Source organism: Spea bombifrons, chromosome 11 (genome assembly GCF_027358695.1).
Source record: "Spea bombifrons isolate aSpeBom1 chromosome 11, aSpeBom1.2.pri, whole genome shotgun sequence".
NCBI lineage: Eukaryota > Metazoa > Chordata > Amphibia > Anura > Pelobatidae > Spea > Spea bombifrons.
The window spans coordinates 32561412-32705590 of NC_071097.1; the positions used below are offsets into that span (position 1 = coordinate 32561412).

Genomic DNA, 144179 nt, shown 5'->3' on the forward strand with positions numbered 1-144179 from the left:
CCTCAGCCTGGCCCTTAGATCGAGAATCAGGTACATTCGTGAAGAGGGGACCCCTGCAGAGCTTGTAGGGTCCATAAACAACATAGAACCTTTTCCATGGGAAAACAGCACTGACGCTCCCTGGAGAGCCAGGACAAAGAAACACTTTTAAAAGTACGTATTCTTACTTATTTTACTTAAATCACTTCCTCTAAGTGAACCCGAGGCCCGCTGCCGCATGATGACAGCAATACCATTCTCAAAACAATCCCCAATAAGCCGCCGGACAATCGGCAAACACTCATTCCGGTTTTACAAGGTCTTCCCTACGACCGTCCGGGGAGGTATATCGATCTGATTTCCTTGTAGGAAAGTCAGACAAAGTTTACTATTAGACCATAATTAGTCATTAAACCTCGCTAATGTTTAAACTGGTTCTGTGGAAGAAGAAACGCAGAAAAGGATATTGTTTCGCCCTCGTGGCAGCAGAATTTTGGCCATTTGTGGCACCCTAAAAAATGAGAGATAGGAATCCTGATCTAAAAAACGTAACTTCTGTTTAAAACTTTGTGCGGTGGTAATTTTTCCTCTATAAAGCAGTGAAAAACACCTGTACATAGAATATGATTTGCTGAGGTTTATATTGTAGCTGGCCCCACGCCATTCCTTTTTATTTAAGGTATACATTGTATCTGGCTCCATTTTTCGCATCACTCATCTTTAGATTTTGTGTGCCGCTAGGTGATGTGATGCATCATCGTATGACATCATAACATAATCATAAAAGGCCGCAGTGGGCAGAATGGAACGACACTCGTCAGCCTCCTTCGTTAACAGGGGGTCCATTTTGTTATTTTTAAAAATGTATTTAATGGTCTTAAAAATGGCCAGGAGAGGTGAGCAGAGAGGTTTTAAGTTTGGGGAGAATTGTTGCAATAAGAATGTTTTGAAAGTGGATTCTGGGGTGTTTAGAGTCAAGAGAGAGGCTTGCAGGTTACTGAGCGAAAAAAAAGACAAAATGAGGGAGTTAGTCGTCTTTACGAGACCAACAATGGACGTGAAGGAGAGGAGCGGGTAACCTAGAGACTGATTTAACACTACGGTCCACGGCTAAAAGTGAATTTAACCATTTGTGTTTGCCAAGATCTGAAACGGTGGAAGAATTTCACTATAAATGATCTACTCAAAGCAGAAACTTGATGCGGTCAGATTAGCCAAAGAGATGATGGATTCTTTAGTCGAAGTTGATCGCTATCATTGGTCTAGCATAGAAAAAGATACAAAGTCATACAACTTTTTGGGACCCCAGAGGTCTCTTCTTCCATTAGAACAGCAGCGGCTGTGTCTCCTTAGCCTGCCATTCCATCTGACGAGGGGACCTCTGAGGTCCACATCTCTCTTTCTATGTTGGCCCATCAATAGGCAACACTTTCGACTCAAGACCCCGGTCCTACTTGGCACGTAAAAGGTTAACCCTTGACTGTAGATTACAGATCGGAACGCCGCATTTTTTTTTATCAGTCTCGATGTATCTGCAGGTTTGATGTTTTGTAACAAAGAATGCAAATATCAAGCAATTGTGAAGCACAACTTCCTGTTTAAGTCTTTGTCACACCAATCTATCTCTGTTTACATGATTGCATCCTTCCTCATAGGCCCACTAGCCCGCCAGCCCTTTTTTTTTTTTCGTTTCAATTGTTCAGCGTAGTCAAAGATAACATTTCTCCAAAAATTAACCAACAGTGACAAACCCTGGCACCTGCCCAAAAACGCGTTCCAAGCGAGTGATTCATTACACTGTGTAAAAATAGCTAACCTGGTTTATAGGTAGTTCTGCTGGCCTCCGAAGAGAAACCGTCCACCACATCTCATCTGAACCGCAGATTAAACATTTTTATCGGGATGACATACTAATCCCGCGCGTTTTACTTCTGTCAAATAGAGAGCAATTGGCCATAAAGTACGATCGAAAAAAGCCATAACATGAGAAATTCATTGGAAGGGGACATTTAAAATCCCCATAAATTTCCTTTTGATGAGCGGTTTAAACCCCGCGGTTAAATATTTGCGCTAGAAGCTCTTGTGTTTAAAAGACTAATGAAAACGACGGAATTCTTCTGATTGTATCTAAAGAAGATTGTTCTCTTAATCCTTCTCCGACGGGGGGGAAAGGAAAGCACTACTTCTGTATGAGCCCTGCAATAAATCGACGAGCGGAGGACATAAATGCAGTTGAAGTGCTCTTAATAATGCTTTTTACGTGCTCTGGGAAAGGTGAGGCTCCATTAACTTCTTTGTGGTACCAAGAGGACTGAACTGTTCTACTAATGCGTCCCTCAGTCAAGAACCAGCTGGAACTGTGTTATTTATACACAGTCTGCGGCATCTAGATCAGGGGGGACTGACGCCATCAATGCTTTAAGCGTAACTACATTCAGCAGACGGCTTGTACATTATGCGTTTTCAATTTTATTGGAGATACTTAGATAAAGAATAAGGGACTGTTGTGCACCAAAGAACCTGAGATCTGTCCCTCAAACTCATGGAGAAGATGCCTGCTCAATGGGAGATCCAGACCCGGTGATGATACTTATCCTTTGAACTATATGGTGGACTTTTATATGGACATTTATCCCATGTCATATCTCCCAAGGTTCCAGGGGGACGCTTTTGTGTGGCTTTACACAGACTTTTAGGGTTGTGGAACCCTGTGATACCCTCATACCCAACAAACATTCTGAGCACCTAGAAAGATGGATATCAGGGTAGGAATGAAGGACAAAGAGGCTATCCCTCCTAAAATAGGGACAATTAGGAGGTATAATATACTTTGACCTTTTCCAACCCCAATCCTTCTCACCTAAGCTCCCAAGACACTTGATTCTTCAACGTAATTAACAGTTAAAGCACGTAATCAACAGCAGCTACCGATGTTGGTTTTGAAACCCAATGCTACATTGTAAACGGTTAAGGTTAATGTACATGTTCATTGTACAGATACATTAGCTATCGGAATCATGGACATATCTCCGTCAGATCTCTACTCTAGATTTGTGGATACATTCAATAATTGAAAAGTGCAGTGTAATAATTATATATATATATATATATATAGTAAACTCAGGAGATACTTAACATATATATATATAAATATATATATACATATATATATACATGCTCATGGTACTTTAAGGCGAACGACCACTAAACGTCACATGGATACATACGGCCTCAAATTACACTCTAAAACCCTCTTAGCGCATGGCCGCATGTATCCAACCCCCCAGCCAGGTCTGCCAGATCTGCCGCATAAGTGGCATTAACGGTAAGTTACATGCACCATCTGGCACTGGCCCAATGGGCATTTGCCGGGTTTGCCATGTTTAATAGAAAGCATGCCCATTCTTGAAATGGTGTAGTAAGTGCAGTAACTGGGAAATACGTAAAGAAAGCGCAATAAACGGTTCTGTTACCGGCTCTCATGATCTTGGATGTGGGCAGAGACTTTAATCATTAGGTCTAAAACGTATCCAACAAGCAATTGATTTAATGTAATAAACAGTAACCCGACGTTCCTAACATTCCCCTATACTAGCCATCAGTGAGAGCATTTAAAGTTCCAAACAAGAATCCTCTCGCTTTTCCGGGCTTGGTCTGTAAACATATCAATTTAATCCAAAAGACCTTCACTTACAGTGTTAATTTCTTCATTCATACTGAACGCCACTGATTTATATAACCATCCTTATCAGCCTTCCATCTGAATCAATGCAAAAGATCTCTTTGTCTGGTGAATTTATTATACAATCATAATTCTGTCCACTGTACAAAGCCCTTTAAAGGCTCCATCAATCATAAGAGTGACACGAGCCCCATGCAAATCTTATCAGAGCTACAAATATAATGGACTCTCTGTTTGCAGGGTGTCGATTGTGTTTGCGTGCTTTGATAATGATTCTAGACAGTCAATGAATACAGAGTCACTTACACAACCAGTAGGAGCCTAACTAAACGATTTAATCTCCCAAATGACAGGCAAAACAATGAACTCCCAACTTAATCCTCTCGAAAAACGAAAGGCTTGAAGAGACTCTTAGACAACTTCTCAGCCTAAAGTGGACCCTCCGAGTATAGATCCTGGTGGATTACATCTGTTGGATAAACTATGTAGGGTATTATGATCTTACCCATGCTGTTCATAGGTTCTCAATGTATCTCTAAGGCAGTCCCTGGTCTTAAATATTTTGGATACGCACCGGTATAATAATAAGTCACATATGGTTATGTACTATGTGGACACTGGAGACCGGTACATATGGAGGTCATCGGATGGGATTCTCACCTAGACAGCAGAGACCAAGCTATAGGCAACATACATGTCCAGGATCATAGTCAGTTCTCTGCTTGCTCAATGTTGGCGAGTTGCGCATACACAGTACATTTCAGCCGTATACATAAACACAATCGACCATGAGATCTTGCTTCAGAACCCAACCACGGAAATCAGAGGTATGCAATGAGTGGGAATGCTAAGAAGGGGTATTAAGAATTGACAAGCGGTAGAAGGAACAAAGATAATGATATGAAATGACCAAGAGAGAAGGGTGGTGAGAGAATAGAAGAATCTTAAGAAAGGGATTTTGGGTGAACGAAAAAAAAACAGATGATGGGTGCGTTCGAGGCTTCGGGAACAGCATCTTAACTCACTCGTAAAATGGTCCCATATAGGAAAGAGCGTCATATAATAATCTCAAAGTTTGCAAATCTTGATGGAGGGTAAGCCATTGAAAATAATACATACGGTCTTCTTAAATGGCCTGGACGAGGGGAAAAGCCACCTTAGCATTCCACCGCCTAGTGGAGTCTACTTCTCAGGATGTCCTCAACAGATAAAATAATACCATTGGAGTATTTGGAAGTAAAAAAAATCAACCGATACATCTTCGTACCTAATACATTAGCATCAAAAATACTTTTTAATGGAAAGAAAATCTGTTTTGTGGAAGGAAGGACAGAGACCCTACATTAAGCGATAAATGACTGAGAGTAATCATTACCCCCCCGCCCCAAATAACAAAACAACAAGTAGTAATGATGTCTTCTATCTGGTTTCTGACGTTCAAAACAAAAAAACAATTAATCTTAATATCTTAAAACCTTGGGTTCCTTGGGCTAATCTACTGTCAAGCAAAACACACAGAGAGTGTCTCTCTTGTGACCTAGACTCGCTATCTACCTTCTAACAACCGGTGGCTCCATGTCTCTTTAAACAAGAGGTCAGCGTTACGGTCTCACCGTATTCTATGTTCCGTCTCAGAATTCTTTGGTTATTAGAACCGGTAATTTCCATACAGACCTTTAGATCGGTCTCTATCCTTAAGCAATATAGGTCTAAGTTTATCATATTAGCTAACTTTACCAAACGCTTGGCACGAGTTCTTCTCTGCTTCACGGATAGGTAAGACGATGGAGATAATACAGTCATTAAGATAATCTTTTTTTTTTTCTCTGTTAATGGAAATTTCCACATGGCAATCCTTATCATGAATGTCTAACAACATTGCAGCCTTATAAAGTCTACTAATCAGAAGGCCATTGTAAGAACGTATGAGGAGCCCTTCATTCTTGCATCTGACCCCTTCCTATGAAAAGGTTGACTACACATTGTTTGCACTAAAATAGCAGCCTATGATTCACATGCCAAAAATGCTCATTCCTGATATCACGTTAGTCCGTCTGATCTTCTAAAGAGCCAAACCCTGTGGCGTGCGGAATTCAAAAACGGCAGAGTTTTATACTCTAAGTAAATGATTCCGCGTAGTTGTGTTTACGGGTTTATATAAGCTATATATATATGTATTTGAAAACCCATCTTAAGTATATCTTTATGATTATTCCTCCTCATTAAGATATCTCTCTTCTAGCGTTAAATTGCTGATTGTTGTTAATTAGTTCAGGCAGCCTTTGTAAAAGTGTGAAGGGGGCCTGGACAGCAAATTTATTTAATGTTGGCTCTGCCACAGGCTGCCACCGATCCTCAAAACAAAAATAGATATGTAGCTGTGGTTAACTAATTTACCTTTTGTTAAGAGACACCCAAGTGTCTGATTTTTTTGCAGGACAGTGCCCCAAAAAATGGGACTGTCCCTTTTGTGGGCAATGGGGATCATAGGTCAGTTGGGGAAATCTTCTGATCTACCCTGACCTGCCCAGGAAACTGTAAAAACAATAGAGGTCTCCATTGGAGGTCCCATGTGGCCACCTTGCGTTGAACAGCGTGCTGCAAGGTGGCTTTTTGGGTAAAGTAGGGAACTTTAGCCCCATCTCCCATAGATTTCCTTTTGTTAAAACATCTCTAGGATTGCACTGTAAATTAACTTTCTACTACCAACCAAGACGTTCATTGGCTTCTGTTTCCATCCATACTTTTGATTCCATGTTGGTTCAGTGCCGAGATAGGATGTCATGTCCCGGCGCTGAGGAGATCCACTATGGAGGATGTGCCGGCACAGTGCTCCATATCCATACAACCACCCAATAGACCAGCGGGACACTGGGGAACCAGATCTGCCCCCTGGTTAGATGGCTTCGAATTGTCATCCTAGACCAAGTCCATAATTCGCCACTGGTTCGGTGTATGCCAACTGGATTTTGCTTGCAAGGATTTAAGGTTTAGTGTAGTGTCGATAAGTTATTATCCAAAAACCCAGAGTCCAAATCTAAAAATATCATTTTTGATGGTTGGCATGAAAGACGATTTAAGGCAGGATCTTTTCACACTCAACTAAAAAACATTGGCCGATGAAAACCTACCTGAGTTTATTCTTCAATTGCTGACGTAATTAGAGCCCCTTCCCGTTATATATTTTTTCCTGATTAATTTTCGGATGCCGTTGTATAAAATATGAATGCAGCTGAAATCTCTGGCCACAATATCCAAGTGTAACATTTCCTCTGCATTCAGATATTTCCATGGTTACATCCTGATTACTTCCTGAATAACAAAGTAGTTAAAAATGTATTCTTTAAAAAAAGGAAACATACATGTGAACTACTGAACTCCAGCCACCCCAACATCAAACCGAGCAAGAATTGTTAATTTTCCTTAATGTTTCTGAACCTGGAAAATTTAAAAGCAGGAAATGACTAAAATCTATCAGTAACGTTCACACTTCCACAAAATGTTACACAAAAGATGTCTGTGTGTGATTTGGTGAGTTGAACAGAACCAACATCGGACAGTGATTCAGAATCAGCTACGATTGTCCTTGGCTGTTGTTGAAGTGAGGCATGGTGGGATTTGTAGTCCACCAACACATGGAGTACTATAGATTGGCTAATCCTTCATCTACCTTTAAAGAGGAACTGCCCCAGGGGTATAAAGCTCTGTGGTCAGTAGGGCCACCTTGTGTTTAGCCAGCTAGTGTTAGATGAGGCTTACTTGAAGTTTTCCTTGGGCGTCTTGCGTCTGCCATATCTTCAGTCTTCACTGGTCTCCGACATCACCTCTCCCTCCTTGACCATGGACCAAACTTGGTGACGTCATCCTCTGATGATGTAAGACGCCCCTCAAGTGAAGCTGCGTATTACCCAAACTATGGTCACAATTTTGGCCAAAAAAATTGGGGCAAAAAAATTTGAAAAAGGCTAAAATTTGCTTCGAGGTCATGGGGGGAGATGCTGTTGTCCCTTAAATTGGATTTGTCCATTTCCTGTCATCCTGAACATTATCTACCAATACACTAAATAAACCCATATCATGGTGGTAATTAATCAAACTATGTGTACCCCAATAACCCCCGTATGTGTATATCAACAGGGCTACCATTTTAATTTAATTTTTCTGGATTTATCTAATAATTCCATCTCATTAAGTCTGATTTAAATCAATGGAAGCACTTTCTGTGCATCTGCCCAGGAGGTCCCGTTAAGCCTGGCTGGTGGTTCGTATGGCGGGTATCTAAACATCTCCTGCCAACGAAGAAGCTGGGGGTTGGAGAAAGAGGCAAATGCATGGGGGGCCATTTTGCAGAATCTCTCTATGCATTTGACGGCTGGAATGTTCCTTTATTAGGAAATAGGTATCCAGAAGCGTAATATAAATATATATATATATATTACTTATATAATATAAATATATATATATTACTTTTTTAATGGGTTTGTGGAAACAATGCACCGATTAGCTGTGTGTTATGAGCCACGCTGAATTAGTGATTTATTATTTTCAGAAAACAGGAACAGGTTCATTATCCAATACTGTGAGAACAGTGAAGTAATTGGGGGTATTTTGTATGAAATGTTGTTGATTGCTGCTTTCCTGGCAATCTCTCCGAACAGAGAACTTCCTGCCAAATGAATCAGCAAATCCGCCATATAACATTCATTTCATCTTCTGCATCGAATCCACGATCCACAAAAGCTTTATTAAAAAACTACTTTAAATGCCCTTATTCTTAGACAGCACAAGCTCCTAAAAGCATTAAAAATCCTTTTCATAGACTAATCATTTTTAGAATGATACATTTTATCTAACTGGCATTAGAATTTTCACGGAACAAAGTTAATGTTTATTGTAAAATGTACATGTTGGTTAATCGTTTGGTGCAAGCCCAACAACTTTTTAAAGACCAGATACCAGCAATCTGCATAAAATACATAAAGGAAAGTATTTTGGGTGCCAATTTTTTTTTTTAAGAATACCACCAATACAAATACAGATTCAACCCGTCTAATCTTCCAATAGTGGTCTTGTATTCTAAAAACGGCTCTAGTTATTGGAGTTTTGTCTCATTTAACTCCACCCCCAGCTGCCTGTACTGAAAGTATGGAGCATACCTCAGTATGCTTCTTGCACATGCTCAGTAGAATTCTCATCATAGTCAATGGGGACTGAGCTCTGAAAGAAATCATTGGGAGTAGCAGTAGCCAATCACGTGTACGCTAGCTAGCTGTTTCCATGACTTCCGTAGAAGCAACAATGGGTGGACATAAATGACACAGAAGTCTCAATGTAACCTATTCAGCACCGACACATGGACTCAATAGGCCATTAAATTAGTACTAAGGTAAATTACTGTATATGATGCGGAATTAGGATTTCCATAGATTTATTACCATAACACATAGACCGGGCTTCTTACGTAATAGCATATTTTCACTTTCATCCCAATATTTGACACATAAAGGTAATTGTTGTTTTTTCTTTTAGAACTTCTATATTGGTTGATACATGTTATTGACTGAGAAAAGAGGTAAACAGACCTTAAAACAAACATCAGGAAACATAAAAATGCAGAAGCTATTGTCTGTTCAACATTGGCTATAATGAGCTTCTGCTGTGGCAACAACCTGTGCAACATCTATTAGAAGTACTCCTTCAATATGTATTTATGAAGTTAATGATCATATCATAGTTTTTTTTTTAGAATTGAAGTCAGTGCTGCTTGTGACAATTGTGACTTGTGTTGGTACAATACTGGAAGGTCACTACTCGCTGAATCTTTATAATGGCAGACTCATAGAAAGATCAAATAAACATGCTTACGCATAATATAATTTCCTCTTAGGTGCAGTCATCAAGGGTCTGTAACTCCATTTTTCTAATAACATTTTCTTCATAGTTACTAAAAATAATCAAGCAATGTGGTACATGCCGGAATCATGCGGAACCTCGTAACAAAAAGACGCCTTGTGCGTTTCCAGCATTTAATTGGATTCAACGCAGATTTGGCATAATAGATTTAAGCCGTACACATGCACAAGCAAACTCATGTTATAGGAGCCCGAGCTGATGGTTGTCTTATAGTCATGGGATTAACAGCTGATCAATTGGTTCTTCACAAGCAGTAAATACATTATCAGATTGTAGCCAGCCGCAAATTTCCATTATAACCCCAAAATAATGTCACATGCCTGGCTCTGCAGTTATAGTGTTAGGGGAGCTGTTATCAGTATTATTGTGCCCCCTGGTGGCTCTTCTTGTGTACTACAAATACAACTAAAAAACCCCATACCTGTAACCCATAGATATATAGAATTTGCCGGAGGATCAGCCGCCTTCGACCCATCAAGTCGCCCATTTTTCCTGTAAAGACTCAAACCTTAATCAGTCGTTGGTCTCGTCTTAGATTCAGGAGCCGTATGCCTATCCCATGCATGTTTAAACCCCCCTCACTCTATTAGCCTCTACCACTTCTGTTGGGAGGCTATTCCATTAATCTACCATAGAGGCTACAGAGAATGGTGGGCCATTTAAATATCAACAAGCAAGGCACTGATAAAACTTCAAGGAGACGTTTTGGAGAAAATCAAAGCTATTAAGGCATCTGGGGCTATCTATACGACATTTGATCTTCTCTGGGCATAGACAGAACACAGGTTTTGATAAAATTAAAAGATAGTCGTTAGAAGACGCACGGACGTGAGTTACACAATGGATGAACAGTACTTTCATCGGGTACGTTCTTGGTTTTCTTATATCTCCTGCCTTTCTCTATAGCTCCGACACTCCAGATGATCCTCACCTTTCTCTCTAGATACATGGAAAGATTCAGGGCTGCACTGGGGATTTAAACCAGCCCTGATCATTAAAGGCCGGGGGTCTTTAAATGGATACACATCATGGCTGCAGACTACGTTCTTACACTGGCACACTGTGTGTCCATGTATGTCTAGTTGGGAATGGTAAGTGGCCAACACCATCTGGCACTGGCCTATTGGGCATTTGCCTGGTTGGCCAGATGTCTAGCCTGGATAAATATATGGAAACATCCAGCCCAGCTGAGCAACTCCGAACCATGCGCAGCCAGCGCTATTTCCCTGAACGTCCCAAGCACACAGACATCAAAGACTGTGGTGATTTCATAACTGCGTCTAATCTTAAAGTAAGCCATTGGGGCATAGACGAGCCGAGTATTCATTTTTGTACCGTTTTATAGCGTGTTAATATTTAGCTATTTAGCTGCAAATCAATTAAAATATATATATATATATACGAATATAATTTGAGCATTGAATTTCTTTAAATTATCTTAAACGCATTGAGGTTTAAAAATGTAAAGGACTCTGACACATATAACGAATGAACGGCGCTCTTCCTGGTTATCATAATTAGATCCTATATGCAATGCGGGCACATATATGAATGTGTATGAATATATTATATTTGGTCCTATACATATCCTAGAAGGTTTGCTATAATTCTAGGCAGCCAAACCTCTATGTATCTGATGGGTCATCCATGAATGCAGGCCTGGACTGGCCATCAGGCACACCGGGCAAATGCCTGAAGGGCCATTTTTAGACAGCACCTGCTAGTTGTAGTGAGTGGCCATATGCTTTGATTTATTGGCCACTGGTCCACTTACTATATGGATGACTGTGGCGCATCACATCTAGTAGAGCGAGAAGTATCTCTACTCAGATTGAATAATTCATGATGAATAACTTCACTGTAACAATGTAACGAAGGACCGGCCAGCGTCATAGAATCAAACTCACGGCCACCAGAGAAACTCTGATTGGGACCACAAAACCAAAATTGGCAGAAGCCTCACCTCTGATTTTATGATCAGCAAATTCTAGCTGTCTTCTGATTGGCTGAATACAAGAATACAATCAGATCTGGGTCATGCGTAAGTTGGAGCCGGTCAAGACAGGCCATCTGCATATCCAGCCGTGTTCTGCACCTAGGTCATCTGGCGGCCTCTGGACGTAAAGTGCCAGGGACATCCCCGGTCCAGCCCTCATCTTTTATTTAAATCTGTTGAACTTGCCAGACTTGAGTCTACTCCACTGGCAGAGTTATTTAAAGCCCAGCCTTCACTCACTGAAAGGAAGCAACTCCAAAGCTCAACCTTTTTGGGGTCATTTTGAGAGTGGTGGGAATTTGATGTTGAGGTTTGTTCACTAAAGAGGGAGTTTGCATGAGTGATAACTATATCAACTAAACGTTATAACGGGCCAACCCCAGCAAGCTTCCAGACCAGCAAGAAGAGCCAAGCTGGCCCTATACCATGGGTAGTTCTTGAAAATTAACTCACTGAGAGGACTATGTATCATGGGTCGGCTCAGTCCTTTTGCAATGAGCACCCATCAAGCCCAACGGCACCTTCCTCCATCAGCCAGCTCTGATGGCTATCTGGTCGCTGACTTCATGTTGCCTTCTGGTGGCCAAGGGGAAGGCTTAAATTATCACAGCAGTGCTGTTGATGGGGTCCAACGGTCAACATCTGTGGGCCGCTATGATAATGCTTGGCTTGGGGCAGCTTCTCTTTTGCTTTGTAATGTTCACCTCCCCTGCAAACTCCCTCTTTAGTGAATAAACTCCAAGACTCTACTGCTAGACTCAGGAGCTCACATAGAACTTTGCTCTGAACTTGGCTCAAAGTTCCCTGGCATCCCTGGGTCCAACTAAACCTGTAGTCGAACCAACACGACCCCCTGAGACTTTCTTTTAAAGACCACCAATAACCTGCCTAAGTTCCTTGTGATGAAAAGTCTGACTTTGTATCCGTGTAAGCCTGACCATAAACGATTTCCTTTGTTTGTCATAAAACCCCCTATTCAGCATTTTTAAGGTCAGGATAGGGTCAGGTGCTTGTCGTTATGCTGACTATGGAATTTTATCTGGCAAAATAGAAAAAAACAATACATAGAAAAATTCTCCAATTCAGTAAAGTTTAGGATTTGCAACGATGGCGACAGCTTGGAGTTCAGGGCTTTCCGAAATTCAATTAGAAGAAGCCAACGCAGATAAAATATATGAGAAAGTGTGTGCGGAGATAGAGACTTTGGAGTTACCTCTAGGATCAACATTAAGGTAAAAAGATATTTCGGAATTTAGATATTCATATCATTGTAACAAGACGATCAACAAAGTTACCCCTTCTGCCATTCTAAGAGTTAAACTCCAGTAAAGAAAATGAGTAATTTTTAAATTAATACAATGGCTTATTTTTATCCTGGCTGGGAATCATTTTTATAATAATGTGGATATTTTATTATTTACAAAGATAATTAATCAGGGATTCTGAAATTCCATTTTTGCTCATTTTCACTTCTATAAAAAGAACGTTAAAAAATGAACATGCGGACTTTCGTCCAAAAACGCGTGCCAAATGTAATGCGATATACCTGTGATCTGCAGAGAAAATTTACTCTAATGGCGAGTTCCATTTATTTTACGAGTTAAAAGTGGGTTTTCAAGAATATTTAGCAGTTTTAGTTTTTTTCCCCCCCATAATATTTTTTTTTTTGGGCAGCTACGAATGAGCCATTTGTAGGAGTTCTCTCAAACATTTAGGCTCCTTATCATATTGCCTTGTGGTACAAATATCTGAATGGCTCAGTCTTAATCACCCAGTCTGACTAATTAAAGTCTACGGAGGAAAGGTTTTCATAGTACAAGCAGGAATTTATTAGGATTACCAGAAAGCATCAGCTCAGTGTGGTGCTTGAGCAGGGAAAGTCACCCAAAATATCACATGACTGGCAGCAATGGCCGCCTCCAAGTCTGCAGATAAAGGGAGTTTATTTGAACATTCTATTTTATGTTCAAGGAGGAAAGTATTTTTTCTATGGGATTATAACTTTAGGTTTGCTGTAATATAAAGTCTCAACGTATATAATAATAAAGTGCGCGTGGTGTGTTGACAGCATGCAGGTGTAAGGTCAAATAGCTTGACCTTTACATCGTCAATGCCCATGTCAAGATGGAATTTCTCAATATCCAACGTACAACCATGTAATAATTCTGTAAGATGTTGATGGAGGTTTGAGTAGAATTATGGAATGATCCAAGGGTAATTTCCCTGCCGGGCTTTTGCCCTGTGTGCCAGATGGCCAGTCCGGGCCTGTGCACCAGACCTGCCGGGACCACCAGCAAAGATGTTCTCACAATGTACATGCCACCGTCTGAAGCAACATCTTCCATGACAAGGACCAAGTTAGGCCTGCATAGACATCCCTCCAGGTAACACGCTTACGTAGAGCAACTTTTACTAAAGGTGCTGTCCCAGCTATGCTGCCAAATGTAATAGCATCCAGCTTTTAGTGATCACTGAAAAAAATGTGGCTGGATTTACGTTTAAACTTTGAGACGCTGGTTTAGGAAAGGAGAACGATCGGTCAGTGACCGGTAGGATCAAAATAAAGTATATGATCCCCCTGCTTGGGAGCAGATACTGTAGATGAAGCTGGCAGCCAGTATATTAGATGTTCTTGCCGGCATGCAGAAACAATTGTCCGATCCCTGCTTATGTCAGTATGTGACCTGAAACTTATGATGTCATAAGATGATGAATGTTTCAGGAAAAGCAGTGGTCATCATAACTGGCCCAGGATTATTTGAGACAATTAAATATGGCCTTTCTTGTCTTAAATGTTTAGTTTGTAACAAATAATGTCAAATTTTAGGTGTTTTTAATAAATCTGGAGTTTGGGAGTAACCTGAGCATTACACCTAACCAACGGCGAAAGAGCTGAGCTGGCCCCAGATAATGTACAGATAAATCAGCGAGATGATCTCTCCATATTAACCATGCATTATACAGGGCCAGCTCAGCCCTGCCTACAGGAGAAGCTCTCTTTGGGTTCAATAAATTTCTTTACAGGAAGGGCTAATTTGGCCCTGCATAATGTATAGGCCAATCAAATGACTTTTAAGAAGTCTTATCGACTTAAATATGTTTTATACAGAGCGATCCACGCTATTCTTGTAGCATAATGAACGGGGACATCCGCGAGATGAACCTGTAACTCTCCTGTGTTTGCATACAAAAAACGTCTTGGTGAACCCGATTCCGAAGCGATATCAGGAAGTCGTCCATCTCTGATCACCGTGTCTATGGCTTCCCACTTAGGTTAACACAGAGGCCGCTTTCCTCTTGTGTTCTGCATCCAGCTGCAGCGTATAGGGTTGCAGTGTGTGCCCCGGGCAGGGTAAGGGATCTGTGCTGTGTGACTCGGCGCACGTTACATTATTCCTCCCTGTACGGCACCTGCTTGCCCCACCTGCGCTTTGTGTTTTACTCGCTTACTTTGCCATTGCTCACATGGGGCACTCAATGGCCGGTGCCCCCCCCATCACCTCCCATGTACCCTTAAAGTACCGGTGCTGAGTTTACCATTCCGGTCCGGTACTGGTTACATGCTGTATAGGTGACCGTGCCGTCCTGTAATCCTAAACCCAACATCGACTTGCTGCGTTGTACTCTCTCTGTGTCAGGGACCTGCCTTTCCTCCTTGGGTTGGGACTCTCGAGTGGGTTTGGTTGGATGCCTCCGGTGACGTTGATGACATCCGCGTAGCTCGTTCTTTGTATGGTTTAACGTCATGGATTTGCTCTCGATGTTTCGCGTTTTGTCTCTTTTGGGCTTTTTTCCTTCTTATCTGCCCACGCGGTGAGCCAGATTTTTGGTCATTTTGGCTGCACTTTCCTGATTTTGGCTAGACCTTGATAAAAAAAAATCTACCCACCCTTCAGACCCCTGGACCAGCCTGCCCCTCCTTAGAGCTTTCCTTAACGGCCCCAGGCCTAGGGTCCATCTATGAGGCAGAACCTTACACGGGGGGGGGGGATTAACTCATTGATTCTGCCCCCGATGACTCACTCTGCATTTTAAATCGTACTGTCCCTTTAAAAGCCCTCTGGAACGCGATGCTTATATTATGAACGCCATATCTTCATTTTTGTGACATCGTTCGGTGTCCTGTTTGTTTTCCTGCAGCTCTGATGACTTTCAATCACCTGAAACAATAATCCATACATCCTTTCCTGCTCTTTGTATTCCCCCAAGCCCCGCATTCTGCACGTATTGGCATCAAACTGCATTTTCCACATTTTTTTTTTTAGGTCAATTCCTCAAATTTTTTTAAAATCACTGCGATTAAACCTCTGGGAGTCAGCGCTGGAGGATATCTAGTCCACGACTCCCATGTCCAACGAAATAAGCCACTAAAAAAAAAACATATCAAAGGGTTTTGGTGGGCCTCGCCATAACCAGCGGCCATTTGTGTTTTTTTTAACTTGGCAAAAAAAAAATACAGGAAAAATTAAATATTTATTTATAAAGACATTAAAAATATAAATAAAGCAAAAAAATAAATATAGTATTAACCAAAAATACAAAACGGTCGTCCCCAGGAGCTTTATTGGCTTAGGGCCCCCCCAGGTGCTTTATTGGCCCAGGGCCCCCAGTGCTTTATGGGCCCAGGGCCCCCAGTTATTTCAGTGCCCTCTGTGACCCATCCCCCCACTCACACTGTGCAGCCGAGGTGTCTCCGGCTCCCTCTAGCGGCCGCCGCCTGACATTGCGCCGCCGAGCAGCTCCTGCAGCCTGTCACCGGCAGCCCCGGCCGCCTCAGTCCCTGCAAGATGGCGGAGAGCGAGAGCCTGGAGACCGTCACCGAGCACGAGAGGATCCTGCAGGAGATCGAGAGCACCGACACGGCGTGCGTGGGGCCTACCCTGCGGTAAGATGCCGGGCACGGTGCTACCAGGTGACCGGGGGGGGGAGGGAATTCCCTCCTTATCGCGGCCCTTCTTCCCAACCTGCACCGGGGGTGGGTGCTGATGTGACAGCTGCCCTGGGGGTGGGTGCTATAGGTGCTGCAATGATAACTGCCCCGGCGTGGGTGCCGTAGGTGCTGCTCTCCCGGGGGTGGGTGCTGCTGTTGCCCCCGGTACCCCCTCGGTGGCTGTCATCCCACGAAAGCCTCATTCACATCACATGTCCGGTTATATATAATATTATATGTGAGATTATATTATATATCGGATTATATTATATGTGAGATTATATTACACGTGAGATTATATTATATGGGATATTATATTATATGGGATATTATATCGCGTGATGCCGGCTCCATCAGTCAGGGGATATCCCTCGTTCCGCTGATCCCGGTGAACCCGTTTATCTGCAGTATAATTATTTGTTATTATTATTTGCTGAGGCTGCTGATTATAAAACGTTATTATAAAGTTCCTGTTTTGAGGATATCTTGGTTTGATGGCTGATTTCTGGTTAGCGGTTGGTGAGGCTGTACGCCTGCGTCCCGGTTGGTGAGGCTGTACGCCCGCGTCCCGGTTGGTGAAGCTGTACGCCCGTGTCTCCGGTTGGCGAGGCTGTACGCCCGCGTCCCCGGTTGGTGAGGCTATACGCCCGCGTCCCGGTTGGTGAGGCTGTACGCCCGCGTCCCGGTTGGTGAGGCTGTACGCCCGCGTCCCCGGTTGGTGAGGCTGTACGCCTGCGTCCCCGGTTGGTGAGGCTGTACGCCCGCGTCCTGGTTAGTGAGGCTGTACGCCCACGTCCCCTGTTGGCGAGGCTGTACACCCGCCTCCCGGTTGGCGAAGCTGTACGCCCGTGTCTCCGGTTGGTGAGGCTGTACGCCCGCGTCCCCGGTTGGCGAGGCTGTACACCCGCCTCCCGGTTGGCGAAGCTGTACTCCCGTGTCCCTGGTTGGTGCGGCTGTACGCCCGATGTAAAGATGTCCCTGCCAGGTTCTTCTGTCAGAAGTAGACCGGGGGACAGGACCTTCTTCACCATGGAAACGTCGGACCACAGAAGGGCCGTTCTGCCCCAGCTCTTAAGCTGCAGCTTCTCCCCAAGGTAAGCGCCCCCCCATTTCCCTTTAAAATCACACCTGTCTGATGTGCTTTATACGAGACCCCTGCTTTCGGGGGGCTACCTGGTTATCCGCTGTTTGCAGGGCATACGGTGGTTGTGTTTTTGCGGGATGTTCACACGGAGAGAGTCCCAGCGTGGATTCACAGCTCCGTGGCCACATCATGTAAACAGAGTAATGACACGGATCCGTCTGACACGTGATCTGTGTATTATCCTAAGGTTGCAGTCCCGCAGAGCGTGTTTATGTTTCAGTGCTGGGTGTGGACGGAGGTTTGGTAACAGATGAGTCACGGAGCCGTTTCTCCAGCCGTGATATGAATGCATACGAAAAAAAGATACTTATTACCTTAAGGAGAAGCTGCAGCTGCCATCCTCCAACAGAGCCTGATCATTCTCCCCACTGATTGGCTGTTTGAAGCAGCCAGTGGCAGGAAAGTGAAACAGGACGTGAATTAGTTAAAAAAGCAATCGCATTGAAGTATACAGCTGAAAAGGAGAGAAGTACAGGTAGTGGAATGGCTACTGAAACAGATAAATGTAACGGATGATATAATCTATACAATGCGGAGAGAAGCAAGATAATAAATAAAATAAACAGTGATAGAAAAAAAAAAAACAACAAGTGAAGAGCTCAAGCAAGGTGGATATTAATAGTTACAAGAAATGGAACAAAATAAAAATGAAATGCAATAAAAAGTTCATAGAGGCAGGCGAAGAGTTAATGGCTGAAGCTTGCAAGCAGCAGAGTAATCTGAATTTAACCCAGCCAATCATCGTCCTCGTCATCATCATCCTCGTCGTCATCATCCTCACCATCCTCATCATCCTCACTATCCTCATCATCCTCATCATCTTTACCATCACCATCATCGGCAGGAAGCTCTCTATTGAAATGAATGGGATCGCACACGAGGGTCCGCATAGACCCCTACCCTCAATCGCTGGAGCAGTGCTGGAGCCCGCTGGGGGTAAGTATATCATGTGCGCAGGGATGTGTTTGGCTGAACTGGGGGTGGGGGGGTAATTGCATGTGAAGGGATTCTGCCAAACACCCCCTCATGTATTTGCAAAAGGGTCTCCACATGCATTCAAAAGGACCCCTCAGCTGGCGTATGTGTTACGCGGACGTCCCTTTAACAATGTACCTGCTCACAGAGATGTAGCTTGTGGGGGCAAAATTTGAGCGAAACTGCCCCAGTGATGACCCCGTTTCACTCGTTAGATAATAGGTGGTATTCTACAAAATGTACGGATTTGTAGCAAATCTGAGGATCTTGTGAAAATCTGAATTAATGGGTTAATTACGGCTCCTATATGTGTGTGTGTATGTATGTATTTTGGGTGCGTGGAAGGGGGCTTTTTGTCGGCAGGACATGATGTAATGGCACAGCGCCTTTTCTCATAATGTGGGAGGTATGTGACATCACACCAAGTGGGCGGAGCCACACCGGGTACTCTGGACCTGAAAGTTGGCGCCTATGGTCATGCCCGGCCAAGCATCGTTTTGGGACGGTGGCCAAGTGTCTTAGGGCTCGTAACCCCCGCGCTGCCGGATAAAAGAGCGCTGTAGCGCGAGGTTGGGGCTTTCTGTTTGTTTGTGCGTCGGGCTGAGACTAACGAGATGCGAGCGCCGGCTGATGCCCACGCGATAAACAATCGTGTTCCATATTTTATAAGTGGCCCAGAATAACGAATCGATCTCGTAACGCAGACGGGTGATCTACTAATGAGCCCTTTTATGAGCAATAATAACCCTTAAAGTGCCGGCGTCCTCATTTACAAGCAGTAATGAGGCTCCGGGGCAGATGCTTGTTGGCTTCCCCTCCTAATAAGAGAGTGGCTTTAGCTAGCCCCCTGACGCACACAGCTAGCCTTTACTGGATGGGGTATATTCACTAAGCCGAGAGTTTCCCCAACTTCGCTCCTCGTTAGTAAGCGGCCAGACCTAGTGAGCTGGATCTCCATAATGTATAGCTGGACCCCCCCCAAACATTTTTTTAACTAAAATTATGGATTAAACAAAAAAATATCAGCCCCTCCCCCCCTATTCTTCTACACATATTATTAGTTAGATGTTAGCGATGACCCCCCGCGGACGGTTAATCGATAGCCTGGAATACGAACATCCCGGCCGGCAGCGCTCTGACGGCTGATGACTCCGCACCGGTCAGTAGATGATTTAACTCGCCGGTCACGCTCCTTGGTTCGGAAGAATTGCTTAGCTAAGCGAAAATAAAATATAGGGCGGGGGGGTGGGCGGGGGTTTGGTATTTGTTACGGTCTGGAATGTATATGGCACGCCAGCCATATTCTATATATTCTATAATATTTCATAATATTACATCCAAACCACCCCCACCAGCTGGACTTCTACGTAATGTGACCAACTGCACATGATTGGGGTTATTAGAGCCCAAACCCAGCAAACATTCCTAGAAAGGAGGGACATCGGGGAGGAAAAAGGGATTTTCCGCATGGAATATAAACGCGTTTCCCTTTAAGGAGTTCGGCGGGGTCCTCGTTGGCTGCATCTGCCGGCGTGTGACTGCGAGCTCGTGGGGGAGTCTCGGTGAAGCGCTCTCACTTCCAATAGCGTTAAACCCTCCTGGCAGCTTGCGCCCTGTAATTAATCCGATGAGTTTATCCGGCTTTCTACCCCACGAGCACCCGGCCGGCCGGATGATGGGTAACTCATACAACGAGCTCAGCTGGGTCTCTTCTCTTATTATTAGTATCAGATTAAAAATAACTTTCCCAAATGTTGTGTTTTTGTTCTCATTTTTCCAGAATGTTTTTAGGCAGCTGCGTGTTAGCCGTTTGTATTTGTTCTCGCTCTGACTTCTTATCATACTGCCTGTGGGGAAACCGTAGAATGGCTCAGTCTAAATCACCTAGCTGGAAACGCTGACTAATGAAAGACTATGGAGGAACGGACTTCATTAGCATCGCCATAAAGCATCAGCTCAGTGTGGTGTTTGAGCCGGGAAAGTCACCCAAAATATCACATGACTGACAGCAACGGCGGCTCCAGATAAAGGGAGTTTATTGGAACAAAAACAGCGCTGGGGGAGTTATTACTGTATACAGCAGGGGGGGAGTTATTACTATATACAGCGGGGGGGGTTATTACTGTATACAGTGCTGGGGGTTATTACTGTATACAGTGCTGGAGGGGTTATTACTGTATACAGTGGCGGGGGTTCCAATTGCTCTGCTGAATGTAGTACTTTTGTAACTAATACACCACTAAAAACACCATTCTTAGTAGCGCTGAATGTCCAAAACCGCTCCTAGAAGTCAAGCGAAATTTTATCTCATTCATCATTTTACCTGGGAACTCTTTAATTGTCATGTGACCCAAAAGCAGCCGCTGACGTCGGTGCCAAGTTTCTGTTTCATGTGAATAAACCCCCGGAGGAAAGGATAAAAGGGACAGATCTCACATACTGGGAAGTGATGCAGACATGTAGACGTTGCACAGTTATTATTACTATTTTTTGATATAGCGCCATCCTATTCCGCAGCGCTGTACTCTGGGCCGTTTGCGTGTCTGATCCACGTGTCCCGGGAGCTCTGACCTCGTGTGTTTTGCTTCGCGTCGCCGGCCGTAACCTCTTTACTAACGAAAGGTACAATATACAGAGGAAATGTAACCAGAATAACTTTCCTTTCCCGTTCGGCACGTAACAACAACTCCCATCACTCTCTTACATCATTTAATGTACTGAGCATCATTAGAAGGTCCAAAGGCTGATTGGATCTACCCATTGTACAGCGCTGTGGAATATGATGGCGCTATATAAATCATTAAATAATATAAATTTGCCTTACTGTCATTAAATTGAGCAGTGTTTCTCGTCGGAGGATTCTTGCCCTCTTCTCCAGCTGCTGCTTGACATCAGGAACGGGTACCTGTGCACAGACAGGCCAGTGCGTTCATAACAATTGGCAAGTGTGTAGCCCCCGTGTGGCTGATTCTAGCATTGAACTCGGTGATGCCCCCTGGTGCCCCCTACTGGCAATGCATGGGCGAGACTCTGCGATGTAAAAGGGGGCTTCAGACACAATGATCATGTAGTAGATGACAGGACGTCCCCCCCAAAGTTTCACTTGTTGGTTGGGGTTGGGGGGCTCTGTCATAGGGAACCTTAAACCCAGATGACACGGCTCATGATGATGCATAGATGACCTCATAAGATGTCATGTGTAAACATCAAATGAGGTTTTCTAAACTGTTCAGGGTCCCTTTAATGGGGAAATGATGACTTTTTAGCTTTTAGCATAACTTATGTTTTTTTATTACAAATCCATAAATTTTGCACTTTTGTTATTTAATTTAAACATATCGTAGTGTTTTGTGGTTATGGAAGCTGAGAAGAAAAAGGTGGCAAAAGTATATTAAAGGGGCAGTCTGGTGTCCGTGAACGCTTCTCCCGCAGGGTGTTTAGCTGGGGTTTGAGCAAAAGGGGCCAATGCATTCTGCAGATTCCCTCCCCCAAAAAGGGACCGCACAGAAATTTAAAGGGACCACGCACCTATCCTATGCATTAAAGCGCACACGATGGCTGGCGTGTCCCTTTAACTAATTGATGAATGGTTTGGGTGGATTCAGGTGGAATGAATGGTTTGGGTGGATTCAGGGATCGTCTTCTTATGTTCCAATCGGCCCGTTGCTATGGCATTTGTTTTCCATGCGCAGAATATAATTAGGATGCATAGCGATTATTACATTGTTTATTACTGAGATGCGAATGAATTACCGCAGGACAGATGCAATCTTCAGGAGGAAGCCGGTTGAGATGCTAACGTTACCAAACCCTCGTAGAGGAAACATTTCTTCACTGGATTACGTTAAGGAAGTCGTTGCTCGTGTCCTCAGGTGCGGTTCCTCTAACTGCTGTCGGATAAACACTTATCATCCTCAGCCGGCCACCAGAAAGAGGGCGGTCGCTGATGTATTTATAGAGGCTGCTGCCCTAGGTCTCGGCGCCCCCTGCCGCTCTACCTTTACTAGGTGTTCCTTTATGCCCCCCTGCCGGTCTTCTTTGTGCAGAGCGCCTAGGATGTGAGGTCGTTTGCCGACACTCTGTTAGGTCGTACCCAAGTCCGGACTGGCCATTTGGCACACTGGGCAGACTCTCCTGTGGCAGCCGATGGCTCGATTCTCCAGTCCGCGTACCTTGTGAGCATAAAAACAAAATATACCGCCGCGCAGGTCCAGCTGTCGGCCGCACTTACAGGCGGCTGCCGGCCTTAAAGTGATGAGGTGGCCTGGCGCCCTAAGACCGGCAGCTTTAGACGTTGGTCTGCAGAGACCTCCGCGGTGTAAATGGGAAGGCCTCGAGCCATCTATGATCTTTCAACTGGCTTATTGACAGCTGCTGGACTCTAGAGAGGCCGATATGGCTGCTGAGCCCTTGGACTTACCGCTGTAGAACTTCTTGGCCCACCTGGCGTGTCCCTCGTGTCCCTTATCGTAAATTGCTTGTGTAGATCGGCGGAAACCCCGATGAGGGATCACGGTTTTCCGTGCATCTCAAGTTTGGAAACACTACTTTTCACTGTTTTCAGAGATCGAAGATCTGAGCGGATTTTTTTTAAAAAAAATTGTGCAAATAAAAAAAGCTATTTATGGTTAACCAAGTCGATCCTATATTTATCCCTTTTTATGACCGGTTTGGTGGGAACCACCGTTACTGGCCGGGATTCTCACGCCCTTTATAGGATCACCCTTTATTTATCTCTATATTTACCGTTATACTTATATTTATCTATATATTTACCATTATACTTATATTTATCCCCAGAACTTCTATTAATACCGTGAGCGCAACCCCCCAGGGATCGAATGCCGTATTCATTCTTATTACTGGATTTATCGTCTTTGTAACTTGCAGTCTGTAGAGAAAGCTACATCCTTAGCGGACGTTTCCTTTACCTCTTATATATAGAAATGGTCCCTGCCGGCACCCATAGTGCCCTTTGTGCTGTACTGAACTCCACTTTCTGCAGTGCATTCTGGGAGTGGAAGAAGATACAATCACATTACGGTCATCGGCCTACAGGGGCTGGCAGGACAATAACCGATTTATTCATCTATGCTGCCCAGTTGGGTCGTCTTGCCGCCATACTTGGTGACTCTCAGGGTTTCGCCCCGGAGGCTCCGGGCGAAGCACCACTTATCAGGGTCACCGTAGGGAAAATCTGGGTCGTGGCATTGCGGCCCGCCCCACTTCCCCTCCCAAATGGGTGTGTCCCATTGGCGGGACCGCCCACCAATGTCAACATGGCCTCCTACCCGCATCCTGCATCCTACCCGATACCCTTGCTCGGTGCACCGCGCATGTTAATGCCCAGGTATAGGGGGCACGAATGCCCCTTACGCTTTGTGCCCTAGAGGCCGGGCTTGGGCTTGAACCCTGCAGCCCCCGTCCGTGCCAGTGGCACTCTAGCCTGCTGACGTAGAAGGGGGGTCTTCTTTGTACTTCCAAAAACAAAGGGGGTCGGGAGCATTTTGAGATATATTGTGGGTTATCGACAAAAAGTTTAAAAAAAAATGTGTTTTTTGACCGTAGGATCCAAACGGAACCTTCTGATTCCATCCATCCGTTGGTTGCTATGGCGACATGACTACTTTTTGGAATATGCACCGGAATTTCTCTTCATAAGTAAGCGCGTGTTAGACGGCTCACGGGGCTTTACTCCATTCGATTCGTTTTATTGGGTAAAATCCCGATTTGTCTCCGTATAATCCTGCCGCTCGGCATCGCTGCGGCTCCACGCGTCGCTGCTTCCTCTCGTCATGGATGGGTGGGGGGCAGGTTAATAGCCAAAAACATGAGCAGACCCTAAGAAAACACTAAAGTGGTCTTTTATTGGCTTTTTGTTATTTCAGCGGCCGACTGTAAGAGATAAAGGAAAAGCTCGGTATCTGGGGCCGGCACAATGAGACCGGAAAAGAGGAAATCGATCGGCAATGTGGAGCTCCAGATAACCAAGCGGGGGCTTTGGGTAGAAGCGCGTCCGTTGGCAGACGTCGGTATCGCTCCGGCGGGGGGCGATGACCCCGCTCATAGGAAGCAATGTTAACAAGTGAACCGTTTCCAACCCTTTCCTGTCCGCGGTAACAGGATGCTATTAGGGCTAAAAACACTGAAAAAGCACATTTACGGAAAACGACGGTGGAATTCAAAGCCCCCCCCATTCCCCAGGGAAAAAAAAAGAGAAAATATGGATTTGGGTCCTAAAGAGGGACTCTTCTGTCTTGTAGAGGGACACATGGGAGGTGTGATCTGAGCAGCGGGACACCTGTGACATCTACGAGGTTTGGTTGCCACCATATCTTGGTGAAAAGCCTTCTTTGGTGAAAGCATTAACTCTTTTCATTGCCAGAGTGGAGTGTTTGGTTAACTCCCGTCCTGTGAGGCTGGCGGAGGGCCGGCGTTCCGGTGCAGGGAGGGTATTGCGGCTTTTCGGGTGCCGTTAGAAGGATCGTACGATCGCCCCCCCTGTTCTGACGTCTTGTTGCAGTCCAGCATCGTTCTTCCGTGACTGATTTTCCACTGACCCGGGGGCTGATTTGGTTCTCCCGCTGCTTTGGGTAATGTCTGCCCTGTAGCGAGATATTAAGAATTGTGTTTTCTGGCGGCTGAATCACAGGAAACACCTGGCCACAATCTGGGGGGGGAAAGAATGAAAACCAGAGGTGGGTCGGAGTTGGATTTTTGGGGCAACATCTGCAGAAACATTAAGTAACCAAGCGGTTTAAATGAAAGCCATCGCTTTGATTTATGATTGCGGGAGGGATGTCCCGAAAACGCGTCCTTCTGCCCTAATTATCCAAACTGATGCTTTTATTACTAGAAGCTGACACTCCATAACCAGACGCTGTAAGACGTATTTTTTACTAAAACATAAGAAATGTCTCAAAAATACATATTTTAAAAATAAGTTGTAAAGAAACAGGACTGCTATAGGGGTCCCCCGAAGCATGAGACCCATCCATCCCCCGTCTAGTCGCCCGTTTTACCTGATGTAAAGACCTTAATCAACCTCGTCTTTGATTGAGGAGCCATATGCCGATGTTTAAATCCCCTCACTGTATTACCCTCTACCGCTTCTGATGGGAAGCTGTTCCACTTATCTACCACCCTATCAGTAAAAATGGTCTTTTTCTGGACTATATAAAAATAGCTCAGGTTTCCCAATCATTTGGAGACTATTCAGACATTTAAAGGGTTAAAGGGCATATAATTGGCACAGAAGCCATATGCCTATCCCATGCCTGTTTAAATTCCCTCTGCGTATTAAAAACGTTATCCTTTATGAAGTTGTTGGGGATCTTGGAAGTTTGTGTATTGAGTCGGTGCTGAGGTCTGGTTTGTGTCGCTATATGCCGGTTAGTGGCGGGCTGCCCAGGGTAATAGACAGTGAGACTGACGTTGCTCTGCCTTTTGGTGCCCGAGGGTTAATGCAATCTACACATGAGTATAACACAGATATCGCAAAGTCCTTGAAATATTATTTATTAAACTCATTTTTTAACCCTTTATATATATATAAATTCTAGGCACCAGTATGCAGCTGTATACAATATATTTTCTAGTGTTAGACTGCCCCCTTGTGGACACATTCTTTATTTTCACACGTTGTCCGCTTACAATCGGCTTTCAAAGGAAAATCTGTGGATTTCCACCAAGTTTTAGTCCTTTTTCTTCCGTGCAAATGAATTTTATTGTTTTTTTTTTTTTTTTTGCCCAAACGCCTGAGTGATTAATACGTGTGATGCCCTCATATTTAGAGTCTGATAGTTAACAAACTACAGGAGGAAAGTTTATTACAACGGAGGAGAAATATTAGAACCCGAGGCCAGCATCTACAACTAGAGGGTCCAACGCTTAGATGGAATGTAAGGAAGCTTTACTTTTCTGAGAGGGTGGTAGATACGTGGAACAGCTTCCCACCCAAAGTGGTAGAAGGCAAGTCCTTTAAAGCATTGTAGCCCTTCCAGTAATAGAGGGGTAAGTGACACGTTGAACTGTAGTGCCTTGTACAGATCCATATTGTACATAAGGGGTTAATGTTGTTTTCCTTGTTGACATTTTTGAATCCTTTTAATAATCATTTTACGATGTGATTAGCAGCCGAAACAACTTGCGCCACAATAGGACACGTTATAAATGCAGCGCTTCTACAACGTTGGTACACAAACCTTTATCTAGGGGGATTAAGACGCAACGAGCCAGCGTGATACCGGAAATCTAATCCATCGGATTTAATTAAACCGCCCCGGTAACGAAGGTCCTTCCTATCTGATTGTGATGTTTTATTGCGCTCCCAACGCGGCGAGAGCGATCATTAAGTAAACAGAGTGCGGCGGCCGTGAATAGAAGACATTGTAGCGCCGCTGGCCTTTATGGTCGCTATCAGCGATGACCTGCTGGCGGAACGAGCTTCCGCGCTCGCTTTATGAGCCGTTTATCGTCGGGTTGTTTACGGTGCGAGGCGGAGATATTTGGGCCGCCCGCCGTAACCCCCAAGGATTATCAGCGAGCTGGAAAGCAAACACTCGCGTACGTTTTTATCGACGAGATGAGGACGCGATTAATATTTCTGATTTTTTACGACCAGCTTGTTCTGGGAAATAAGACCTTTTGGTAAATAAACTAAAAGACCTTTTTTTTTTTATTTTTAAAGAATAATGCATACTAAAGCTGCGCGGCCCCTTTAAATTTCCCTGCTGTTCATTTTGTAATTGCATGGGGGGGATTCTGCAGTGCCCCCCCCGGCTCTTTGCATTGATACGTGATATACACACCTCTAGTTAGCTCTGACTCGGGGAACGTTGCAGGCAGGGGGTCTGTTCAGAAGCCCCCTCAATGACCCTGCTGGGGTAGCGTGTGTGCCAAAGAAGCCTTTTGGATGGATCCTTCCCGTTTTCTAGGTGGTGGTAGCGGCATCAACATTATATGGCTATAGTATATGCAGCAGGGAATATTATTTATTTATGGGGGTTTATTCACTAATGCAGAAAAATGTGTTTTCTGGCCCTGGGTAATGCATAGTCCATTGAATAAGCAGATGTTCTAGTAAAACCATTGATTAAACTATACATTACGCAGGGCCGCCTGGCAAGCTGGAATGAGAAACCTCTGGAAACTCTCTGAGGTCTATTCACTAAAGGGAGAGTTGTCAGGAGAGTCTGCGGGAGACTTGTGGTTTCAAAGTCCAAAACTGACAGTCTTCACCAATAAAAGATTGAGCTGGCCCTGTATAAAGCATATAAGAAAAGGGTTATGAAATCTCACTGATTTAACTATACATTTTACTGGATCAGCCAAGCTCATCCGGCACCAGAAGCTCCCCGGGGGTTGGACCTTCATAATCTAAAGCGAATTTAAGGAGCCGAAACACAACTCTTCCACAAACTCCCCCCAATGCTTAGTGAATAGACCCCAATGTTTAGTGAATAGACCCCCATGCTACACTGTGGGGGTCTTTGTACAGAAGGCTAAGACCTCATCTAATTTATTTGGAAGAGATTCTGTTGTCTCAGTTAATGTATGTTGTTTGTTGTATACACTGCTATTCTGCATTATTTTCTCTTTGATGGCCTTGAGGTCATCCACAAGATGTTGCTTAAAGAGCTGCAGAATTATCTGGACAGCGTGGAAGGAGTCTTGCTGTTTTTATCATTTATATATAAAGCACATAGAATAAGTGACACAATGAGAGGCCTGGCAAGTCAGAGGGCAGAAAGCTAGAAATCATTTCTTGTCTATGTATGTTTTTTGAATGGTGTAACTATTTGATAGAAGATACATTTATAGATGAGCCTTAAGAAGATCTGGATATTCACCCAAATTCAGCAGATCCAAATCATGCAGTTAGTGATGTAACCACAAGATGGCGCTCACAGTATGCCGTTACCTTTAAATGCAGGAGTGGATCAGATTTATTATTATTATTGTTTTATATAGCGCTATCAAATTCCGTAGCGCTGTACAATGGGTTTACAGGACACAACAAGTAGTATGTAACATAACAATTTGACTTACAGAGACAACAGGTGAGGAGGGCCCTGCTCAGAATGATTGCAAAGCATCAGCTGGGGTTAAAGAGACAGTTTAATGTTCCTGACGCTCTCCCTATAGAAGAATGTACATTAAAGTACTCTAACCCTCTAATATAAATACTTTCATATGTATTCTTCCAAAAAGAAAAAGAAAGAAGATGCTGCCCTGCTGCTACAGCTGCCCTCCTCTTCTATGGTCCAACCATTCTTGCCACTGATTGGCTGCTTTGAAATCAGTGGGAGCGCTTTCTGTGTATGTGCCACAGGGGTCTGAACATAGCCATCCTTCCCGCGTTCCTCGAGCCAGCGATGGAGGCGACAGGCGTTGAGTATATCACGTGTAGGGGGATGTGTTCAGCCAAACACCTCTCCTGTACGGATTTAGCTGGAGAGTGGGGAAAGAATCCTGCCCCGTACATTTGCAAAAGGGACAAAACAAAAATTCCATACGTGTTAAAGTGCGTATGGTGGCTGGAGTGCCCCTTTAATATGGATTGTGCCAACTGAATATAGTGATATTACTGGCTAATATTTACTTAATTATATTATTATTATTATGATCCGGATTATTTTGTTATCACATTATTTTAGCTTTGATGCCCTAGATGGAATTTATGTTTGGTAGACTATACTGATGTTTCTCAAGCACCAATGATGTTTTTCCCCCCAGAATGTACCAGACCGTTGAATAAAAAAAGCCACAATCATTCCACAAAAGGTGGCACCTCTCATGTATAAAAAAAGACAAAATTAACTTTAATACCTGAAGTGCGACATACGTAAATATAAAAGGTGTAATTTTGTTCATAAATAGATAATAAATAATTTCTGTTACATCCTGCAGGGGGCACTATAGTCATTCCTTCATTACATTATTATTATTTATTGTTTTGTATAGCGCCATCGTATTCCGTAGCGCTGCACAATGGATATAACGAGTAGTGTATAACGTAACAGAAACAGGTAAGGGGGGGACCTGCTCAAAGAGCTTACAATCTCCGCTGTGGACTCCGCTGTGGACTCTGCTGGAGCCTGAACTGGTGGCCGATGGCCAAAAGAGTGTTTATTAAAAAAAAATCAGCAGAAATGAGAGTTCCTCTAATAATTCGATGTGAAAACTAAATGGGCGCCCGGCGCTTCTTGTGCTTCCGCAGCTCGGTGTACGATGACCAGCCAAACGCTCACCAAAGGTTCATGGAAAAGCTGGACACCCGCATCCGAAATCACGACCGAGAAATCGAGAAAATGTGTAACTTTCACCACCAAGGCTTCGTGGACGCGATTAACGAGCTCCTGAAAGTGAGGGCCGACGCGGAGAAGCTGAAGGTACGGCTCGCAGGACTCTTTTCTCTCTGGGTCCCGGCTCTTTCCCTCCCCTCGCATCTTTTCTTGTCTATCTGGGTTTGGGGTAAAGGTCTCCGTATTTCGCCCCCCTCTAAACGTAGACATTTAACCTTTAACATTTTGGGGTGTAACGTAAAGGACATAAATTTAAGTTTGTATGTTGGGAGAAATCCGTTCAAACGCGTTATTAAATACAGTAGAGGACGGGGAAGCGAATGAATGAATGAAACCAGTAGTTACCCCAGCCAGTGTAATATAAATCGCCCCCCCCCCTAAATAGGGTATAATAAACCGAGAATGTATCGTATGGTGATTGCCCTCTACTGGCCGCAGCCGCTCAGTTGATTCACCAATCACAGAGCTTTAAATGGAAACCAGAGACTGCAGCTTAATGGGACAGAACCACTTGGAATTGCGTGGGGGGTTCAGGAGAATCCTCTGATACGCATTTGCCCCATCTCCTACTCCCCAACTATTTCTCTTTCACGTTTACCAGCGTTGGCTCGGCAAATGCAGCCGGCGGAGGGTCTACTTGGACCCCAATGTGTGAAGAAGCGCTCCCACTGATTTCAGTGCCACGGCCAGACCACGGAGGAGTGCAGCCGCAGAGCCTCGGGAATTAAATGAATCCTTATTAACCCCCTTCGGCAGAATATTTATGAAATCATTATACGATGTACTGTTTTCTATAATGTGGACAGTCATTAAGGTTCGTTAATGACCCGAGCTTTTCTTCTTACATCAAATGGCTGACAATACCAACTAGCATATTTGCTGCTTAATGTGCTTTAGATGTAGTGAGAAGATGAGCAGCCCTTTATGTAGACCTCAAGCAGAGTCTGGGGTCTTTTGAACTTGACAGCAAGCCATGAGCAGATGCCTGGTGGGCTGATGGCCGCAGGTGCCTGCCCCAGATCTTCACCTCGTGCAGCAAACTCCTTACTTTAGCTCGGTTCACGGACCCTCACGCAGCCAAAGTGGAAGAGCACGTAGCGTGCGGCTGCACGTATTCATCAGACGCCTCTACCTATGTCATTAAGAGGGTCTTTTTTAAAAACCCCCAGCCTAGATTGAGGTCTAAGCCGGTAATTGTGGAACCTTTCTATAAACATGATCAATCACGTGTAAACGTTGGGACGTCCAAGTTTAGTGAATAGACCTAATTGTATCGCTGCGTTTGTTCGGACCCGCCGTCTCTTAGTCAATGCCCCCGCTTGTTTCCGGACCACACAGAAACTTATATTCAAAATATCCTCTCTCGCTCTCATTAAGACGTACGGGGTCTTCCGCTACATTTGTTCCATGTAGAGTTTTTCGCAGAGACAGAAGTTCCCCCCCACTAAAGAGAACGTATGGAGCCGCTCGGAGCTCCACAGTAGGACAATCTGTAACGTTCTCACGAGAAGCTCTTTTAGAACGCAGGTGCCGAGACCTTTATTTCCTCTACGTAAACCAAATACAACTTTTTTGGTCCAAAAGTTGCTGCCAAATTGCTCTTGGAACCTTCTCGATGGAAAGAACGCTTCCAAAGGCACCTGTTACGCGCTTGGCGTTGGTCATAAACGTGGTCGCCACCAGGAACGTTATTTTGCCTTCACAGACGCGTCCGCGGTTTACGCAAAGGTCACACCACCGCACCATCTCATTTAGCTCTATTTACACGCCTCCGACACGCATAGCGCCTCGGAACCTGCGATTAGAGACACATTATATAAATGATATTCAGATAACGAGACAAAGCGCGGCATCAATGAGGTCACTGACCGTCTTTGTTTGGGAATTAATGAGATTTTTTAATGCGACAGAATGCGCTTCCTTATTACGGTGACCTAATGAGCCACTTGATATGTGGGAAAATGCGAAGGTCGCGGCCGCTCTGCACCTGCGGCCTGGAAATATTGTGACGCCGCGGACGTTTTTCCTGCGTTTGATGTGAATCAGCCACCCAGTGTTTGCGTTCAGCAAAGTATGAATGTTTAATTACAAGAAAATGCCATCGCCGTCTCGGGCAGACAAAGAGCCGAGGACAGAGCTCATTGAGGTTATCAAGAAGGGACCAGTGGCCAATTGGGTCAGCGATTTGGATTGTTTGACAGACCCGCAGGAACAAGGAAAGTTCAAAAATCCCAAGTAAATTTGAGAAGTTTGCCACGGAATCTGTCGGTACGGGCTGTCAGAAGTAATTAGACTTAGCAGAAGCCCCCCTTTTGTGGTGAAAAGTTCAAGTTCAATCTGTAGAGTTAATTGGAATTTGCATTTCTTTGTTGTTACCTTCTCACGAGTCATGATCTGATTACAAGGGTGAGCAGCCACATCAGGGAAAGGGAAAAAAAAACTATTTCTCCAACAAAGTAACCCAAAAAAATGCCTTCTTTTTAGGTGCAGGTTACCGATACCAACCGAAGACTCCAGGAAGCCGGGAAGGAGGTGAGGAAACTTTTTTTTAAGAGGGCGACGGTGTCAACGTTTCTCAAAAATGCCTAAAAAATCTATTTTCTTCTCTTCTAGGTGATCGCTAAAACCGAAGAAAGTATCAAGTGTAGAATTCAGCAAAGAAACATTGCGACGGTGATTGATAAGCTGCAACTGTGCCTTCCAGGTGAGCTTTTAAAGCCATGAATGATCGAGAGTTAAAAGGCTCACTGACCAGCGGGGCGGCGCTGTTTCAAATTCATTTTATTATGGTGACAGCTAGGGTACCGACTGGGCGTAGAGGAATTTTTAGTATTAATATGTGAATATGAATTAATAATTATCTATAATATATTAATTATTAACTATACACGAAGGGGGGCAGTGACGTTCACTTGTAATTCTTTTTATAAAAGATGTTCTTCAGCGTGTAAAAAGTACAGTATTGTTCCAATTTTAGGCTAAACCCTTATTAAGAAAATGTAAGGGACATTAAAAGGCTATAAAGTATAGGGCTACAATACAATGCTTTATAGTCGTTTTAACCCCCTTAATTCATGATGTACCCTCTAACTAAGAATCGATTCAAGGAGAAATCCGATTGCCTCTTGGAGTCAAGAAGGAATTTTTTTCCCCTGATGGCAGAATTCAAAGTAGCTTAATTAGGGTGTTTTTGCCTTCTTTTGGATCAAGAATAGGAAGGTTGGGTAGAAGGGTTGAACTTGATGGACTTTTTTCAACCTTATGAACTATGTAACAGAACAGGGCGGAACTAATTGGATCAGTATGTGTTGTTGGGGGACGCATTACTGGTGGACCGCGTCATTTTATGGCGCTAAGCAGCACAGGAGAGGAAAAACGCATATATATATATATATATATATATATATATATATATATATATATATATATATATATATATATAATCCCCAATTATAGCCCGCACCCCATGTTGTACTTTGAGAACGGCCATCTTGCTGCTGTATTAAGCCCCGACTTCACACAGGAACTTCCTGTTCAGCTCAAGCTCTTCGACAATGAAATATGGGAAATGGATGAAACTTTGAATGACCTGCATTCCCTTTGGTGATGTCAGAGCTAGAAAATCTAAATCTGAACAAAAATGCAAATGTAGAATATATTTAGATACATAATTAAATAAAATAAATGTAATAAAACCTTTTAAATAAGTGATTTTTTTCCAGTGCGGGAGGGCTTTATGTAATAATTCTCCTTCATTCATTCATTCACTTACACAGAGCCTCTTAAAATACACTTATGAAGACCCTTATGGTTATTCTATGTATATATATTTATTTATTTATATATATTTATATATGCCGTATGTATATAATGGGGGACGTGGTTGATGGCTGTTCTCTCGATTAGCTCTCTACCCCCGGCTTGCTTTGTGCTCCTGAGGCCATGGAGGGGAACGTATTCATTAAACACAAAGCGATGACTGACAGGCCCTTTGTAGTGAGAAATGGCAGTTTGCGTGGCCAGGGGCCGAGTGCCGTCAACTACCTGAGGTGACCATGTCTAAACCAGGAATGGACTAGTAGGGGCCCTTTTGTTTGGCCACAAGGAGGCCGCTATGTGGGGCTTTCAACCTTTTTAAATTAATAAGCTGCCAGCTCAGTATTTATATTATATCAGAGCCTTGGTGGCCACCGGGAGCAGCCATGTTGCCGGCAGACGTAGACCCCAGTCCTGCTCCTGGGGCACAGAAACGTACTTGAAAGCAGGATTCTCGGGCCCCGTATCAACTTAGGGCCCAGTTCCCCATCCAATCTTGACTTGTCATGCTAACCCTCAAGGTCTCCTCCAAGTTAAAAAGGGAAAAAAGCCCACTCCTTGTTCCCCGAGACCCCGGTGTTTATTACATAACTGTCTCTTTCAATTCAGACAGAGACCGCAGTTAGTTTTGGTGATTGGTATTTTTTCAGGATCAGCTGTGAAACCACACAAGAGTTCAAGACCTCAGAAGTCCCTTCTTCATGTGAAATAACAGAAAATAATATTGAGCTGGCCTCCTAGTGAGAGTAGTATGTTTAGCAATAACAGTCCTTTTCTTATATTTCCATTAAAACCCGTTTCTGGAGCTCGGCCATTTCTGTTTACACTCATTTGATGCAAATGTCTTTTTTTTATTCTAATTTTTTTAGCACTGGAAATGTACAGCAAACTAAAGGAGCAGATGAGCGGCAAACGGTGAGTGTATTGTTTGTGATAAATTATATATTAGTAATAAACATCTTTTAGTTCACTTTTTATTATGCTTTCCAAAGGAAGACGTATATTAAAAAAATATATATAATAAGCATTAATTTATAGCCTTGAAAACGGAGCGCAGGAAGTAGAATAATGCGGGAGATTCCTTTTGAAAGTCGTCTCACTGATTTCATTATACATTATACAGGGCCAGCTCAGCCCTTCCTGTAGGAAAGCAATCTTAAGGTATAAGAAGCACCACCAGAAGGGTTGGGTATATAAATAATAAAATAGGATGCAGATAAGTTCCATGCGCAGAAGTGATTAAGGAAAAAAAATATGTTCTTCCTTGAGCATAACCCCCCAGCGCTGTATACAGTAATATAACCCCCCAGTGCTGTATACAGTAATATAACCCCCCAGTGCTGTATACAGTAATATAACCCCCAGCGCTGTATACACTAATATAACCCCCCAGCGCTGTATACAGTAATATAACCCCCAGCGCTGTATACAGTAATATAACCCCCCAGTGCTGTATACAGTAATAACCCCCAACGCTGTATACAGTAATATAACCCCCAGCGCTGTATACAGTAATATAACCCCCAGCCCTGTATACAGTAATATAACCCCAGCGCTGTATACAGTAATATAACCCCCCAGCGCTATATACAGTAATATAACCCCCCAGAGCTGTATACAGTAATATACCCCCAGCGCTGTATATAGTAATATAACCCCCCAGCGCTGTATACAGTAATATAACCCCCCAGAGCTATATACAGTAATATAACCCCCTAGCGCTGTATACAGTAATATAACCCCAGCGCTGTATACAGTAATAACCCCCAGCGCTGTATACAGTAATATAACCCCCAGAGCTGTATACAGTAATATAACCCCCAGCACTGTATACAGTAATATAACCCCCCCAGCGCTGTATACAGTAATATAACCCCCCAGAGCTGTATCCAGTAATATAACCCCCCAGCGCTGTATACAGTAATAACCCCCAGCGCTGTATACAGTAATGTAACCCCCAGCGCTGTATACAGTAATATAACCCCCAGGGCTGTATACAGTAATATAACCCCCAGCACTGTATACAGTTATATAACCCCCAGCACTGTATACAGTAAAATAACCCCCAGCGCTGTATACAGTTATATAACCCCCAGCGCTGTATACAGTAATATAACCCCCAGTGCTGTATACAGTAATAACCCCCAGTGCTGTATACAGTAATATAACCCCCAGCGCTGTATACAGTAATATAACCCCCAGCACTGTATACAGTAATATAACCTCCAGCACTGTATACAGTAATATAACCCCCAGCACTGTATACAGTAATAACCCCAGCGCTGTATACAGTAATGTGATATTTTGGGTGACTTTCCCTGCACAAGCCGCACCCTGAGCTGGTGCTTTTTGGATGATATGCAGCCGTGTGAACGCTTTATATTATGGGCCACAAATTACCGCTGGTTTATAAAGAAGAGAATACAATATTCTGAAAACACGTTTTTGATGCTTGGAGTATAACTTTAGCAGAAGTTCCAGCTTTGCAGTAAAGATTTTGTGCGTTTCTGTTAATCGGTCTGGCAGATGTTGCTGGTAAATGATGCCATTTTTCAAATACTTAATGAAGAGTTTAAAAAAAAAAACTTTTTTTTTAAATCTAAACAGCATGAAATGTCATAAAAATATAATCATAGAAGATAAAATATTATTCCTTAATATTTCACATAATCTCAAATAACGCAGTGAAGAGTAATAAGTCGGGTCCGTGGGGAGCACAGCTGGAAGTGCTCATTAGTATCTCCTTCATCTATCATCCCGCGTCACAAATTAATTTACCGCCGTAAAGCAGCATGACGACTGACCCCGTGGCAGATCGCCCCAATCGGCCCCCGTCTAGTCTGCCCGTTTCTCCTGCAATAAAGACTCAAACCTTAATCAGTCGTTGGTCTCGTCTTAGATTCAGGAGCCTTATGTCTATCCCATGCAGGTTTACATTCCCCTCACTCCATTAGCCTCTGCCACTTCTGCTGGGAGGCTGATCCACTCATCTAACACCCTTGATATAGCGGCACCATTTTCCACAGAGCTGTACAATGGGATTTATCATATTTGCTTGATTATAAGACAACCCCCCCAAAATGTGAATATTAATTTAGGAAAAAAAGAAAAAGCCTGAATATAAGACTTCCCTATAGGAAAAAAGTTTAATTAGTAACTATTCAGATGTAAACAATTTTTTCACATTTAATAAAAACTATGATTGCGAAAAATGCATTATTTTGTTTTTATTTCCTTTTATTTGCCAACCTGCCCCCCCCAGTAATGCACATCTCCCCCAGACCTGCCATTCTGCCCCCAGATATGCATTATACCCCCTATATGCCATTCTGCCCCCCAGATATGCATTATACCCCTTATATGCCATTCTGCCCCCCGGATATGCCTTATACCCCCTATATACCATTCTGCCCCCAGATATGCCTTATACCCCTATATGCCACCCCCCCAGATATGCCTTATACCCAGTATATGCCATTCTGCCCCCAGATATGCCTTATACCCCCCAAACTTCGTAACTGCAGTGTGTGTAGAGATTAGAGCTTTACCTTCCATTAACAAAATACACACTACTAGATGATCTACCAGAGGACTCATAAATGGCTCTTTAGGAATAGCCGTGTGGCTTTTGGTGTGTGTGTGTTATTTTACTTACACGTAGAACACGTGAGACACAGTAAGGCACGTCCAGACCATTGCATGTGCTTACGTTTCTACACCCGGGAAAGCAGGACTCGTCAGTTTTTGTGAGGGTCTGGTTTGGCACCGACCTCCATCCGCTGCTCGTAGAGAGGAAGACCACACTATCCATGGCACGTGATGATCGGCCTCGGGACGTTTCCCTTCTCTCCCCGGCTGGATCCCAACAGCCTACGGGTCTCCGAGACATAACACTATCTCAGCAGTCTAAATACAGAGAGAGAGAGAGAATAGGTAAAGAGAGAGTGAGAAACTCACACAACAGAGAGAGAAAAGCATACATTCATCTTATCGGTGTATCAGAATTCCGGTGGTGGGGATGAAAGTTACTCTCCCAACCCTAAGTGTGGCCCATCAAACCCGCTACCACTTAAATAAGACAGGGCACGACTTCTGCGTTCTGCGGCGGGTATATTTACACTATTGCCGTATACTTCACACAGTGATGTATGATCAGTTATTTAATATCGAATACCCACGTTCGCTGGGTAAATCCTGCCCTGCAAGTGACCTACAAACCAAGGAACGTCCCCAAGCTCCCACCGGAGCGGATGTTGAAAGGGCAGATATATATATAATTAACGAGGGGCCGGGGACCGGCTTTAAATTGGATTATGCTAATTCCGCTTTCAGTAACGGCATTCAAAAACCTTCCAGATGAACCAACAGTGTTCCGATAAGCTGATTTGTAGAATTTGAATTAAAAAAAAGGCATTTATGCGATTTTTTTTTTTTTTAATGCCGTTATAGAATTATCTCCCGAGAGGTCACGGCGCGTGAAGCTGGAATTTGGATAAAAAAGAATAATTCTGAAGTAAAACCTTTTTTCTAAGGAGGTTTAATTTTTGCTCTTTTTACACAAAACCCACGCGTTTTACGCGCTCAGTGACCATGTTATTTTTTTCTCTCTTCGTGCTGCTTTTATCCCGTTAACCAGAGACAGGATTTAAAGTTCCCCGTTTGAGGGCAAGGAGGGTGCGCGGCCCGTTGCGTTTAGGATTGTTATTTAGGAGTACGCAGGGCGGCCCGATGGTTCCTGGTACACCAGGCGGGTAGCAGAGTGGTGGGGGGGTAAAAATATCTTGGGGAAACGGCCTATGTAGTGTCCTGTAAACACGCAGATCTTAATTAGTCCTTTGGTCTCGTCTTAGATTCCGGAGCCATATGCCTATTTAAGCAGCCCCACTGTTGCTTCTGCTGGGAGGCAGTTCCATGTATCAACAACCTCCCAGTAAAGTAAAAATCCTTTCTAACGTCCTTTCTAACGCTCTGCGTCTTTCTCTACAGATATTACTCTGCTCTGAAGACGATGGACCAGCTGGAGAACATTTATCTCCCCAAAGTTTCCCAATATCGTTTTTGCCAGATCATGGGTGAAAATCTGCCCAAGTTGCGAGAGGAGATCAAAGAAATCTCCATGTCGGGTCTCAAAGACTTCTTGGAAAGTATCCGGAAGCATTCAGATAAGATAGGCGAGACGGCTATGAAGCAGGTAGGTGCACAATAGACCTTTTTACTATAATAAAAGTGCCGAACGTTCACACTAATCAATAAAGTTTATTTGAATATTTTAAAGCGGAATTTTCCCAATACTTTTACAGTTCTATATACCTCACCTATGGCGTTCAATAAGATATATATATATATATATATAATATATGGAATTTGACTGCAGACAAGAACCATTGGGCCATTTCTTTTTCTACTGTAAACACACAAACTTTCCTCAGTTCTTGGGCGGCCATCTTGACTTCTTGTTTCGGGAGCTCAGATCAGTTCTGACAGGAGGTGTCACAAAAGCTCAGTATGGAAAATGTTAATTAAACTGGTTTTACCACATTTTGCCACTATTGCACCTTTTTGTTATTCACCTCCTCAAGAGCTATGTGTTATTATGATTATTATTATTACCATAAGATATAATATAAATGTAACATTGGTGTTCTTGGTAGAGGTTTTTTATAATGCTCACAACATGGTTTCTATACGGAACTCGTGGAGAAGTTTGGAGGTTTGTGTGTGTGGTTATTGCGTTTCCAAAATGGCGTCCTTCAATCATTGGGCCTGTCTTTCCATGTTGTAATAATATTATAATTCTGTATCTTTCTTTATAAAACGTAGGCACAGCAGCAGAAAACCTTTCACATTGCGCTGCAAAAACAAACCAATGACAATTACAACAAAAACACGTACATTATCATCAACGGCCATGTATCCGAAACGGAAAACCGTTTCAAATCAAAATGTCAGACGCCTGAAGATGAAGACGCAGAGGAAGAGGTAAAAAAAACCCCTTGAAGATGTCTCAGGACGCTTCATTTGTCTAGTATTATTGTAATCTTTACCAAAAACAGTAAATTTTCCCATAGAAAATATTTGTCTCCGATCCTTACGTTAAACCATGGATTCAAATGAAAATGTCAGGCGCTTGGAGACATACAGGAAGAGGTATCATCTTTTCTGGCGGGGTTAAAGAACCCCTGAAGATGTCTCAGGACGCTTCATTTCTAATCTTTCTCGTATTATTATAATCTTAACCAAAACAGTGAATTTTCCCATAGAGAATATTTATCTCCAACCCTTACATTAAGTCACCCCATCGTTATGTTAACTGTTTGAGGAAAGGGATGTTTTCTGCATATTGGGTATGGGGGGTAAGGTGAACCAATGCAGATAATGACCTCGCTTCTTCTTGCATTGATCTTTATATATATATATATTTAATGTATGTATGTATATATATATGTATGTATGTATGTGTGTGTATATGTGTAAGTATATATATATATATATATATATATATATATATATATATATATATATATATATATATATATGAAACATAACCATTTTTCTGTTTGTTTTCTCTTTCCAGGTCCTTAGCGTTCAGGATCTGGTGGATTTCTCCCCCGTATACAGATGTCTTCATATTTATTCTGTCCTGGTGAGTGTTTCCAAACCCTACCGACACGGCAGATGCTGCGCTACAGTACGTTACGCACCTGTCCTCTACACTTTTATTTTGGAAAATATATCTCTTTACAAAAAAAAAAAACTCCATGTGTCCGTCACGGCATTCAGGTCCAAACAGAATAATATAAGTAAGTATTACGTATTCGTCCTTTACCGCGGCAATAACGTAACTGACCTTTAGGCTGGTTTTTATTGTCCATTAACCGCCCCAAAATTGCTATTTTTTTTCTCTCGACCGTCTCCGCAAGTCTTGCAGTGCTGATTCTCCTGATTAGTCCCGTACCTTCATAAGAGTTGTAAATCTTCTAAGACCTGTTTTTCTTGTAATAAAAATTTTATAGCGGTGTCATAATGATGAAGAAGTCCGAGTTTGGGAGGAATAAGGGGAATTTCGAATGCAACGCTAGCAAAGTTTGACTGGTTTGATATACTGTACGGTGGCTGAAGGAGGAGAACATTATGCAGGAGGAAGCCGAGACGTACAAATCAAGCCATTTCCACCAAGATGCACAAAGCATAAATCTCTCCGCTGTCTTTTTTTCTCCCTAAGAGAACGGAAAGTACAAAAAACTATGAAAAACATTTTTATGATACTAACCTTCTATGAAGGGTGGCTGCTTTGGTCTGTTTGCGTCATGGGCTTAGTGCGATCGTCTTTGTGGTAGTCAAGGACGCCTAGAGCAAAATCGGGCTGGTGGAACCCAAGCCACAGATGAAGCATTAGCTTCATAATCATGAGGAGGGGACAAGGGTCCAAGAGAGATTGAATGATGAGGCACTGAATAAAAACTCTAAGCGAGTGATTGTCAAACTAGTGAGTCTTTTGTATGGGATGAAAACGATAGTAATTCAAGGATCTCTCCTATAACGAAGTGATAGTGTGAAGGGTGAGAAGCTGATGGCTTGGGTGGATGGCGGATAATAAGGTGAGAAGTCATGATATCTGTTTATGTTCAGCTAGTCTCGGTAAGCGATGCAGAAGATGAGAAGCAGAGGGGGCTGATAGATATTCATAAGTCGGTAAATAAATATTTTTTAATATAGAATAAAGATTATAATATTTTATTTTAGAGGAAGTTTCCTCTAATTTTGCGCAACAAAGGCATCTAACTAATAGCCGGATGTGGGAAACTTGCCTGGCTGAGGTTTTAAGCCGTCTGGAACAGACTTGACGGTCTACTGCGCCAAACAGTCTCACCAGCGATGATTATTAAAGTACTTGGTTCCTTAATAAGCACTGCTGAGTGGAAACTGCGTTCGGCCGAACCAGTGTGCTACGAGACAAGGTGCTGGGGAGTAGGGAAGAACACCAGATGTATGGAGCGGAGTCAGGTGAATTCCTTTCAAAGTAAAATATAAGGTGACACCCAGCCATCATATTCATTTGAGGACATATGATGGTTGGAATGTACCTTGATGGACACCCACATCTGGAGGAGACGTGCCAATGGGTTCCTAGGGAGATTGAGAAGATCCCAAGGGTCAACAGGACAAGAGACTTACATTAACACCGTGAATATGTCTCTTTCTACTATATGATGCGAAAAGAAAATGACAGTCAAAGCATTAACTTTATTATTATTATTATTATTATTATAGGTATAGAGATTCCAGAACTTCGCTGTGCTTAGAGTTCTTATTATTGCATTCTATAACTCCATGTATTCCTTTATCTTCAGGCTCTTATGCTAATTCCTTAAGCAAATTACAATGGGACTTCTTCACTACGTTGCTTAACCTTTCCATAAGTGAACTTACAGAGTGAGAGCTTTAATTAGTAAATTAATTGGTGTTCTTTGGCACTAACACAGAAATTCCATTCTGTTATTTTTTTCCTGAAATTGAACTAAATTACTGATCTTATTAGTCAGATCCCCTCCCCCCACCATTTCTTACCCCCACGGAGAAGACGCCTTGGACTTTTTTGCCCATCTATGATGCTCTGGAACTTCTAAATAGTGCTCTTTTTTTTTCTTTACAAAGCATTGATTCCCATCTTATGTTGGCCTTTTTTTTTTGTATTCTTGGTAGCGGAGGAGGGGTTCTTGGTATCAAGTCATGGAATGCTAAGTAACTGTGACCCACCGATAACCTCATGCCCCCAAAAATTAAAATGCTAAGCTGCTTTATTCTGCTTGCATACAAATGACGTTGCATTCAGTAGGTAGATGAGACGCTGATGGTGCTGCGGTTTCAAACAGACAGATGGTTCCTTGTGAATGCTTCGTCTTAATGAGAGCACCAGGATGTCACTTAAGTTTTTGACAAAGGGCACAGGGATTTTTTTTTCCGAGCATTAAGTCCCGAGGACGATATCACACTGTCCGTCATGGCAGTAGCTGGCAGTTTCGGTGTTTAGTTTCCTTCTATTATTTGCTTTTTATCATATTATTACCTTTTAGTTGTTTTTTACTTTGTTTTCATTACAATTCCAAATATAATTGGCGTGTAGAGTTTTTCGCTAGAGAATAATACATTTTACAAAGATGCCAACAACACATAGAAATATATAAAATATATTTATATAAAATATATATATAAAAAAAAAATAACAAAATTCATCTCCGTTTGGCAAATTATATAAAAAAGTAATTCAGCGATTTAGGTTTGAATATAGTTTAAATAACGATAAAATAATTTGCTTTAATTTAGCTATTTTCATTTGAACATTAACACGTAAACCCCTTAATTTCTCTATTAATTGTATCACCTCTACAACAAGGACATGTAATGCAGTGTTGTCCACATATTCTCTGTATGTATTTCGATGTACTATACAAACTAATATGTTGTATTACGTTTCTAGTTGTAATATAATTGCAAAAAGGGTTGCTAACCATCAATTAGCCTTTTAAACTTAAACTTGGATCAGCGAACACAACGTGCCCTTGGAACACAGGAGTGATGGGAGTGATAAAGGGCCATTGGAACACAGGAGTGATGGGGGTGATAAAGGGCCATTGGAACACAGGAGTGATGGGAGTGATAAAGGGCTTCTGTACACCTAGGAAGATATTCCATTAAAAATCGTCCGTTTCCAGATACAATAGTCATTTACAACATTTACCCCGTCTGCGCTGGATTTTCTATGCCACCTGGAATCATAAAATATGAGGTGCTAAAAGTCTCTACTTTACTTTAGCCACAAAGCCAATACGTTGGTCTAATTTCATGGCTGAGCCATCATCCTTGCCTCTGCCGGAAGAGCTCAGGAAGTGCTCGTAAGAGCAGGTGTAACAAGATTTTTCCTCCCCCACTCCACTGAAAATTGCATTGTAACCAGATATAGCATATATATTCCTGGACCTTTTGTCTTAAAAAGGCCTTATCTTAAAGATCCGCTTTAGTCTTAAATACCCTGTATCTTTAAGAGAAAAGTGGGTCACATTTTTAAGTTCATTGAGCAAAGCCATTTGGAGTCGGCGCAACTTGTTATTGTTTTGTTCATAAAGTATAAAGTTAGAACATCTGGTTTAATCTAGAGATATTTAGTATTGAATTCATGTTTTAAGATAAAGGAAAGAACATATTTATCTGAATTCCTCAACCATTCATTAAGCATCTGCGGAGTGTTAACGGCTTTTTACGGTCCAATTTTAGGGCGATAAAGAAGTATTTGAAAACTACTACAGAAAACAAAGAAGGAAGCAAGCCAGATTAGTACTGCAGCCCCAGTCAAACATGGTAAAACCTCTTCGTTAAACAGTTCTTGTTTTCCATCATCGCCATCGACTCATCTTAATTCTTGCACCATTTTGTTTCCTTTTTCTCCTCTTCCCAAAAAAAAGCACGAAACGGTGGAAGGCTATAGGAAATATTTCAGCCAAATCGTAGGGTAAGTAGTAGTTGATTTTAAGAGTATTTCCACGGTTGATTCTAAAGTCGTCGAGGTTAATACAGCGAGGGAATTTAAACATGCATGAGATAGACGTAAAGCTTTCTTGGATCTAAGACAAGAACAAGGACTGATTTTGGGTTGAGTCTTCATCGTAAATAGGCTGCCTACATGGGGCCAAATTGTCCAAAATCTATGTCAGCCCATAATAAGAACTTCTGATGGAATCTTTATGTCCTCTACCCTGGCCTTCAAGCTAGTGGGGTATTAGGGTATCTATTTCCATATTTTTGTACAGACCCCCCAAAAATGTGATTTATTTATCTCTTTATTTTGACGTTTATGGAAACAGCTACAGGTTGTTGATCTTTACAGACAGTGAGCCTTAAACCCGATTAAACGTAATTTAAGCAGTGTCCGTTTCGACAAAATGTAAACCGCTTCCCTGTTCCGATTCAGATTCTTCGTGGTGGAAGATCACATTTTACACGTAACGGAAGGTTTGGTGACCGCGGCGTACACCGCCGAGCTCTGGAACATGGCGCAGTCAAAGATCATAGCGGTTCTTCGAACGTATTCGGTAAGTGTGATGGATTCCTTGGCCTTCGCCACCGGGAGAAAAGAAAGAGGCCGCTGTGTGTTTAAAGGTGGGATAATGTCAAAGTGAGAAATCACTCTTCCATCATTGTGCCCTTTTTTTTTGTAATTAGATGTTGTTCAGACTTAGAAGAAGACCTGCTATGCTATTGTTTCTTCCCAGAAGATTCAGGCTGTGAAAGCACAGCCATGGGCTATTTGCATAATCCTTCTCTGATTTACAACTGACTGAGCCCTCAAAACTTGCTTTTAGTTCAGCACTTTAGAATATGCAGAGTTAATCTGCTGTTATTATTGCAATCTGTCCTCATTAGTCTCAACTGACCTCTTCATTAGATCGGACTGAATGGTTCAACACTGGGAACATCACCAGGAAATAGCTCCTGATTATCATCCCGAATGCCCAGTTTCCAAGATAAACTCTCCCAATCTTTGCGTTTCCTCAACATTGTCGCTGTGCCTCGCCGACATCCCGTGCGCCCCAGATTAAGAGAATAATCCCAACTCCTCCCAAAATGGAAGAACTGTAACTGGCTTAAAAATACAAAATTCTAGGGTTAGAACTCAATGATTCTTTTGTCTTTGGAACGTTGTATGGAATTTGCTTGACTTCTATATTCTTTTTACAAATATGACATGTTCCATGTTGCTCAAATCCTTATTAATGTAGTTTAATCATTAAGATAAGTAATAAATATGTATTAGAAATTGTACCGTTATCTTCCTGTTTGGTTAATCTTCCACCATGAAGTTGCTGGTTGCTATTGATTGGTTTACGCAGCCTTTGAAGGAGTCGGAGAGTGAATTTAACGACATGCAATGATGACAGTACTGGTTGGGTCACGTTGAGACATAGCACTCAGTTTATTGGGGGTGAAGTTTTAAACTAAATCCAAGCAATAAAATTACTTTAGTAAACGAACAAAACGCACACGCTGCAGGTTGTTTCAAATAAGTGGATTTAGTTGCTGTGACGCTAATGGTTTCCCCTCAATAATACGGAAAGCTCTACTCTTGGCAGATCTCCTTAATTGATTATCGAAGTTGTTTGTAGCCAACTCAAAAATTACAGTCCTTGCCATCCACACATCCCTGCAGAATTCTTCTCACTCCCTTGCGCCAGTCTATTGCCCCTGATCAGCAGAGCCGTAACTGCCATGGGGCAAGAGCGGCAGCTTCCCGAGACTGAACGTTGGCACTTCATCCATCGCATGGATGGTGCCCATACACACCCTTCTGCATCGTCCCACTTCTAGAAGCAGATGTGATGCCAATGAAGGGTAGGACCTCGGAGCCTGCCCCAGGTGCCAAGAGCCCTAGTTACTGCTCCATGATTCCTCACCATATCCAAAAGCCTCGGAGGGGCATGGAGGGGTATCTGCCCTCTCTTGGCACTTTCTGCAGACGTCCAATTCTAGAGTTGCAAACAAGTCAGATTTTGTGTTAAAAATAATAAAGTGCTAAGTTTCACCATTTAGTTAAAAATCAGACCTACTCTGGATGGCGCAGTTGCGTATTAGCTCAATATAAAAGAGTTTTGCCCGAAACTTTACACCTCTTTGAAGATGATGGGAAAAATGCCAAGTAATACATTGCCTGGAATAGGAGAGATAAGCTCCTGTTATATCTTTTTTTAATTTATGCTACAAAATCCTTCTTCCTTGATTGATTTTGTTCCCCCCACGAATCATAAATCAGTGCATGTTATGGGATTATATAATTTAATTTATTTTCTCTGGAAGCATTATTCCGTGCCGTGTTCTCAAGGGTCGCCCTCTTGCTCTAGAGGAGCTGCTAACGGGGACAGCTAATCCTTTCGTCCCCAGTGACCGATGGGTTAACCAACAATAATTCTGTATTATTCTGAGATCAGCGTAACGTAACGGAATATAATACCCCATCTTTCTCCGCCAGTAAATTTACTGCGCGCCGTGTAGCTTCAAAGGTCCAGTAACCGATAATATGCTTAACAAATCCAATTTCTTTTTCAGTCGTATTGCACCGATCCCGATCTTGTGCTGGAGCTGAAGAATCTGATTGTTGTGTTTGCCGATACTCTGCAGGTCAGTGCTATCTACAGTCTATCAGTTACCGTTCTTATTAGATTTTATTCCTGCGATACGAGAAACCGCTTTAGACACCAATGAAAGAACCATTTTTAGGATCTTTGCCGTACTGCGTATCGCCTCCGTGAGGTTTGGAACGTCGTAGTACCTACTGTCCATCAAATCAACTGTTACTTAGAAAAAAAAAAACTTTATAAAAAGGTTCAAGATATTGAAAGGAAATGTGTGTCTGGTGTTATAGGTGTATCCCGGAACAAGAATGGTAGTTAATTATAAAAATAATTTAGGTCAAAGGGAAATATGTACCTTCAAGCCGTTTGCAGAGTGAATTTGAAATGTCTTCAATTAAATGAGAAACCTAAGACAAGAATGGAGTTAAGGGGCCAAAGTACATCATCTGACAACCGCAGGACATCTCAACGCTAACTTGTGCCACCAGGTGATGCTGTCTGCCAGCTTATGATGTCATGTTCTTCCAATGAGGAGATCCATGGAAGCGCAAGGGATGAAGACTTGCTCTTCCAACACAGGGCTGCGGACAGAACCCTATGCAGTTACCTGGGTTGCCATAAGATGCCCAATAGTACAGTTCTTCTCTTATATATATATATAAAAGTATATATAATATATAAACGTGTATGCCGTTCATGGACAGGTCTGGAAAGACAATTGCTGAGGTTTAAAAGCCAGGACCAAAAGCAGTCTATAATATGTACGTGGTTAGGCAAGGTGGGGGGGAAAGGGGTTTTACTTGCTAAGGGAGAGTAGCGGTTTAAACTCCTTGACTTCACTAAATGTTATGAAGGCTCATCCCCGGCTGCATGAAGAGCTTGGCTGGCCCTGTGTGATGTATAGATAAATCAGTGAGATTTCTCCTTACCCATTAAATAATGCTTTACACAGGGCTAGCTCACCCCTTCTTGCTGGAGAAACCTGCCAGTGTCGGCCCCTCATAATGAATAGTGAAGTGAGGGAGTTGAAATCACATGTGCTCGTGTGGTGTAGGGCGAGCAGGGTTACAAGCTTTGAGTACATTTGGGGTACCCTCTAGTGTTGGATTTAAAGTGGTCCGTGCCCACATGGCGGATGTCCACAAGTGAAACGTTCATGTGGTATTTAGTAGCGCCGTGCTCGTACCCAGATGATAGATTGACTTCCTTTCAGCACCTTCTCCATCGCACTTTAATCCTTCCTTTGTCTTTCTCATTATCCCATTCTTGCTCTCCGCCATGTTATCCTACCTAATTGCCCCAATCATAATCCTTTCCTAAACCTCCGCCTTTTCCCCAAAGCCCACAGATAATTAACACTTACATTCCTCTGAACCAGATATCATAATCCCTCTTTCTAATCATTTCGCTGCATTCTATCAGTCTATTCTAGAATAACATTATATGTCTCAAGACTGCAATCCATAGCACTTCCAGATTAGCATATCCTCGTACTCTGGTTAATTGTATCGCCATCGGTGATCGTCCTCGTATTAGTATCCTGTGATTTATTACTCCTTACAAAAGTGGAATCTATATTCTAAAATGTTTGTTTTTTGGTTTTTTTTTTAATTAATTTTTGGAAAAATAAATGTTGATTAATCTATTTAACGATAGGTCTTTAAAAAATACATAATTTTTTTGTTTTAAAAACATATTTTTTACAGGACTGCTTCAGAATGGTTACCAAGTCTCAACATGTTCTAAAACTGTAGGTTTAGCAGATCTTTGTAGAAAATGTTAAAGTGATAAAACTAGGTTTTTTTTCTCAAATTTACAAAACTTTATTTATGTTAAAAAATATTTTTGTTGAAGTTTTGTAGTATTGTCTCCAGTATTGCACCATGCTTTTTTTTTCTGAAAAAAATGGCCTCTGTTTCCTGTATACTGTTTTGTATATTGTGTTTTATACAAAATTGTTTTTGTAGATGTTTTGTGTGTGTGTGTATGTGTATGAATGTATAAATGTGTTATATGCCATTTTTCTGTTATTTCAGGGCTACGGTTTTCAAGTAAATCGCTTGTTTGATCTCTTGTTTGAAGTAAGAGACCGATATAATGAGACTCTCCTTAAAAAATGGGCTGGGATATTCAGGTATTTATCCACCTATTTCTTAGACTTGGAAACAGATTTATCAATGGATGAAAAGTTTAAATAAGGGCCCTCATTTCAACCTATAAAGTTCCTTATCACATTTTTATGGTTTAACCGGCGATTTCGTTAGGTGCAGGCGTTCCTTATTGGGGTTCCTACGATGCCGTGTCCCTCGGTATACGTAAGCACGCTAACCCACCAAGATTTTTATAAAGTCTGAAACGTTCCATCTGCTTTGATCCTCATCAGGCACCGAGTAGGTCATAATACCCCCATTTGGTACCCTTGCAGTATATCAGTTCTTCAGTATTAAGAGGCATAATATAATACAAACCATGGTTTGCCGGGACATTATCACAAATGGTTGGATTGAAAAGTCACTCTGGTTGCACATTGTTGCCAACCTGGATCACTGTGAATACCGCAGAATGATTTGGGCTTGGGATTCCAGAACCTCGTCTGCTTAACTCATAGGTCCATGACTAGATAGCGTATGCCTTACCCGTCATGTCTTTGAAACAGAACTTTTAGGCAGCCAAACACGGTAAAGACGCCCAATGTCAGTGCCTCTCTTGTGTGGATTTAGATATATGAAAAAGCGGCACCTCCGCTCTAGAAGCAGACTCTTCCCTGTCCGTTCAGTACAATGCGATGTGCTATTGACTAAATCGGCTTCTGATCCAGTTACCTGCATCCATATTTCACTAGCAATGGCTCTGTCGTACGTATCGTTTAATAAATTGCATTTATAACGAATGTGCCTTTTATATTTTTTTTACAGGGACATTTTTGAAGGTGATAATTATAGTCCTATCCCGGTGGCAAATGAGGAAGAGTACAAGAATGTAATTAGTAAATTCCCGTTTCACGACCAAGAAACCGAAAAGGTATGCAATATGGAGAAATATAGTTTGCTCGTTCCTGGGTTAGACCCTCAGTTATATAGAGTTTTACCCTAATATCAAGGCTGTAGGCAGGTGGATAGGTATTATACGCACCCATAGCACCCAGCTTGGTTCAGCGATCGCAGCTTTTCTGATGGTTGGCCATGATCGCCAACTTTGGCTCCACTGCCGGTAATAGACCTGAAACCGCAATGGTTTGTTTCCGGCTTGGTTTAGGTCGGGATATTGAAATATATTTAGCACCCAAATGGGGTGATCTCAACATCACAGATACACAGCAATGTTCTGTAAGGTTCTAGATGGCTGATGGTTACTGGAGGCTCCTGGGAACTGCCGTCCATTGGCAGCTGGGAATTGCCTGCTTCTGTTTTAATGTGCCAGGGCTGTTCTCATCTGATTACATACCCCGGGCAAGAAGCTTTTCCTGCCTGCATCATGTCACTTAGGCATTGGAAGAGGCTTAATGAGACATTGGTGTAGATGTTATCAAACGGGGCTACGGTTAGGTCTCATTATCTCCAACTTATGCAAATGCAGGGCATTGTGTCATGTAATTAGTTGTTGATTGGGAAACGGGAGGAAGAAAACGTGTGAAGGACATCCACGTGATGCAATAATATCATGGACGTGATATGGTCCTGGTTTTATCAGAACGTTAGCCACCAATTGCGTTGCCAGCCGTTACGCTATTAATTCTCAAGGCGATGATCTAACTTCCAGTGATTTTGTTGATTAAAGGAAATATACAATATACATATCCAGGGCTTATTCACTAAAGGGAGAGTTGCCAGTTTGCAGGAGAGTTGTATTCCAGCTCTTCACCTCACCATTCATCATTCGTAAATATATTATAATGCATAATTCAACGGTTAAGGAGAAATCTAACTGATTTAACTATACATTATACAGGGTCGGCCCTGCAGCAGGAGTCCACTTAGGTTAGTCCTTCATAATGTATAATGAAGTCAATTCTCCTGTCAGCTTTAGTGAATTGATATCAATGTCCCGTCCAATATGTTTAGGAGAAAGAATAGCCACTTACAGGGTTAATGAGCCATACAGGTTTTATTTAGCTTTCCAATACGGCAAATAAATGTGAATCTGCCTCTGCGTGTGCTTTTCTAATCCATAGTTAATAATGATGTTATATACTGTATACCGTATGCCAGTATATAGGTGCGGACCAACACTTGGATGGGAAACTAATGCGTGTTTCTGTTCCTTTCTCAGCATCCATTTCCAAAGAAACTCCCGATGTCGCAGTCCGTTCCTCAGATCTACACGCAGGTCAAGGAGTTCATTTATGCGAGCCTTAAGTTTTCTGAATCCCTTTATCGAAGGCAAGTATCAACTCAAGACCATCCATCTTAGAGCCAGGCATACAGTGGTCTTCCTTCCTTTGTCCCACTTCATCCGTGGGGGCACTGGGGCCCGTGTCTTATAAGACATCATCATGATGTGGGACACCAAGCCCGCTCCTTCTCTAATGATTATAACAAATAATTATACAGCGCTTTATAAAGTCAGTCCATTAAGTCTACATCTTCTAGTCTTAAGCAATGGTGAATGAAACATATAGAAACCTAGACTTTGCCTTATTTGCCTATTTTCCTGCTGTAAAGACTCAAACCTTAACCATTCGTTGGTCTCATCTTAGATTCAGGAGCAATATGTCTATCCCATGTATGTTTAAATTCCCTCACTGTATTAACCTCTACCACTTCTGCTGGGAGGCTGATCCATATATCTATCACCCTCTCAGTAAAGTAAACCTTCCGTGCATTACATCTCTTGGGCTCTCTAGTTTTAAATTATAGCCTCTTGTTCTAACATTTCTCCTCTGCTGGATCCAATTGTATGTCTTTGTATCGTTATAGCTTATACAGAGTAACAACGGGTCCTGGCATGGCCGGTTCCCAACAGTTTCTTCAGATTTTTGGGTATATGCTGATATCTTAAATTGCATGTTACAAGATCGTTACAGCTAAATTGTTTTTAATGGGATTCGAATGTTATTTGTTCTGGAAACAATGAATCATTTCATGGAAACGACATTTAATTCTGTACTCTGTGACCTTCATACAATTGTTACATTTGTGAAAGTGTGGAGGTCTTCAGCATTTCTTAGTAGTGCCTGTCTATCCATCTTCATGGCATTTGGAACTTTTCCAAGCACAATGTAGCACAATTATTATAAACTTAGCAAAATTAAGGAGGGTGTTAATGGTTTACATTATTTGGTGTGGAATACATTTTTTTTTTAAATAAATTGAAATCAGGGTCATATACATTATGTGTAGATAACGTATATAATATCGACATATTTTTTTTTATTGCAAGATTTAGATATATATATATATATATATATATATATATACAGTATATGTTATGCTCACACAAAAATATGTATTAATGTATTAAAAATCCTATAAAAAATCTTTGTATATGGTATATGTGGTGTAATAACAAACATATATTGTTATTACGATTATTATAAAGTATTTCCAAGTTTAATAATCAACCCCTTTTTTTTACATATTATATAATATTCTATTCTATATTATATAACATGATATCAAAATATTTTTTCTTAGCTGAAAGATATACATTATAAATTATTAACATTAAAATATTTCCATGATTAATGTTATATATTAACATATATATATCGATTTTTGTTTTCAATTGCAGGAATATTATAGATGTTATATGATAATACATACATATATATATTTATATTATTTTTTTTCCAGAATTAATATAGGAGTATAAATAATAATAATAATTAATAATAGTATAGTATAATAGTATATGTAAGGTATTCACACAATCAGATATATTAATATTATCTTTTTAAAAATATCATAAGAAATAACCCAGAATTTTTATGCAATTCATATCCTAAGATACAATAGGCTTCTCGCGTGACGCTAGAAAAAGCGCCATTTATACGACTGTACAATACAGCGAGACCTCGGCTTTGCCGCATTAAATGTGTTTGTTTTTGTGTGAGTAGATTAACCCGTTCCTTTGTGATACGCATTTAATTTTTTTTTGCAGCTCTGTTTTAAATCAGATAGAATAACATTTGAACGCTCAGCGTGAAAACAGCCTAGCAGCCACTGACAGTTTATCTGCTAATTCCTATCTGTTAATGAATGTAAATGGCTGGAGATTCACACATCCTTAATTGACCCACCAAACAATTTACACATACTAACGAGTAACCTTTTGACCCAAACCGCAAATATTTACTAACAAAACACACGTAGAAAGAAAAAAAAAAGAAAACACCGCTAACTACCTTGTCAAAGGTAGACAAACAATTGCAAGTGTGTCTTAATGCCAAGCAAAAGGTGTGCTGATGTTTGTAAAGTATCCTGTATACACTACTGCGCTAATCATCATGCTTAAATAGCCGGGAATAGGTACGCTATTATTATTTTTTCTTATTATTATCTTTTATTTTTTTTTCTTATTATTATTTTTATTATTATTATGATCTTACATTTATATAGCGCCAACAATATCATATCCGCAGCGCTTTTGGTTCAGAAAAAATTCTGAGGTTTTTTTCCTTTTGAAAACAAAATCTGCTGTCGCTCACCTTCACTCTTCGCTCTCACACACTCTCTCATACTCTCTCATGCACTCTCGTTTACTCTCTTTCACTCTCTCTGTCTGTGTCTCCCTCTTCTCTGCTGACCGCTTCTGTTTCACTCCTTTTCCGCAGCTCTATTTCTTCTCTTTCCTCTTCTTGCTCTTCTATCTACTTTCGTCTTTCTTCGTCCCCTCCTCCTTGGTATCCTAGCTCCACTAACTAGGCCTTCCGGAGCGCTTCCGCAAGCAGGGACCTCTGCGCGCACCCTCTCAATTGATTGGAGGAACGGGGGAGAGGCTGCCCGCGTGTGGCTCACCGTGGCTCCTCCAGTTTGCGGAAGTACTCCCAAGTGGCCAGAATATTGCAGGTGCGGAAACGCTTCTCTTTCTCCGCGAATCTGTCTGCAATATTCTGCATTTTTAGAATATAGGAAAAGAGAAATCTCATATAAGATCCGATCGGGCAATTCATAGATGGTGCATATATTTTGGTATTAATCTTTGCAGATCAGAGAATGACCCACTCAGTTGTAGCAGGAGATATCTTTTCTACAGACACAAAGTGTTCATATGGTTTACCATAAAACAAAACATGGCATTTCTGTATCCTAAACAACCATTTAGTTTAATAAGCAAATACCATATATATATATATATATATATATATATATATATATATATATATATATATATATATATATATAGTACTTTAGGTAATCGAATATCATTTCCTAGATGTTTGAGGATGGTATTTAGATAGATTCTTGACATTTTTTTTTAAAATACATTTGACAATACACTATCTATCTATCTAAGTCAGTAAATGCATAATCTTAAAATACACATTTAAAAAAAAAATGTGTAATGGTTCCAGGGTATTCAGGGGTAAATAATGTTGCTTGTTGGATACATTTTTCATTTCTGAGGATTTTGTGAAATTAAAACCATGATGAAGATTTCTCCTGCAAACTATAGACCCCATAGTTTGGAGCTCCGTCTGATGTCGGACTTTACAGATCCCCCGTGCCGGAGATTATAAAAAATAGTAAACCTTATCTCTTTTCTCATAGCGAATATTCCTCTTCCATCCCAGAATAAGAGCAGCATAGCCTTATTATTATTATTATTATTATTATTCTACACGCCTGGCCTGTTATTAGCTCTGCGTGGCTTTGCAGTAGAGCTAAAGGCTTATTCTACTTACATATGATCCGAATAATACAAGAAGCGGGAATTTGCAACATTTCTGAGTAATATTTATACTTCCTATAGCGCAGCACTACATTTAAATCTCTTGTCCTCTGAATGCATTTTTGTCTTCTTTCACAATAAAGAATTTTCTTTTATTAATTTATTTTTTCCGCTGTAGATCAGATTTTTTTCAGTTTCTACTGCCAGCTTTTATTAAAGGCTAGCTTAAGGTTGAGGCAGGCACGTACTTGCCATCTGGCTTCAACGGCAGATTGGGTGCTACAGCAGTCGTCTGGACAGGCCCGGCCACTTAGTGAGCATAAAAACGTCACTTATCCAGCCGACAGCCACGTCAAGCGACCGCTGGCCTTAAAGTGCCGGGTCCGCGCCGTCATTGCCAGTCCGGCTGTGGGTAATAGTACTGGTAGTCCAATAATAGTTTATAATCTGCTGTCACTAACAGAGACAATATTCAGTACAAGGCAATGCTCCTGTGTCATCCCGCCAATTATTCACAGTTCTTCACTTTGAAGGTGATGTTCCACTTAGACAGAGAATCGCAATTTTCTGTACGCTAAGCAAATTATCTTTATGAGATCTATAATTGTATTATTTTGCTCTAAAGGTTTAATCACAAAAACCACACAGAAAGTTTTTGGAGGCTTTTCCAGTTTGTACGGCAACAGCCTATCAATGCCAGCTTTTGTGTCACGTGACAATTGAGTGTTCCCGGCAAAAATCTGAATGAGGCAGAACTTTACATGATTACATAAATGTTTCTGGGAATTGTGGGAGTATTGAGTAGTACTGGGAATAATGTTTGCAATGCTTCATTTAATTACAAGAGTGTGGCAAGGTAGTTGGATTGAATCGGCCGCTGCCTGGTACTCCGTTAAATAACTTGTCGATTTTGTTAGATGTGTGTTCTTCTGTTTTCTTGCTACTCATGTCTCTTCTGATTTACAGCTCTACAGAAATAGATGATATGCTTAGAAAATCTACAAATTTACTTCTCACTAGAACCCTAAGCAGCTGTTTGCAAAACCTCATAAGGAAACCACACATCGGTTTGACTGAAGTAAGTAATGCTTTGATTAGAGATACTGCGTTCATTTCAGTAATAATGTAGCAGCAAATATTATAGGTCATGATACTAAAAGACATGTCCTGTGCTTATGTTTATGTTATATATACGTGACTATCTCTCTTTTTGAACTCGGCTTACTTCTCTGCCACTTTTTTCTCCGTCACCTTGCTTTCTGTCATTCTCAATGGTCATCACTGGCTCTTCGTGTCTCTTGAACCGAGGTAACACTCGGTGCTATTCACTCCATCCTTGTCACACTGCCCATCTTCCTTTCTCATCGAGCCTAATCACACTCCCCGTCCTTCTCTTTCTTCTCCATCCTGTATCATACTTCCTGCTCTTCTCTCTTTCATCTATCCTGGATCATACTCCCTGTCCTTTTCTCACTCCTCCATCCAGGAACACTCCCTGCCCTTGTCTCTTTTCCCCCCTATCCTGGAACACACTCACTGCCCTTCTATTCCTTTCCCAGTTTGGTCACACTTCCTTTCTGTTTTATGAATCCACCTTTCTGCCCATCTCTGCTTCCCATCATGCCTGGTGTTATATCTTGCCCTTCCTTCCCTCCTACATAATGGATCACATTCCATGCCCTCCTTTCTTCCATCCTGGTGTCCCCTCCCCAGCCTCATCACACTCCCTTCCCTTCGCCCTCATTCATCCATGCCTTATCACACAGCTTGCCCTTCTCTTCACTCCATCCTGATCACACAGCTTGCCCTTCTCCTACCTCCAGCCTAATCACACTCCTTGCCATTCTCTCTTCCAGCCTAATACAAATACTTTCTTTCTTTAAGTGAAAGTATTTGTATTAGCAAGTATGAGCTTGATTCCAAACTTGGCAACAATTGCGTTGACCGTTTAAAGGCTAGTAACTCTGTAGGAACACTAGCACATTAGTGTTTTCTTTAACAGTTTCTTTTTCACTGCTGTGTCGGATGTTTGCTGGCATGTGGCACGATGAGAGGGGAGGACAAATCTGTATTAGCAGCCGGTAGCGATGACTTATCCTGACGTTACTCCAACCATGCAGTGGAGTGGCTGCTTACCACTAATCCATTTCAGTGTATACTCTCTAGAAGGGGCAAAGTGATGGGCGACAGAGCCAGACCCTTACCATTGGGTCATATGTACTGTGTGAGTGAGGGGGGCTCAGTGAGCGTCTGTACTCAGATAAGTAGACTGAGTAAGGGAGGCTCGATGAGTGTCTGTACTTGGTTATATGTACTGTGTGAGTGAGGGGGGCTCAGTGAGCGTCTGTACTGGCTTATATGTACTGTATGAGTAAGGGGGCTCAGTGAGTATCTGTACTTGGTTATATGTGCTGGATGTGTGAGGGGGCCAGTGAGTATGTGTACTTGGTTATATGTACCGTGTGATTGAGGCTCAGTGAGTGTAAGCAGGCAATAAATATGCCTCAATGTCGGTACTTAGAAAAGGACATATTTACTTTACCAAAAGCCTACAGATTGGCAGCCCTTAATCATTGTTTTTTAACTTTTTAAACTGCCTTCCAGCCATTTCTTCCTTTGAACTCCCGTGAGTTTCATCCTGGAGGAAGCGAATGATTAACACCGGTCTTATCCTCCAACGCTCTAATTACCGCTAACCCACGATAGTCTCTCTAAAATCAGGTGGAACCGGGTGGGTGACGCCTCTCACCGGATGTCTCTGCTTTTCACTTTGTAGCTGGTGCAGATCATTATAAACACCACACACCTGGAGCAGGCCTGTAAATACCTGGAAGACTTTATAACCAACATTACCAACGTCTCGCCCGAGACCGTGCACACGGCGAGGCTCTACTGTCTGTCTACCTTCAAAGTAAGTGACGCCGGACTCCGTTAAAGCTCCTACACGTGGAATCATCCCCGAGAACCCACAGTATATAAACCACACCATCTGCCTGTCTCTCTTTATATTTTTATATATATATATATATATATATATATATACATACATAAATATTTATATTTATAGTAATATTTTATTTTAATGAGCAAATAATATTCTGTGTCATTAAACAAAAGGTAAAAATATTAGAATTAATAATTAAATAATTACATTAATAATAATAATAAAAAAAATTAACAGAGGCTAGAAAGACCCTACAAGGTTTTGGTATTTTAGTTTTCCTTCATCCTTATTGCATAGAAAAGAGAGAGAATTTTTGGTCCTGATTGCGGTCCAAGAAACCGACATCTTGCGGCCCTCTTCATGGGATGATCCCCTAAGTTGCCATTGGTTCTCTGAAGACTGGCGACCATTAAAAATTTTTGTTTTATTAAAGCACAGTTTAATTTTTGGTATTTTTCTGTGTTTTATTAAGATTTTAATTTTTTTTACAAAATAAAATATATCTTAAAATATACATGTGGTTTAGGGTTAAAATTAACCCCTAACCCATCTTTAGCTGAATTTAGTTATTAAAATCCTAAATTATCAAAATACTAAAAAAAATCTAATTGTTTAGTTCTTAGTTTAGTTATTAAAATGTAAAATTCTCAAAATCCTAAAATTATTGTAGATTGGTAAACTGCAAGACTACTTACAATTTCTTACAATATTACAATATATCCCACAAAAGAAAAACCCATTGATTTTTTATTTATGTAGATCTAAATATCCCTTTTTTTTTTTTTACTTGAAACAACTGTTTTTTATCATTCTCATTATGAATTTCTACATTGAAACATTTTGAGATCAGTGCGTATCACACAGGCTTCCGCCTCAAGACCTGTTTTACTGATTAAGAAGCTTTTAGAGATGATCTATGGCTCGCTGGATAGTTTAGGCATTCTGATCACACGTAAAGGATGGGTTGACATTTGGAAGGTAACTGAATTACTGCCTTATCTGTGTCACATAGATTAATTACCTCTAAAGCTTCGCTAATGAGCTTTACCATCGTAGATCTAAATTTAAAATCAAGTTTCAATATATCATGTCAAAGAAGTACGGAAATTTGGAGCGAAATCCTTTTTTTCATATAGTTTTAAGGACAAACCCACTAATACACTAATGTTTAGTTTGGGGTCTCTTAGCTGTTTTCTTAGAAAAAAAAGACATTTCTGGCTGTAACATAATTGCAAAAGGGGTTTCTAACGATCAATTAGCCTTTTAAACTTAAACTTGGATCAGCGGACAGAATGTACACAGGAGTGATGGGAGTGATAAAGAGCCATTGAAACACAGGAGTGATGGGAGTGATAAAGGGCCATTGGAACACAGGAGTGATGGGAGTGATAAAGGGCCATTGGAACCCAGGAGCGATGGGAGTGATAAAGGGCCATTGGAACCCAGGAGCGATGGGAGTGATAAAGGGTCATTGGAACCCAGGAGTGATGGGAGTGATAAAGGGCCATTGGGACACAGGAGTGATGGGAGTGATAAAGGGCCTCTGTACGCCTCTGAAGAGATTCCATCAAAAATCAGCCGTTTCCAGCTACAATAGTCATTTACAACATTAACCCTGTCTGTGCTGGATTTCTGATCCATTTCATGTTATTTTAATGGACAAAATCTGCTTTTTTTTTTTTTTTTATAAGTGACCCCAAAAGTTGGAACGGTAGCATGTGTTTGTGTATATATATATATACATACACATGCATTATATATGTTCTGTCTTTTATAGGATGCAAGGCATGCGGCAGAAGAAGAAATATACACCAAACTTAACCAAAAAATTGATGAATTTATCCAGTTGGCCGACTATGATTGGACTATGTCGGAGCCGGACGGAAGAGCCAGCGGATACCTAATGGATCTGATTAATTTTTTACGAAGCACATTTCAAGTATTTACCAATTTGCCTGTAAGTTGACAGAATTGCCGAGTTCTGTAAACTCGTTTCATACGTATCAGTCGCTTTTACATTTTCTGTTCTTTTTCTGTTTGTTTATGTTTCTTTTTGAGAGTTTCACCAGGTTGGGTATTAAGAAGACGTCATCTAGACAGGGTGATCGTTATTTTTTTAATTTTTTCTGCCTAGATAATTAAAGTTTTGTTTTTTTTTCTGCTGTCTTAATTTCTCCTGCTTTTAACAAGGATCCGCCGCCACTTTCTGGCAGAATAATCTATACATTCTTTTAGATGAAACTGAGAGAAATAGGAATGTATCAATAGAGAACACTCTTATTTATCTACCACCCTCAGTAAGGTACAACTTCCTTACATTAGATTACACTGTACTTTGCGAAGGACCAACCCCACCGTGCTTCTCCAGCACGAACTTCTGAGCAGGCCCTGCATAATGTATAGTTTAATCAGGGAGCAAAAATATTTCACTCTCCTGGTTGAGTGAGTACGGCCCATAGTGTAATAATTTTTTAAATAGAAGTATGATAGCACAATATATCTAACTAGAGAAATGAGAGGTGTAGAGTATGGGGTAAATGTTTCTGAGAAGGAGAATTATGTGACCTGCGGCTATCAGAGGCCGTTCCTGTTTATTCTAAGCACAGTAACAGGCGATATGGTAGCCGGCAAATAGTCAGGTTTTATGGCAGACTGCTCCTTGTTTATCTGCTTGCAGGTCCTGACTAACCTGTCTTAACCTTTACGGCCTGATTAACCTGCTGCAGGTGTAACATACCTATAGACTTTGAAGAAGCCCCCCCCTATACACCGGGGCAACCGGGCACCTTCTCCTCGCGTCTTTCTCTGCGGCTTCTGGGTTATAAATCCAATAGGGTTCCAGTGTTGGCCATTTTTTATGGGGACTTCTATATGTTGCTGACCATAGCGCGACCGCGTAGGGTGTGAGACGCGTTGTTACGTTTATAGACCCCTGTGAGTGTTGTATAGGGGGTGCTCAGCAACATGTAAACTTTATGTGTGAATTAGAGAAAAAATGGCCGCTTGCCCATTAGACGCAAGCTATTTGAAACCTTTTGGAAAAGCTCTTCCAGCCTTTGCATGACGCTCAACATCGTGCGCTGTACCGTGGCCCCCGCCGGAAGCCCCCGCTCTGGCAGGTTTCATCATCTTTAGAACAGCTCTCCTGATGTTGGATGGCTGGTTTTCTTGGCACGTCTGTGTCGAGCTTTCACTAGTGTTTGGGGTCAGGGTTTTTTTGGAAGCCACTTGTGGAAGGTCCACTTAACAACTTCCATGATTTATTTACCGAGTAGGAAACCTGGAGTTAGCAGACTGTGACTCGGATGCGACAGACTGCTAATATTTACTAATTAACACCACTTAAATACACGGGTGGCCTTTAGAAGTTAGAAGCAGGGAACTTGCCGGCAGATCAGACCAATTTGGCCCCATCTGGTTGCCCGTTTCTCCTGCATAAACCTTCATCAGTCGTCTGTCTCGTCTTAGATTCAGGAGCAGTATGCCTATCCCAGGCTTTAAATCCCTACAATGTATTACCCTCTACCTCTTCTGCTGGGAGGCTGTTTACAGCAGCAGAAACGGGCAGACTAGATGGGGCCAAATAGGGCTGATCTGCCGGCAAATTCCATGTGTCTTTAAGGAAAAACGGGCATGCTAGACGGGCTGGATGGGTTTGATCGGGCGGCAAATTCTTGGTTTAAACTCCTAGAAGCAAAACTTTAGTTGGGCAGCTGCAGCTTCTCGGCAGCGTTATGCAGCATGTGTCTGTTAACCCTTCCCTAGGCTAGCAGCATGTTCACCCGCCTGGCACTGTAGAGAGTGTCCTGGCAGAGCTGGGTGATATTGTGGCATATGGGCGTGGGAGAATTCAGCGCGATCGTATCCATACGCTCCACGAACAGAAATCATACGATGGCATCCTTGGCAGAGCGAGTGGTAGATTAGAACGAGACTGTGGGTGGCCACGTTATTAGAGACGTATCTGCCTCATCTAGTCACCCGTTTTTCCTGCTTTATCAGTCTTCGGTCTCGTTTTAGATTCAGGAGCCATATGCCTGCCCCATGCATGTTTAAATCCCCTCACTGTATTAGCCTCTACCACTTCTGCTGGGAGGCTGTTCCACATATCTACAACCCTCTTAGGAAAATGAAAGCAAGCAAATTCCAGCAAGTGTCCTGCGAGTGTTGTTGCAACTCACAGCGATTACCACCATACATTTACTGGTAAAAACAAATATATACGTGAGAAAATTCAGTTTCAAGGCAGATTAAATAAAATTGGTAGATTGCGTATTTTTAATAATTTGTGGACAGATTATTATTATTTTTCATTATTTTCATTATTGTAATTAATATATTTTAGTTATTTATAATATTATTTTCATTATTGAAATTAATATATTTTATTAATCTATAATTATATTATTATTTGTATTATTATTTTCATTATTTTATAAATTTATTATTATTATTTTCATTATTGTAATTAATATATTTTAGTAATCTATAATTATTTTTATTTTTATTATTATTTTCATTATTTTATAAATTTATTATTATTATTTTCATTATTGTAATTAATATATTTAAGTAATTTATAATTATTATTATTATTATCATATTTTCTATAAAGTTTGCAATAATTTACACCAAATACAGAGGATCAGTTTGAAAGAAGCCGCATTTTGTTGAGCCTCATGCAACGGCTGGAATGAGTAATGAATCAAGTGTGTGATAGTTTTTTTCAGGATATAATATTTTGCTTATATTTACAGTCTTTGTAGCTAAAGCATTCTTCTAAATATGGAATAATTGTGATGTCATCTATTTTATTTCCTTTTAATTAGTTCAGATTGTATTATCAGATTTCATGTTTGGGGTTTATCTATCAAGACATGTTATATAAAAAACTGACTTGTTATCTCCATGATCAATACGAAATCTGGGTTTCCATAAAACGTTTTTATTCACTGATGGAATATTGAAAATTAACAACATGTTTTGTGCTCTTTCAGATATTTTTAATTAGACGGTTTTGGCCCGATAACACACATTTAATTAAACCCTCACTTCTCTATGACGCGTGGTATGGGGAAAAAAAAACACCAAAAACTAAATTACTATAATTTTTTCTCTTAATAGAATTTGGCTTTTGTAACATTTTTTTTTTTTAATAAATGTCATCTTGATAGATAAATACCATGCTTCAAATAAAAACGTTAAAAAACACCAGGACCATTGCTACGAAACAGAGGGGAAAATTCCAATCCTTACTATGGGAAAAAAGGCAAATCTCTTTCAGGGTACCTGTGAGGCCCAAACTTCTTCGGGTTTCTTTCATACGTCGTCTTTGCAAATCTTAAATATTGCCTCCTAACTTGCCTCGGGGCATTTTACTATTGAGGTGTAGTTCTTGTGGCTAGTAGGGCTTTACTGAAGGTTTTTGCGTGGTTTTAAGTCATGTTATCAAGATCCATGTAAAAGAGTAGAATAATTAGAGGAATAATGTGTTTTTTTTTACAATGTTTCATTTACAAACCCATTTCATGCGGTCTCTACACACACATTATTGGGGGGTTTAGCGCTGTAGAACCCCGTTATACCCTCATACCCAGCAACCATTCTGAGCTCCTAGGAAAGAGGGGCATCAGCGGAGGATAGGGGGCAGGGGGTACATGAGATACTTGGGATGCAAGTTTAACAGAGCAGTTTGTCTCTATTGTTCGGCAACCTCATAATCAGTTTTAGAGCTCCGACGGGTAAGCCCTCCACTTCATGGCAATGGTCCCGAGCGTTTACCATCCTTTTAACACCAAGTAAATGTACGCCTGCTCACTGCTGCCCTTTTCCTGCTTACTGCCTCTAATGTTTCTTTGCTCTTTACCTTTCTACCTTTTTTTGTGTTTTGATTGCTCTGCTGGTCTCCTCTTCAGAATAACAGCAATGACCACGGAGCTATGTCGGTAAGTAACAGCAAGATGGCAAACACGCTGGTTAATTGACTTGTAATGGGTGGCTTGCAGCAGCTGTCTGCCTCTCTCATGCGTATACACAGTCTAGCACATACCTGCCATGGCTTATACTAACAATTCTTACATATGGGTTTTAGTTGAAAAAGGTCACGGACCCTTGGTATTCGGAGTCGGTTTTCAAGGATATGTGCCAGACAATGGGTTTGTTTAGGAACTTGTTAACGTACATGTTGGCTGCTGATGCGGAGACCACTTCGGCTGACTCCGTGTTTGATTTTTGCTGGGACGGGACCAGTAGGTTTTGCGTAAAATCTAAGAGATATCTTACCATCGTTGGTAGGATCACAGAACTCTTTAAATTAAATTGACATGGCCATCTTCAGCTCCAGTGTCTCCATCCCGCCGCCTTCAGTGGTTCCAACGTCTTGATTAATGTTTAACGGTAGGCCATATGGGGTGAAGTTTGTCATTGTGAACTTACACACAAGAGCAATCGCCATTTGCAGTTCCTTCTCACACTTGGGATTGTTCCCTTTACATTCAGATTAATTCTAATTTAGAAAAGTTGGGTCATTAGTAACTTTAAAAAACTATCATGTGAAAAAGTTCCATCAGTAGAATACTGTTTTTCCCCACCCTCCAGACTTCAACTGGGAACCCGAGCCATACAGTAGACGTTCTAACTCAAACAGTACAACATCTACGTTCGTTATCCTCTTTATAAGCTTTGTACCCGAGTTCTGTGCTCTTGGAAAGAGATATTGCTGCGTTGATATCAATCCGACCATCTACAGGGATACATCTGTCCTCATCTTCAGCCCAGTAAGAGGGTCCAAATAAACCAAATATAATCTATTAAAAAAATAAGCATAGAAGAACAGGATAAAAGAATCTATTCCGAGCCACAGCATTTAATATACAAAAGAAAGACATCAACTGTCTTTATTGGTCTAGGTTTTGCAGGATTTTCCCATTACATGACATACTTGCAAGTAGATTTTTGAAAAAAATAAGGGAATTTAATTTCAATTAGTTATTTTGAATATTGATATTTAGCGGTTTGTTTTTTCGCCCTGCATTGTGCTGTAAACTTAAAAAAAATAACATAATCCAATGTTGCCCAGCTCTTTTTTATGTGGAGGAACTCATACGCTAAAAAAAGCACAGGCAGTGGATTGGGGGCCGCCAGAACCAAAGTGTTATTGTAAGGCAAGATGAGGGGCGCATTCAGGCCATGACATAACGTGGCTTATTCATTTGAAGCCTTTGGAGGAAGCACCATGTTATTTATAATGTCTTGGTTGGAAAAACACAAACCGCCTATCAAGACTCCCTTTAAAGATGCCCTTGGTGGTTCCTTATTCCATTGCCCCAATGTGTTAATTCCATTGATTTTTATACTTTCATTGAGTTTACCTGCAGTAAGTACCGCTGATGTATTGTCTAAGGACGATGGTGGCCTTCTTGAAACTTGACCTGTTTAATTAGATAACCTAACGTTACTTCAACGCATATCTGAGACATTTAGCCTTAAATCTGGGTGGAGACCTACACCCGTATCTGAGAGCAGCACTTTCCTGGGACATGTACTTGAAAAAAGGTAGCGTGCACCTGCTTTCTTGCTTGTCTTTCATCCCACAGTTGGGTCCACCAGATCTTACATTGGTCTGTGTTCCTTTGGGAGCCCAAAACGTGATGCTTGTGGGTAACTCCCTTACGAGTATCTACCTCATTCCCCAACTGCAATGGTGGCTTTCCAACCAAGCCTCTTGGACGACCTATGGTCCAGCATGCGTGCTGCCCTGTGCCACCAGGAATAGCTAATTTTGACAGCAGATAATACCCATTCAGTCCACCTAGCTTGCCTTCCCTGATGTAGAGACACAAAGCCTTAATCTTGTCTTAGATTCAGGATAGCTTCATCTCTATTCCATATGTGTTTAAATGGCTTTATTATATTAACCTCTACCACTTCTGATTGGAGGTTGTTCCATTTATCTACCACCCTCTCTCTAAAGTGAAATAGAATTGGTTGTTCCCTATTTCCAGAAGGGATTGCTTATTCTCGAGGCCTAGTTTAATGGCCATTGCTATCGAATGTAAACATTTTTTTGCCTTCTTTCTAATCAAAAAATGAATCTTTGGGAAATTTCTGTGCATTCCTTTTTTACATCATGTAACATTCATTGCAGAACACTTTGTTGTATTTACCAACATCATAGAAGACAAATAATTTAACCAAATTGTAGTAAAGGGTAGTTTTGCCCATTCTTGGAGGTCATAACTAGTGATGCATTTTGGGGGAAAAAGATCGATAGCTTCATTTTGTTACGTGAAAACAATATTTTAAAAAATTATGGCGCTAAATATTTTAGTTTATAGCATTTCAAATAAACGTACTTTACAGGGAATGATAACAGAAAGGATTATACATTATTTTCAGGGGAGCCCTAAGTGGGGGAAAGAATCCAGAATATCCTATACTATAATGCAGTCTGAAGATGAAAGAATGATTGTCTTCTTACGTGAAGTGTTTATAGCTTATAGTATACAATTCACCATTGAAGGTACTCATATGATATGAAATCCCACCTCGTCTGTAAGTTCCAGGAAAGCATCATTAATTAAAGATCTTCATGTGAGATCAACACGATCCACGCTAGGATTTAACCGGGACAAAGTAATTGGAGATATTATCATGTGGCATCCATTTACATTTTCCACATTATTTCCACATTATTATTATCTTTATAATTATTATTATTATTATTTTATTATCTTTTTATTTTTTTTATTTTCTTTTATTTATATAGCACCAACAATGTCTGCAGCGCTCCTTACAGTCCATGCGTTCAAAGGGTCTGACAAAACTAGAGCTAACAGACTAAGACGAACCGATACATTAGGTGCAAAGGATTGCCTAGATAACGTTTGTAAATCTTTCTGTTTTTATCCGTTTCATTTTGTTTTACTCTTGCTAGAAAAAAAAATATCGCATTGTATGTTAACATTCTTGCTGCTAAGGAGTTGAATACGGATGCTCGCCGGCTTCTGCGGGATGGGATTAATTTGCTGGGAATACAGTAAATGTCACCGGAGTACAAGATGAATTATGAGGAACACAATGACCTTTCCTAGGCAAGCTCCGAGTAAGGGTGTTTGCTTGTATTTGAGCTGGGGGTTTAATATTATGTGCTGATGAGAAAGTGATAAAGCTGCCGGTACATATTTTAACCATGACCAGAATGAATTACTGGCATAGGGAACCCTGCTATTACAAATTTCTGCTAGCATCTCTGTTGTTTGTCTAATCTTTCACAAGATCGTATCAGAATCTCAGCGATATCCCAATCTAATTAGATTTTTTTTTCCCTTCCCCGAGAGATCCAAGTCGTTGAGTTTTAGACTTAACCTTTTCAGAGACCAAAGACCCTACTCCGGTTTGAGCGTAGGGTTAACAAATCCTTAATAGCTACCCCCTCCCCAGAGAGTAGGGATTCGTATCTCGATCTTCGGATGATAAGAAGTAAAGGGGGGGAGAGATTATATTTTACTCTTGTTAAATATGCCAAAAGGTTTCAGAATCGGGGATCACATGCTCTCAACCGCAAGTCCGATTCCCAACATATGTTTCTGGGATTTAATTATCGTTTTCAGCTGCTATGGTTTTAGTTTAGGCCGCTATCGTTAAGCGACAATAAACCAAATAAAATCGGTAAAGATTTTAAGCGTTTTGTTTTTTTTTCTTTTTCATTGAGATGCGATACTTGTATTTTATTCAGCCAGTACTTGAGATGCCAAATATTCATTTAGCAGCCAAAGTTGATAAAAGGAACTATACCCAAGTTTTTCTTTCCATTTTGTTAGATGGATACATTGTATATTAAAAAAAACCCAAAACTTATTTCTCAAAGGGCATAAAGTCTTATTTTCCGCCAATTTTTGGAGCTAGAAGCTCAAGCTCAAACATAGGGCGCTGATTTGCGTCACGGTCTTTGTGATGTTTGCACAACATGACCAGTAATGACGTCATAAATACGCGAGTTACTGCAAAAGCTGGGGAGAAAGGCGATTTTTGCAGTAATTCCCCCAGGACTTTGCAGCGCAAAACCCTCAATGCATGGTAACCTGTTATCTCACGTCATCTAATGGGACTCTGAACTCAACTTAGGAAAGAAACAAAGGAAGGGTCCATTTAAGGTGTGAATCCTGCCCAAAGTCCTTGATAAACGAGATGCCCTAGTGGTCATATATGGAATTGCAATTAAACCCCCCTCCCTGGGAAAAAATGAAAAACTCTGAATAATTTGTCTAATGTACGAAGTTCTAGAAAATCACTACCTCTCCAAATGGTCTTAATTCTAGAAGAGGTGAGATGCTTGAGTGCAGGTTTAGCCATGTTATTTTGGGGTACCACACATCCATGGAGCCAGTAAGCCATGTAAATATTTTTTTATTATTTTACATAGAACTTTAAGTAATAATTTAATGGCTGCCAGATATGGCTGTTTGACTCCTAAACTCTGCAGAAAGAAATTCCTGTTTTTGTCACTGTTTAAGACAATAAGACATTTTAAAATATCTAAAATATTAAATTGAAGCATGAATCAGAAGTACGCCAAGTCATTAATTTTCTGTTCAGGTCTTCTTTATTGGGTTTGCCCAATCTCTATATGGTGTCAGACTGCTCTGTTTTTGGGTAAAATTGGAATCTTAGCTTGGTGAAAAACTGAATTTTTAGTTACATGGATAGAGTGGTGAACCGAGCCATGACCGAGACCTACTAAAAGTCCGAGTATGATAATGCGCATACATCTACATAAACACAGAGAGAGGGTTTATTGCAATAATACTTGTTCATAAGCTTCAGCTTTCAGTTGACCTTTCCTGATGAAGCCCCTCTGTTACGTATGTATATGAGCTGCCCCTCAGGGCTAGAGAAGCCATGCTGTGAAAATAACATTAGCTTTGTAATGTTAAACAAGAATCATTAGGGGGTAGAAATAAAGGGGTTATTTTTAACACTTAACACCGAGCCCCTCTGGCTTATATCTGCCTTGATGCTTGATTGGATATCCAGAGCGGTCTACTTGGCTTTAATGCATCTTTTCTGTGGGCTTCAAATAGTACAGATTGTAAGAAGTATAGCTTATAGAGTATAAATAATAGTACCCTACAAGCGTATAGGATTGTTTATGACATTATTTACCAATCATGGTACATAAGCTGATCTATAGGACAAATTAGCAGATATAGATCTCTAATAAGTTTTATTTTGGAAAGACATAACTCACCACCATTGGCAGAGTTTTATTCATAATTATACAAAAAATGATCATTAGGTCAATTAGGTTACTTGGAAAAAAGTGAAATCGGAGTGTAACGATAGTGGTCACATAGAATGCAAGTATAACCGGACGAAATGCTCTTTTTATCCTCTGTGACCTTGGGTGAAGAGGTGCTGATGAAGACACAGGGCTTCATTAGACCATTAGACCATGGCCATTCTTCACCCCTTATGTAAACACAAGATGGAAACCCCTATGGTAAAACTTGCTAGAACAGCCTTGGTTGGAAAGGAGCTTCTTCAGGCTGATTGACCAGTGACTTTCCCACAGAGGTGTAAGTGGTTCCAGTATTCTGTTATTATTTTAAGTAGGAGACCACGTATGGAGAGATGGATGGAGAGATAGATGGGAAAAGGGAAAAGCATAGAATTTTATGTGTTTGCACAGTGCTTTTGGTTTTAAGACGCCATTCATGTGAGGTGACCTGTAAGTTCTTCTTCCCCACTTGTGTTATTTTACCTAAAGGGTTGGGGGTTGGTTATTTGTGCTGGTTCATTGTTCCCGTGATTGGCAGTAAAAGACTTATTTCACAGCTTGCAGTAAAAAGCCAGTGGGTAAGGGATGGCCCATCTCTACAAACTAAATTCAAAAACTGTCAATCAACAAAAAAGCCACAGAAAAGGCTCTCTTACTGATTTCACCGAATGTCGCCTCACGCTGTCCTTGATTGGCACGGTCTGGCAGGGAGGATGGATGAATCTGTCACCGGCTGGTTAATTGTGTTGCCGATCTTGGTCTGACATCGGGTCTTTGAGTAGTAAGTAGCTCAATACAAAACAAATTAGCAGAGCGTAGTCATATTTCTCTTTCACTTTGCTTTGACTTAGTTGAATGCAGTCCATAAATCATATTGACTGACATTCGACTGGATGATGAAAGCAGCCTTTGAGCCTGGCCCTAGACAGCGCTACCTTGAATGGGACATGTCCAGTTGCATATGGTTGACCCTTCAGGAATTTCCTGTCAGCCAAACATCTCTTGACCACAATTGTTCCAGAGAATGAAAGCTTTTGGTCACTATTGAGAGGACTAAGTGTGTCAGCAGATTTCCACGTTCCTTAGAATTTCAAGACATTAGTAGAGATTCCTTTTCATGAAAACTAAAGTTTCAGCATTATTTCTGGAGTCAAGAAGATGTTAAGACATTGAGACCCGGGAGCAGCAGGTGTCTCCAACCTTATTTGGGAATTAAGTATATTTTCTCTGTCCATCCCAGTGTTCAGTATTAACAAGCTTTATAGTTCCCCTCTCTATATATTGTATTTTTGGGGAAAGATGCTATAGACCTTTTTTCCTTGAGCTGCTCCTATTTTGGGGTAAGCTTTAGAGGAAGTGAAGCAATGATTTTTAGTGATCCTCACAAGCATAAAGAATCACAAAGAGATTATGATAAATGGAGATTTCTAGGTTGCTGATACTAGAGAAATACGCATTTTGATCAAAAAACAGATACTGTCTTTTTCTTGAGTTAAAGCACTCCAGGGCAGTGTAAGAAGTGTATCTTCCATGTACTTAAAGAGGGTCTGTTACTTTCCCCATTCTACGTTTTTCTGTGTTATACAGCAAATTAACCAATTTACAGTGTAATATATATATATATATATATATATATATATATATACATACAGTATCTATCTATCTCTATCTATCTATCTATCTATCTATCTATCTACGCCCCATTAAGTTTTATCTCCTGTATTGTGGAGTTGCTGCTTGTTGTTCTTTGGCTCACATTGGAAGGGTGGGGAAGTGAAGGTAGAGAAGTTCGGGATGGGAATAGTTAATACAGGCTCTGCCACAGGCCAATCATGCTTGCCCAAGCGAAGCTTTTATAGTAAATATCTCTATAGCTAGGTTTAATAAAGAAACATCATTATGCCAAAGCATAACATTTAATATAACATTTGTTATATAGGTAGACGGCCAAGGACACAAAAATGTGCTGTGCCCTCTGGAACCCTGTCCATGGTACTGATAGGGTTAACACGCAGGACCAATATACCGACTGCTACAACCCTTTGCAAAACCCCTCTACATGCATTAACAGTAGCCCATCTTGGACTGGGATGGTTATGGTAATTAACTTGCGGCGTGGAACTGCTGGAAACCGAGACTTTACACACTGTAAATAGAGGCAATTTAGTGCCATCAGACCGTCAGAAAAGCTTTTCTAAACACGTGACGATTTCTGTTTTGTTATAAGCCGAGCCGCCGACATGTTTCCGGTGAATGAGTTTCCTCGGGTTGAATGGAGTGCATCAGATGCCTGTCTATTCTTGGACGTTGTGTTGCTTTATGCACCTGTACTGGGTGTGTGTTTTTGTCTTATTGTTTGGATTGTCAGTGTTAGTTGATATATTAACCTCCATGGCTTTCTATATTATTTCTATACTTTTCTTTACCCCTTCTTTCTTTTACCCCTTTAACTCGTGTGTCCTCTTGAACATCTGGAACGGCATTCATGAAGACCCTGGTATTCCAAAGGCAAATCTATCTCAGCTTCTCCTAAGCTATACTTGCCCTGGGGTTACCGTGGTTCAACCTGTATCCCACTTTGGCGCAACGATGTCCCACTTTGGCCGACTCACCCACCTTCATTGTCATACCAAGATTTCGATTTCTTATTTTAATGACAGATTCTAAAATTTCTGATTAGCAGGAGAAACAATATATATTTTACCATTGAATATCTTAATAGAGAGGTTATTGCCATATCAGTCACCTTCTCCTATTAATCCCTGTATTTGATAACAAAGCAGATCTTCCGAGTTTCGTGGTACCTGAACCTTTTATTTTCTCGAGCCAAAAAACACTATTCAGTTTAGACGATGTTCCGAATGTCTTCTATTTTGTGAACATAAATCTTTCATGTTTGAAAATGTTCCATTTAAATTAATTTAGTTCTCCATGGGATGCTTTCTGTCCTTTTTTTTTTTTTTACATTAAAATTGTGTTTTGGAGTTTTTCTTGACAACCTATTTGTCTGCCTCTACTTCTATTTCATTATCACGGGAGAATAAATAGAAGACACAGCTTATTTAATGGAGTAGTACATTAAACCAAAACGCGCTAGTTGTTCCATTCAATCAAAATGACATAGTCATTAGGTATCGCAACATATCACATTGTAATTAAATGAACTGCGGAGTGTGGCCCATTGGGTACGCTTGCTGTGTTTCCTTGGGTATTATAACTACCATTAGTTGATGAACATGGAACTGCCTTTGGGTAGAAGATCATTCATATCAAAATAATGCTTATTTCTGTTTTGATCTAAAGTTCGGAAAGTTTCATTAGTTAATAGTTCTATACCTTGAGGCTTTAAGTTTTCATCGGGAAGTAAATAATATATAAAGAAGTTGATATTGTAGTCATACCTGCCAACTCTCAGGGTTTGGCCTTTTAATGGCCAGATTCTCAGAGTCACTCAATCTGGAGCTGACTTCTTCATAGACTACTTTGATTTGTTTGTCTTAGTCTGTCAATTCTAGTCTTGTCATGCCCTTTGCATATATGTAAGAAGCTCTGCGTAAATTGTTGGCGCTATATAAATAAAAGATGATGATGATAATAATAACCATTTAATAATATCTGAGAATCCCAAGTCATTCATTCACTTTCATTCATAACGTTTATACAAACTCTTAGAGTAATTTGGTTGCCATCATAAGCGAGTCACTGGAATAGATTCTTTAAGGGTTAATATTAAATTGATCTTAGGGTCTCAGAAATCCCCCCCCAGTATGAGCGTAGTCCAGCACTTATCCACTTTTCAGAGTTTCCCAAGGACCCTTTTGTGAGCAGTTAGCGGCTGGGACCACCAAGTTCTCTCACTTTGTAGGAGTCGGGAAGCCGGGACACTGATTAACTTCTCTGGGACTTTTGTGAAAAACAATGACAATTGAAACAATAACAAGTAACTATTAAAAGCAGGTGCAGATTTACAGCCAGTGCAGTTTTTCAGGGGCACGTCATGCTGACACCCCATAGTGGTCACTGGCCATTGACCCATTTGATTCAAGGATGAGGACAACAGGAAGCCCAAACTTCCTGATCCATAGTGCGTTCCTGGAGGGCAGAAAGCAGATGGATCAACAATGTAACAATTACAACACATGCAGTATGTGTACAGACATATATATCTACAAATATGGCACTCTCCTACCTGGTATAATATGTATGGGGCTTGTAATCGAACCCTCAGTTGTATTGGCAGTTCTAAAGTAACCTGCAAGTATGTGAAAGACCCTAGCGATGATTCTATAAAGAAGATCCTGTTATTGTAAACAGTACATGTTAGACACCCTTGTAGAATTGCTGGAGAAAAGCATTATATTTATTGTATACACCCAGAATTGGACACCTAAAACTCGAGGGGGTCATATCTTGAGTATTGCTTAATTGAGCTCCTATTTGGATCAGATTGGGGAATTTACTGTTGCCGGCACCATGTGGCAGAATGTCCTCAAATAAGAACTGCTCTGAGACCACAGAGGACTTGGTTTAGGAACGCAACACGGGAAGCTCGGATGATCTGGATGGGCAGGGAGTTGCCCTCGAGTCGTTCAGCTCCAGGGAGTTGATGATAATGCTTTTTGCGTCCATCATCTGTATTCAAAGTGCAGAGGGATCCCGCCGTGCCTAACTCTCGGCTTGTCTTATTAAATACCCAAAGTATTTTGAGCTGAGGATCATCACTCCTCAATTAGTTGGAATAAGTTGATGTTTGTATGACTATACTGTATGTTCCAGAGTATTGTTTACCAAACTAATGTCGGCACATCTGTCCTCCAGTTTACTTACGCAGGCAAGTTATGTTACATCAGAATTGGTGATTTAGATTGGGATAGATCACTCTACAAAGATGTTGGCCTTTAAAAGTGAGTGGAAGCTAATAAGCCATGTGCATAGTTCATTTATCTAAGTACTAGGGCTTGTCCTCTCAAGGAAGCCTCCATGGGGTCTTGTTAACCACCTAGTTGGCCACGTAGAATATGCATATCATCCATCTCCAATAAGTTGGTTTGTTCGAGTTAGCCGGTCATATGTTTGAGGAGAAGGTAATTGCCATATGTCGATAGGGGCAAGCTACCCTTCCGCTATTAGTCTAAGGTTTCAACCCAACCTTCTTCTTCTTATAATATTTTAATACGTTCGTATTTTAATTCAGCCACAACTTTGCACCCAAGATGTCCTGGACGTTCACAGCAATGTTATTTTTTAATGTGTGTAAAGCAAGATTTTGATTGTGTTGTGTGCTCTTGTTTTAAGGGGAAAGTTGCTCAAACAGCTTGCATGTCCGCTTGCAAACACCTCTCCACATCTCTAACCCAAATGCTCCTGGACACCGATTTGAAGCAGATAAGCATGGGAGCCATCCAGCAATTTAACTTAGACGTCATACAATGTGAATGTAAGTACCTAACCGATTGTGTATTACGTGAATCTGTTCACTAAACAGTCCATCATGAACGTATCTCCTAAATTTAAATGTGCCGTTTCATGCAAGTGTTCCAGGGTTTAAAGGAAAGAATGTTAAGCAGATCTACTTTGATCAGTTGATCTCAATTTTTAATGTAGTTATCTTTTATTTCAATATCAATTTCCGCAGACAACAATGTTTCATTTTGTAGTCAATGAGCTGTATTTTGCTTGACCGCCTGCCATTTATGATGTCAGTAAATCTACCAGCCTTCTATGATCAGCAGCCCACTGGGCATTTTCCCGGTGTGCCTTAATTTCAGCCGTCATGTAATGTATGTGTAATGCCGTTCAAGCGTTTGGGGTCACTTAGAAGTTTCCCTGTTTTTAAAAGAAAAGCAAATTTTGTCCATTAAAATAACATGAAATGGATCAGAAATCCAGCGCAGACGGGGTTAATGTTGTAATGTATTAATGGAGTCTCTTCATAGGCGTACAGAGGCCCTTTATCACTTTCATCACTCCTGTGTTCCAATGGCCCTTTATCACTCCCATCACTCCTGTGTTCCAATAGCCCTTTATCAATCCCATCACTCCTGTGTTCCAACGGCCCTTTATCACTCCCATCACTCCTGTGTTCCAATGGCACGTTGTGTTCGCTGCGTGGCAGTCTCTTATGTATCAGTGGCGGTCTGTGATGTATGCGTGGCGGTCTGTGATGTATGCGTGGCGGTCTCTGATGTATCCGTGGCGGTCTCTGATGTATGCGTGGCGGTCTCTGATGTATCCATGGCGGTCTCTGATGTATGAGTGGCGGTCTCTGGTGTATGCGTGGAGGTCTCTGATGTATGCATGGCGGTCTCTGATGTATACGTGGCAGTCTCTGATGCAGCGCATTGACCTCTGACCTTGTATAGCGAGCTCTCCACCTCCCGCGGATCGATCAAACCCGCTTGTATGATTTGTTTAAGCTACTTTACAGGACTACACATTAAAAAGAAAAATATCGAACCCAACTTATAACGACCTCTTCTGAACCTTTCCAGCTGAACCCAGGGGTTTTTACAAAACAAGAACAAGATCGTTCCAAAGAAACACCCCGTCTTTATTTAATGACGGATTAACACCGTGGATTAAAAGCAGCGGCTTGCTAGCATGGGGACCGTGCAATAGAAATCTCAGTATTCCGAAGCATTCCATTCATAAAGGCTGTCAGACACATTCCCAGCGTCCCTATGTGGGACGTGATTTATGTCTCTACTCATTGGCCTCCTCCAGCTCTCTCCTTTGACATTTCGGGATTAATGGCCACAACAGTGACATTTCCATTAGCACTCAGGGTGTTCAAATAACTCACGAATGGCAGGTGGCTTCCTACTGTATTGATAAATGGCTTTTTAGGTTTAACAGACACAGAAGGGGAGACGTGTCCACGAAAATCCTACACTTTAATGCTCGCAGTCTAATGACTGCCAAACTCGGATATATTTTTTTTCAGTTTCCAAACTGCTGTAAAATGTTCTCGGAATTTTTATGTGTTCGGTGCGATGTATAAATCACCGGAGATTATTACTGCGCTCGGGGAGTCAGAAATCTGTGCGTCCCCACTTAAAGGGGCCTTAATGCATGTGATCCATGCGTGGCCCCCTTACATTTTTTACAGTGTCTCTCTTGCAAATGCAGGACCCCCCCCATACACGTCCGCCCCTCTTCTCACCCCCTGGCTACTTGCCGCGCAGGAGATGTGTTTGGCTCCAGCTGCAGGCGGGGGAAAGCACTCCCATTAAAAAGAGAGTAAACGGTCCCTTTAAGGACAGCCATTTTTATATATAATAAAACAAATATATACATTAACCCTGTAACAACGGTTTGCTAACTCTTCCAGCATCTAGTGGGTTACATCAGGTTGTCAGACCATTGAAATGTTGTTATTTTGGCATAAAACCTACCAGCCGAGTCTACTGGCAACAGCAGTGGAGATAAATGTCTTACAACTAATTGAATAGCAATTTTCGCATAGATTGCAACGGGAAAAAATAGACGAGGATATATTTTATCTCAGTTGATGAATGTGGGCCAGTATATCCCCACTTTATCTCGGTTGATGAATGTGGGCCAGTATTTCCCCACTTTATTTCAGTTAATGAATGTGGGCCAGTATATCCCCATTTTATCTGTTAATGAATATGGGCCAGTATACCTGCATCAGCGAGACCGCCCACCTGCATCAGCAGGACCGCCCACCTGCATCAGTGGGACCGCCCACCTGCATCAGCGGTACCGCCCACCTGCCCTGGGTAGCTGGAGCCTGGATGTTCCCAGGTATGCCTATTACGTTACAGATGGCATCACCACAAAAGCTTTAGATCCAATCTCGGATGATATCTTTCGCAGGGACTTTCCGTTTACATTTCTCGCTGGCTTTTCTTGTTTAGTTAGATATTTAATTCAGTTTTTTTTATTTTTGCGTGTTTAGCTGCTTCATTTGTCACATATGGATTTGCAGGTGCTTGCGGCTGGCTCACTCTTTCAGGCCGTTTCATGGGAGAATGGTTAACGTGACGCGTGATGCAGCCGGTGTTGTTGATAGCTCTAAACAGCTTGTTGTACACCAGATCTTTCATCAAGATCATGATTCAGGCCAGACACTTACATTGTCTCCGTTAGTCGCAGTGAAAACAATTCCGTCTTGTGGTTTTCATTTTTATCTTGGAAGACACCCTCTGCTGTAATTGTTTCTCTATGATTTTTTTAAACCGTTCATAGACGAGCCTTATTATGATGAGCGGAAATCTAAAGGTTTTTACCCCTTTGGAGGATAGTGGGCTAATTATTTTAGTATCCGTATTGCACTAAAAAAGGCATTTTAAAGTCTTCATTGTGTAAAATAATAATGATCCTAATAGTTACACAAGATGTAGAGGGGGAAAGTCCATGTTCTAAGTAGATCCTGTACACAGAGGGATCTGGGTCTTCACACACTGCATCTCTCCAATAGATCAGGGCAGCCGTTGTTGTCTCGAGCCAAATGCCTGTCTTGGCCCAGCTTGACCCAGAAGAGGAAAGCCAAATCAGCAAAAACTGAGACAGTTAAAATGCCCTTTAACCCATCTGTCTTGAAGTCCTTGTGCTTGAAGAAGCATGATTGCGGGGACCTATGTGTCCTTGGGCAGGAGAAGGTGGTCCAGGGTCTGGCTGGGCTCATGTGCAGGCAGTCAACATTTCAACTCCAAGGACCTTTAGGCTTGACAGAGTCCCTTTGGGTTGAAGCCTTGACAGTCTTGAGCGGGTTGTGTCTCTCTGCACCCCAGTCTTTGTAGTTAGCTGGGTACCGACCACAAGTTTTATGTGCTATGATATCATCATGGGTTGGGCAATGGAACAGCTGGTCCATTTAAACATTATGGATACCTCTACAACTTTATTACTGAGCATATTGAGCAAATAAGTCCAATCTGGGCTTCCTTTGGATGGTTGGACCCATAGTCTTACTGTGCGTCTGGCAGGTAAATGAAACAGTCTTCTAGCAGAAGTGGTAGAACCTTGTAAGATGAAGGAATAGATACACGCATAGGGCTGGTATAAGGCTATCATACATGAAGACCAAGGACTGAATAACGTTTGAGACCTCACAAAAATGGGCCACATAGATGGAAAAAACCTGGAATCCGGCAAGAGATCTTGAGACAGCCGTGCTGCTGTTACGCTGTGGATTCCAAACAGTGATCATCTGGGGCTTTTTCTCAAGGAAGAATACCTTTACCCTCCTGACCTCCGAATGGTGACATTATACTTTAACGAGAAAGAAGGCATTCCGACCTGCCCACACCTGATAGCCTGCTAAGGCTTTTCTTTAATTGCCGTCTCGCTAGGGGTTGGATATTTTATTGTGTGAATTCAGGAATAAAAACAGATGTTCAAAATATGTTGACAGCTAGAGAATTAGTATCATTCAAAATCCCTCAGTAATCATTCCCCTCGGGGCACGAATAAGCCTTTCCCTTGATTATAGCGTTTTTTTATGTTTTTGAACTTTGAACGTAAAAAATGCTTCAAAATGCATTGTAATCAGGGACAAGGTGATTGACAGTCTAAGAACAGAGATTACCCTGGGTGTGCGCGGTTATACGGGGGGTTTATAAAATCAAACACTTGCTGTTTGAACCCTTGACCTAATAATTACCGTGTAATATTTAATATGACTGTTTATATAATGTTAGCAAACATGCAACATTTTGGATTTCATTGGAGAAAGGTAGTTGGTACCGTTAGTGGGTACACTCCTGTGTTCCAACGGCCCTTTATCACTCCCATCACTCCTGTGTTCCAACGGCCCTTTATCACTCCCATCACTCCTGTGTTCCAACGGCCCTTTATCACTCCCATCACTCCTGTGTTCCAACGGCCCTTTATCACTCCCATCACTCCTGTGTTCCAACGGCCCTTTATCACTCCCATCACTCCTGTGTTCCAATGGCCCTTTATCACTCCCATCACTCCTGTGTTCCAACGGCCCTTTATCACTCCCATCACTCCTGTGTTCCAATGGTCCTTTATCACTCCCATCACTCCTGTGTTCCAGTGGCCCTTTATCACTCCCATCACTCCTGTGTTCCAATGGCACGTTGTGTTCGCTGATCCAAGTTTAAGTTTAAAAGGCTAATTGATCATTAAAAAAAGCTTTTGCGATTATGTTACAGCCAGACATTTCCTTGTTTTCCATGAAAACAGCTGAGTGACCCAAACTTTTGAATAGCAATGTATATAATCTATATATGACCAAAGTATGTGGGCACCTGACCATCACACCTATATTGGTTTGTTGGAAATCCCATTTTAAAGTTTACAGTCACTGAGCTCTTCCGTACGATCCATTCTCCTGCCAGCGTTTGTCTATAGAGATGGCTGAATATGTGCTTGGTTTTATCCACCTGTTAACGATGAGTGCGGCAGAATCACCTAAACTCATTTGGAGGAGCGTCTACATACTTTTGGTCAAAGAGTGTATATATATATATATATATAATAATATGTTTCTGCTTTCATCTGCCTAATGCGTCACAAGAAGATTAGGAAAAAGATTTTAAAATATTTTCAAACTGTTTACTGGCTCATCTATAATTTGTTTGTTTTTTCCAAATGAAGGAATGAATTGATTGTTTTCTAAAATTCTGACATCCTCTTTTCGTTCCCTTTCTTCAATTCTGATCGGCTGCTTTTCTGTATTCCACTTCTCCCCGACACGAGGTCCTCTGATGTGTGCGCTGCTAAATATGAATAAAATACATTTCATTTCCAATATCATTAATGACAATCTGTATCATTTGTTATTGTTTTTCAATCCAACGTTAAGCATTTTATCGTGTTTTTTGCTTGCAGTATTCGCGAGTTCCGATCCTGTTCCAGGATTTCAGGAGGATACGCTCCAGTTAGCATTCATCGATCTCCGACAAGTAAGAAATCAACACAAATTCCTCCTCCGCCATAGTGTTCATTTTATACTGGGGGTAATGTTTAGCCCAACACATCGTTGTTACTATAAACCCTTAGAGCCATTCATTTTTTTAAATTGAGAAAATCTATTTAATTCTGTTAAATTTTGCTGTTTCGTATTAAATTAATGCATAAAAAAACATTATTTTAAACACATTGTCTTCACTGGAGGAAACATTCTGATTTATTTTTTTTAGAAACTATAAAAATCCTAAAATCACGTGCTTATGTGCTGAAAAGTGGAAATAAATACAGGTAATACTTCCCAAATACGATCGCAGCTGCCCATTTTTTAAAATTTGAATATTTGGGGGTATTCTTCTTTTTTAAATTAATTAATATTTCCAGAAGAGCTTCAATGCTACAGAAGAAAGTGTCTATAATAATTCAGCAGGTTACAGTAACATTTGTCAATCCAGTGTGAATTCTAGGAAGAAATGAAAAAAAGTATCACAAAATAAAATAATAGTTTTATCAATTGATGATGTCATGTTTAAGGACAAATTCTACACCTCTCGACAGATATTCTAGTTGTTGTCTGATGATTTTTTTCTTTTAATTAGACTACGGTTGGGTATGGGTTATAAATAATTTTTTCATACAAACTTGAATAGACTAGCTAGCTCCCATACTACCGTATATAATATTATATTATTCTTTGAAACCTTTTTTCAAGGCAATACAGTATGTATAAGACTTATAAGTCTTATTTTTATAAGTAATTATTCCATTACCCTTGCTGGGAAATGTTAGGAATTGCATTTGTTCTTTAGCAGATGGGGGAATGATTTTCCTTTGCACTCTTCACATCCTCTTGTATTTTAATTTAACCTTCTGCTCAGAAAGTGTCCAGGAAGTTCTAATGTGCAAAGGGAAATTCCTTCCCCCCGCACCACTAATCTGCGGTGCATTCGCAATGATTTTTAGACATGTACTGGTTGGGGAAATGTTACATTTATATGGACACATTTACATAAATATTAGAAGCATCTTTACTAACAATTGCAACCTAAATTAACACCCGTTAAATCTTTCAATGTACTTTGTAACGGCCACCGCCTCTCAGTTTAGGGACATGGAACGTGACACCGGGGCCTCAAACAGCATATCTTGACAACACTTATGTTACATTGTTAAGATCCTCATGGGCTTTTTGGGGGGTCTAATGTCAGGGTTACTGGAAGGATTTCACTCCCCTGAGTCTCAAGAGTTGAAAACTGGAGACCCTGTTTCGGGAAACTATGCAGAAAGGTTAGAATTAACAAACTATATGATTTGGTGAGAATATTTGACAAGTAATTTGAACAAAGCTGTTTTGATTCCACTATAAATACCCAATCTGTCTGTGCATTTGTTTTAAAAAGCGCAAGTTTTGTAAGTGTGCTGGTAACCAACCTTAATGAGATTATCAGATGTAGGATATACGGTATATATTTCTCTCTTTCGCTCTCGCTCTCTCTTTCTCTCTCGCTCTCTCTTTCTTTCTCTCTCGCTCTCTCTCTTTCTCTCTCACTCTCTCTTTCTCTCTCGCTCTCTCTCTTTCTCTCTCGCTCTCTCTTTCTCTCTCGCTCTCGCTTGCTCTCTCTCTCTCTCTCTCTCTCTCTCTCTCTCCATTATGTATATATACACTACCACTTTAGGGTCAATTAGAAATATCCTTCTTTTTTGAAAGAAAAGCAAATTTTGTCCGTTAAAATAACATGAAATGGATCAGAAATCCAGCGGTGTTAATGTTCTAAAGGACTATTGTACCTGGAAACGGCAGATTTTTAATGGAACAATAGTATCTATTATTGAATCAGCCTTAATTTATATTTGATCTAAATATGTATCAACATGATGTCCTTCGTATAGATCTCCCTTTTTTGTGATAACCTGGAAACTTCTGGTTCAGAAAAGATTCTGTTCTAATTTTGGGAATCTCCTGCATTGCGTTAAAATCTCTCTTGCATAAAACCATGTTCGTTTATAGGGTATTATAGTGCGATATAACATTGAATTCACACCTAGAGCTGAGAAGAACTTTCACACACACGACTTTATACGCGACGGTTTGTATTTGCATCCTTGGTGATAAGGTGTTCGCTGCGGGGCATAACTCTGAACCCTTGGATTGTAAAACCGTATCGGGATCACCTTACCTTTTGATGACTTTATACAAATCCCACTGGATTCCCCACTTCTGTGGCCCCGTAGGACAATTAAACCCGTTCTCAAGTCCACCCTTGGCCCAGAAAGACCTACAGTGATGACAGAATGGGGTTGTCGGATTGTTTTCATAGTATCCATAATCTCAGGACGATTTACTTTGCTGATGAAGGATATCTTCAAAGATGTTTTGTAGGAAACAAAGATTATGATCTAAGTATCATTATGGTATTTCACCTACGGACCCTTTCTGTTTGTTATTTTTTTTTTGGGGGGGGGACGTTTGCGATACACTCACATTAATACGTCGAATGACAGCTTTTTTCAAGTATTTGTTAAAAAAAAAAGTGAGACGTTCCTCATTGAAAAGGTCAAGCTTCTGGTTTTCTGGGTCAAACTCGATACTGTTGCCTGCGTTTCAGCTTATGAAAGATAAGGAAGTTCCTCCGCTGCTAAATAGTTACCTGCCCACCCGGACTGTGGCCCCCAGGTCAAATCCCTGATGTGTTTGCCTCTTTATAGAGGAGCTGATGACAGGTAGGGTCTTATACAAGGGGGGGGCTGGAAATATATCAAAGCTTCGAGGCTGGAGCACTGGGACTTGAATGCAGTCTGGAGCTCAAAGTTGAACCAGCAGGATTGCCCTTCTTTTAAAGAAGACTTGACCCGAACATCAAAAATGCTCCATCTTGCTGCCAATCATAGGCTTGTTAATGGAAGCCAGTTATCTCAACAATCTCTACCTCTTCTCAATGTGTGGGATTAAGCTGGATAAATACATCACATAAATATACGCATTACGTTTAATGGGAGCTTTGCTATTTAAAGCCCCAGCTATCTTATTATACAAATGTTTGGGGGGGGGTTGTGTGTTCCTCATCCCTTTGGCACTTAAATAGTTAAACGTCGAGACGCCCTCTTCCCTAAGGGTAAATCATAGTGTAACAGTCTTGCTCGAAGTTGTTACTTTCTGTGTCGAATGTATTAACTTTTTAAATTGAAACGAAGGCCGGGGATTAAACGCGTCTCCAGAACGCGCGTAGGGACAAGTTTCCGGGCAAATTTCAGTTCTTTTCATTTTCCTAAATAATCGGAAGATAAAAATTATTTGAAACTGCCTTTTCTGTAATTAGTGGGGATTTGTCTGGGGTGTTCCCTTCTCCGCCAGCCATTAGCGTGTTAAAATTATATTTAACCCATCGACACAAACAGACGTTCCATGCCGTCACGTAAACCACATCATGGAACGTTGCAAAGAAATTACCTCCGTGCACCTCGGTCGAAGGCTCCCTCACTACCCCATTGGTGGGTAGCGGTCATGTGATAAGCTTTTCATTGATAGTGAGTCAGATCAAGTATGAAATAAAAATAATAATAAATAATAAGACACAGAAATTAACCCTGTGAACCCCAGTGGTAGCGTCTTAGTCTCTTCTAATTTTGTGTGTGATTATTTTTTTGGCTCTTTTACTCCAATTTGTAAAGCATAGATATAAATGTGTATTTTATTTTGGACATACTTGTAAACCTCCAAAGGAAACCTCAGTTTTCACACTTTTAGCTGTTCCAGACGGAATTTTTTTTTCCTGGGAACCTTTTTGACGTCCTTTCGTGTTAAGGTTAATGCACAATTCATAACACATTTGAGAAACCCTAATTGCTCTCTAGAGATGTGTTGGGTTCTGTAAGGAATGTATGTTGGGCAGCGCGTGACCTTAATTCCCTTCCCATTTATTGGAATCCCCCCATAACGATTTGAGAACCTGAGAAGCCGGCGTGACATAGAGATCCTACTTTACATTTTTAGTATTTGTAATTTAAACAGCAGTATTTGTGGAACCATCTCCAAAATCCCAGCAGTGCATTGAGATTGTATCACTGACCTCATTCACTGGAAAAATGTTTGCTTAAGCTTCGGAGTACCATATACTCTAAAAATAAAAAAAATATTATAATATATATATATATATATATATATATATATATATATATATATATATATATTCCAATTTAAATCAAGAAGAATATCAGTCACATTATTTTAGGTATATATTAGTAGTAGTAGTAGTAGTAGTAGTAGTAATAAGAATTATTATTGTTATTATTATTATTTTAATATCATTATTGTTTATTATTTATATAGGGCCAACAATATAAGCAGTGCTTCTTAAAGTCCATACATTCAAAAGGTCTGATAAAACTAGAACTGATAGACGGGCTGATACATTAGGTAAAGAGGGTTCTGCTCACAAGATAACAATCGAGTGTGAATATATATATAATATATATATATATATATATATATATAATATAACTTTTTGAATGTTTTTATCCCAGTTCCACTAAACAGTTACAGATGAAGAGTAATGGACATATCCAGTCCTGATATTAGATAACTAGTTATGTCCCTCTTTTCTAGGACATCAGAATGTTTACTGGGAAAGGGACTGTCCTCTCAATTAGAGAGACACTTGGGAGGTATGCTGCTGTTTCCACCATACGGCAAGCTTGGAGATTAAAAAGTGGAAAAAAAATCTTATATGAGCTAAATGGAGAAAAGTTGCCAAAATGAGTCCAATGAAACCTTTACATTCTGATTGTGGCCTGTCAAGCTTTAGCCATATTAATAATCCAAAAACACACGGTTTCTCTTATTAATATTACACTTTATTTAGTGTGGGTCGAGGATAAGCTTTTTATTCCTAAAAATACTGTGCCTACGGCCTGCTCTTTACCGATAACTTATTATACGATAAATATTTTATTTTTAAAATCTGCCCATCTTATGAAAAGTACAGGAATATACACGCTGCTGCTGCTTAAAAGTTTGGGGTCACTTAGACATTTCCTTGTTTTTGAAAGAAAGCCAATTTTGTTGATTAAAATAACATGAAATGGATCAGAAATCCAGCGCAGGCGGGGTTAATGTTATAAATGACTATTGTAGCTGGAAACGGCTGATTTTTAATGGAATCTCTTCATATGCATACAGAGGCCCTTTATCACTCCCATCACTCCTGTGTTCCAATGGCCCTTTATCACTCCCATCACTCCTGTGTTCCAATGGCCCTTTATCACTCCCATCACTCCTGTGTTCCAATGGCCCTTTATCACTCCCATCACTCTTGTGTTCCAGTGGCCTTTTATCACTCCCATCACTCCTGTGTTCCAGTGGCACGTTGTGTTCGCTGATCCAAGTTTAAGTTGAAAAGGCTAATTTGAGGGTTAGAAAACCCTTGTAGTCCATGACAGTGACCCCAAACTTTTAAACAGAAGTGTATATAAAGGTATGTATATATATATTTATATACACACACACATAGGTATATCAATAATTTAGGCAAATGAAACCCTGTAATTTCTGCTGTTTAAAAGCCCAAGTACATAATGGCTAAAGGGTTAAAGTGCAGAGTTAATCTGTGTTAAAAATGTAATCTTTCAGTTTATGAGCGAGGAGCGAGGAGATCAGATTTCGACAGGTTGAGCAGACAGCCTAATGATTTCTAGGCGGACGTTTCTGATGTTTTGAGACGTGTAACTGTTTCTTTGATATGAAGAGCGTGATGTTAGGACCCTGTCCTGCGCTTGTCAGTTCGCAAGTACCCAGCGATCATCTTCAAGGCCCTCTTGACTGCTAAACACTGAAGGTGATCATCTCTCCGGGGCACTTGTCTAAGGAACATCTGGACGTTTCTCTCTCTGCCTCCCAAAAAACACGGTTTTAAGACGGCCTTTATAATAAATGTTGGATTCTTTCTAAAGGTTTCATGAACGAGTTCACTTTGATGTCCCGCATGCGCGTGTGTTTTTTTGAGGAAAAGCAAATCTTTTCACAAATTCCACATTTTTACATACACTAAGCAAATCCGTATAATGCCGTTAAGCCATTAAAATAATATATTTGGATTATTTACTCACCTTATGGGGATACCGTGGCGAAACCTTCATAACTGTTTGATTCTCTTCTCCCGTTATCTAATCAACTTTAAAATAAAAAATGATCTCCGTAAATCAATTTAGTTATGTTAAAAGCTGTGAAGATGACAGTTCCTGGTTGATATTAAACTTTATTTGTTACACTAGAAATGCGATTTAAAAACATATAGGAAGTATAAATATATATAACTATATATAAAAATACATGCATTTTAAGCACAAGTTTGATGTTGGCATTAATATTGCTGTTATTGCGATGGTGGAGAATGTCTCTCTGTGTCGGACAATGCTGTTTAGAACATGCTGTGTGCAGGGCTGTCCCTGGTGGGGTTTGGGGTCCTGGGGAACTTCATATTTTGTCGGGGTCCACCATCAGCGACTATGTCTATGCAATAGAAACCCAGCAACTACACAGCAGGCTCCTTTACAGAATGCGGGATAGGTGGGAGCCCGGGGCCCCCCTGAGAGCGGGACCCCGTTTTACCCTAAATATAAAGGAGGGCTCTGGCTGTTTGGTGTTGGTAGTAGTAGGGAAGAGATCTGAGTCCCAGAAGGTCAGTTTTCACTACCTCTCTGATAGACAGCAGAGAAAACAAGAGGGCCTCCTTACCCCCGGCTGGACGGATTCATGCATGTGGCCCCCCGCCGCTTAGGTCAGCTAGGGGCGCTTGTCAGAACCCGGCCAGCAATTTGGAAAATGAAAGGTTTTTGCTTAGAAAAGCTTGAGCTGCCAGCCCTGTTAAATGTTACAAATTTACAGATATTTCCAGGAAAAAGAACTAAATTCCTGGTGTTCTATTTATCTAAAATGTTGGCTCACGTTGTCCATCCAGTCTTCGTTCTATGGAGTTTCGACAGAGTTCAGGAGGCCAGCGACGAGCTCTGCTTGTATTTAAGGCCACAAATTCCAGGCCGGGCATAACCTGGAAAATAAGTAGACGGTGAGAAAATGGTCAAGGCATTATTAACTAAGTGTAGTGTAGGTGGGAGTGGGTGGTACACCGAGCATTATATATAATCCATCTTGGGCGGACTATGAGACTGGCCAGGTTTAGCTACCAAACCCTTCTTACTTAAAACTTGTGCTTAGTAAAAGGTCCTATAACCACACCTGGGAACTCTCTGTTTTGACCCCGAGTCCCAGAGTTTTTGCCCAAACCTCAGGGTGTCACACGGTCTGGAGATGACTCCTTCCTACTCTCCACTGTTGTGATCATATCTACGACACCCAATTGGTGTTTTGCTTCCGGTATGTTACAGTGGATATCCCTGCCTGAGTACAGGTGACTCAATTAAGTGTATCTTAAGGTTTGGCGAGTCACTACCTAGAATCTTGACGATGGTTCATTAAAGGGTTAATTTTTCAAGAGTCTCAGGGTCTGTTCTTTAAGAAAGTTCCTAGGTACATCTGTACCCCCTGAAGAAAAAAAAACACATTCTTATGGGGTTTTTCCCTTCTTTTGGATCGGAAGCAGGAAGGATAAGTAGAAGGGTTGAACCTGATGGATTTAGTTAATTTCAATGTAAATATAGCCTTTGGCTGGCTAAAGGTCTTAAGAGTTGTAATCCAACAAACAGGCCATTGAAATACTTGCCAATCCTAGATCTTCAACATCACCCTGAAAACGGTTTTATTTAGCAGCACATCAACATTTATGGATCTGCTCTGATGCTCCCTTAGAGCTGAAAGAGTTAACAGAGTGTGTGTGTGTGTGTATATATATATATATATCATCGCAAATGTAGACAAGTCCCTATAAGTGAATGGCATGTACAGCTACACAGTGTGCTCTCTACGCAGCCTGCAAATGCATATTATCATAAACCCGATTAAATATGCTGCGTACGGCTGCCCGTTGGAGAGCGGTAAAAGTGCCGTAATTAGATGTCTGCGCTGCAGGCCGTTGTAAATCACCGGGAACATGTACGACTTCGGCTTGTAAACGGATGATATTAATGACAAAGTCACAAGGAAGGATGTGTGATAAATATATGGGAACTAATGTACTCTCCGATCAACAGTCACTTCAAGGTATATGGCTTTCTGCCCCAAACCGCACGTCCCTCTTAAATCAGTGTCCTGTACCCGAGCCGAGATTTATAGCTCCTTTTATAAGAGTCTTTGCAGACATCTCGCCTCCAGAAACGATACAATGTATCCCAGCATGCGGTGTCTTGTGGCAGGCAGGCTTATCGCTTCTCTGTGATATTCTGACGCGTAAACAGTTAAAAAATGCAAATACACCTTAATATGATGCATTTATCAGTGTTCCCTTCGAAGAGAAGAGCCCAGTACAGAAATGGTTAAAAGCGCACTCCTTACGGCAGATCAGCCCCATCTAGTCTGCCCGTGTAAAGAGTCAGACCTTGGTCTACGTCTTAGATTTAGGAGCCGTTTGTCTATTACATGCATGTTATAATCCATCAACCACCTTAGCCACTACCACTTCTGGTGGGAGGCTGTTCCATTTATCTACCACCCTCTCAGTAAAGTAAAACTGCCGTACATTACATCATTAGTAGATTTATGCCTCAATTTACCGTCACGTAAAATGAACTCTACTGATCAGCGTGGTTGTAAAACAGGAAAGTGATGTCATCAACAGTACAATTGAACTGAAATAGTATATCGCAGTACATGGCACGTTTACCCAGCCATGATGGGGTTGTGTTTGGGGACACGCAGGCCGAGGCCATGGACTCAAAGTTTGCCCATGAAGAAGAAGAAATCCTGATGGGATGACCTTGCAACCGCAGTGACCACGATCCCAGTTGCCGGGGGCATTGACTAAGGCAGCGGGTTTTGGGCACACAGTGGGCAGAGCAGTTTGTATTAGAAATTCCTGCTGAAAGAGGGAGGAAATTTTTTTTATTTTGATTTAAATTGAGAAAATTCACCTTCCAAAAATGGAAATATTTTAAAAGTAGCAATAATAATAAATGTATCTCAGGTCCAATTGGGTATGAAGTCTACATGGTTTTATTTGAATGATCTAGGTCATGACGGGAGGTCGCATCTCCATCAGTAAATCGGGTGACCTTAGACCTCTTGAGTGCAGCGGAAACCACTGGGAGTTGGAGGTCTCGTTGTAAGTTTTCCGGTGCCCTCTGTGCCGATCCTGGACTACGATGCAGCGTTCCGGCTTTGAGCATCAAGATACTATGAAAAGATTAGTCTTCAAGGCACAGTTACATTATTACATTTCATTTCCCGTCTGATTCCGTAGGGTTATAACAACAGAGGACAGAGAGAATGACCAAAAATATTAACAATTGACAATGGCATTAAAATGCACTGGCCCAGAAGGAGAAGAGGGCCCTGGTCTTGTGAGCTTACAATTTATTAATGCCTTAGCTGGTAGAGGGTCTCGGACCTCTCCTACTCAAAATCCAGGAAAACCTTTAGGCTTACGCTTTTCCATTTCGGGCAGAGACGCTGCATTTTTTATATTCTCTATATTTGTATCTATCGGTCAATCACTAAATAATTAAGAAGGCAAAAAATGTCCTATGCAAGAGACATCCACCAATAAAATAACACTGATATCATTTCTGCTTCGGCAGCTATTTCTTAACCTGGGGCTACTGGGTTTGGAGGAAACTAGTAACCCCCCCAAATCTACTTCAGATCTGACCCCATTTACCTTTGTAATTTAGGAGTATTTTGCTGTCCAAATGCATGACTTTACATTTAACAATGTTGAATTTCATGTTTATTGTTTTAGGATTATATCGCTGGGTGATATTTAAAGTCAGATCAAAACTTCACACTAGTATATATATATAATAGTTCTTTTTTTTATTTTCACAGTTTTTGGTATTTTTAATTAAAAAAACATTTATTTACGTTGCCTTCTCTTGTGTTTAGAACAAATGATTAACTAGAGAGTTGCTGGACAGTCCAGATATTCCAGCACTCCTGTCTAGGGTCGAAGCCCCGCTGTCCTGCATTTCCCGGAACAGTCGTGATCATGGGCAAGTTGGAGAGATCCCCTGATCTCCCCGGACTGAAAAATATAGAGGTCTGGGTTGTTGCCATAGCGATAAGACAACTTTTCAAACTTTTGGATCTGAATAACTTTTGATGTATTGCTTTGCATGGCAAGTATGTCGAAATACACTATTACAGTATCTTAAAACTCAAATTCATTTTTTAAAGCATAAAAATAGTATTTCTCCACTTAAAATTCAAAAAAGTATCGATCCTTGATAGGAGTAAATGCTTTATTATTTTAAAATGACTCTTATTAGGCAAAATCTTTTTTTTTTTTTTAATATAGATAATTTTTAGGGTGTTTTTGGGGGATTTTTTCCCCCCTGTTACCAGGTGGCAGCCTAATGAAACACACTATTGTAGCATAAAACCAATTGAAATTTGGCCTAATTGGTGAACATACTCTCCGGCACGTCAGAAGTCCCGCTGAAAGCCATTGTGCCCCCCCCCCCCTTACAGCTCCGGCGTATCTTCCTGGATTATTTCCTGGAAATGAATTGGCAAATGTCATCGGAGATGTAATGAGAAAACAGAAGGGAGCTCAATTATATCAGCCGCTAATTGCTGCAGTCGTAGCGGGGCTTGTCCATTATACTCGCAGAAGTGTGCTTTTTAAAAGCCAAAACATTTGGGGGGAAAAAAAGATTTTTCTGGTCGTTGCATAGATTAAGACAATATTATATGTGATATATATCAAGGACCCTTACAACCACCCCAGTGCTGGGGGATCCCAGGTTTTTGGGGTCCACCCAAGGCTTTTTGATGCACAACGGGACCGGTGAGGCTGACACTAAGGACATCTGACGATGACTTCGTTTTCAGCAATATGTCTGCATTATTCGATGGGTTTGGCTCCGGCTGTGCGGATTGGTTCAGTCTCTATATGTTGAGTAAAGTGCGGTATCCATATGATAGATCCATACAGAGTGCAGGGATTGTTCCGGGGAAGGTCTGTTAATCTATAAAACATTTTATTAAACTTAATTAATTTTTTGCAGAGGAACTTCTATAAATGAATGTTATTAAATATGTATTTTATATATACCGTAATACCCCGATGATCATAGAGAGCGATTATGCAGTAAATGAATGAGTTTTAAAAACACTGGTAGTTTTTGCACCTTGATATAATGTCTTCAGGTAGTTCTGTTATCTGAGCCCAGTCTACTGGACAAACACCCCGAGTCCTTATGCAGTCTGTGTGAAGCTATAGAACGACTCAGTCTTAATCACCGAGGCAGACACTCTGGCTAATGAAAGTCTGTGGCATAAAGTATCAGCTCGGTGTGGTGTTTGAGCAGGAAAGTCACCCAAAATATCACATGACTGACAGCAATGGCCGCCTCCAGATAAAGGGAGATTATTGGAGGAAAATGATCCATTTTAATATATTTCCTCCACTTATTCTAAAGGCCGTCACAGTTCGCCTGTAAGAAATGGGAAATTCCCCCTCTCCCATACAGTATTATCATTTTCATTTTGTTTTATTGCTCGTTCTCAGTCTCTGACGACACGGTGTTTGGGAATACACGACCTCTAGTTTAAATTCATGATGTCATTTGTTCTGTCTACTATGGAGTCTGTCGCTATTACTTTTAGGGACCACGATAGTGAATATATATATATATATATATATATATATATATATATATAGTTACAGACTATATAGACTTTTTGAATGTCCCATATGCAAGAAGTTCAATTTAAAAGAAAATATGTTGTTTTCTTCTTTTTACTACTTTTTTTTCTACATAAATAAAAAGTTACATTTTAAGGGGTTTCTAGAGTTCTATAGTTTAATAGTTTTAAATATAATATGTAGCCTTAGCCCACCAAATTCCTCCCTTGCTAGTTTTCTAGGTGAAATTACACCAACCATAGTTTGTGTCAGACTAATAAAAACATGTTTCCTTGGATGTGGATTGGCATGTGGCATTAAGATCATCAGACCTAAATTTCCAATTATTTTCATCAAAGTTCAGAGGATTATTACCTAAATTTCAAAGAATTTACCAATTAGGTTTAGTGCTCTCTTCCCGGCAGGGGGGGTTGGAGGTAAATGAATACAAATCAAAAGAAACTAGTTTGCATCTTTGATCAAAGAAGGTCCAAAATGATAGCAAATTCACCAAGGCACAAAAAGCATTTTAAAAAAAATAGATAATATGTGGTTGAGAGTTGACTGTGGGCTTCACATCTTTAAAACAGTTTTTTCATTGAAAATGTGAAATTTAAATTCTGATTTCTTATAATAATTTAATTAAAAAAAACTAAATTAAAATATAATTGAAATGGAAGACTTATCCATTATATTTTAATTTATTTAATTTTTATTTTGTTTCGATCAAAAGGCAAAAGTGAGATACCCATGATTTTTTTTGTTGAGAAATATCTTCCATTTCCAATATATATATATATATATATATATATATATATATATATATATATATTTAATATTAACATCAAAAGGCAAAGTGAGATGCCCATGTTTTTAAAAACTATTTTTTTTAAATATTAATATTTCCCCATGTTTTCATTTAGATTAATGGCATAATACACTAGCGTTTAAGACATAATATGTTTGTAGGTAGAAACACATTGTGGAAAAATGCTATTTATTCTACATTATGTGATGGTAACAGAAAACCTGCGTAATCGTTGGTCTCGAGGAGCACTTTAAGAAAAAAAAACCACATTTCCATTCATAGATTTAACTTCTGATTCACGGCAGGTAGATGTAAGATTGCAAACTACTAAGTAACATCCACTCAATACATGTACACGCCTGTGACAGGGTAAGACGTATGGATGTGTTTTATAACCCACCCCGAGCTCACATTAAATTCCAGCATTGATTATGTGTATTGGAATGCTTGGCCCTAATGAACCTACAAAAACATAGCTAGGAACTTCATGACATCACAGCTGGGTCAACCCACAGCGATCAGGCGATCCGGGCTTCCGAAGACTTTATGGGGGAAAAAAAACAAGTTTTATGTTTGTCATTTGTGGAACATGAATTACTATACAGTTAAGGAATTAAGGATTTATTTGATTAAATAAAGGTTGTTCTAGGCTTCTCTAGCTGTGTCGGCAAGCCAACTCTGATACACACACCGTTCCTCCATGTTCAGTCTACTACAGTTATTTCGAAACCACATCCACCTGCCTTATATCCACTGGTTTCAATTATCCTCATGCCTCCTTACGAGAGCCACCATTAGAAGTTGGCTCTTTCCTTCCCATGACCTTCTCCACCATCCTCAACTCTTTCCATCGACCTTCCTCCTCCACACAACCCTTGGCTTCTCCAATATACCTCTTCTATATCACTATTGTCTTCTTCAGCCTTTCTGCTCCACAAATACCTTCTCCAGCCTTATTCCTCCATATAACCAGTGCCATCTCCAGCCTTCCTCCTCCACATCGACCTTGCTTCTCCAACCTTTTCTCTTTCCTGTCAGCTTTCTTTTTCGCCATCAAGCATGTGCCTCATAGCCACCTACCCTCATGTCTTCAACCTTTCTTTTACGATCTCCATGGCCTACCTCATCCCGAACAACCTCTCTCTCCCATGAACCCGGTTCGTCCCTCCATCTACTCCCACCTCATCAACCTCCATATTACACTCGCCCATTGCCACCATCTTCTTGTCTACTGTCACACATTGAGTTCACCTGCGCTTCGGGGCCACCCGGGATTGTACTGGAGGAGGTTTTGGTCAGACGGTTGGAACCCTGTGACTCCTCCAGCTACATCTTGTGATTAATGATACTTGCAGATTGAAACATAGTAACCATGCTGTAAGTGTTAAAGGCAGGGTTGTGCGCCATCTCCGAAGCTTTCCGGACATCTGGCTGCCGTCCATTTATCCAGGGCAGTTCTGGTGAACGCGTTACCCACTTACCCTGGATTAAGGCGGGTGAAGTAATTTAAGATATCAATGAAATGCTAATTAGGGGTGACTGTTCCATTATGTACTTTTTAGTTAAGAATCGACACTTTTAGCAATAGCATAATGCCCTTTTTTAGTAATATGTCTTGCACAATGAACTTACAATTATATGATTATATAAGAATTAATTAAGAATTAAAAGGTTATTTGGAGGTTGTCCTTTTAACCCATAATGGGAAAATCTTCATGTTTGCTGGAAATCTAAACTGCCCTTCTGGTCTCACAATCGTTCCGACCTTTTGAACTCGCCGCAGCTTATTAATGTTCTTTTATTCCCGCAAATCCGGCGGCATAAAATAATAGGAAGTTAACGGCACGCTGTTTAAGGTGCTTATGCAAAGTGTCAACAGAAGCGATGGGGTATAGAGTATCACCATTCTTGCTTGGAAAAGGCTAATCTCTTGCTTGGGTTATTCAGAGGTCAGATAGGGATTTCTCTCTCTCTCTCTTGCAAGCCCCTTAGTGAATCGCTTCTGTTTGGTTCGGAGTGGTAATTGCACCCCCAGGGTAGTGGAAAAGCACACAGCATTTACCCCGCCGCATCAGAACAACCGTAAGCGATTATAACGTGTTTTCCAAGTAACTCGCACCGTACACATGTTCATTAAACACGCGATCGAGTGGAGAGGTGGCGACATGATCAGAATGGAATACACTATTTAGCACGTGAAATACGTAACGCTCCGGGGGGGGATTCTGTTTTTAGGAACGGCCAACAAAAATGACAACTTCGCGTTACAACCTCAGATTTGTTAAATGTGTGCTTTAAAAATAATTAAAAAAAAAGAACCAAGTTAAGTCTATTTTTTGCACCAGCAAAGCAAAGTTTGATCAGGTCTGGTTCTGGGTCCAGTAAATGAATCGCGCATGCGCTTTATGGAAGCTGGGTTCAGTAATGCACCTGATGGCGCATGTTGAACCAGGCTTGTCTGCCAATATCAGCGGAGGGCCATGTATTAGCCCTTGGTAGCATCTATCTAAACAATTACATGGACGTTTACAATATATAGCTTATCTCATACATACACTACCGGTCAAAAGTTTGGGGTCACTTAGCTGTTTTGGTGGAAAATAAGTCAATTTCTGGCTGTAACATAACCTTTTGCAGGGGTTTTTAACCATCAATTAGCCTTTTAAACTTAAACTTGGATCAGTGAACACAACGTGCCAATGAATATTAATATTAATTTGTCTTATTGTGTCTTTGCCTATGTATTCATGTCGGTTCACCCGTGTGCCGTGTTATGTGGATGTTTTTTTTCACGTGATCTGTGTATGATCCCGTGACTTGTTTACGTTAAGAGTATTTGTTTTTGTGTGCCTTTCTGTGTGTGTTATTGTGCGTTAATTGGTTTGGCTCCATGCATTCGGCTTTAGATTCCATTCTTCTTAAATACTTTTAATACCGAGTGCTTATTGGAAATGGAATCCCGTATCCAGAAATGAAATGGGGTTTGAAACGTACAGGCGGCTTTAACTTCAATCTGGCAAAAACCGAGATAAAATCTGTCTCCTGCTGGGGAATTAGGGCTTTTGCTCTTTACTTACAACAAAACAAACAAAGCATTTAAGAAAGAAACTCGCAATGATTTTTTGGAAGACCGCCGTGAAACGGCACATTAACGGATCCTCCCGTAACGTGGGATTGCTCTATAACTACGCCTTGAAGAATGATAGATGCGACAAGCTGAGGGCCGTATAGGTTTTCGGAGCTTATCTCTCCGCAGAAAGACATCCAGTGGCCACCAACCAACTCGATCATCCACCAGTTACTTTCCAGTTTTGTAACTTTCTTGCACATCAGAAGATAGTAACCAGGGGGCGAGCGCATTCTGCAGGCAGCGGGCTTGGAGGGGTTAAAGGTTTACAATGTAGTATCATTAAGTAGTTATTAATAGCAGAATGTATGTACCCGCGCATGTACCGCTGCTGGATCCTAGTCTGCGGTGAAGTCCGGGATCTGCTAATGCCTATCGTCTGACACTTATGTATATCGGCATACTGCAATGTACACGAAGTAGATGCTCCCAGAAGTAGAGGCTGAGATTATTTATTATTATTTATTGTTTTATATAGAGCCATCGTATTACGCAGCGCTGTAAAATGCCCAAGACACTGCTCGTTATACAGATGTATACAATGTAAGCATTTCTAAGATGTTGATATGGCACCAACAGCGATAGTAGAGAAGATTATTAATACACGCCAGGGCCGCCCGTAGGCAGGGGCGAGCAGCGATTCCAGGGCCCGCAGTGCAGCTGTTTGCTGCTCTCTCTGGTCTCTCCACGAGAAGGTTTTCAGCCCAACCAAGCCCCCCCCCCTTAGTGAAGAACTGAGGTATGATGTCATACAAGTGATCTGCTTCCCTCAGACCTGCCAGGAGCATGAGGCAGAGCGGGAGCCGTGTCTGCCCCTACGTAAAGGGAACCCACACATTATCTGCCGGCATGACGCGTGTCTTGTTGGGTTTCAGGTGGTTGGCCCCCAGTGACAGGAACAAACACCCTTTACCAGGGCATACTGCGGCTGGATTTTAGGTTACTTTCCGAATAGTGATTACTGAAAAGCTCATGGTTTCCTTTAAATGGGCTAAAAGCGACTTAAAAATAACGTGGGTAAAATTACCAAGGGTTGCCATCACAGGGTAGAGCCGGTACACCTAGATTGTAAGCTCTTTGATCAGGGCCCTCCACATCCTGTTTCCGTAAGTCATATATTTGTTCTGTTTGCTAATTGTGCAGCGCTTCAGCATATGATAGTGCTATATACCGTAAATCAATAAATAATAGTAACACCCCATATTGGTTCCGGGGGGGGGTGCAGTTCCAACACTGGTGTAACTCCCCCTCTCTATATCCATACCTGATATATTGTAGGGACTTGGGGTCCTAGGAAGCTGTACGGCTTTAACTTGGGGGTGTCAGGGGAAGAGTAAGTGGGGTTTTGTTACATGGATGGAGCCGTGAAGGTTTAACACGATACTGAGTCCAAAATGTACCAATGGCAGCCCATTATCTCCAAAAGCCCCAAAAAGGGTGTTATGAATATATATATATATATTAAATAGTAATATATATATCAGTTCATAAATTACTAAAAAAATTCACAAAATGAATCATTTGCATACTTTGATCATTATCTCTAGATTTTTGCCACCATCCCATCTAGAGCCCCCTTTTTTTTTTTAATCCGGAAAGGACTGATTGACGAGTAACGGTGGTTTGTTCAGGATTCTAGGATACTTTTGATACATCGGGTTGATTTGTGCCACATACCCGCGGGGCAATAATGAAACCTACAATAATGGTTTAAGGGGATAGTTTTTTTCGGTGAGTGACAGTGAAGGACAGCTGACGGCCGACGGACAAAAACCAATTGAAGAGGTTTGTAGGTCTTCTTTGTCTTGGCGGATGGATGGATCACACGTTCACAGCTGGATCATATGCAGATTCCCATTCAGCACAGGGGTATCATTCTTTACCCCACGTTTTAGGAACTAAGAAGCGCGGCAGATAATCCCTTTTAGCATTCAATGCCCCAGCCTCGGGATTTATTTAGGGGTCCTACAGCAAAATATTTATATTATTGGGACAACAGTGATGATATTCTATACATGTGTGTTCGTGTGTATATATATATATATATATATATATATATATATATTATATATATTATTTATATATATATATATCATTTTATCTTTTTATTTTAATTTTTCTTCCTGCTGTAAAGACTCAGGATCCGTATGTCTATCCCATGCAGGTTTAAATCCCCCCCCCCCCCGCTGTATTACCCTCTACAACTTGGAGGCTGATCCATTTATCTACCACCCTCTCGACCTATTCTAGCACGCTGGGGTAGAAACCAGTATAGCCCAGCAAAGTTTGTAAGCAAAGTATTTAACTGTTACAAACAATAATAAATTGGGTAGGAAGTGGGTTTAAAATGGCTTAAAAAGGGATTATGGCTTTAAAGCCGAATAAAGGATTTTGCTGTTTTACTTCAGACGCATTAGCTTTTAAAAGATTACGTCGGTATTGATCAACAACCTTTGGGGCAGACCTTAAAATAATGATAGGGGATAAGTGGTATCATTTTATTTGTGTTTGGGAAAGCGGAATTCCCAGGAGCCCGGCTGAATTAAGGTAGCATCACCTTCCAGCTGTACGTTCCCCACCGAGGATAATCTAACAGGAGCTGCTTAATGCGCTTAATTAGGACTCGCTTAAGACCTGGTTTAAATTACCCTGGAATTCCACATATCTCCTGTCCACGAACAGATAGTTTTTACAGATGCGCCGTGCTCTGTAGGACTGTGCATTGTTGGAACCCGAAGGAATTGGCCGATCTGCTAAGAGGTGAAAAGTTGACGAGTGAAATTGCCGGGGATGCCTGCTTTCCAGCTGTAAACGTGCTCCATAGGTTTGGAATGATTGGGACCTGGGTGAAAATATATCGGGTGTCCATAAATACACCCTTTTTACTGTAGATTTCCCATCGCCCACGTCCCCCATGCAAGCCCAGAATTCGCAGGTACCAGCAGAGCTGAGAGATTAGGTGACGGAGGTACTGAGTTTAGTTTGGGTTTACGAGGGTCGCTCTAGTGAAGAAATTGATGAAATTAAATGGTTGTAGGATAATCCCAACGAACCTGTAGTCTCCTGACACCTTGGACAGCCTGGCGCTGCACAGCACAGGAGATCTAAATCTTCAGCCATTGACTTCTTCAAGAACATTAATGAGACAACCGATGAGAAACCGTCTATATCTGTTTGATTTCAGGGCTCTTGATGGGTAAAAGTCCTCGGGAACAAACATCGTTCTTAATAATTATAGAGATGGCCAGCGATAGGAATGCATTCTAGCAGATATCTGTTATATTTGGTATATCTAACGCAGTTAATGTTTCCTGTACCTTCCAGCTGTTGGACCTCTTCATGGTCTGGGATTGGTCAACATATCTGGCTGATTATGGTCAACCGACATCCAAGTATCTGAGGGTGAACCCAAGCACGGCTTTGATTCTGTTGGAAAAGTGAGTATCAACGTCGGGTAAAGCCCAAGCTGCAGACTGATTTATCATAAACTCTATAACTCATCGTCAGGGTGCCATTTACCTATCAGCGAAGCCAGACGTACTTGCACCATTAGAACTAAATAACAATAGAAAAAGACATGAGAAATACCTCCATTTATGAGACCGTAGTGGTGAACTTTAGCTTCTCCAAATGTTTAAAAAGAGTATCGTGGCACCCAGTCTGACCTCTATAAGTCACAAAACGAGAAAGGTGGACATTTTCCTGATAATAGCATTCATTGCGGGTGTTTTGAATGTTCAAGAACACGAGCCTTCAGCTCACCCAGCTTGTCGCGGGACCAAGATTGGGAGGAGGTTTGGGGCAACATAGTCCTGTCTCAGAAGGCCGAAATAGATGATGACGGTGCATGTGTGGCATTGAATAAGGGTAGACGAGCTATAATCCCTACAATGTCTGGTTTAGAAAGGATTTCTGGGTAAAACATCATGGCTGCCTACAGAATGGCTCTCTGTCACATTGCTTGTATGTATATGTTATATGTTATTGTGTATCTGTTTGAATGACATTATATCATGTCTTGTCTCCTCTTTCTCTTCACCGCAGGATAAAAGAAAGCAATAAAAGGAACACCATATTTGCCCAGTTCAGGAGGAATGACCGAGACAAGCAGAAGTTAGTAGACACTGTGGTGAAACAGCTGAGGAACTTGGTCACCGGGATGTCCCAGCACTCATAGTACGCTACGCCTCCTCCTGCTGCCGGCCGACTACAACTCTCGTCATCCTTCCAAATGCCCAAAGGCGCGAGATAACGGCCAATGATTGAACTCATTCTTGAGTTGAACAGTTTGTACAAAAAAACAAAAAAAAAAACAGATTTCTGCTAAGGGATTGGACAGCAGAAACCCCGAGTTTCTAGAACTTTTTATTGAAATGATATTTTCTATATATATCAGAAACGAGTGCGGTAACATTACGATGGCATCATGAATATATTGTAAATACGTTATTGGAAATGCTTACATATTGCTGCTAGATCCCGCCGTCTCTCTGCTGCTGAGGTGTGAACAAGGATTTCTTGGACACGCTACCTTTTTTAAAAAACCGGAATTAATGAAGACAAATGAGTTGATAATTAACCTTTTGAGATCTGGGGTAAATTAACAGCATTTTGGAACATTCGGTTATATGTGTAAATGTTTCGAACACCTAACAAACCTGCATTTCTATTTCATTTTGGGCGGATTAGATGGGTCCAATGGTTCTTATCTGTCACCAAATTCTATGTTTCCATTTTTCTTTCCAAAAAAGGCTACAGAGATATTTTTTTTAACAGATCTTACACATATTTGGTGTCGTTAGGAGGAAATGCAACGGAAAGCTGCCTCCCCGCAGCCATCCAGAAACACAGACCTAAAATATCCAAATATCTGTCAGGAACTGGAAACCTTTACTCATATGAAGTTGACTTTTAAAGGTGCTGTTCCACCTACTCTGCTGAAGTGAAGAATGTTGTAACAGTATTAGAAACATCATTCCTGGTATCCCTGGTGTCGGATGCCCAATCCCTTCCAGGAAATTATTATTTAAGTAAGAAAAATATTTTGTCATTCATAATCTTCATAACCGGCATGTGACATAAAAGCAGCCACTGATTGGTTATTGCCATAGAAATGGAAAAGGCTTCTTAAACATTTTGCGTTGTTTTTATGTTGTTAACCATTTAGAAGAAATAATAAAAAGAAAAACCGAACGTTCTTATTTGGTTATGATACTAGAGGGTACAATCAAAGTTTTTTTTAGGTGGAACAGCACCTTTAAATAAGAGTAGCTTGTAATTCCCCGTTAAAGCACTGGTCTGATACCAGCAATATGCTTGTGACCCGCACAACACGGTTCATTATTGCCCAAACTGGGAATTCTGCGTTGTCTCGAGCCGTCTTCCTCTCCAAGTGGATGGATGCGAAGGGAGCGAATTGCGTGATTTTGGTTCTCAGGGTTTGTGATTTTAAACTATACTTTGTACATATTTTCTTTGTTTTCTCCTTGTACCCGGAGACATTGCGAATAAAAGAACGTTGACAAAACCTGCTCCGCGAGTCTGATTTTTAACAACAGGTGGAAATAAGAGTTTGTATGGATTTTCTCTGCCCCATCGGCTCTCTACTCCCCAGATCTTTCTGTTATTATGAATCTAAGACGAGACCAACGGCTGGGTAAGGTTCGGGTCTGATCTGCCGGAAATATCTAATTTTTCTTCACATCAACTCAATCAGATCTAACTATTTGCCCTTTTCAGTGTCCCCTCAACTCAAAGCCACCTGGGGAAGTTCAGGTTCCTCTGTGGATTCCGGGATGGAGCAGGCGAATCCCTGCTTAAACGCCCCTTCTCCCTTCCATCACTTTATCTTTTTCCTGTACACTACAACCCCACCATGTTAACATCTTTCATACTCGGTGGCTTGATTTATGTTACTGCTCCATCTTCTGTCTGCTCTGCTTTCTTGTTGCTTCTACGTTCTCCTTTTGGTTTAAAGCAGGCAGTTGCTCACTGCACACAGTTGGGGTAGACTTGAAAGGAAGAGTTTGGGGTGGATTATAGGTTTGGGGTAGATTATAGGGGTGAAAGAGCTGTTAGGAGCTGGGCCATTATTCATTTTCCTTTCTTGCATGCAGTTCCCCATCAAGCTGGCTACATTAAAGGTAACTTGTGGACTTCAGGAAGCTCTTGCACTATCATTAGATTATATCTAGGTTCTCTCCATGTGCCTGGGATGCGATCCATTAGTACCAATGGGTTTGGAGAAGATGAACTAGAACCCATTGCTGTCTGAGTACCAAAGATGTCACCGGACCTCTTGCTATCTTGGGGAGACCTCTTTTCATCTCCATGCACATCGTGACATCGGTTTATTTTTCATCATTTTGGCTGCACTTTCCTGGTCACTGTAGGAATTGCTTTAAGTAAAGAAAAGGAAGCTTTTTACCCATGGAGTCGCTGGTCTCGCACTCTATGTCATTACTTATACTTACACAACTATATCCTGCAGCGCCCAGGTATATCCGACCACCGGCCACGCACTACAGCCCCCCAGATCAGGTGCGTATAGAAAGATGTCGGGTAGAAGCTCGCTGGTCATTCGCGGGGTGTGCCAGATGGCCGGTCTGACCCCGGTATCCAGACACCGGTTTCTAAATGTCTCGTCATCATTTCTGTGAAAATACCAAATGTGAACCTTTTTGGCACATTCATGATAAACCCATTGCATTAAATACATAGACTAAATGGAGCAGGCCTTGAAATGTGAGGTCACTTATGTTTCTCTCATTTTAATAAGCAAATAAACAGTTTTTAAAATTCCTTTTACAATATCTGTTATTATTATTGTTCCTTGATTTATATAGTGCAACCTTATTACTCAGTACTATACAGTAAATAGGACATAAGTGGTGCATCACGTAACAATTTCAATTTACAGAATGAAACGTTAAAAAGGACTCTGGTCAAAGAGCTTACAATCTAGGAATGTATGCTATAAACAGGGCTAGTATATCGCTTTTTATAACTTTGTTTTGAAGGTTTCCTATCCGATCTGAGAAAGCATCTTAAATGCGGTTCGGATGTATTCTTCAGCTTCTTGTACGTCCGAGTATGAGGATCAATTATACTATATACTCAATTATACTATATTAACCTAGAATTCTGTGTGTATGTATGTATATATATATATATATATATATATATATTTATATTTATATTTCGATAGCAGCTATAGTGTATCATCCAACTAGTAATTAGTATAGAAATACTATATATACTATATATATAGCAGCTTTCTCCATTTATACAAAGAGGAAAAAATATTGTATATTAATATTATTAATATTAACAATGTATCGGTTTGTCTCAGTCTAGTTCAGACCCTTTGAATGCATGGACTGTAAGAAGCGCTGGGTATATTGTTGGCGCTATATAAATAATAGATAACAATATATACATTGTATCACTTAACAACAACAATATTTTTTTATTATTCAAACAGCATCTGTTCTGTTACATCCGGGTCTATACATTAAAGCACTTGGCTTATTTTTCTACATGGTGCTTTTCTCATTGTAATGTCACATATATTGGCCCCCTTGTGTTTCAGGGGGGGTCCTAGCAGATGACTTTGTAATCTCAACAGATAGAAAGGTCTTATGCGGAATATAAAAGTCTGCTTTTAGTGCAGTTTGTGGCCAGGGGAATTGGCCTTCATGGGAGATACATTTGAAGCTGTAAATTATTGAGAGTGGGCTCAAAGTCCTGATTTACACTGATGGGCGCTGTAAATTATTAGCGCATGGTTTTATGTCTCCTCTTGGTGGGACAGAGCTGTGAAGGCGGAAAGACATATGTATATTGATTGAAGGAATAGGCCCATGTTGGTGTCTTGGACTGTAATAAGAGAAACATTGGACCGTGCGAGACAATAATGGTATCATGCTGGGGGAATGATCTTTAACCTTTTGAATTCTGAAAAGAAATTGGGGTGTCTATCATGCCTGGCGGCCTTGGATACAACCCCCCCAGCAAGCACAGCCATTCTCAGATTGAGCATGATGGGAGTTGTAGATCAAAACAGTATGGGATGCTGCCTTTATTTCATATACACTCACTGTGTGCCAGATTTACGCATGTTGATTTAGATACACCACAGTGTATTATCGAGACTTGGCTTAGAAAGAGTTAACAGAGCTCTTTGATGGAAAGGTATAGGGCAGCGCATTTTAAACCACATCAGTCCCTTTTAATAGTTTCTATTTTGGGGGCTGGAGAGCAATTCCTTGAAGTTAAAGGGTTAAATAAAAGGCAACACTCAAAAATCATGTAGTTAACCACTTGTTAACCGCTTTGCAATAATTAAGGGTTGAGTAAAATGAATGGGCAAAATAATCCTAATTTGGGTGAAGATTAATCCTCATTAATTTGTGTTTTCTTTTGGCTCAAGCAATATTATGGGTGTAAATGTCTATCAATAGATTGTAGTTAAAGGGTTTATCCAGATCTTATCCTGAATAATGACCCAGGGAGGTGGGATGATCTCTGTTATAGTAAAGCTCAGCTAATTCTCCAGAAAATCTTCTAGATTCATATATATATATATATATATATATATATATATATATATATATATATATATATAAATAGTTAATTGGTTGCCATCCTTTCTGTATAACAGGTGTTTCAGGAAAAGCAGGCCCCTCAGGAATAAAACCAGACACCAAAAAACACCAAATTAACCTGGGATAACCGCTAGAGATATTTATTATTATACTACCTTCCTGTGTAAGGTGGATGAAAGGGTTATTGCCACCCATCCCCTGCCAGCAGACTTAATGGGACTGAGTGTTTAAAGCATCTGCAAATACCCCAGTGTCCATGGATCTGCCAGGATGTTTAAATGCCCCCCACCCCACCCCAAGGCAGAATGAGTTTATTGGGGTTGGCCATCATAACTTATAGCACCCTATATAAGAAGCAGAGCTGGGTAACTCCCAGCACACTCAGCCAGCCAGAGAAGAGACGTTAAAGTTTATGGAAGGGACCTGTGACAAGTGATTGGTCCCAAGAGAGAAATGACTGCCCCGGTTCAAACAAATAAAATAACAAATAAATGGCATAGAAATATAGAAAAAAATAAAATGCATAAACCTCCAGCAGATCTGTAACGCGAATTCTATACATCATATATGTCTGTACAGAACAGTATACCTGAGAGTGGACCCTATATGTCCCTGTACACACAGTATGGATAAGAGTGTACCCAACAGCTATAGTTACACACACTATACATACACACTGTATACATGAGCGTGGACCCTAAATCTGTCTGTACACTCAATATACCTAATATTGTGCCTCATGTCTATCTGTACACTCAGTATACCTAATATTGTGCCTGATATCTAGCTGTACACTCAGTATACCTGATAGTGTGCCTTATATCTATCTGTACACTCAGTATACCTAATATTGTGCCTGATATCTAGCTGTACACTCAGTATACCTGATAGTGTGCCTTATATCTATCTGTACACTCACTATACCTGATATTATGCCTTATATCTATCTGTACACTCAGTATACCTGATATTATGCCTTATATCTATCTGTACACTCAGTATACCTGATATTGTGCCTGATATCTATCTGTACACTCAGTATACCTGATAGTGTGCCTTATATCTATCTGTACACTCACTATACCTAATATTGTGCCTTATATCTATCTGTACACTCAGTTTACCTGAGAGTGGACCCTATATCTGTCTGTACATACAGTAAACCTGAGAGTGTACCCTATATCTAACTATACACTCAGTATACCTGATAGTGTACCCTATATCTATCTGTACACACAGTATACATTCACTCCCCCAGGACATCCATCCTAGTAGCTCACCCCATGCCTCTAGGACTAGTGCAGCACTCGCTGGCTCCCTGGTGCCACCTCTCTGATGAGCCCCATGTACCCCGCTTCCCGCCCTCTCTGAGACCTGTCACATGTCCCAATGCTGTCCAGCTGTACACATTCCTTCAATCAATATCATCATCTCCAAAGGGTCCAATCCCAGCACTTTCCCAGCTACTTAGCTATGCAAAAAAACACGTCATTTCTGAAGGTGGAACATATATTTTGTCAATATGTATATAAATCTAGCTGGGAGGCAGCTCATCTTATAGGCTTGGGAGTGATGACTGTAGTCACCTCTTCAGGATATTAACCTCACAAGGAAAGTGTGTGTAGAAGGACATGGTGAGTACTTTTATTTAAAAGATGCTGCACATTTCTAGATTAGCAGACACCTGTTTGAGAACTTTTAAAACTTGGATTTAGGGAAATCAGACATTTCTTGCATACTATATTATTTTTTAAGCTATAAATATATTGTTAATATCAATGTTTGTTATATCTATACTTATTTATTATACCCTAAACAGGAGCTGGCCATATAGAATAACTTCAATGCTTTCACATACAAGCCTGGAGCATAAAGCCCCCATAAATCTTCTAAAACAGCTTTTTTTTCTGTACTACATTTATCACTTTCCATAACATACCAAATATGTAATAAAACATGAAAGCTGCAATTGTATTCCTTATAATCAACATAACTTCCACCCCATACTATAGTACAGTAAAAAAAAATTCAAAGATCATCTATATAATAACATATATGTTTTTACTTTTATATTATTTTGTTTATATTTTTTGTTTGATTTTTTCTTTTTTTTTTTTTACAATACTGTTTTTAATTGTATTTATTTATTTTTTACAATCTTTTAATTTAGGATCCATCCATGGATTAATGAAATTGTTAACTCCCGGAGTCCAGGACCCTCCCTCTGTCAAAGCCTTTGAGCTCAGTGCAAATCACTGTACTCTGGGTGACACTTATTCAAATCTCACCAGGACTAAAAGCAACTCCTTGGATCTGAAGATGTTCCTCACTGAACTGAACTGCATGTCCCTGCTGGAGACTGCCCTGACATCTGTAGTATCTGTGATCCTTCTTCTGGTTGCGTCTCACCAGCTTTGGTCCCTAAGGTGGCATAATGCTAGAGACAGAGGCTGTAAATTACCTCTACCAAAAGGCTCAATGGGATGGCCATTTTTTGGAGAAACACTACACTGGCTTATCCAGGTAAGAATCTATTCTCCATGCTTAAAATTATTTAAGAGTTCTGTAAAGATCAAACTTTAAATTAGTTTTTTTTTTTGGTAATAATTATACAAATTGAACATCCATGTAAGAAGGTCCATGTAAGAAGGTTTTTTGTATTTTTCTTTTACTAAAAAAAATGTTGTGTTGCATGTTATGGGTTAATGGTTTTGATGGGTAAATTGAAAAAAAATAGGATTATTTTGAGCTTTGTTCTGAACTGGACTGGGATGGACTTTAGAATGTTGGAGAACTTGGACCTGGGGTGGAATGTTGGGTTGTAGAACCTCTTTTGCAGAGGTGGTTTCTCCATTCAACTGAACATGACTTGGACTTGTTTTAGGGATCTGCTTTCCATAGTTCCAGAAGGGAGAAGTATGGGAATGTATTTAAGACTCATCTGTTGGGCAAACCGGTCATTCGTGTGACTGGTGCAGAGAATATTCGCAAGATCTTGATGGGGGAACACAACCTTGTGAGTTCTCAGTGGCCCCAGAGCACCCAGATCATCCTGGGCTCCAACACCCTGGTGAACTCCATTGGAGAGCTCCACCGACAGAAGAGAAAGGCGAGTTCCCTGTATTGTTCTGTTTGCACTGTATGTACAAAGCATGTCATTCATGGATAGGAATGTGGCCACCGACTGCAGGGTGCAGGCAAGTCCTATTCATATGGGATTTCCATGCAACCTCAGCCCTAGAAGCCTTTATCCTGGGGGCTGGGGCCCTTCTAGGTTTTCTTTAAAAATCCCATCAGCCTCAGCCATCTGTGACCATACCTTACTGTATTCTTCTCTTTATCTCAAAACGAATATATATATATATATATATATATATATATGTATCTACTAACATTTATATTATCTGTCTATAGATATTTTTTATATCTCTGTATCCCCACCCAATGGTTTTTATTTATGCCACTTCAAATAAACATTATTATTATTATTATTATTATTATTATTATTATAACAGTTAACCCAGGGGGCATATATTAATCTAATACATGTGTGCTGAACCAAGAATGGGTCCCAGGAAGAGCAGATTAATTAGTTTAGGAATTGGTAAATTCTGAGAATAACCATAAACGTTCTTGGCTTTTATGAGTCCAACCCTGTAATAGTAAGAATTGTTTATGACTCTTATCTTAATGTTGCTGATGTTCTGGAGATACATTGTATCTGTTGGACTGACTGTATCCTTCTGGTGTCTTGGAGGACATGGGACAATACCTAGACATAAGGTAGAAGCTTTATTCCCTGTGTTCTCTTGGTCCCTTTCTGCAGATCATGGCCAAAGTGTTCAGCCATTCTGCCCTGGAGAGTTACCTCCCTCGGATCCAGGAGGCTGTGAGCTGTGAGCTCCATGGCTGGTGCAGAGATCCTGGCTCCACATCAGTCTTCCCCTCAGCTAAGACCCTGACTTTCCGCATAGCAGCCAGGATCTTGCTGGGACTCAGCCTGGCTGAACAACAGTTCCAAGAAATGGCCAAAGTCTTTGAGCAGCTGGTGGAGAACCTCTTCTCCTTACCCCTGGACATCCCCTTCAGTGGCCTCCGAAAGGTACCTTGCATTATGTCTTCTGTAGCCCACATCTAAGGAGGCTTCCAAAGTGTAGAATTCACAGAATCCTTACAGAACTTACACTCTACCTGTATTTTAACTCTCAATAGTTCTGGTAGATCTATCACCCCATGGATCCATACTGCAGAGCATGGTAAAGGGGCTAAATATAACATATGTATATATATTATTTCATATATTTCATTATACTCTCTGTAGTCATACCTGTATAAAACTAGCAATTAAAACCTGTAATCAATAGAACATTTAAACATTTGGCACTGTGATTCCCTTATTACTGAGTCCTTTAATAGGTTTAATGTAAATATAACAAAACATTTTAATGTTTAGACTATTGTATGTACGGTATTAAAATATTTAAACTGTTTTATTATGTTTATATTATTGATATATTTATTGGATTAGCATATTTACTGTATTGTTATAGTGACAGTCTGTGAATCAGGATTTATGTTCGATGGAAGGTGCTGATTTCTCTTGTTTTATTTTTGTTAAGTGTGGGTATTCGCAGATTGGCACTAATTGTAGAATTTATGGACACTCCTGGCCCACTCTGCTTCATTGGACAGGGGGTCTCCATAAATCAGCACTAAGTGGACAGTCCGTGTGTCCCAAATCATCTAATTATCCGGAAAAATGCGTTCTTTTTCCCCCCATTCTGGACAGGGGCAGGCAGAGTATTGTTCAAAAACATCACAAATTACAGAAAATTAACAGCTTTCCACCCAAAATAGAGAAAACAGTGATTCTAGAGACCCTCCAGCTGAGCCAAGCACAATGGGCAGCACCAGGGACCCATCAGAACCTTATTACCCTGTGATTTGTGGCTGACACCAGGGCAGGAGCTACCAGGGACATGCCTAGAGATAGATAGATAGATAGATAGATAGATAGATAGATAGATAGATGGATAGATAGATAGATAGATAGATAGATATATAGATAGATAGATAGATGATAGATAGATAGATAGATAGATAGATAGATAGATAGATAGATGATGGATAGATAGATAGATAGATAGATAGATAGATAGATGATGGATAGATAGATAGATAGATAGATAGATAGATAGATAGATAGATGATGGATAGATAGATAGATAGATAGACAGATAGACAGATAGACAGATAGATAGATAGATAGATAGATAGATAGATAGATAGATAGACAGATAGATAGATAGATAGATAGATAGATAGATAGATAGATAGTTCTGGAAATCAACGGATAGATGATAGAGAGAGAGAGAAGAATAGATTGAGATCAGAGCTAAATTGATAGGTAGATAGACAATAGGATTCAAAGATGATATAGGTAGATATATAGATAATATGGATAGATATATAGATATACAGATAGATAATATAGATGGATATATAGATAATATAGATATATAGATAATACATTATATATAAATATAGACATAGCTATAGATATACAGATAAATAATATAGATACATAAATGATTTTGTTAAATATAAATTGATACATAGATCGATGCCTCCGGGTAGTAAACCACCAAATCCCAAATTCGCGGAATTTCTGTATCCAGATACATTTTATTGGGGTCAACTTTCCACCTCCAGTAAAGCCCTGGCACTGCTGTCACCCCTGATTTTAAAGCCCCCTGTGAACTGATTTGCCCTTTTACTCCATCAGAGAGTAATTCAGGGTAACAAAGCCGGCTCCATCCACCCAAATCCATCTACAAAACTTTACAGATGTCCAGAATCAGAAACCAGCTAGAAACATTCAAGTTGTGTAATGTGTGGTGGTTGCCTTTGGAAGGGGGTATGTGGCAAGCTGCTGATATATGTCTGTTGTAATAGGGTATTAAAGCCAGGGATACTCTGCACCGATATATGGAGGAAGCTATTAAACAGAAGCTTGCAGCACAAGACCCAGATGTATGTGAAGATGCCTTGGACTACCTGATAAACAGTGCCAAGGAGAATGGGAGAGCCTTCAGCATGCAAGAACTTAAGGTATGATGCACTGGATGGGGCTTGAACATTACCAAGAACAATATTACATATAATATATATATATATATATATATATATATATATATATATATACTGACATCTATATACTGACATACTGACTATATATATATATATATATATATATATATATATATACTGACATCATGTTAAAGTTTACATCTTTATAAATAATGGACCACTACCAAACATTTGGACTGACATCACATTACAATAATATGAAATTATAATTTGGAGTGCATGGGGAGGAAAGGGAATTATAGAAGGTAGAACTGAGATGTGTGGATGAGACACTGCAAGGGGTGAGGGGTATTTTTCATTAATGAAGGGAGGTGTGAATTAGAATAGGGGCTGGGAAGCCTTGGGGAGTAAAGGTGATAATGACATGTCAGAGCGGTTCTGCACTTGAGTCTTCAGCATCTTTTCAGGTAGGGGGGGTTGGTATCAGTAATCTTCTTTTATTTTTTATTTTTTGTTGGATTTCAACCCTTATCATCCTCAATCAGATTATATGACTACCAGATTAAAATGTGTGCATGTGTGTGTGTGTGTTTGGTATTGGAATAAAAAAAAAATTCTATAAAATTGTAAATATGCCTATTTTATATTTTAAAATATTTTATGCATTTATTGTTATACAGGAGTCTGCTATTGAGCTGATATTTGCTGCTTTCTTCACTACTGCCAGTGCAAGCACTTCCCTCATCTTGCTTTTGATGAAGCATCCTTCTGCCATCCAGAAGATCAGGCAAGAGCTGCTGTCCCAGGGGCTTCTTAAACAATGTCAATGCCTGTCCCCTCCAGAAAACAGAAATAACAACATCCCATCCCATCATCCCAATGGCTGTGCAGAGGACCACTGTCAGACCTCTGGGTGCCACATGCCCCTTCTCCTGAACTCTGATGGACAAGTGAAAACCATCTGGAAGCCGACACAGTGCATGCTGGCTGATAAAACTGATAGAGAACATTTGCAGCTTGTATCTAGGAGAATCCATAATGGAATGAGTTGGGTAGAGAAGTCATGTGGACCCACCTGCACAGAAGATACACTTCATAGGAGCCCCAGCTGCAATAAGCAGCCAGGAGACCTTCAAGAATTGTGTTCTGGATGTTCCTGTAATGTAGAACTCAGCCTGGACAGACTGAAGGAGCTCCACTACTTAGACTATGTGGTGAAGGAAGTTCTGCGCTTATTGCCACCTGTTTCTGGAGGCTACAGGACAGCCATGCAGACCTTTGAACTAGATGTGAGTATTACTGGCTAATGAAACTCCAGATTTCATGGAAAAAATGTCTTACCACGAATTCTAATTCAAAAACCGAAATCTGATCATTATAAATAGTACCACCATGCTTGAATGTTGAGTATAGCTACATCTTAAAACCTTTACTAAATCATTATGGAAGAATTAACCCCCAAGACTCCAGGACTTTTTGATTACATATTAAATAATAAGGGTTAATTTAGATTTGACTAAAGGCAAGATCTTAGATCCATGTTCTTAACATGTGTTGCTTTGTCGCCCTCTTTTGGTTGTTTGAGGAATTACCCTGGAGAAAAAAAAACAAAACAAATGCCACATATAGCCTAGGAATAATGTTATTGGTAAAATAAATAAATAAATAATAATAATAATAATAAATATATATATATATATGCAAAAAAAGGGATAATTTAATACTACAAAACAAAAATATTGTATTAATAACAGAAAACATCTATGTGTACTTGACAGTACTTGACAGTATATTTCAGAGCCAATACATTTCTAATCCAGATGTTACAATTTACTAAAAAAAAAAAAAATCACTATAACATACTCTGATTTTTTCTAAAAGATTGTTTAGCAAAATATTTAAAGGTTAAGCCTCTGCCTTCTAGAAATGTGAGCTGTTCTCTGGACCTCAATGGGTTAAATAACCAAATCTATTTTTTACATGTTTTATCGCTCATTTATTTGAACATTTAGAAAAAAAAAATAACTATGTTTTAACAAATGCAGACAGGGCTGTGTGTAAATTTTTTTAAAAAATAGTTTAACATTCTTATATATTATATATAAATGAATAAAAATAATAATTCTAATAATAACAATGATGTATTTTTAAAATTTATTTTTACTTTTTTAAAATAATTATCCATGTTAGAAAGGGTTCAATTACTGGACTTAATTTTTTCTCCATTAATAGAATTTATTCTGTGAAGTCAGCAATTAGTCAGCGAAGCATTATAGAAGCTGTAGTTACATAATAACTGGAGATCTACTTTGGAAGTTTTCAGACCCCCTCTCCCTCTGGGACCACCAAAGGTCCTCGTTTTAACTATCTCCCTAATGCCATGTGAATATTATTATTTATATAGCGGCATCATATTCCACAGCGCTGTACAATGGGAAAAAAGTAATATGATGTTGTGATAGCTGCCTTTTAATGGATTGCGGGATATAGGGCATAAAGCACATTTACTCATCATGCTAGAGAATCTGAAAGCTATTGTATAGGTCAATGAAAAAATATTTAGTAACGTCCTTTATGTGCAAATAGGTTGGTCCAATAACAAATAACATGCATGTGACATGCATCCACACCGTGATGTATAAAACCTAATTTTACTTCTGCTCGCTGTTATCCATAAAGCTCTATCCGATTGTCCCAAACACTATTAAAAAAAAATTCTGTTTTTTTTATTTAAAACATTCTTAAACCCCGTGCTGTAAACAGCTTAGCAATGAATTCAAAATAGTTTAATCCCTTTTTCTTCGAATAAACCTCCTTTATCTGCAGACCTGGAGGCCATCAGTCATGTGATATGTTGGGTGACTTTTCCCGGCTCAAACACCACGCTGAGCTGATGCTTTATGGCAATGCTAATCAAGTCAGTTTCTCCATAGACTTTCATCAGTATGGTGATTAAGACTGAGCCATTCTATTGTTTCTGAGAATCAATATCATAAGGAGTCAGGGTGTTTGTCTAGTAGAGTGGGCTAAGATGACTGATCGAGACAGGTATACAGATGTAAATCGCTACGGAATTTGATGGCGCTATATAAAACAACAATAAATAATAATGTCTGAAAATATTGTATTTGTCCTACAAATATTCACCCTTTAGTACCCATGGTGTTGACAGTCACTTGATCATGGCCTATTATACTTCTTCTCACTTACAGATAACCATTTTTTTCTCTGCAGGGTTACCAAATCCCCAAGGGATGGAGTGTCCTCTACAGCATAAGAGACACCCACGAGACAGCAGAAGTCTACAAAAGCTCGGAGTTATTCGACCCAGAAAGGTTTTCTCCTGAACGGAACGAAGGAAAAGCCGGTCGATTTAATTACATTCCTTTTGGAGGTGGTGTTAGAAGTTGTATCGGAAAAGAACTGGCTCAAATAATCCTCAAAATCTTGGCCGTTGAGCTTGTGGCTACCGCCAAGTGGGAACTGGCCACCCCGAACTATCCCAAAATGCAGACTGTCCCAATCGTTCACCCCGTCGACGGACTTCATGTTTTCTTCAATTTTTTAAGTTCAAACGACAGTGACCAAGCGTCAAAACTGTTATAATTTACCGACAACACGTCGAAGAATAAGCCCTTAGCCACGCTTAACCCTGTGGGTGCCAAAGAGGTAAGCAAAATGCTGCTCGACCATATGGCATTAAAGGGTTAAAGCGGACCTGTCACCTTGAAAAAAGAAAGCAAGTCACGATAATTTTTAACCATTGAAAAGCTGTTTTTAATAACACACCCGATCTCCGCTTTCTGATTTGCTACTTATTTTGTATCTTTTAACATTTCTGTAACTTTTAGGAAAGTCGAGGAGTGTTGGGTGTGTGCCCACATTGCCCAAAGCACACTGATTTACCTGGCTGGCAGGTTATTTATTATACCTGGTCCAACCATAAAGTTTTTTTTTTTTTCATAATTATTATTTTTTCGGTGACAGGCGCACTTTAAGCAATTATTATTATTTTTTTTTGGTTGTATATTTCCGGAAGGGTGCATGTACAATCTGTAATAAAAAAATTACCCTAAAAAAAAAAACAAAAAACAAAAAGAAGAAGAGGTTATACTATTTATAATGTAATAATTATTTGTCAAGATTCATTACAAATGATGAACAATACTGAATTATAATACAGATATTTTATCTTTGTGCATGGTTTATTTGCAATGTAAGATTTAACTGCATAATAAACACTAACATAATAATAATAAAGATTTATGCTTAGGGGTTGAAGTTGTAATGTACAGAACTTGCCTTAAAAAATGTCAAAATGGATATAAAAAATATTTAAATAAATGACGGTTCAGTGAATGGGACGAGCCACGAATTTTTGATTCTTTACCGGATTTGATTCGTTTTAAGTTTGTTGCAATAAAACGCACAGGATCAGTTTCAACTTGGTCAACAATGTCAAATGTTTATTGGAATTCCTCCGCACCCTGAAAAAAATAAGATAGAACAACATGGGTGGGATGCTGGTGGGAAACGGGTGGGGCAAGAAGAACAATGGGTGGGGCTTGGTAAAAGGGTTTTCTATTGGTCAACAAATTATAGCATGGCCCAATGTAGGCGGGGTTAAGATTATGCCCCATCCACTTACCCCCAAAGAATCTCTTCAAACAAGGCAAGATACACTTTAGACCCTGTCATGGGGAATGCGGTGGCCCTTGGTGGTTGCAAAGTTAAGTTTCATGGATATCACTCATCCAATCCAAGTTGGCCAAGTTGCTGAGCTCAGTTGAGTTGGTTGGTACTGGATTTATTTGGGTTATAAAGCTTGTCTCAGTGGGAACTCAGTGGCATTAGACATTGGTCCTGAAGCTCTCCATAGACTTCATATTGAACTCAAAAGAGTCCACACTTCCAGTGGATCATGTTGAGTTTGAGCTGTTGAGTCTGGATCGTCAGTGAGGTTGAACTTGATGGACCTAAATTTCAACCTAAATGACTATGTTGAGTTCATAACCAGGGCCAAGAGAGCTCAACGGATCCAATAATTCTATGCCTGAGCTTACTCTCGTTTCAATGATGTCAATGAAATACAATGAGGCATTTTATTTTGGGGGATGATCCACTCTTTTTTACCAATGTTCCAGACCATTACAAGGTCTATACCAGCTGTGACCCCAAATGCATTCATCTTACTCAGAACAATTAGTTATTAATTAATTATTGTAAATTGTGCAACTCTCTTTTTTTTTATAATAGTATCCAAAACACTGACATATACCTGAAAATAAGTATTCATCAGAACGCGTTAAACCAGCCTCTAATTGGTTAGCAGATCCTAGGAGGCCTCCAAATAATATGTTTCTGGTGGCCTCCAGCTTTCAATATATGATCTAGAACCCTATGGATTTACCTCCTGCTTAGCACTTAAACCAGCCTGGCCCCTAGAAAGCTCTTCAGCTCCCAAACTCAACATACATCAGAGCGAGCCCCTGGTCTAAACGCATGACGTAATACATTGCAATGCATATTGAGCATTTTTATTAATCCTATTAAATATACCGCTAGTTCTTTAGTTATTTTTCCTCCTCTCAGCAGCCTGCACACATCTGTACTTTAATCTTCCTATTTGCAGAAGCTTAAAAGCCAATTTACTAGTCCAATGCAATTATAAGGTCCTTTAAACTTCCATGAAAAGCAGATAAGATTCCTCTCCTGCTGGGAGGCTGTTCTCTTTATCTACCACCCTCTCAATAAACATATTTTGTAAACACATGAATTAAAAGTTGTCATATTCTAATGCACACCTATTCACAATTCTAATGTTCTATGTTTGTATGTAAATGTTCCAAATTAGAACCTTGTCTGGCCAATAAGAGTTGAGAATGGGGTGAGTATTCCAGCTCCCATTGGCTGAATGCTGTTTGGTAGTTCAGATACTGGGAGTAGTTGACATTTACTTATAATGTAAATGAATATTGTCTCAGCTTTTTATAGGGTAAAAAAAACTTTTTTTAAATAAAGTGAATATAACAATGTTATTTTTCCATTTAACCCATTGTTTTCCTTGGTACAGATTGCTGGTAGAATGTGTGCTTGATACACTGTTTCTTCTTTGCCCAAACAAGAAAGTCTGTGTTTTAAATGTTTCTTTTCCAGTAATTGCAACATTAACAGCAAAACCTCCAACCCACCATGGGCTTCTCATTCACTTTGCTCTCCCCTATTACAAAAAAACATCTCTGCATGGTAAAAAGAAAAATACAATTATGGCGCAGAATTAACTCTTTGGAAACCTCCAGCAGACATGGATTCCCACTCCCATCAATCTCATCCATCTAAAGGTTGTTTCTGGATAGTAAATAAAAATACACTTGTAGGGGGGGGAATTGACTCTTTTGGTACATCCAGTTTCTATGGACTCCAGCTCCCATCATACTCAGCCATCTAAAGGATTCCCCAGCAGCTGGGAGCACTAAAAGTTGTCTCTGGATTGTGTTTGTATTGAAATTGTCTCAGATCGTGTCATCCCAGGTTCCACATGATAATGAAGGAGAGGGAGGGGGTGTCTGGAAGAGATTGCAGCCAAACTAGGTTAATAGTTATTGGCAGTTTGACCCTTCTATGAACCAGGAGCTTCTGCCCCCTGACCTTGTCTATAAGGTGAATCTTTGTGGTCATCCCAGGGTAAAATCAGTAGGCGGTGGGGGCAGGCTTCAATGACTAACCTAAATTAGCACAGCCCCTAAAGGCTTCTGTCCCTTTTGTTATCTTTTTTTTTTTGTTTTAACCCTCTGGTTGCCAAATAGGGGGGGGGTGCTCGATCCTTCACTACAAAGGGTTAAGTTCTTACAATTAACCTTGCCTGCCAGAGGTTTGCAATGCAAAAAAAACTGACTTTTCCAGTCCCAACAAAATGACGTCATCACATTACTTAGCCACTTTGTTTTCTTACATTACAGCATCATTTTTTCCCCAAATTTGTTAAAATTCACCCCAAAGCAGGGTTATGAATGGCTTGCTTTGTTTCAGCGCAGCCCCTTTGAAAGGACTGCTTCCCAGTGTAGATTTGCATATTGCCAGAGAATTGAACTAATTGCTACCAGCAATTAATTTTCTTAATTGTATCAAGCCAGGGAAAAAAGGGGGGTTAATTTTTTGACCTCATTCCAAGATGCCTTTAATTATCTCTTTCATTTCTTAGCATGTGATCTATTTTCTTTTCTTACTGAAGACTGTAAAAAGAAGTGCCTGCCAGGGGATAGTAAGGCTTTCCTGCACTCATTATGGCTGCTCAGACCACCCTATCTTGTTATTTGATGAGCAGTGAACTTGGAGAGCTGGCTTGCCAGGGTTCATTCAGATGTCATGGTCCCTGGTAGTAGGTCACAAGCAGGTCACCTCCTGGGAATGGGAGAGCTGCCTGGGGTCAGAATGTCACTGTTTGTGTCCCAGGCTAAATGACAAGCTGCAGACAGAACACTGATCTCACACACACATGCACACACACTTATACATACACTTATACACACACTTATACATACACACACCCCTCCCAGAACCTGGCCATTCCATGGAACCTTCACCCAGCTCAGGGTGTGACGTCAGAGGGGGTGTGAACCACCATGCGCACACAGTCAAGAACTATTATGTCATATTACTCCATAATCAAAACAGGAGCTGGCACTGAATAGGTTAAAAACATAGCTTCAAGCTCTGCGGGTTACACACACATTCACACTGAAGATTAGCTGGAAGGGGCACGTTGTGTTTTTATGGAGGCTATTCCCCCAAAACCCCTAGGTTTTTTTTTTGTCAATGTGCATTGCATAACCCATTGTTAGCTGTGGTTGATGGGAGTTAGATAGCCTTATTGAAAATAAGTGAGGATTTGGGAAACACTGCATGGAATGCCATTCTCCCATTTGTCATGGATTGTCCATGTCTGGCCCAGGCATTTAAAAACACTGGCCCTGACCTAGGGGTCGATTAACTAAACCCGGCCTTTAGCCTATACCAGCTTTGGGGTAACTTGCATTTACCGCGTCACATTCAGCAAGCGATTAGCAGTCTGTTACCTGAATGTTGTGTTACCAGGAACAGTAAGACCTTAACATATCTTTATCGCCCGCTTCCACATTAATGCCCCAATACACAGGGATCAGTGGGGTATAAACACAGTTACCCCAAACAAAGAATGACATGAACCATTTCCAATGTATGCCAGTAAAATTTACATCCAACGATCAACGAATTATCCCGAAATTAAGGAATGGCTTTAAAGGAAATGAATATCAACCGAATGCCCCAATACTCTATTCTGCTGAATTAACTAAGAAGAGGTTCTGCAGCAGCTGCTTTATTTTACCCCAGGTTGGTCACCCCGGGTCATGCAGGATGCAGCCCTGTAGAGAGATGGAACACAGTATATATGACTATAATTCACATTGTGAGTATGGCCCTAATCCTCACCCCCACACTCTTCCTGCCTCCTTTAACCCCTTAATCCTACAACGGCGTTTAATGGGGCAGATTTTTCCCATCACTGGAAGACCCTAACCAAATCCACTTTACTTGGCCTGGGTTCTAAATGCAGATTCTGACCCCAGACCCAGTCATGGGGTCTGTGACGGCCCCCACAAGTAAAGATCATACTTATATTCATAGATTGTAAGCTCCTAAGGGCAGGGTATCCTCCTCCTTCTTAGCATGTGTTAATGTTATTATAAGGGTTAAATAATTCCACCGTCCATTACTGTAACACCGCTATGGAATCTGCTGGCGCTATAGAAATAAATTCAATGTATGTAATGTATATTGGCTAGGTGAGGATTAGAGCGCAAGCTCCCAAGTCTTCCTTCCCGGACTCCCTTTTATGCGTTAGTCTCACTGATCTGTTTAGGACTGTGGCCCCAGTTTGGGTCAATAAATATAAAACTCAACCCCACCGGGCTCTATATGGCTTTAAAAGTTTTTATATAGTTTTAAGCTGCCCTCTTCCCCTTAAATTGTTAAAGTTGCTGGTTCCACCTGATGATGTCATAACACAAATTTTGCACAATTGTTTTTTTTTGTCTTTTTAATATATATATTTTTTTCTTTAAATCCCACTTTTTAATCTACGGTCCCCTGTGACGCAAATTAACTCTTTGAAAGTCATCTCCTAGTGAGGAATGTTAATTAGAAAAGCCCGGCTTTGGAATAATGGGCTGCCGAGTCCGACCTAAGCCAATTTCACCTTGTTCCGCCGATGCATTGTGCTGCCTACACCGGGATAAAGACAAATTCCTTCTGCCCATAATCTCTTGTGACAATAAAGAAGTAGTGTTTGTTTCTTGCTAAAGTGTTAATGACCGTATTGTTTACCTATTTCTCCAGGACACTCGATTTCTGTTATTTTATTACACTCTATGCCATTAGGCCTCTTTAGCCGGTTGACAGACGCTCGGCTTGACATATAATATAGCTGGTGAGTTATAAGAGATGCACTGCAAATGGAACAGCCTCCCAGCAGAAGTGGTAGAGTTAAATACAGCGAGGGAATTTAAACAGGCAGACCAACGACTGATTAAGAGTATCCTCAGCAGATAAAATGGGCCGAATGGTCCTTATCAGCCATCAAAAGCCATGTTTCTATATCCCGCTATGGTTAGATGGAGCCTTGTTATCCAGGAGCTGATTGGGGTAATTAAATTTGGGGTGTTTAACAGGAAATTTCTAATTAATGAGATTTTCAGGCCACTCCAACAGGCTGAAAAATCTCATTCACATCACACTCAGCCAGCCAAACTGATTGCAGCGATCAGCACCAACGCTAAAGGTACCCCCATTTACCTGGGGGCAGCCATGGGTACCTTTGATGATCTATGGCCACTTAATAACTTCCCCCGCCAAACAGAAACTGTACAATGGGGTTTAATCCATGTTTTCAGTTGTAAGACGCAGATACAGGTTAACTTCAAAAAACTTAGTTAACTTCAAAAAAAAGACTATATTTCTTTTCTATAATGACTTTATTGTATTATTTAACATTAGATGTACATATGACATTGTTTACAATAGATGTAGTATGAGAGGGTGGTGGATCAGTGGAACAGCTTCTCAGCAGAAGTGGTAGAGCTTTAATGTTTCTTTAAATAATTTCAGTATAAAAATAATACAAAACCAAACAATAACAAAAACAAAAAAAAAGAAAACATTGTCCCTTTCAAAACAGTATAAGATTCCAAGAGGTTCAATTTGTCATCATGGGGTTATTTGTGGGGCAGGTTACCCAAGAGACCCCATGGTGATTTAAAGCAACGTGATTAACCCCATGAGGGCCAGGAATGTTGCATATTGAATTGGCAGGTTCAAGGTAGCCTAATTGGTGAAAAATAGAAACGAATTCTATCTTGGTTTGGCCCCTTTTGTAAAGCAGAGATTTTTGGGCCGCGGACGGCGACTGCCCCTATATATGAGACCAAACTTTATGTTAATAGGGGGCTGGTTTGTTTTCCCCAAAACATGACCTTTCGGTTACACTTGAAGCTCATAATAACATTATCCTGACTCAATATGTATTCAAATAGACTTTCGAGAAGTCCATCGAGATCATTGTCCCAGGTGTTGCTGCAGCGGGGTATGTAAATAGGCATTAGCCCAACTTGGTGCCAAATCCAGGGCAAGATTTTCATAACAATGTCATCGAGGTTTTCCCAGGTAGGGCAGGAATGGCTAAACCCGCTTACCCCTGGACTTTATTAAATGGCTTCTTTCATCAAACATCTGCAGGAGGTCTGAGCTCCAAATTACACCACTGGGCTGCATGTGCCTTATTTTTACCCCCTGGGGCAGCAGGAGCTTAAGGTTTGTGCTCTTCAAGTGGGGCCAACAACTCCTTGCACCCTCAGCCAGTTTTTTTGTTGTTGTTGCTTTGGTTTGGTAGCTGCAGACCCAATTTGCAGACCAGGGAATTGGGTTGACTGACGATGGTCCAGTCTTGGACTTCTTTTCTCCTGACCTTGCTGTAGATATTTGGCTGCAAGAATTTTTTTTGGCAAAGAGATACCAGGGTGGACAGATCCTTTATTTGTGGGCAAAGCTGAGAGTCATGGGAGTTTCATAGCTCTTTGCTTTTCACCTGGTTTTTGGACCAAGACTTGGATAGCAATACTGGGTGTTGCAGCCCAGCAAGGACTGACGTTTAGAACAAAGAGTTTAGCTTCACACACCAAATTGCAGGTGGATCATTGAGTTTTATGACCAATGGCACTTTGATCACTGATCAGTTTCACTGCTGTTTGGAGGGCAATGTAGAGATGGGGTGAGAGTTCCAGCCTCCGCTGGTATTTTTCCCTTGAAGCTGACTCCTATAAATCCAACCCCAGTCACTGGGAGGAGAATTGGCTGTCCATGTCAGGTTAATGGCAGGGCATTAAATTCCTCAACACAACTGGAAGACCATTCCATGAGCCCTCTCAGCAAAGCCATTTAGCCTCATTTACCAACAATTCTTATAATAATAGATAAGAGGACTTCTGCTGCACACATCCAGCTTTATCTGGAAACTTCAATGCATAAGATAGTCTTCTTGAGCAGGACATCTGAAATATTCCTTAACACATTCCTGGCATGCTCAGCAATATATCAACTGACACACAAGTTCTTCTGTCCTCCTGCTGGATCAGAACTCATCCTGCAGGTATTTCTAGCTGGGGAACAAAAAAAAGCTGCTTCTATGTAATAATCTTCTGTCCTTTTAACCCCATGGCTTCAACTTTAAGGTGCAGTTCCACTTAGTCTGTAGGATTAGACACTTTTATAACTAAATGCTGGATGGGGGAATATTCTTTGCATCACCAATCCCAGGAATCATTCACTCCAGTAAAATGTTGCTTCATTCATAGATTTATTTTCAAGCAGCTATTCATTGCCCCATGACACACAAACATGCACTGACGATGTGCTGCCAAATAAACCGAAAAGTGCTTCAAAAAAGTCTTTTTTTAATATTAAACATTTAGATGAAATAAGAAAATGACAGATCTGCTCATTTATTTGCTTAACATGCTATACAGCATTAAAGGGGAACTTTAGAATATTTAAGTGGAACATCACCTTTAACTGGAATCCAAGCGAACATCACATAATTATAAGATTACATACAATTATTTAACCCTTTTGACTGCCTTTCTGCCCATTACCATGGCATTGAAAGAAGTAAAGGTCCCTTTGCCATTATCCTGAGCCCACATTTCTCACCAGGTGTGATATTTGAGAGATTTGCCCCATATTTGCAGAAGAGCTTTATTATGTAACAATTAACTCCATCTGCAATGGCCTCTCCAGCGATATCCATTCTGTATATTCTGTGGAAGGACTCTTACAGTCTTGATGGGAGCTATTTTATTTCCTATAAAAAGCTGTGGGTGGCAATAAAGCCTGGGTGTTTACCTTTTGATATAACCTTGCTTTCCCTTGCTGACCTGAGTTTGAACCAGCCATTAGCACTGCATCATAAGTTTAAGAATTTAACTTCTGTTCCATACTTATTCCTCCCCGGACCCTGAACGTAAATACAATCTGAGTCCAGGGGTGAAATGCAGGACAAGAGCTAATTTTATAAGACAGGAATGCCTATTGAAGAAAGTGTTTGATGGGTCCTCATCTAAGCACCTCATTATGTTTCATATTGGAAAAGTGCAATCACCAGACATTACTGAGGATAAGGACAGCACCAGGGGGGGCTGCTTACTGCTAGGCACTCATCTGCACCCCCACCACTTCCTTTGCCCCCAATATACACTTTTTAACCCTCTGCTGGGCATCACTGGCCAGGCTTCCTCTCAAATTGAATGTTTATAAACAATAATGTTTCACGTTTATAAACAATGATGTTCCGTATATATATAGTTATAGTCGTACTTGAGGATTTTAACCCCTTGCCTGCCATAGCAGAGAGGGGGAGAGGCAAGCACCTATTGGCAATTTGTTAGCCAACTTTTGGCACTCACGGGGTTAAAGAGGACAGCAGGGTGCGTTTAACCCTTTCTGTGACCGTTGGGTCACCTGGAAACCAGACTAAATGGAGTTTGAAGACAAATAATGTGGATAATGGAGGGGAAGTTGCAATATATATATAATTACAACTTCCCCTCCATTATCCACATTTTTTGTCTTCAAACTCCATATATATGTGTGTGTGTGTGTTATTGTATGTTTATAGTTTTTTTGTTTCCCGCAGAAAAAAAGTTGGAAAAATGTAAAAATACCATTAATGATGAAACCCCCAAATCAAGATAAAGAGATCCCAGTGCTTCGCACAGTGAGGTATTCGGATCTACTGCTGGCTTTTTTCTTTAGGGGGGATTAAGTCGAGGGTCCTGAATGCAGTCTTAAGGTAAATAGTACACGCCTTTCTATTAAATGCTCCATTGAGTTGCATGGCTCTGGGGGAGCTAAGCTGCAAAGTGCCCTGGAAAATTAACACCTTTTCAAAGGAAAATCCACTGATTGTCTGGAGCTCGCTGGAGGTGGTAAAAGAATCCAAATGGTTAAAGATTTTGGGCAGAATTGTCCTGGTGGGAGGGGCCCTAGAGGGATGCTACATTCTGCAATTAAAGATGAACTTTGTGTGAACTAATTTATCTGACCAAGGTAGAGAAAAAAAAAAGGGGGCAGACCTGGTGGAGGTATATAAAGGGCTGACATGGGGACAGGATGACTATTTAGGGTTTCGTGCTCCAGGTGCAGGATAGGCTGCTGATGGATCTCTATACACTGCTCATTAGTGCTCTGTGCACCCTGTTGCTCCCAGTCCTCCTCTTTCTCACTGCTGTCAAGTTATGGGACCTTTACTGTGTGAGCCAGAGGGACACAACGTGTGGAGCCCCTCTACCCCCTGGAACCATGGGGCTTCCATTCTTCGGAGAGACTCTTCAAATGGTCCTACAAGTACGTACCCCCCATCTTATCCACTCCTGGGATTTCTGTGGGTTTAGGGATAGATCCAAGGACCCGAGCTAGCCTCTTGTGTGGCTTCTTTCGCTGCGGTGGGTGAGATCTGTTGGGATTTCTCTCTTCATCTAACAGATTCCCCCCTTAAAGTTCAGCTTCGTGTAAGATGATTGCGTTTTTACGCACACGGTTTGGGGTTTTAAAGCATTGCGCCCGACCATGGAGCCAATTTTAGTAATTAAAAGCCCTAAAATGCCGGAATCGGCGCTGTGATACCTAAAGTTCCCTACATAGAAACATCTAAGTAACTTTCGAAAGTTTGGAAACAAAACTTTCTGCTATTAACATTGTATCCATTTAACAAGGCTTATTTGCGCTGCCTTGGAGTGTTGCATTTGTTGTTGTATTTTATTTAACTTTCTTTTAATATGTAACTTTTTTATTTTTTTATTTTTTTTAGAGAAAAAAGTTTCTCCAGGCCAAGCGCAGAACTTATGGACGCATCTATAAGACCCATCTGTTCGGGACCCCCACAGTGAGGGTAATGGGGGCTGATAATGTCCGACAGATCCTCCTTGGAGAACACAAACTGGTGTCTGTCCAGTGGCCGGCGTCTGTCCGCACTATCCTCGGGTCCAGGTGTCTGTCCAACCTCCATAACTCCCAGCACAAGGAGATGAAAAAGGTAAGGACCCCCCAGCTGCCTCCTGGGCTTTAAATGCTCTTTAACTTGGGCTGACTTCTAGTTAAAGGGCACCCCCCTGGAGTATCTCGATCGGCGGGGTGATAGCGCCATCCCTCGGTCAGTCTCAGCGGATTACTTGTTGCTTTTTATCATGTATTTGATCGATCTTCTCAGATCCGTGCTATATATCGGTATCAAGTATCATGCTTGTTGGTCAGCTTAGGAAGGCATTTAAATATCATGCTGATCTTAACTGCTTTGTAGTCTTTAGAAGAAAAGCTCGCCTTATGCATGACTGGGGGGGGGATGGGAGTTGGTAGCCAGTGGGTACCCAGCACAGGGGGGGTCTGATGAGCCATAACCTACCCCAGAATGCTAATGCGATACACGGCTCTCTCCTCTCAGGTTATCATGCAAGCCTTCTCCAGGGAAGCCATGGAAAACTACGTGCCGGTGATAGAGGAGGAGATGAGGAGCGCGATGGGCGGGTGGCTGCAGGACGGCTCCTGCGTGCTCCTTTACCCCGCTGTCAAGCGCCTGATGTTCCGTATCGCCATGAGGGTCTTGCTGGGCTTTGAGACCCAGCAGATGGAAGACACCGAGGAGCAGCCCATGATAGAAGCCTTCGAGGAAATGATCCGCAACCTCTTCTCTCTGCCCATTGACATTCCCTTCAGCGGCCTCTACAGGGTGAGTGTGGAACTGCAACTTAAATCCCCAGCCGAAAGGGGCATTAATAGACAGCTTCTGAATATTGTGGGGGGGGGGGCACCTTTAACGCTTTCATTGCCAGGCTGCATTTTTATTCATTGCAGCATCAGTGAATCTATTTCAGAGTTTAAAAAAAAAAACCAGGCAAAAATGGCATAATCTGTTACATAATCTTTCATTTTGGTTGTTTTATCAAAGAGGTTCTGCAGCATCTCAGGGCTGTGTGTGTAGATTTTTTGGCAGACAAATGGGCAGATTCCCGCAATAAAAATGTCATTTTTTTGTTATTGGCTTTATTCTTAGTCAACAATGTATTTATTTTTATATCTTTCTCCTTCTCATAGGGTCTGCGGGCTCGGAATATAATTCATGCCAAAATTGAGCAGAACATCAAAGAGAAGCTCAACAAGGAGCCGGAAAGATCTTGGAAAGATGCACTCCAGCTCCTGATAGATCACAGCCAGCGGAAGGGAGAACCCATTGACTTGCAGGTAAATCCCAGCAGTCTTATCCCACCATGCAACGAAAGATTACTTTTGGTTCTAAAAATACAATTCTTTAGACTCTTAAGATTTGTTGACAAAGGGTTAAGTTACTTGCTCTTGTACAGAATTGCCCTAAACCAATGTTGACCTTCAACTTAACAACCTTTGCCCGGTAGTGGGAGATGCTTTTCTTTATAGTTCTTCAGTTTTCAAACTATTTTAACCATGCTGTAACTTTCTGCCCCTAGGCATTAAAAGAATCTGCAACAGAGCTCTTGTTCGGGGGCCACGGAACCACGGCCAGCGCGGCCACCTCCCTGATCACCTTCCTTGCTCTAAACAATGGAGTTGTGCAGAAAGTCAGAGCGGAGCTCCAGGCAAAGGTATGCTTTGTGAATGTCTACTCCCATCACTACTCGGCTATGGTCCAAGGCAACTCTATCACTTACTGCCTCCATAGGCAATATATCGGTAGCCCTTGATTATTGCACCAAAACAAAGTTTTTAGAATGGGTTAACATGCAGATAGAATACTGAATAATAAATATAGATTTATTTTAAAAACCTGTTTATAGAGTTTTGGAACTTTTTGCCAGCATTGGCATTCGGTGTATCATACATATTAGTCTATTTAACCATTTATTGATACTTTTGGCTTAAAAAACATTTTTTTTGGACATCCAATTCATCTACTTTTTAATTTTCTCCTAAAGGGACTTTTATCCACCAAACCCGACGAAAGAAAAGACTTGTCCATTGAAATATTGCAACAGCTTCAGTACACGGACTGCGTCTTAAAAGAGACCCTTCGGCTGAACCCACCGGTCCCTGGGGGATTCCGAGTTGCCCTCAAGACCTTTACTTTAAATGTAAGTAGAAGGCACTTTATTTAAAATTTTTTTTTTAAATAAAATTAGCCGTGAATAAAACTCTGGGGCGATTCCGTTGCGTCGACCACCAGATCCGGGACTCCAGACGCGTTAACTACATCCCTTTCAAACTCTTCCAACCTCCACTTGATCCTTAAATAACCAGTAACTCTGTGGATAACCAGGGGGGCCAGGCCGGGCTTTTCAAATGTATTTGTTTTATGATTGTAATTTGTCTTTCTGCTTTTCACGCGCTTGTGCCGGGCTAGAATTATGGGGCCGCAGTTTGCTTTAGAGCTTTAATTGTGTTTTTCCTCTTGAGCAGAAGTCTCGGCTTGGCGTTTGATGCGTCTCTGTAGGGAGTTCACGAGGTCCTCCTATTTACAGGAGCATCACAACATCTGACAATTTGCAGGCAATTTCATGCATGTCAGTGGGCTTGTGATGCCCCTAATTAGGGGACTTTTTACTGTTTTACTGCTTCGGGTAGCCAGCCTCTAGACCTCCAGCTGTTCCAAGAGATATCGGCAGATAACGGAGGCTCAAAGTTCACTTCCAGTAGCCAAGGGACCTCTAGATCTGCTCCTAACCCCCCACAGCCCTATCATATTAACCCTCTGATTTATCTTTCTTAAGGGCTATCAGATTCCAAAAGGCTGGAACGTCATCTACAGCATCGCCGACACTCACGACGAAGCCGACATCTTCCCGAACAAAGACGAGTTCAACCCCGACCGCTTCCTAACGCCTTTCCCCCAGGACTCCTCCAGATTCAACTTCATACCCTTCGGCGGGGGCGTCCGGACTTGCGTGGGCAAAGAGTTCGCCAAAATCCTTCTGAAGATCTTCATCGTCGAGCTTTGCCGAAATTGCGACTGGGAGCTTTTAAATGGGACTCCTGCCATGAAAACCAGTCCCATCGTGTACCCCATGGATGACCTTCCTACCACCTTCAGACCCTTTAATGGTGCAATCTAAGCATTTTCTAGATGTAAAAAGTATATATCTGACTTTATAACATTTTCCGTTTTATATTTAACTTGTACAGTGCTTTAGTTTATTTTTATTTATAAATATTTCCCTTGTAAAGTGAATACCATTGTTCTTGTAGAAAATATTATATTTAAATCTCGCTTCGGACTGGTATTATTGGGTATTTACGTGATTAAAAGTAATATTAAAATGTATATATTGTAAATATGCTTTTCGTGTATCATATATTAAACGATTTTAACCGCTACCCAACGCGTTCCGCGCTTATTGAACAAACACTTGGTGTAAAATACTAAATCTATAGTTCAAGACTCTTGGGAGACGGCTTGCTCAGACGCTGGTTGAAGCTGATATTACGCTTTCGTACGGAAATGTAAAATCACTCTCTGGTCACAAAAATAAAACCCCAGATTGACAATTTTTCACTTTTATCTGCTTAAAATATATATTTATTGGCCGATGGCGCCAAGCTGACTCTGTAACTGAAACGGAACACCCGTGCCAAAAGGCTCAGACCATCCTGATAAGGGCCAAACTGGGGGTATGTGGGTAATTTTATATATATATATATTATAAGTCATGTGCTACTGGCCATGGGTCACTGGGCATTTGCCAGACGTCGGGTCTGGTACTGATCATCAAATCCCCCAAATACCCCATATATACAGCCCACGCATCAAGCCATCTTCCCCCGTACATTTAACGTGGTGCCCGACGTATACCCCCGTTCCACCCTTTATGTTCCGAGCTTGCGAACTCCTTATAGCCCCAGTTGATAGCCCCCCCCCCCCCAAGAAGGCTATAATCTGTGGTTGCCTCCTGCCTGGATGCTGATATTTTGTGATGAATAAAGGGGGCATTACAGGGACGATATAAAGAACTGCTCCCGGTTTCCGGGATTAATTCGAAGCTCATTCACATTATATCATCCTCATGACTCCGATCCAAATAAATTCCTTGCGTGATGCATTCTGCACGAGAGAGAGTGAAAGGATTAGAATATTTTTCGAACCAAAATGAACGGATGCCAAAAAACCAACATATTATCAGCAACAACACCGCATAAGCCTGACCTGACTGATACGAAGACCTTGCGATGACCCCGTGAACCTTTGGTGACCCCGGCTTAAATGTGTCCCGCTTTAAATCCACTTAGACGCATTCTCCGAGCGAAGACTGAACATTACCCTGCATGGTGTTTCGGGGCTTATCATCATTTAGCGAGTAAATTATATTTTCTTGATAAATATTTCAGCCAGCTAAAGGCACTTGAGTCTCTTTAAGAACTGAGTCTATGGTGTTGGGGAGGAAAAAAAAAGAGAGCATATTAACCCCTTAAATGCCTCTGGGATAAGCAAAAAAACTGTTCATCACCGGTATCTGAAAACTCTGTGTTCTAAAGACAAAATACTTAGAATTCTATAAATCCATCACTTATTTAATATAATATCTTTCTTTATTTTAGTTATTTTAGCAAGAATGACCGATAAGCTTTTCTTAAAAAAAAAGTAAGATATTAAATTACTAATAAAAACTTGTGTTTTTTTGTAAGTTTTCTATAAGAGCTTTTGGCCACTAAAGTTTGGGAAGAAAAGAACCCCTTAACCCCTCGATGAGATGCTGACGGGCTGCGGGATTTTAATTCGAAGCGACGTCCACATCTGGGTGTCACTCAACACAGCTGGAGCAGCCACGGAAAGATACTCTGTGAGCTCGAGTGATCCATCAATTCCAGATTAAACCACAGAAAGTGATTCATGACTTGCGGTCCCGGGCTGCATGTCATATGTCCCACTTCAAAGTAACGCATTCCCCTCTTCGGCCCCTTTGTGCGTTTTCGGGGACATGGTTAATAAGTGTAGCATTACTTAAAAATGAATGGCCAACCTTACTCTGTAAAACCAGTGCCACCATTAAAGATCCATCTCGTGGGTGATTTCTATTCAACCAACTCCTCAAACCGAGATCCTAAATGAAGAACACATCTTCAATTTCGGGGTAAATCAGTAAATACGTCCAGGGTAGCTGGACCTTTACTATTACGCAATCAACACAGGGCTTATTATCCATGAACTTTGCTTCACTTTCGTTGGCCAAACAGGTATTAGGTTAATTCCCAGGTTAATAGACAAAGTTGGCCAGGCAGAGGACACCAGGGATAAACGGAGAAGGTCCTGAGATCTTCAACTATGGACATAGATCATCCTCATTTATTGAAGTGGATCTTCTGCCATCACATTTAAAGGACCTTAGGGTTCAATGTTGACATCCCATACAGTGTGAGAGTTTTGATGTTAATGTGTCGGCAAAGAAAATATGAATGTAGAACAAGACAGATGCATCCAATAAGCTGAATACTAATCGATGGACCTACTTTAATAAAGATGGGGCGGAAAATACCCACCGATAAGAAGAAAGAGACAGAGGAGTTTGCTTAATAGTGATCCATGAAAGATACAATGTTTCTCTATACTTTCTAGTCACAAAGAGTGGAGTCGGCTATTGAGTTGAGTTGCTTACACCAACTTGGCCAAGTTGGCTGAAGAAGAACAACTTATTTATTCACAAAAATCAACCAAGCCTCATACTTCTGTTCCATGATTGATGAGCAGGAGTCTTTTTAAAGAGACCTGAGTGTTAAAGCAGTCTGCATTATTCAACGTTGCTTTTCTCCCCAATTGTTTTATAGGAAGTATATGATACTGTGCTGTCCTCCATAGAGAATGATCTTCCTCAACTTCTACATATAATGAGGGCTCCAGCCTCGGAAGAACCTGACAGTTGAATAGCAGACTCAGAGGTAGTTGTGGCTTTGGTAGAAGTGAATATAAAACAATTCAGTGAAAATGTCGTCTCGTTCCCGGAGTTCGTAACCTTTAAGTCACACTTTGTCTTCAAGAGATATGGCAGACTGAGCAATGTTTGGTATATCGTCAGATAGGTCATCTCCTTCTCAGTTAATGATCCATATTTTTAAATTGTATCAACTTATTTTGATCAGTGAATCATCTTCTCCACTGTTCAGTATATGTAAAAATGACTAAATTCTTTTATTTTTTCTTTTGTGGAATTTCTGGCAGAGGTTGGTGGCCGCCCAAACTATTACTTCTTTGAAGGCCACTTTGTGGAACAAGGCACTGGTGTTTAGTCTTTCAGTTTTGAAAACCATAAAGTATTCCAGCTGCCCGGTCACAGGGTCTTGGTACCTTCACTCCTCCGTATCACCTCTGAAGTGCTCACATTTCCACTCTCTGATGATAAATAGAACTCCGGTGTTCTTGCTCATTAGAACCGTATCCTCAACATTTGTCCACGGGATTTACATTCTGGATTAAGGTTGTTCCCTTCAGACTAAACAGCAGTGTTGAAAATAGTAACATCTATCCATATAAAGTAGTTTCTACTTCAACGTGATTCACACTCGTTCTATTTGGAGCTTAATGACCTGGTTGCACTCCAGCCGTTCATTTAGGCAGCACCATGGATACTTTATTGTGTATCGGGGCTCTATCTTCATGATACCCAAAAAATATCTGTGTTTGTGTGTTCCTCTGTCTGCTTTTGATCTTTTTTTGATATTGCTACATCTGTTGACTTTTATTAGCAGTGCTTGGAGGTCTTCTACGCTGTCGGCCGGCAGCAGGATACTGTCATCCGCATGTTAAATGTTATTAATGCAGTCTCTGCTAAAGCTGCTACTTTAAGTGGGCGATTCCACCAACAATGCCTCGGCATAGACGTTAAACAGAAGGACAAGAGGTTGACACTCTTCGGAATTCTGGGCCGACCGGTCCTCTTCTTTCCTCACCATGCCTTTGACCATGTCAAGACCTTTTCTTCACACAACTTCATATTGTGCACCTTATTAAATGCTTTGGCATTATTGAATCCTGGAGATGAAAAGCCCTGTGACTTAACCCCTTAGTGGGCCAACTAAGCCCATGATGAATAGACTCCAAAACCATCTACTAAATATAGCCGAGAAGACATATTATTATCTCTGCAAATGCTGTTTTTTTGGTTGAACATTCATTTGAAGAAACCTTTTTTTTTCTTCTAAATAAACCTCTCATATGATAACCTGAAGAATGAAGCAAGACCCTTTCAGCTGTTTCGTTACACAGACAAAGCAAGCAGGAGAAGGAACTTGTTACTAAAAGAACATGGCATGTGACTCAGGCGTTCCATAGAAAAAGGGTACAAAATAAAGCAGAAGGACAAAATAACACAGAAATGTGCAATTCTAACCAAATATAGAGAATTCAACTCTTTCTTGGATTCGTGGTTTAGGTCACTCCTGTGGAATTTGTTTTTCGACATCGATAATTTGAGTAATAGTTCTTGGCTCGCAGTTCATCAATGCAGTCATCGCCTAGTTAAGCAGCACAATCGTCAGGGAACAATTCAAACAACCCCTGCAATGACCACGTCTTCCACGCTCTAAATAAGTCGCACCTGTTCTTCTGGCCGTGCAAAGTTTTCTGTAGGGGGACAAAAGTGGAGCAGGGTCTTCAAATCATTTTCAGAACACTTGTGCTTCTACATCATGAATCCCAACATTACAAGCGTAGGGTCTGACCTGGGACACCCAAAAAAACCCGATCCTTCCACTAAAATCACAGAAATTTATTTAACAAGGAATTACTGGAAAAAATATATTTTTCTCCTTAAACCCCCAGCGCTGTATACAATAATAACCCCCAGCGCTGTATACAGTAATATAACCCCCAGCGCTGTATACAGTAATATAACCCCCAGCGCTGTATACAGTAATATAACCCCCAGAGCTGTATACAGTAATATAACCCCCAGCGCTGTATACATTAACCCCCCAGCGCTGTATACAGTAATATAACCCCCAGCGTTGTATACAGTAATAACCCCCCAGCTCTGTATACAGGAATATAACCCCCCCAGCGCTGTATACTGTAATAACCCCCAGTGCTGTATACAGTAATAACCCCCAGCACTGTATACAGTAATACCCCCAGCGCTGTATACAGTAATATAACCCCCAGCGCTGTATACAATAATATAACCCCCCAGCACTGTATACAGTAATATAACCCCCCAGCGCTGTATACAGTAATATAACCCCCAGCGCTGTATACAGTAATATAACCCCCAGCGCTGTATACAGTAATAACACCCAGGGCTGTATACAGTAATATAACCCCCAGCGCTGTATACAGTAATATAACCCCCAGTGCTGTATACAGTAATATAACCCCCAGCGCTGTATACAGTAATATAACCCCCAGCGCTGTATACAGTAATATAACCCCCCAGCGCTGTATACAGTGATAACTCCCAGCGCTGTATACAGTAATATAACCCCCACCGCTGTATACAGTAATATAACCCCCAGCGCTGTATACAGTAATATAACCCCCAAAGTTGTTAACCCTCAGCACTGTAACCAGTAATGTCGGTCGGTGACAAAAACCCGGATTTATCTCATTTTGTTCCACTAAACCCCCTTTATCTGCAGACCCGGAGGCGTCATTCTTGTCAGTCATGTGATATTTTGGGTGATTTACCAAATAAATGTCACTGATCGCATTTCTGTAAAGATGTAACGTGTCTGTTATCAGGGGTACTCTGTGTTCTTGAGTATTCCTAGTTGATTAATTCACCCCCTTGTGTAAGAAGACATTTCTAGCAAATAAGTAAGCAAGGGATTCTCGGGTACCTTGTCCGTGGTACTGAATATAATAAACTTAAAGTTACTACCCCAAATAAATTCACAAAAGATGCATTTAAAAAGTATTTAGTGCTATAATATGTATTTTTTTGCTCCATGCCACCTCCTCTCCCCATCAATTCCTTGTAGACTTCGCTGTGCACAGCCGCCAATCACTGGCAGGAAAGTGCGCCCATTGAAGCCCATAGGAGCATTTTCTGTTCTAGATCACTGTTTAGAAATTAAAAACAAAGATGCCAAAACTAAATATAGATGTCCTTTTCCTGCTTAAAATAAATTACATTTTTATTAATGTCATTATATTTGGCTTACTGTAAAAAAAAAAAAAAAAGCTTTCCCGTCTCGTTTGTGATTCCATAGAGGCAAAAATCACATAATCTATACTATTTTCACATAGATTACTTTTATATTTTATACATATATAATAATGAATCACATTTTTGTTTTATGCATCAGGTATAAGGTACCGGTTTTTCTAGAGCTTTCAACAAACATTCTAAATAAGAACTTTTGAATGTATCAATTATGTGAACGTCCGTCGCATGGCGGTAGGAACACACTTGTCATCGTACTGCCACCAAGCAGCAACAAGGAACCGTATATGACGTTGTTTTGACTCTAGACCACTAGAGAAAACCAATTTCCTTAAGGAATAATAGGAAGTGTCCGGGAATAAGAAAACAGAGGAAACAATTGGCCTCCAGAGATAAGATCACGAGCTTGGGTTTGGTAAATAGGCGCCTTGAAAGAACTAGAAGCTACTGTGTATGGGAAGATGCGGAAAGCAGATTAAACGCCACCGCCTTCCGTGTATTTCCATGACCTCGTCACGTTCTCCGAAACCCATCAGGGGATTAAAATGTGGTAAATGGGAAGGTTCCACGCGCAATGACTTAGAAGAATGACTTTTGTGAATAGCATCGGCACTGAAAGGATTTAATATTTAAGTCTATAGAGATAGTCGGGATTCCAAGGACTTGTAGAGTTTTGGAACAAGACATGATTTGTCCAAAACCGGCCATTTTGTTATCAATAAATGAGGTCACCAATATGGAGGACAAGTGATTTGGGACCAACCCTTGGCTTGGAAACTCTACTATTTCTATACCGCTATGCCGGTTCCATTGTGACTTACAGTATACCCCGCTACATCACGGGGGGGGGGTCATATAAACCAAAGCCCATGATAGATGCTGATGAACTTTTCCACTGATCACCTTCTGCGGCGTTTTCCCATAATCTATTGTCTTCTAGTACATGGGAAAACAAAATAAGAATGTTTTTTTTCTTTTACTTTCGGTTACCGGCAATGTACAGAATTTATTGCAGAATTTATTACCGCACTGAAGAAAGAAGTTTGAAACTTTTGTCTCTCTTTCCTACTCGTTGAACTGAACACGGTCCGGAGTAAATCAACGTAATGGCTGTTGGGCTTACATTGTTACTGGAATGTTTTATATTCTAGGGCATCGTTTATTCAGAACAGTTAAATTAAAGTAGCCGGATAAAAAAAAAAAGAGTAAAAACTACAGTTGACCTCGTCACTTGGCATTTTGTTGAACAAAGTTTGGTCACAGAGTTTTCAGAAATTCTCAGAAAATATGGCCGTTCGGTGGTAAAAAGAGCGTCATCGTAGGGTTTAATGCTTGGTATTGTTTTTTTTTTTCCGTAATTTGTAAAGTAATAACCTTTAAGTAGATGATAAAAGTCAAGATTTAGATTTTTTTGTAGAGGACACCAACACTGGGTAGTAAAATCAGTGTCTCATGACTAGTCTATGGCAGATGAGGTTTAACGTTGATAAATGTAAGCTAATGCATTTTGAGAGTGAAAATTCTCAGTTATATTGAGTCAGAGTGGGGGAGAAAAACTTTAAAATCTAAACACAATCCAGACTCAGTAACCACACAAAAATATCGAGTAGCAGCTGCCAAAATGCATTATATAGGATGTTAACACAGAAGTGGAGAGCAATATTATCCTTCTGTACTTGATCCAGTAAGAAATTAGATAAATAAATTGAAATAATTGCAAAGAAACGCCTTAACCATCTCGTCTAGCCTCCTTGGTCTCGTCTTACATTCACCATAGCCACACACCTACCCCATGCATGCTTAATTTCCCTTACTGTATTAACCTCTTCTGCTGTCAGGCTGCTCCACTTATCTCACACCTGTGTCACCCTCATTGCAAATGACCCCCTTCTTTGTTACAGGTGAAATCCCATGCCATTGAATCACAAAAGGTGACCCTTATGTCACCTGCAAAGACCATAGGATCAAAGTTCAGATAAAAGCTCCTTTTTTATTAAGCTTGGATGTATCTGAATAAAGTAATTATTTGCTCTCATAGCTCTTTCCTTTCCAATTCAATGAAGCCCAACTCTCCGGTCCTTCCATAATTCAGAAACATTCCGTCTTGGTCATTAACTTTGTTTCTGGACCTGTCTCAATTTTACCCGCAGACTATTTACTGGCTTTTCCGTCTCAAAAATCATGTTATTCGGAACTATAACTAGGAAACATAACAATTTTTGTGTTCTTTATATGAAAATCTTGATTATATGGATACATTTTGGTTTTTCCAAGGAGAGGACATTTATGTCCCATTTCTCTTTTAAGCATGACCCAAACGTCCTCATCTGAACTCCTCATTGACCATCCTGACCCTCTGCTGATCTTCTACATGACCTTCAACAATATGGACTTTCCTCTTCAAAACTTACAAATACTTTGCCAACAGCCAACGTCCAAAGGGCTCTTCTCCCCAGATTTCATTCCATGCTTTTGCGTAGCATAATTAATCTTTCACGACGAGACATATTTAAATCTACAGCCCTATTCTATCTCCACTCTGAGTCACGTAATGGAGAGCGGGATGTTTTTTTTTAATAAATATTTAGATTTTTTAGCGTTTGTTTACATCCAGATTAGCATTAGGTCTCTCTCAGTGATCTAACCTTTGTCACTCGACTTGAAGAATGATTCAATGCACTTACCGCTAAGAGAGGTAGCCAAGGAAAGATAGTTTTGAAAAGTATTGATACATATATATATATATATATATATATATATATATATATATTAAATTAAATATATTAAATTAAATATTAATATAATAAATTAAATATAATAAATTGGCTTCTGTGTCTGTAGGTGTATAAACATACACAGTGCTGCTGAATATGAGAACGCTATATAAATTAATAAATAATACTGTATATAAAATGTCTGAATTCCTTTTTTTTAATAAATGAATGGTGACAACCCATTATAAAGACAATAAGTAGAAGACTGGTAGTTAAGACGCTTGTGGTTCATCACCCCTTGTTCTAGATTGAGTCCCTCTCTTTTAATGTATAAACTGGAATCCAGTGTTGCAAAAATCCTTCATTTCACGGTGTTCTTGATCCCTGTAGAAAACGCCAAGATGGCACAGTAGTTAAGTAAGGCTTCATCAATGTTAATTAATAAACTAGAGCATGGCACATACAGGGGTGCTAAAATTATTACATATGGTTTGAACAGGAACCCAATATTTTTTGTAAATTTAAGTTGCAAATGTTGATAAATACGGGGTTAGACGGAGAAGTAGCCACGCCAAAGCATGTTCAGTAAAAATAGATCCACTAAATGACATAGAGGACCAACAAACAGAGTTTTAGGAGATAAATTGGGCTTTCCAGGATCAGAAGGTCCATGCTCAGTGTAGGACAGCCAGGCAAAAATTCAGGTCAAAACCCATAAAAACCAACGCAAGGGAAAGTGTCATATGGTCCACCCAACCAGCCAACACAGCTAATTAAGACTTCTAGGAGCCTTATAGCTGAAGCTTGTTGTCTTCTTGTGCTATAATACTATGATAGTATTAGTTATTATTATAGTTAATCTGAACACCCTGTGGAGGTTCTCTTGACCTTCTCGCCCCGGCCTCAGAGAAGGATATGAATATCAGGATGGGGATATCCCCAAATCTAAAGGATCTTGGAATATGTTACTTGGGTGTTCCGGAGCTTTGAAACAATAGATGAAATATGAGCTACACTCATAGCTGGAATGACAAAGTAAGTCTAGTGATCCTGATACTCCTGACAGAACGTTGAGCTCGATGTCTTCTAATCCCGGTGGCCATATGAGACATATTGGACTCCACTGAGATAACATGAGACATTTTTAGATGATAAATCAACATGTTTGTTCCTTCTACCTTTCCCAGAGCTGTTAAATTTTTTAGGAGGCTTTGTGTTTAATTTTGATGAGCCTTTATTTTATTTTCTATATTTTACTAAAAAAAATTATTTGTAAGTCAAAGTTAGGAGTTGGGTGAAAATTCCTGCTTTGCTCTGAATATTAAAGGCAAACATCACCTCCACAACATTTTATTATAGCCAGATTTTATTTATTAAACCTATAACAAACCAGGGATCAAATTGGGGAGGAAAAATCACATGAAAAATGATTTTGGGGGCTCCAGATCCAGTGACAATATGCAGTATGAAAAAGCACCTGTTTAGGCTGGCAAATTAATATCATGCGTTAAAAATGGTATCGAGACGACGTCTGAAAATGAGATTATGAATGTATCAAAAGCATTGGCTAAGACACATTTAGAATACTCGGCCCAGTTTTTGGCTTTGAGTTAGTAAGAAAGATATGAGGGAGTTACAAAAAATAGCTACACAAAAAAATAAGGGAAATGAGGGATTTGTCAAGTTAATTGTTAGATTACTAAAACAGAAAAATATCCTTTTTTTAATCTATTTTATGGTGTTTGACGTCTATTAGGGCACCGTTTTCTAAATGGAGACCTGTCTTGGCTTTTCTTCTTCTTCTCTGGATGAAGACGTCCAACACCGATGGTTAAAAGATCGTTCTTCTTTGCAAAAGTAATCGAATTCGTGTCAGACGGAGGGGTAGCGACCCTATTCTCCAAACATATCTGGCAATCAAAGTCCACCATGTTTCGCTTTCAGGAACCTCTGTTATCTCAGCCCTTCGTAGAGTCAGACCAAAGACTGCTGTTTATAACATCTAATTCAATTTAGATGTCTCGTAAAGATGTTTCTTCTTTTTCTGAGTTTTCCTAGCCTTTGTTATGTAATTCTTCAGATGAAAGGGGGGGGGGGGGGACATGGTCGTCTCTATGTTTGTGTCAATGTCTGCCAATTGCTATCTACATATCTTTAACCCAGCGGCAACCTTTAGGGCTTGAAGGTGCTGTTCCACCCAGACAAAGCGTGTTTTAACATTTTAAGCCAAGACGTGTAAAGCGATAGGTCTGATTATTCTTTTTTTTTTCTGTCTGCGGGGTTTTTACGGAGATTTTTTGCTTTTACGAACGTCCTTCTGTTACTACAACCCAGAATTACACCATCCCTGAGAAAGATGAAAGTGGTCAAATGTGTTGTTGATAGAGCATTTTTCCAGTCAGGGTTTGGGCATCGAAAAACATGTCAGACGTTATTTGTAATATTATATTTATTAATCGATATCTTATATTCCTCAGAATTGGTGGTTTAGCTCTTATAAGAGGTTGAGTCGCTAATACAACCCCAATGATATTGTCCTTCAACCAGGCACTTCTTGAAGGACAACCTCAATGATGTTGTCCTTCAAGAAGCGCCTAGTTGGCTCTCTTTAATGCATATCAAGGTCACCCTGGAGATGATTTAGCGGCACTAGCACTTTAAGGCCAGCAGCTGATACCTATGCGTATCTGCAACGCTGGGCCCGAACTGCCCCAGGAGTGGCACTTTTAGTCATTGGCACACCAGACAATTGCACAATGCACCAAATGTCCGCTCCCGACCTGAATAAATTAAAAATAGGTATGGTATTTCCACACAGGATTCTTAATAGATTGTACAGCGCTACGGAATATGAAGGCGCTATATAAAACAATAAATAATAGTAGATTGTAAACTCACAAGAGCCAGGCCCTCCTCTACTTCTGTAGCCGGAATTTTATTTTTTATTTTTTTCATTGTCAAATAGCAAGAGCGCTGTGGCGCTACATAGATAAATTAATGTAAAATAATGGTGCAAAGACTCCAGCATGGCGGCCCATCCAAAGACCTGCCGACTGGACCATTCCGCCATTTTCTATGGTTCAAAGATAAATGGCCTTTCAAAGATTGCACCAATTTTCCTGCCGGACCGTCACCCAGAAATTCGGAGGGATAGAAGTATTATAGAAATTATTGGCATTGTATGATTGGGAAGGCGCTAATACGAGGGGGAATAAACTGAAAAGCACCAGAATTAGGGCAGCAGATGACAGAGGCTGAGGAAGCGAGCGAGCGAAGGAGGAAAATATAACAAGAAAAGGAAGGTTTGCTTTGGATTAAAATGTGAATAGTGGAAAAGGTCAGGAGTCGTGGTTTTTAAATGAAAATAAGAGGAGATCACAGAGGTGGGGATTGTGGGAGGAGAGGAGAGGAGAAAATCAGGTGTAAGAAGGGTGGATGGAAAAGGAAGGGCAGAAGTGTGAAAAGGAGGAGAGGTAACCGAGAAGTTCAAGGAGAGGGAAGGAAAACAGGAAAAAGAAATACATTTGAAAGGAACAGAGACCCGGGAGGAGAAAAGGAACGGCATATTCATAAAATCTAAATATATTGGCACAACGTAAACGAGTGACTCCTCATATTTACTATTTGCAGGGTTCTGTTAAATCTTTTCAGTGGAATCATATAACTGCCTTTGAATAACAAGTACAACGAACGTCGAGATGCTATGCACTACTTGTTATGTCCTGTCTAGCCGCTGTACAGCGCTACGGAATATGATGGCGCTATATAAAACTATAAATAATAATAATAACAATTCCACGGTTGTTTCCAGACTCCTTTTTATGCTAACATCCTATTGTTTAGTTTCCGTCAGGGTGGAACGTCATTTTGGTTAGATCACAGATATTTAGCTGTTACCGAATTACGCCTCTCACAACCCCCTAGCCGGCCGCTGGCAGACACTGATTTATGGCTGATAATAATGGCTGGAGATCTAACATTTGGTTTTGGTGAGACCCTAAAAATTTAAAATTCTATGATTTCCTTTCGAAGCTGAGTGAGAAAAGCCAAAACTTTACTTTTTATGTAGTTAAGTGTAAAATGTTTGCCTATGAGGGGTATGGCAGCCCTATCGTCACGGTAGGTTTTGTCCGCCATGTGTAGTATTTCCGTCACACATCACATTGAGGTTCCACTGGAAGAAATGGAGTAGCGTCCTGAAGAAGAAGAATAACACCTGGGTCCGAACGCTCCATCTGTGTTGGACAGGAAGGAAGCGTCCCGCGTAGCCGAGCCATTAAAACCGAGGCTCGGAGTCGCCGTCCCGAAAGGTCAAATGGTGGCTTGGTGCAAATGAGCGACATCCCAAGCAGACTGATAAAGGTTTCCTCACAGCCAACCGTCCCACAAAGGGATGAATATGTGTCAATTGCTCACAGCAAGTGTTATACTACATGGCTATTAGAATGAATAGGCCCCAGCCTCATTATTGCCCATAGCAGGAAATAAACTCACCCCCCACCAACACTCGCATCAGGAACATCATATTACATTTTATTTATAGAGCGTCAGCGGGTTTCCATAGCGCTGGAACAATATTCGGAGAGTGAAAATTATTGACAAAATAAAAGATAAACACCTGCGAGCCGGGCCCTCCTAATGTCTCGGATCGTCTTAATCCATCAGGCCTAGTTCTGTCAGACCCTTTCAACGCATGGACTGTAAGAAGCGCTGAGGAAATTGTTGGCGCTACGTAAATAAAAGGTAATAATAATACTAATAATAACTCACGTTAAGACATATTGATACAGAAAAAGAAGAGGGCCCTGTTTTTTTGAGGCAAATTTTTCTTTTTAGGGCAATTTTTTAAATGACTGCTTTATACACAGAAGATGCCGAGGCTAAAATCCATTTTTGAATGTGGTTCTGTGTAGTAGAAATATGTTTTAAGATTGCTGGATTAATTGGGGCCTAATGGGTTCCAAGGGCCCAAACTATCAGCCTACCCAAGGTTACATACACAGTACTGTGCAAAAGTTTTAGGCAGGTGTGACAAAATGCCGTAGAGTAAGAACGCCTTCAAAAATAGACACGTTAATAGTTTACGTTTATCATTTAACAAAATACAAAGTGAGAGAACAGAAGAAAGACCTCAATCAAATCAATTTTTTGTGTGGCTGCCCTTCAAAACAGCATCAATTCTTCTGGGTACAGATGTTCTTTTGACGAAAAGGGCAATGTTGAGGACCGTAGACGGTGGTCAGCCAAGGAAACTTAGTGGAGCAGATGAAAGACAAATCATCTCTTCTTCCCTTCATAATCGGAAGATGTCCAGCAGTGCCATCGGCTCGGCATTGGGAGAAAGCAGAGGGACCCTGATACATCCATTCAAGAAGTCTGGTCAGAAATGGTCTTCATGGAAGACTTGTGTTCCAAAAAGCCATATATTCGACGTGAAAACTGAAAACAAGGCCAAACGACGTAACTATTCATGAGAACACAGGAACTGGGGTGCAGAAATATAACGTCTAGGCCATCACAAGGTTTTGAAACAGTCCATAGAATTTAAAAAAAAAAAAAGTTTAATAAAATATAAAAATCCTGACTGGCTTCTCATTATATATCTTTTAAAATCTGCAAGTTTCTTATAATTTTGCCAGAAATCTGAGTTCTTAACGATTTGCTCTAATTTCCCTTGCATTGAAATTCCTGTAAAATGTATTGCTAAAAAAATATCACAGCTGAGCTGCTTTAAAAAAATCGTAAGTTAAAAAACATATAATGTGTAGTGATCAATTTAGAAGTCTGAAGGTACATTTGGGGTATTTTTGGGAATTTATGTTTTAAGAAAAACAATGGTGATTTTCGACAGGTCGACAAGCTTGATCTATTTTGAGAAGCTGCAGGTGACTTTCCCGATACTTGGGTAAAGTTCTAAGGGTAGTAACGTCAGTAATGTTTCCGCCATATTGTGAATATCCGTGAGAATAGTTCAATATCGTTTGATACCGATAAAAGTCAATGTCAAAATATCTTCACAGCATGATCTACTTGCTTAGACTTAAGTAACTATTAGTCCTATATCGGTGCATGATCGGGAAGGAATAAAAGGAGTTAAGACAAGGCATCATTCGATGTTGGTGAACGAGTTCCGTAGGATCACATAGGAATTCTTTACCTGTTAATACGTCCGAGGCAGATTTCAAAAACCTTTAGCATCTACAACCCTCGACCTAAAACCCGGGGAGAGAGGTCACCTTTTCAGCTTTAGAAAGGAGGTGAAAATGGTGCCATCCTCACAGGCTCCACACCCTATTAACAAGTGTTAAAAGCTTCAAAAAGTCATTAAACCTTCCTTCACCTTTTCCTCTCCCTACAATCAAAGGCAATTTCCTTGAAAGGGGACGTAAGGTTTATACTTTTTCCTTTTTTTTTTTATATGGATGTGAAAATGACCCCGTTGAATAGACCTGCTTTAATATAAGTGGGAGATGTTCACGCGCCGGCGTTTTCTTTTGTAGGACTCTCACGCCTTAATAAAAAGAATTTAAGGCCCGTTTCCACCTTGGAGGTTTATTTTGGGTGTAGTTCGAGTAAATCCATGCATTAGCAAAGTGTGATTTCCTTTATAAAACCAGGGTCAAACCACAGGGTTAAACAACACACAACGTATCATTCTAGATATTTCCATCAGTCTTTTGTCATACGGCAAGTGCCTTCTGTGTCTGTGAGAGAGACGCCCCTGCCAAAATCGATGGCAACCGCACTGCTTATGGGGAAAAAAATAAAAGAAATAATGTGGACTGCGGTGATAACTTCATTCAACAAATAATAATATATTTTTTTAATTTCATGAAAGCAGCTTGTATTTTAGACGTTTTAAGCTGCTTTCTTTGATCGGGTGTCTAACGGTTCCTCCAATTTTATCTCAGATTGGATGTTTTTCATTGAGGTTCTCAGTTTAGGAGAACAGATCGCCGGTCAACCATCTGCTGATAAAGAAGAAGGCAGAGAATGAGAGAACGCTTCTCATTAGATACATTGGGAGTCATGTTTAAAAAATGACCCGGGAGGCATTTTTGAAAAGTTTCTTATTATCAATCATAGCAGCCAACAGCGTTTCCTCAAAATTTTGCTGTCATTCGCTTTAAATCTTTAATGGATGTCCTGGGTCTTCGCTGAAGAATACAAATCAGGTATCATTGCTCGAATGAGGCGAGGGCAAGAATGAGACGAGGGCAAGAATGTCTGTCTACGTAGACAACATGGAGTTATAATGTAACAGGAATGAGGTCTTATGTGCACAAGGGGTTCGAGAACAGATGAGATTGTGGTTGATGGTCGCACATAAAAACTTTTTCCCGGGCCTTAAGGTTCATCAGACCTAAAACCAGTAATTCTTACCCTAAGTACTCCTGTACTTGACAAATCAGTAACCGCAATTAAATAGTGATTTGTGTCACATGAACAGCATGCTCAGTGTTCTGCGTGCTTCTTTCAGAATAAGTTTAGATTGCATGTAAGAATCCGATTAAACTAACATCCATCAAGGTGAGAGATAATTATTGTTTCTGTCAGACAACACCTGTTTTCACAGCATTCCTTACCCCG

The 144179-nt window shown here is 40.7% G+C and overlaps 3 protein-coding genes across 6 annotated transcripts; all 3 read left to right on the forward strand.

Moving 5' to 3' along the window:
• Nucleotides 1-12677: 12677 nt before the first annotated feature.
• On the forward strand, nucleotides 12678-100081 carry EXOC6 (exocyst complex component 6). Of its 4 annotated transcripts, none has more exons than XM_053450083.1 (23): nucleotides 12678-12802; nucleotides 29841-30012; nucleotides 32410-32457; nucleotides 32539-32629; nucleotides 34611-34656; nucleotides 38728-38932; nucleotides 39562-39720; nucleotides 40316-40384; nucleotides 44014-44097; nucleotides 44202-44248; nucleotides 44708-44828; nucleotides 46837-46908; nucleotides 48899-48996; nucleotides 49778-49883; nucleotides 51132-51241; nucleotides 55659-55770; nucleotides 57469-57603; nucleotides 59414-59593; nucleotides 63552-63581; nucleotides 74210-74351; nucleotides 79739-79812; nucleotides 98808-98920; nucleotides 99528-100081. In XM_053450083.1, exons 1-23 carry the CDS (start codon nucleotides 12678-12680, stop codon nucleotides 99658-99660), a joined length of 2472 nt encoding a protein of 823 aa, XP_053306058.1. In that variant the 3' UTR covers nucleotides 99661-100081. The 4 variants fall into 4 exon arrangements, with proteins under 4 accessions (XP_053306058.1, XP_053306061.1, XP_053306059.1 ...); XM_053450084.1 differs by lacking the exon at nucleotides 12678-12802 and adding an exon at nucleotides 16302-16455; XM_053450086.1 differs by lacking the exon at nucleotides 63552-63581 and having other exon boundaries at nucleotides 12685-12802.
• Nucleotides 100082-106276: 6195 nt separating this feature from the next.
• Nucleotides 106277-114237, forward strand: LOC128468610 (cytochrome P450 26C1). The gene is made up of 6 exons (XM_053450361.1): nucleotides 106277-106612; nucleotides 106974-107198; nucleotides 107916-108191; nucleotides 110045-110200; nucleotides 110860-111468; nucleotides 113414-114237. Exons 1-6 carry the CDS (start codon nucleotides 106277-106279, stop codon nucleotides 113783-113785), a joined length of 1974 nt encoding a protein of 657 aa, XP_053306336.1. The 3' UTR covers nucleotides 113786-114237.
• Nucleotides 114238-123856: 9619 nt separating this feature from the next.
• Nucleotides 123857-128098, forward strand: LOC128469124 (cytochrome P450 26A1). Its single transcript, XM_053450964.1, has 7 exons — nucleotides 123857-124111; nucleotides 124575-124799; nucleotides 125205-125489; nucleotides 125855-126001; nucleotides 126244-126378; nucleotides 126709-126864; nucleotides 127501-128098. The coding sequence occupies exons 1-7, from the start codon at nucleotides 123923-123925 to the stop codon at nucleotides 127840-127842; spliced, it is 1479 nt and encodes a 492-aa protein (XP_053306939.1). The 5' UTR covers nucleotides 123857-123922; the 3' UTR covers nucleotides 127843-128098.
• The last annotated feature ends 16081 nt before the right edge of the window (nucleotides 128099-144179 follow it).

Bases quoted from the DNA above. Each gene is read 5' to 3' on its own strand.
- LOC128469124 (XM_053450964.1), top strand. From the start codon at position 123,923: ATGGATCTCTATACACTGCTCATTAGTGCTCTGTGCACCCTGTTGCTC. The intron at 125,490-125,854 runs GTGAGTGTGGAA...TCCTTCTCATAG, and splicing joins CCTTCAGCGGCCTCTACAGG to GGTCTGCGGGCTCGGAATAT. The intron at 126,379-126,708 runs GTATGCTTTGTG...TTTCTCCTAAAG, and splicing joins GAGCGGAGCTCCAGGCAAAG to GGACTTTTATCCACCAAACC.
- EXOC6 (XM_053450083.1), top strand. From the start codon at position 12,678: ATGGCGACAGCTTGGAGTTCAGGGCTTTCCGAAATTCAATTAGAAGAA. The intron at 32,458-32,538 runs GTGAGGAAACTT...CTTCTCTTCTAG, and splicing joins TCCAGGAAGCCGGGAAGGAG to GTGATCGCTAAAACCGAAGA. The intron at 57,604-59,413 runs GTAAGTGACGCC...TGTCTTTTATAG, and splicing joins ACTGTCTGTCTACCTTCAAA to GATGCAAGGCATGCGGCAGA.
- LOC128468610 (XM_053450361.1), top strand. From the start codon at position 106,277: ATGAAATTGTTAACTCCCGGAGTCCAGGACCCTCCCTCTGTCAAAGCC. The intron at 106,613-106,973 runs GTAAGAATCTAT...GACTTGTTTTAG, and splicing joins CACTACACTGGCTTATCCAG to GGATCTGCTTTCCATAGTTC. The intron at 111,469-113,413 runs GTGAGTATTACT...TTTTCTCTGCAG, and splicing joins TGCAGACCTTTGAACTAGAT to GGTTACCAAATCCCCAAGGG.